At 33.1% G+C, this 127,007-nt stretch overlaps 1 protein-coding gene and 1 long non-coding RNA gene across 2 annotated transcripts; one reads left to right on the top strand and one right to left on the bottom strand.

Annotated features, from left to right (window-relative positions):
- The first annotated feature begins 24,612 nt into the window (after positions 1–24,612).
- On the top strand, positions 24,613–84,020 carry LOC145252628 (uncharacterized). Its single transcript, XM_080112354.1, has 5 exons — positions 24,613–24,761; positions 26,998–27,041; positions 27,610–27,675; positions 46,156–46,219; positions 82,816–84,020. The coding sequence occupies exons 1-5, from the start codon at positions 24,693–24,695 to the stop codon at positions 83,740–83,742; spliced, it is 1,170 nt and encodes a 389-aa protein (XP_079968480.1). The 5' UTR covers positions 24,613–24,692; the 3' UTR covers positions 83,743–84,020.
- A 17,104-nt stretch (positions 84,021–101,124) lies between these two features.
- Positions 101,125–106,784, bottom strand: LOC145252627 (uncharacterized). The gene is made up of 2 exons (XR_013863636.1): positions 101,744–106,784; positions 101,125–101,686 (listed from the first exon to the last, which is right to left on the bottom strand). It is a non-coding gene; the product is annotated as an uncharacterized LOC145252627 (long non-coding RNA).
- Positions 106,785–127,007: the final 20,223 nt, after the last annotated feature.

Genomic DNA, 127,007 nt, shown 5'->3' with positions numbered 1-127,007 from the left:
ATGTTGATTATTCGCAGAACTGTTCTCATTTGAATTATTATATTCACAACGTTTCGGTCGATGTAACCTCCGATCATCTTCAAGTGTATTTTTTGAACTTGAGAATCTTCTAGTGGCCAATCCATGCGACCCTTAAATGTGTATATTATAAAATGCAATTAAAATATAAAATTAACACGCGCATCTTCCTGCTCATCGCATTTACACACATGTCAACACACGCGACGCCAGCTGAAACAAACGTGTGTACACGATTTCTGCTCATTCCAGAAAACAATTCCTTCCCTCATGATCACGTTTACACGGGTTCTCGTTAGATCACTGAAGTTAAGCAGCGTTGTGCTTGGTTAGTACAAGATGGGTGACTATTTTGGGATTTCAGACGTTGTATGTCGACATCTCCATGCAAATAAATAAATAAATAAATAAATAAAAAATAAATAAAACTAATGTCATCCATCCCTAACCGGAATATAGATACGACTCGGGACCGTTTATGAAGTTGATATTCTCGTCGGAGGAAGCCAGTTCAACGACTAGAGTAAACTCCGCTTCATTCGTTCATTCTGCAGATGTTCTTTGGACACTGTGAGCTCTTATTCTTCACGGGCTTCATTTTTCATTGTCTTAACAAGTTGTTGAATAAAATGAATTAATTTTGAATATATGGATTTCGCCATTCTTTCTTTTTATATTTTTTAACTACAGGACAATTGACTGCAACTATATTGATCAATCCCCGCACATCTGATAAATTCCGATGTGTTTAATCCCTGGAGATAAAATCGTGTGCATTCTCCTATGGATTGGAACAATATATTTAATTTTATGTTTGAGCATTGATTCTTCTTATAGTCTGTCGTAGATAAACGAGTAATAAATGAAATGTCTTCGCTTCCCACAGTTTGTTTTTGTTTTTTTTTGTTTTTTTTACATGCCTTTTATTTTCCGACATGTATAGTACTGTCAGCGCAATACGCGGTGAATTTAAGCAGCATACTACGGGCTCAGAAAATTAATTAGGAGTCTCTATCTATGCGTTGCTAAGTTTTATAAATTAAAATACCAAATATTTGAAATCTTCACTTTTATTTAGACTTGAAAATCTTTATGTAAAACTCGAGAACATGGGCGGAATTTTGAACCGAACCCCTTAATTGTGGGGATGTTTTATCCTCGGGAAAAGATTCAGTTCAAATCAAAAGAAAAATAAGAGTTTATACTCGTGTTGGAAGAGGCAGCGATAAGAAATATTGTATTTACGTATCGACTCTTGATTGAACAAAAGTATAAAGCATCAGTTTCTTTTAACCAACCAAAACGCGAGAAATATTCACATTCGTAGTATAAAAAGCCAAACGTAGCATTTCTTCTTTTTCTTTTTCCTGTTATATTTCAGACAGAAGATGTACGCACATCACAATCCAACATGCTCGAAAGGTTCTCGCCTCTTCTTCTTCTTCTTCTTCTTCTTCTTCTTCTTGCATCAGGTCTGTTATTGCAGACATCGATGATTATGACTTTTCAGTCCTCTCTACATTCGATGTTTCTGATGGGATCTGTTGTCGTCATTCCAGTGCCCCCGTTGAGACTGTCAGTGAACTTTGTTCGTAGTCTTCCTCTGCTCTTCTTTTCCGGTAATTTTTCCTAGCATCAAGCTTTTTTTTTCTTTTTTTTTTTTTTTTCAAGCCGTCTACCCGCATCAAATGGTCGAAGAACTTTAACTGTCTGGCGGGGACAGTATTGACTACTAATCTGCTGTAGTCTGCCTTATGCATGACTTCTTCATTTGTCTTCCTTTCTGTCCATGAGATTCGTAGAATTCTCCTTAAAAACCATATCTCCGCTGCTAAGCAGCGGCGCTGCTTCCAAACGACTTTCAGCCGCTTTCGTTACTGTCCAACATTCGCAACCGTAAAGGAGAATTGACCATATGGTTAGTTCTCGCCAATAGTGTGTGTATATATATATATATATATATATATATATATATATATATATATATATATATATATATATATATATATATATATTTATATATAACAAGAAACGTTCACAGTTTACTAAACAGCGCCAGCATATGTACACTGTTTGCCCGACACTCTTTCTCACTAACAAAACAGGCACGCTAATCTACACAAACATTTTCTTACATATCGCATTTACACACGCAGCGATAGTTGAAACAAACAAGTGTACTCAATGTTTCCTTCTATGAACTGTTCCCTGTACACCTTAAACTCTCATTCTTTAGCGGCAGTATATTTGTCTTAACAAGTTTTTTTTTTTTTTTTTTAATGAAGTTTCACCCCAAACAAGGCACAGTGCCACTTTGAAGTAGGGGGCTACTATCGGGGATATAAGTTGCAGGGGCATTATGAATGGAGCTGAGTAGCAAGTTGTTTGTTCACATTACACTTGAACTTCTGCATGTCATTTGTTACGACGTATCCCAGCCCTACTGGGGACGGTAGAGATGGGTGACGTAACGAAATATATATATAAAAAAATAAAGTTTCCCAGGTTCCTTGATAATGCGTAGTTATGGGAATGGGATAACCGTCTCCAAGACAACAACAAAATGAAATGTACTGGACAACAAAATCACATAAGAAATAACGAGGACAAGTATCGTCGAAAAATTAACAAACTTTTATTCATATAAAAAAATAAATAAAATTCAAGAAAAGAAAAGAAAATTAAATATGTCTAACTAAATGAAATGATTTAATGATTCAAATTCTACCGAGAGAAAAATATATCAACAGTCAATGTTCACATAAAACAAGAAATCGTCTGCTCAATTCGATACAGGTTCTAGGATAAGAGAGAGATGTTGGAGAAATGAAAGTTTTGGTTGAAAAACTCACTTAATTTCCTTTGAAATGTGACCTTTCTTTTGTCTCTTTTTTGTATATATTTCTTTCCTGTAAATTGTTTATATTTGATTACGCGTGCGCAGGTTAATTTTCATATTTTTGTCCTTCGAATTATTTATGTTTCATTACGCGTGTCCGTGTTAATTGCTCCAAGTATTTGTTTCCGAAGCTCATCGAAGCCCTTGATTTATAGTAAAAATTTCACTGCTCCATTGATCCTTCCTTCGCTGGGTTCATTCTTTTGTTTCGCTAATCAAAACAGATCTTTATCGTCGTCGCCAACATCGGCTGGTGTCGTTGATATTTACCTCCACGACGTCGCTACCACGCTGCTGTCGCCTTTCGCCGGCTTCGCCACCCCGACCTTCGCTAACTTACGTCTTGTCGCTTTGAAGCGCGAAGCTCCACTGACTGTTGACAACTTTTTTTCAGCCCCCTCTCTATATATATACAATCTATCTCTCTCTTTCTCTATACAGTATCTCTCTCTATGTACGGTTTATTTCTCTCTCTCTCTTTTTTTTCTCTCCTCTCTTTCTCGTCTATGAGCTTTCTTTTCTCATTCCTTTTCCACTCTTCGTTCACAGTATCTCTGTCTCTCCCTTCTCCTTTTGCTCGCAGGCCTCCTCCTCTCCTTTTTTCTGTTTTGTTTACAAAATTTGAACGAGCAGAGAATGGGTCTTTTTGGCGCCAAAACATGATACAGTAAATAAAATATACCAAAAATATATCTCCTCTCGGCTAAAAATCAATAAAATAATTTATTATACATTTTAATAAATGTATCATACAGTACAGTTGGAAAAGAAGAATCCCGGAAGAGAGTTTCAAAGTCTAGCAGTTCTGGAGAAGAAACTATTGGAGTAGAAGGCTTTTTTACACCTAGGGATCTCTACTGTGAAAGGGTGGCACTTGGCTGCTTGTCAGGTTTGTCGGGGGTAGTCATGTCGAGGGGGTACAAGTGCTTGTAGTTCGTCAGAGCATTCACCATTATAGCACTTGTAAAACAGGCAGAGGGACGCAACATTTCGTCGATGAGACAGATGTTGAAGCCTAGATGACAGCTCAGGACCTATCAGGTTGGCGACTCTCTTTTGAACCCTGTCCAGATGTGAAAGACAAGCAGGCGATGCACCAGGTACAGAATACTTTCAGGCGTAAGTAGTTTTCTAGCACGATAGAGAGAGCTCACCTTCTTTACAGCAGCCTTGGCAATGCTCTCAATGTATCTATTCCAGTTCATGTTCCCTGAAAACGTTAGGTCGAGGAGTTTAAAGGAAGTATTTTCGGGTAATGTGTTTTCGGCCATTGTTATTGGTGGTAGAGAAGGTTTCTTGTAATTATTGAAGGAAACAAGCTTAGTCTTGGCAGCATTGAATGTGACCATCCATTTTTGTCCCCATTCCACTACAGATTGGAGGTCATCCTCTAGTGTTTCTGCCATTTCCTTAAATATGTGTTCATTTGTTTCCCCCTAGTGCCTGTTATAGAGAGTGGTGTCATCAGCAAATATACCAATCTCAGAAACAATTTTATCAGGGAGGTCATTTATGAATATCAGGAATAATAAGTTCCAAGGATAGACCCCTGAGATACTTCTGCATTTATGTCATATTGTTTAGATGTACGACCGTCGAGGACAACTTGGATTTTTCTCTTACTTAAGAAGGATTTAATTACATTATGTATTCTTCCAGTGATTCCATATGATCTAATTTTCCTTAGAAGATCATCGTGCCATACCCTGTCAAAAGCCCTAGATATATCGAGGTCTACCGCTCTACCCTCCCCTGTTTTGTCCAGTAGACGGTATATACGTTCAGCGATTACAGTTAAGATATCTGCTGTGGAGCGGGCTTGCCTAAATCCATATTGTTTGTCAGTCAGGAGTTTAGCAGCTGGACTAGGGCGTGATTAATTAAGGACTCAACTATTTTGGCAAAAAGCGGGAGAAGGCTAATGGGGCGATAATTTAATGGGTCAGTTCTTTCACCAGAATTCTTGAAGACTGGTACCACAGAAGCGGTTTTCCAGCAGTCAGGAAAGCAAGATTCGTTAAGGCATTTATTGTAAAGTTTGGAGAGAACTGGAACAACCTCAGCGGAGCATTTTTTTTAATAACACAGCCGGGATGAATTGTTAAATGAATTAATTTATTTTGTATGGATAGATTTTACATTTCTCTCTACAGAACCATTGACCATACCCACATTGATCAACCATCGCGTGTCTTAAAAATTCCAATCTATTAATCTTGTGCATTCTACGATGTATGTGAACAATGTATCTAAATGTAACGCCGCCAGCTTTGTTCAACATAATATCTCAGAACTTAAGAGGTTAACTACGCGACGGACCGCATTTGATTCTTGGTCGCCATCTTGGTTACTGATCTGAACTAAGCCGCCATCTTTGTTCAACACAAATGTCTCAAAACTTAACAATGTTTAATCTGTGTCACATTCTCTGTCCTTATACTTCGTTGTAGAAAAAACTATTAATAAATGAAATGTCTTCATCCCTCACAAATTTTACTTGTCTTTTATTTTCTGTTAATGTAATGCGTGGTAAATTTTAGCAGTACCTCGTATGCTAAGAAAAATAATTTAGATTATGATGCGTTGATAAATTCCATAAATTAGAATGTTAAATATTTTAATGCTTCACATCTATTCGAACTTGGAAATATTTATTTCGAACTCAGAAAGTTGGATGAAATTTCAAACTAAATCCTATATATGTAGAGATTTATTTTATCTCTGAAAAAAATCCAGCTCAAACCAAAGTAAAAAGTGTTTTTGTATGCGGAAAATCGAATTATGACGATACATCTTGCAGAGGAAAAAAACGGAAATCGATTGTTAATTTACTTATTTAACTAATGAAAAAAAAAATACACAAAAACAAAGGTTGTAAATAATTAAATAATTTAGTCCTTTTGAGAACGAAATTATCGATGATGTCACACCATCCCGGATATTTTTTGTATTACTATTGAACTCTAAGTCCCATATTTAGTGATTTGATTTGATATTTGAAAGATTTTTGGAAAAATTGATTTTGTGAAAATTTGTAACCCAAATACTGTCTGCGATTATTTGTTTTCTTTCGTCATTCTGATTTTACTGCATTGATATCATCCTTCATAAATTATTATCTCGAAAATTCAAAAACGAAAAAAAATGTTGTTTTCATTCAAATTAACTAGAAACCAAATTATTTTCAAATGAAATCAGTTGAAAACAATTTAGTTTTGCTAAATCCCGGAAGTTTAATGCTGTTGTGGGCACAAATTAAAGTTTTTATGGTGACATTTTTTTTCTTATAAAAAGACTGTATTTCTAGAAAGAATAATGTTTTGAAGCGTTTCATGTGTTGGTAATTATATATGCGACTTGGGACCGCTTGTGAATTTCATACTCCCATGAAACTTCCTCCTTCGAAGGAAGCCGGTTAAACCCTGAATAGGGTTGGTGCTGACTGTACACACAATTAGATGCACAATCAAAACACCTTTCACCCAATCCTTAAGATATGAACTCTTCTTTATTCCCAACCAACGAGGCGTTTATTTAACATCACGTGAACTCTTTAACCTTTTATTTTCGTCCGAACTCATGGCTGCATTCCTTTACTAACACCTTTTTCCTTTCTTCTCTTTTTATTTGCGTTCTAATAAAGATGATTCCATAAAGTTATTTCTTGGTTTCTCTTTTTTCTTCTTCTTTCAATTTTCGTATCATTTTATTCAAGCTGGGGATGTGACATCCGCAATATCATACTGTTACGTAGCGGGGGGGAGGGCAATAAAAAAGATGGCATATATAATATAAAGAGGTTTTGTAACGGCACGAATTGTTATGCCGTATACTGGGGTGTATATAATCATTGTAGCCGTATAGCGAGCGTATATATATATATATATATATCGTCGTTCTGAACCTCAACTTGCCACTGGTATTCAACAATGTCGACTCAGAAGAGGTGTGGTTGGAATTGCGCAACTCTTGCCACAAAAAATTCACGTGCAGGCATCCTTACCATGGGTATCCATAGTCTGTCAAAACTGGAGGAAGCCTATATATATATATATATATATATATATATATATATAGATATATATATATATATATATATATATATATATATATATATATATATATATATATATACACACACACACACATACGGATATCTATTTAACACATGAGTGTTTCCATAGCAATTGGCCTTTAGAGTCGACAAGGAGTTCCACGAACCCAACATGGTCCTGAACAAAAACGTGTCCTCTATCCCTACCATCATCAATTGACCAGTAGTTTCGTCAGCATCTTAAAAAGCAAAACTCTTTGCTAAGAACTTTGCAGCAAATTCTACCTTTTGGGATCAGGGCCACGTATTTCCTCCTGTGACTGAAAACACACTATGCGAGATATAAATATCTGTATGTAATGTTGCTTATCAAAACCTTGATTCCACTAAAGCAACTATCCCCAACGGCATTCCAGTCTTAATACTCCAAAAGTTTCAACCGGAACTAGCTCCCGTACTTACAAAGCTGTTGCCTTAAGAAGAAATATTTCCCAACACTCTAGAAAACTTCATTAGTCTGCCGGTATTTAAAAATTCTAGAGATCAGTCATCTCAATCTCAGTACAGACCAATCAATCTGCTGTGCATCATGATTAAATTGCTGGAATCTGTGATAACCAGAGAATCAATGCAGTCACGATTCAATCGTTTCGAGAGAGAGAGAGAGAGAGAGAGAGAGAGAGAGAGAGAGAGAGAGAGAGAGAGAGAGAGGTTAGCAGCGAACTGAGTTGAATCCAAAATTCGACATTTTTTATAACATTTGAAGCTTCTGATTGGTTGATTGTTATAACTTGTGGTTATAAAAACGATCGTCGAAAGCATTGGAGTCATACCCTCCTAGAAAGTCAAAAACATTTTAATTGTGTTAGAAAAATTGATGATTCAATAAATAATGCATTTTTTTTTATTTTAGTCATGGTTATAGTTAGTTATGGTTTTGGGTTATGATTATGGTTTTAATTATGGTTATGGTTTGGGTTTGGGTTATAATTATGGTTTGGATTATGTTTATGGCTAGTATATGGTTTGGGTTATGATTAGGGCTATTACAAGAGAATATTCTTTTTATTATTTTTACTCTTGAGTATATATCAGTTAATATCTAATACGTTTTTAGATAGAGTGATGTTGTTCTCGATTGATTAACTGTGTCTAACTGTGTCGGATATATACTAGAGAGTAAAAAAATGAAAAGAATATTCTCTTGTCATAACTCTAGTCATGATTATTGTTATTGTTAGGATTATGGTTTGAGTTAGGGTAATGTTTAAGGTTTATGGTTAAGGTTAGGGCTACGATTATGGTTAGGATTAGGATTAAGGTTATTTTAGGTTTAGGGTAGGGTAATAGTTAGGATTATGGTTATTGTTAGGATTATTTTTAGAGTTCAGATTATATTTAGGGTCATGGTTAAGTTATCGCTAAGTGTTATAGTGATTGCTAAGGTCATATTTAGTATTATGGTTATGGTTAGAGTTCAGAGTAGAGTTATGGTTATCGTTATGAGCATGATTATATTTAGGGTTATTGTTAGGGTCCAAGTCTTGATTAATGAAACCCTAATTTCTGGCACAAAATACACAATAAACGCATATACTTATCCAGTTTACGACCTAATATCCTGCAAATTCACGTTGGCATTGTCTGGTAGGTTACGTAAGTAGCTTGATGATATTGAAGTGAAGACTGCCAGCGTTTTCTCTTTCTCCATGTTAAGAATTCTGGATGATAGACAGCTCTACGTGTGAGTTTATATAGAGAAAGAAATATAAAGGAAGCGATATGTTTTATATAAATAACCAATGACATGAATGGATTCTATCGTCACCTTTGTAAAAGTCGGTCTAATCACTGAAAAATGACATCATTTCCTGAAGAGTTAAATTGTCGATAATGAATGCCATTATACAAGAAAAAACATTCTCATAAAAATATTAAACTTGAAACGATTTTTGTACGAAACATTCTCATAAAAATATTAAACTTGAAACGATTTTTGTACGAAACATTCTCATAAAAATATTAAACTTGAAACGATTTTTGTACGAAACATTCTCATAAAAATATTAAACTTGAAACGATTTTTGTACAAAAAAAAAGTTTAATGGAATTTAATATTAGGTTGGTGCAAAAACAATATCGTTTTCTCACATATGTTACTTTTATATATGATTTCTGAATTAACTCATTGATATATATATATATATATATATATATATATATATATATATATATATATATAATTTTGAGGCGTGTTTTTCGCTTTATCGAATCGTGTTATTTGTTACCGTTCTCAATCTCTTCATTCATTTTTTTGCAGGCTTTTTGACAGCATGGACAAAATCCAAATCCGCACGACTTTTTGTTCCAGTTCAAAGTAGGCTGAAAAGTTGCCGAGACAGCTCGTGATATCAATGATACGTTTTTGCCCAGGAACCACTAACGAACGTGTGGCACAACGGTGATTCAAGAAATTTCGCAATGGTAATGAGAGCCTCGAAGATGAAGACGGTCGTGGCCGGCCGACTGCAGTTGATAACAAACATTTGAAAGCCTTAATTGAAACCGAGCCTTGCAAAACTGCATGAAAAACTCGATGCTGATTACTTAACAATTGTTCATCATTTAAAGCAAATAGGGAAGTCAAAAAAGTTGGATAAGTGGGTACTGCATGAATTGAACGATAATAAAAAAAATCGTTGTTTTGTGTCTTCTACGCTCCTTCTGTGCAGCAAAAACGACCCATTTCTCAAGCGAATTGTGACATGTGATGAGAAGTGGATCCTCTATGACAACCAGTGATGTTCAGCACAGTGGTTGAATGCTGAAGAAGCTCCACAACATTTCCCAAAGCCGAAATTATACAAAAAAAAAAAAGGCTATAGTGACTGTTTGGTGACCTGCAGCTGGTCTCATTCATCACAGCTTCTTGAATCCAGGTCAAACGATTGCGGTGGAGAAGTATTGCCGACAAATTGACAAAATGCACAAGTATGTGCCTGAGATTGGTCAATATGAAAGGACCAATTTTCCTCCATGACAACGCTCGCCCGCATGTTGCTCAACTGACTCTGCAGAAGCTGAAAAAATTGGTTACGAGACTCTGCCTCATCCGCAATATTCACCAGACCTTTCGCTCACCGATTATCACTTTTTCAAGCATCTCAACAACTTCCTGCACGAAAAATGCTTAAAAAGCCGAAGTGATGCCAAATCGGCCTTCAATGACTTAATCGCTTCCAGAACTCTGGATTTCTAACCTAATGGGATAAATAAACTTGTTTTTTGTTGGTAAAAATGTGTCGATTCTAATGGTTCTTATTTCGATTAAAATAAAGTTTATTATAAAAGGAGTTATGCTCTTTTGAAGTTGACCGTCTAAAACGACATTATTTTTGCACCAACCAAATAAATTTAAAAGAATGAAATGGATAAGTTAAAACATCTCTGGTCGAGATTAAACATCTGCTATGTTTATTGACACTCGATAGCGAAAATTAAAGATTACAAAATATATGAATAATACTGTAAAAAGTTTTATTTATTATTAAGAGAATAGACTGGGAAATATCCTATAAAATTATTTGTTCAATAGGTTTAAAACCTAAAAAAAATAATTATTTTCAAATTTCTGACCAAAAATTCACTTCTTTTTAAGATCCTTATTAGAAAATTATACAGTTAAAAGATAAATGCAACCTTGTTTGCTGTATTATCAAGAAAAGGGAATATAAAAAAATCTCATTTAAAAATTATTTGCAAACGGTTGCATTTTTAACTAAAAAATTAAAGTCACTTAACAAATATAAAGCTTTACAGTATTTTCCTCGCCCCCCCCCCCACTCCAAAAAAAAATTGCACGTGTCCAAATGTAAAATAATTTTTTTCATTTTTCAAAAAATAAAATACAGTCACCTTTGAACCAACTTTAAGAATCTCTTGCTAATTTCTCAGGGAATTGAAACAGAAAATAACCATCCTTCGTAATAGTCAGTGCTGTAGGTGTGTGATTGTAGGACTTCACCTGTGACGTTAGCAGGTCACGTATATTTTAGTGGAGAGGCCTACTATTTACGAAAGTCACGATTCTATCGTCTTGAGTAAGTGATAAAACATGCGCGCGCGTGTGTGTGTCTTAGTACAACATGCATTTTATCCGTTTTTGGTGGAAGTATTAAGGGAGGGGCACGCCTACAAAAAACCCATCTATTCTTTTCTGCGGACAATAAGATCTGAGAATAACAAATTGACAAAACGCGTCTCATGTCTGACGGAATGAGAACAATCTACATCCATGAATTAAATCAAGAGTTTAGTTTGAAATTTTGTAAAGATTCCCAAGTTCGTAAAAATGCACCTGAAGAAGGGCGGAGGTTACATCGGTTGAAACGTTTATATATATAAAAACCAAAATGAGAATAGGAACCCAAATAATGCAAATTATAAATATTCATCTCAAAGATACCGAAAAAAAGTGTTAATTTGTAAACACAAATAATTTTATTTTTTATCTTCTTAGGCGACATCAGATCCGGTAAGGATGGATGAGTAGTATTTAAGAATTATCGCGTGCTAAAGTATATTTTTTTTAGATGAGAGAGAGAGAGAGAGAGAGAGAGAGAGAGAGAGAGAGAGAGAGAGAGAATTGTACGTAAATAACGCATAACTTCTTGTTTCTGCTCGACACTCAATTGACACACAAAAATGCAGAGGTCATTTAGTGTACATTGTTGCTTGCAATTATGTAAATACTCCACTGTTATATATATATATATATATATATATATATATATATATATATATATATATATATATATATATATTATTTTTTAAATATAATTGTCCACTGACACGTGTTTCGTCGTCTAAGACTCATCAGCGAATCTAGCAAGATATATATATATATATATATATATATATATATATATATATATATATATATATATATATATATATATACATACATATATATATATATATATATATATATATATATATATATATATATATATATATATGACGTAATAAAAGATAAAATAAAAGGTAATTGCCACTTCTCTTCCAATTTTCTGATTTTGTAATCATGCCCAAATGCATTTTATTTTCTTTTGATGGATTGATAGTTGCTGTTTCTTCTGACGAGTTATGGGCAGAATAGATTCGTTGATTAATATAATGATTAAGTGAATGATTCAGCGCTACGAAACAGTTACTGTCAAAAATTGTGAATGTCAACGTAATTAAAGGAATAAATTGTAAGATGGTCAACATCATGAAATTTGGAATATAAACTTCTGTCATTTATTTGTTATATATTCTGTATTTACATTGAGCTTTATAAATTAAGGATTAGTATATAAAAAAAGTGAAATATAATTGAAAAAATCATATTTACAAACACACACACACACGCACACACACACACAAGAGAACTAGAATGCCTACTAGTCACTATCATCGAGTGTCTAAGATCTCTCTGTACAGGGGTTTGTCAGGACAACCTGGCACGAGGATACTTTTCCTTCCAAGCTTTTTAATCAGTTTTTGGGCAAAAATTTGCCTGCCAGGAGGTCAAAGTTGAAAGAGTTGAGCTTTGCAGACTCTACCAAACTCCTCAGCCAATTTTGGGTCTAAACACTTGAAATTTTAGATGTAGGTTATCTGGACATGAGTCAACCTTTTTAATATATATATATATATATATATATATATATATATATATATATATATATAGTAATTTATAAAATATATATGGCGATTAAGCTACACTGAATATTCTGCGTTTCATCCACTGTAGGATTCGTCAGGCTTAAATCTATACGTTCGTATATTAAATTTGTGTGAGTAAATGAAGTAGTTATATATATATATATATATATATATATATATATATATATATATATATATATATATATATATATGCACATAAAGTTATGAACAGTACATAGGGCCCAAGCAAAGCCAGGCTGAACTGCTAGTATATATATAATTTCCAGAGTGTGAGTTGTAAGCTGCAACGTTGCTTGACTGTGGAAATAATCATACCATCTCTCACGCTCTGAAAATTCTATTAATTATTGCTCGCTAGGTTAGCATGTTGGATAGCATTATCCTAGCTAGTGTATAAATCCTACTTGTGAGACATCGGCTTGGGTTTTTGTTAGTTGAATGACCACACCCCTTGATTGAAACAAAGTAGGTCCATTTTATGATCAGAGTTCGCCGCGATTTGCTTGATCTGTGTAAATTAATAGATTTTCTTGTATGTGGCACGGTTGCTCAAGTGGCAGAGTACTCGCCTTACAGGCAAGAGATTCAGGTTTCGAATGTTTGGATGTGCATAACTGATGAGCCCAAATGAGGGCAGACCTCGAGTCTTGAATTTTTTTTTATTTTTTTTTTTACATAGGCATCACCACTTATCAAGACCAAGAGGCCACTCAAGGATAAGGGTTAAAGAGTGTACAGTAGAAATTGGACAACATAGTAATCATTAGTAATGAAAATTTGGTAAATTTGATAACTTATATGGAACGGCTCATCAAGAACTTATTTACGTTAGACTTGAACACAACCATATTGTAGTCAGCCGGAAAGCAGGAAAACGGAAGACAATTCCACAGGCGTGCAGTTCTAAGAAAGAAGCTTTGTTCATGGAATCTACGTTTAGGTTTAGGCACAGATAAAGAGTGGGGGGAATTATTGATAGTGTGTACAGCTAGACGAGTGTTTCTTGTGAAAGTTTGGCGAGGGGGGACCATAGATTGAAGCTCAGTCGAACACTTTCCATGAAAATAACGATACATCAGAGACAAACTCGCAACATCTCTTCTGTGAGATAGAGGTTGCAAGGAAGAGAAAAGGACATCTCCTACAAGGCTAAGAAGTCTATTTTGAACTCTATCAAGGCAGGACAAGTCCTTTCTAGCAGCTCTGTTTATATCCAGATGTGGCAACAGTATTCCATCCTTGGACGTACCTGGCTCTTATATAGATAGAGAATAGCATCAGCAGTGAGATATTTACCGGATCGATAAAAAGATCCCACCATTTTTCCAGCGGCCTTGGCAACAGATTTGATGTACGTGTTCCATTTAAGATCAGGAGTAATGGTCAAGCCCAGAAGCTTGTCAAAACTTGAGGCCTCCTGAAGACGAGAGCCATTCATTTCAATTGATGCCAGATGTGGATCAGAATGTTGATGATGTAGAGAGAGAAGCTTGGTTTTAGATGCATTAAAAGTAACCAGCCACTCCTTTCCCCATTGTACTACGTGCTCAAGATCAGAGGAGAGAGAATTGGAGAGAACTTGGTCGTTTACTGTCTTAGATGTTTGTTGGCTTTAGGTGCTGTTGTGGGCTATGAAGTTGCTTGGCTGTGGGGGGGGGATTTCTAGTAGAGTATCTCGGTGTGAATTTCTTCATCTTCAGGGTTATTCTATCAGCAAACATTTTTCTATGTCATGGGTATCTCGAGAAGCTATTTCCGCAGAAACAGATATAAACAGAGGCTGAAAAGAGTCTGACACAGGCGATCAGATATTAGTCTCCTTTGTTTGGATTTGAAACTGATGGTACCAATGTTGTTCTAACCTTCTGTAACTCATGTATGAGTAAATATTAAGCTCTTATTTTTGAAATTTTATTCTTATATATATACATGCTGTTACATAAAAATTAGTGAGTAAAATCTAATCTATTCAAAATATTTTATTTTTTTCCATATAGTCATTCCTTATCAAGGAAACCACTCAAGGATTAGGGTTAATGGGTAGCGTGATGGTCGGTGATAGTGGAAATTGAATAAGTTAATTTATTTTAGAGAGTGGCTCATCAAGAACTTGTTTACATTAGCCTTCAAAAGCAGCTCCGTGGTATTTTGTCCCATGGCAGGGTAATTTTAGGAAACAAACTCTGCTCATGAAATTTTTGCTTAGTTTTAGGTACAAATAGAGAGTAATGTGTCACTCAGAAGGATTTGTTGGAATCTAATGCAGTCAAGGTCAAAGATATGTCCTTGACATTCTATCCGACAATGACTTTGTTGCTGTCAGGCTGAGATGTAGTTATATTTATTTTTAGGGAGTTCACTCTCCCAGGCTTTATCTACAATTTATTGCTTGAACATGACTTTGAGAACAAAAGCTTGAATAGTTGTTTGTACAATCAGCGGAAATGTGCGTGACAATTTAATCCGACAGTGGCTTTGTTGCTGTTAGACTGAAGTATGGATCCGTTTAGTCCTAGGAAATCTACCTTCCCAGACTTTAACTACTTTCCGAGAAGAGATTAGTTTATTGCTCAGGTACAGACCTAAAAAAAAAAGAAAAAAAAAAAAGAAAAAAGAAAAGTCGGTGATATCAACAACTGCAGAATGCATGAGTAATATTTTCATTCTCGAGTATTCAAAGATCACTTCAAGAAGAGAGAGAGACAATATCACTGACACAGCTGGAGTACATTGTCATACCAGCAGTAAATCTTGAAAATGAATCCAAAAGTAACGTAGTTGCTGTCAGCCTGAAGTATGGCTCTGTTTAGTCCTTGGGAGCCCATCCTCCCAAGCTTTACCTATGCTCTGAGAAGAAGTTAGTTCATTGATAATCACCTGGGACACCCCTGAAATGTTGACGGGACTGCTTGGGCATTTATATGTAGGCCAGAATGTGCTTATTCTAGTGTGCAGGCTTTTCAAAACCAAATCTGTTTACCTTCCTGAAAAGGATGTAAATATAGTTCTTCCTCAAATGTTGCAATCGTTGTTGTGTTGACCATTTTTTTTTTTAATTGTATTTGTTCTCCTTTTGTCAGGAAATAGATCGAAAATAAGAAAGAAATATGTTAAATCATATTGTAGACACGTTTTACCGGAAGTGAGAGTCAGCTGATCGGATCTGCGTGTAAGTCACGTGATCAGGTTAGCTGGAGTCAGTGAGTTTGAGTTTGGGTTTCGACGTAGAGAAAAACAGATGGCTGAACAGGTCGTCCCCTCCCCTTCACTGGGGGGGGGCGCTGACGTGTGTGATAATAAGACCTATGCAAGCAAAGACATTCACTTTCCATTCTTCTGCAATCAACATCTGGAAGGTGAATAAAAAACTATATAAAACCATTCATCGTCTTGGAGTGAATGAATATTCGTCCAAAACAGGTTTTCAGTCTCCCCTCCACACACACACACACACACACACACACACACACACACACACACAAAAGCATATGAACAATTAGATATGAAATATCACAAATAGACAGAACATTAGACGATTACAATACGGTCCCCTTTTATGATAATAACACAACACTTTCAGTATTGTTTACAAGAGGCATGCAATAAGTAATGCCCCTGACCCACTTCCCATAGTAGTAAAGCAACGAAACTTGGCACAGATATTAGTCTTTGTCTACATAGGAACCACCCAGAGTTATGCATTTCTCCCATTGTTTGATGCAGCTCTGGAGACCGTTTTTATAGGACACCCCAGGTTGGTCCTCCAACCACGGCGTGACTTCAGAAATCAAGGCTACATCATCTGGGAAATGCTTTCCTTTCAAAAACAACTTCATGGCTGGGAAGAGGTGAAAGTCAGAGGGTGCAAGGTCAGGAGAATAGGGAGGATAGGGGAGGATTTCATAACCACACACACGCCCGTGCTTCTGATCTGGCGGCATGCGAGTTGTGGACCGGAGCGTTTTCCTGCAGGAGGAGGGTACCTTTGCTGATCTTGCCCTGCCTCTTGATTTTGATAGCTTCCCTTAATTTCTTCTAAAAGTGAAGCATAATAGGCTCCTGTAATTGTGGTACTCTTTGCCAGGAAATCTGTCATCACTACTCCGTCCTGATCCCAGAAGACTGTGAGCATGACCTTGCCAGTGAAGGGCTGCACCCTTACCTTCTTTGGATGTTGAGTCCAAGTACTTCCACTGCATTGACTGGGCTTTGGTCTCTGGATCATAGTGATGGACCCAGGTTTCATCCTGTGTAATCACTCTTTTGAAAAGCTTTGACTCATCTTCTTGGCACATCAAATTCATCCTCGAGCACTCGACACGTATGTATATGCAAATGGTCATGAATGATAGTTTCCACAGACCCTGTACTAATGTTGACATCTTGGGCTATTTGGCGAATAGTAATGCGTCGATCTTCCAAAATGGCAGCCTCAACTTGACGGACAGATGCCTTATCAATGGCAGAAGGGGGGCGACCAGGTCTGGGAGCTGTTTCCACAGACTTCCGGCCATGTTTGAATTCACGATGCCAGTGTTTTACAAGGTCATATGATGGGGCATTATCACCATAAGTTTCTTTCATTTCATCAAAAGTCTCCTGTGATGTGCGTCCTTTCAAATACAAAAACTGGGTCACTGCTCGACATTCAACAGGCTCCATTTCACACCTGACTCAGTTCAAACACCTGTAAAACAGAAACCACAATTAGTTCAGAGCTGTAATTTGCCACATAACCCATAGAGATATAAATCATTGCACATGCAAAATTTCAGCTAGATCAGACAACTGGAAGTGGGTCGGAGGCATTACTTATTGCACGCCCCTCGTAGTTGCTGTTTTGATATATTTTTTTTTGTCAAGGGGAGGCGTAAATTATCGTGCAAAAAGATTTTTGTTTTGTTATCTATTTTTCGCATGTGTATTCTGATAATGTCATTGTATGCTTTTATTTATAGTTTTTATGTAGTAACATTACCACATGCAATAATAATGGAGCTACAGTGAACCGATATTACAATTTTTAATCTGTGCTTTCTTTCTAAGTTTGGTGCCGGTTGGTGAAATCATTCAACATCTTTTCTGGCTTGTCCAATCAGAGGCCTTCTCTTAGGCGAGCTGAGCCCATCATAGAAGTTGATAAAAAGACAAGGCCAACTAGATTCTTCATTTTTTTCTGGCCAGGAGGCCACATTGAACCAAGCAAGAGTTAAACTTTCGTAGAAAAAATTTTGCAAAATATAATGTTTCATTCATTTCATTTCGTTTTAGTAAATTTTGTTTCATTTCATTTCGTCTGATTAATAAATGCAATTTTTTTATGGCTCTAATTATGACTTTTCATGTTTCATAGTTTTTTGTTAAGCCTTAGTACCTTTTGCGGCATTCTGGTTATAATTAAATACTTAGAGATGTATTAAACAAAACAAAAAATGAGCAAAACAAAACGATTTCGTACAAAAAAATGAAAATAAATTTGTGAATATTTTGAATGAAACAGAATGAAATGAAATGAATCCAACTCTGTCAAAATTAAACTTTAAGGCATTATTGTAGAATGGCAAGCAAAATCGATTCACAAGCAATAAATAATTCCCCATTAGCAGGCAAATTATTTACAACAAGGCAAATGCTTGTCTGCCTATCTCTGGCTGCCCTATTGGCGCTTTAAATTAGGGGAAAAAAACTTCTCCAAGGGGGAGGGAATCCAAAAAATCCAACTCATTCCATGGCACTAACCCTCAATCTTCTCCCTTGAGATGCAATGAAAACCACCAAAGGCGTCTGACAAAAAGCTCCTCAGTACAGTAGCACACAGATACTTAATATAAAACTTTAAATAACACACACACACGCACACACACACACACACACACACACACACACACACACACACACACACACACACACAAGAGAACTAGAATGCCTACTAGTCACTATCCTTGAGTGTCTAAGATCTCTCTGTACAGGGGTTTGTCAGGACAACCTAGCACAAGGATACTTTTCCTTCCAAGTAAACCCTGACTAAATATCCAAAATCACAATATTCATGGCCCAAATAAGATCTCCTTGGTATGGTTAACTCATACTGGCTTTTACGAGGAATGGTGCACCTTCTTCAAGTAACGTTACATAAAGTAACAGCACTAAGCTGGGTGCTCCATCAGACTAGATGAATTCTTGTCCTGAAATCCAGTAAGACCAAAAGACGACAAGAAAGATATACGATAACATATTTAAAGGATCAACTGAGGAAAGAAAAATTTTGTTTCGACTTCTTTACTAACTCAGTGTTTGAGATGTAAAGACCTTTAATGAAGCACTCGAATATCTGTGTCTCATATAGAGATCAAGTGTTAGCCTCTTGATTTCTGAGAAGTTTGATTGAAGTAAATTGAAATATAACATGAATATCGTTATGACTTCAATATCTGTACAGTACTACAATACTTCCACAAAGTCACTTGGCCTTTTGGCCAAGATCAAAGTGTAGTATGTTCCTTTTACAAACCTAGTGGAACGGACAGCCTATCAACTAGACGGGGGTTAGGAGAGTCCTACTAATCACCTTTTGTTTTTTCTTCCCCCCCCCCGTCCTTGACACAAATGAATTATTGTACCATTTTATTGCTATCTTTTTTGTTTTTACACGTCAATAAAAAATGTTTTAAAAACTGGGAGTTAAGTAGGACGTCCCCCAATATGAAAGGGTGAATGCGGTATTATGGTGAAAGAAGATACTAGCTGGGAGAAACTTTTGATTTTGTTTAGTTCTGGAGTGACAAGGATGACCAACGACCCCCCACAATCCCCCATTTTGAGTTGGCCATGTGCCTAAGTTTTTTGTTCATCGTTGATTTTGACTGTATTTTTAACATGAATAAAAGATTTAATATCTCAAAGTGTAGTATCTGTTCTTCAGATGCTGCACTTCCATTTCTTGTTCTCTTTTGGTGGAGGAGCAGTCCTTCACGACTGAGACAATTTTTTTTATTTTTGTACCTTTTCTCCATGTTAAAAAACGATCCTGGTGTCTAACTCTATCCCGTGGGGAGGCATTGAAAATAGGTACAATACTTCCCTTTCATTTCTCTTTTTATTTACATATTAACAAAGATGACTCAATTATCTTTGAAAGTTTGATAACTAGAGTTTGAAATTATATGTGTGTTTTCATTTGGTAAAAGTGAGGGTCTTTTTTTATACTTGTGTGCTGAAATGTAGCGCATTCAAATGTTGGAGTAGACACTTTTGTAGTAGGTACAAACATAAGATTAAGGTGTACTTGCATGTATAGAGAAATATTTTCAGTTATCAGATGGTTGCGTAGGGGTCATCAAATTTGAGGAATAGATCACACCATTGTCAGAAAGCTGAGAACACAGAGAGAGAGAGAGAGAGAGAGAGAGAGAGAGAGAGAGAGAGAGAGAGAGAGAGAGATACTGGTGTTTGGGTTTTTATATTTTGCACAAAATTGTAACATTCAGAGGTAAATATTTTAGCGCCTAAGATTGGCTAAAAGAAGTTGCTGATTGAGAGTTTGTCTAATTAAGAGTTTAATTAAAGAGTTTTATGTTTAAGTTGTTGTGGTTATAATCAAAATTATCTGCTCTTTTGACTTCTGGTTTTTGCTCTGCAGAAGAAACGACGGTGACAAGCAATGTATGGTTCCATCTGATTAATTATTATCTTCCTCTCAGATAACATAAAAGCTCACCACTGTGTTAGGAATGGCTTTATTGTCGACTTGACCATATCTAATTATCCAGCGAAATGGACAGTATAAACCAGAAGTCTAAAATAAAATAACAATCTTGACTGTAATCATTGCTGCTCCTATAAGGCAAAGGGGATGGTTAAATGAATGAAACAAGAATGAAAGTTAAAGACTACCGAACAATGCCAGGTAGATATAGTTAGTAAGTAATAATAATTTAAAAAAAAACAAAAAAAAAAAACAATCTTGAATTTAGAAAAGAAGATCAATATTTTATTTTATTTATTTATTTGTTGTTTGTTGCCTCTCTCTCTCTCTCTCTCTCTTTCTCTCTCTCTCTCTCTCTCTCTCTTTCTACCTGAAAAAACTAAAACGAAACTTCTATGAACATAGTTTCTTTTCTATAACTGCTCGTCTGTGGAACACAATATGGTTGTTTTCAAGTCCAATGTAAACAAATTCGTGTTGAATCAGCTTCTTAAATAATCAAATTCTGTCCAATCACCATTATTACCAATCATTGTGCTGTTGTATCACCGTCCACCTGATACTAGTTTAGGCCTTGATAAATAATGACATGTAAGTAAAAAATAAATAAAGCAAATAAAGCGAATGGCAAACTAATATTTGAGCTCATTCAGCAAATTTGTCACTTTGACAATTCCTTGACTCATTATAGGCATTTGTGATCAGCTTGCGGCAGGAGGAATAACCAATATCCTTCCTGATCATTTGGCAGATCATGAACTCGTGACAGCACATGTCAGCAACGATCTTGGTATAGACCTGGCTTCCATCATTGTCAACTGTCACAATGGTGACGAACTCGTCACTTCAAACCGCCAAAGAATGAACGTTGTGAGCCTTTCATTAGGCAGTAAACTCATCCTTGTTCTCACACACGTTCCACTCCCTCCAAATGTCCATGATTATGGTTCTCTTTGAACCCAAAACAGACCATCACTTCTACAGGGTTCTTCGCGATATGAAAAGAAGCTCTACACTCATATTCCACCCTGGAAGGAAAAAAAAACATTAATTGATTGTCAAACTGTTGAGTCTTTGCATATACAACTTTGTTTTTATTATTTGTTTACTTTTTGTCAAGAGTCAGATTCTGCTGCAACATCCTGTACATGTACATATATATATATATATATATATATATATATATATATATATATTACAAAGGTCAGAACAACATTGATACCGTCGGTTTCAAATCCTAACAAAGGGACCCTATAAGAGGTCCTTGACTGAATTCTCTTGCACTTGGAAGACAGACATAAACAGAGGTCGAAGAGAGTCCAGTAAAGGAGGCCTTTTATAGGTGTCTTTTATCAGGTGCCTCTTTGTAGACAAGGATCTGTGCCGTAACGGATAAAGTATAGTAAGTTGTAAGTGATACTCTTTTGCAGGTTGAAGGTTTCATCTTTACTGTGAGTGATACTCAGAATACAATTGCGGATTACTTGAACTTCTACCCAGTCATGACTGATGGAACGAGAACATGCTACCCCCGCTGTAATAAATAAAGACTTCCATTTGAAATTCTGTGCAGATTCCACCGAGTTTGTGTTGGAGACGCCCCTCCATGGGATTAATGGACTATCTCATGACGTCACTTCCGGTATCGAGTACTGGTGTCCGGATTCAGAGATTGGCACGTGGCCACGGAGGACGTGGGCAAACACCCATCGGTTGAGGAATGGTATTGCTCAACTTGCTTTGCCTGTGATCTATGTTCGTTTCCTAAAAATCCTGTGTTCCTTTCGTTTATTACCTTTTAACCCCATAACAGTTTGGCAGAAAGTTTCCTGGGTTCAACAAGCGATATCTGAAGAAGGTCGGATGTTATATTTATCAAAAAGTGAAAATAATGTTCAAAATTAGAATAGTAGTTCAAATAATTCAAATAATATGAAAGGAAGAGTGTTTGGATGAATGGATCAAAATGTAGTATAGCATGGACAGCTATATGCAAATGCCCAGCTGTGAGCAAAATGACGTCAGGGAAAGGAAAAAGAAGGCTATAAAAAGAAGAAAGCACATTTGGGAAGGTGATTACATGAGAGACGTGGATGACGTTTGAAAGCACAATCACGTTTGAGAAATGTGGGGGACGTCACAGCCATAATAAGAAGTCACGCGTGGCTGGAAAATGAGGAAATAAATGTCATTGTACAAAAACAAAAAGCGAGTTGAAGTTCTTTTTTATTCTTTGTCTACTTTGCGACTGAGGCTACAACAGGTTGGGCAACTTACAAAAATACACGTAGCGAAGTGTATGATAGCTAGAAGATTACCAATTACACGCCCCCCCCCACACACACATACACATACGAACACTTTTGATAGCTGGGTTTAAGTTTATTTAAGTTACTTGATAAATAATTTCCAGTACGGTATCTTTTAGCAGTAGGGTTAGTTTATGACGGTTCGCCTTAGACGCCCTTATAGAGAACTGCGGATCATTGCTATGTTTGCACCCATCCAGAATGCGTGAAGGGGCCCTTCAAGCATTCTGGACCCTTCACGCATTCTGGACACTGAAGGGTTGGGCTGGATTGAGGCCACCGAGAATTACTTGGGCTGGATCCCCGCTATAAACTGACCTTATAGTCTAACTTTGCTATTAAGAGAGTGGGGGAGAGGAGGCACGTAAAAAAACTATCGGTATTATTATACAAACACCGTGACAGCGTTAGGGTTAGGGTTAGGGTTAGGGGGTTAGGGTTAGGGTTGGGGTTGGGGTTAGGGTTAGGGTTGGGGTTAGGGTTAGGGTTAGGGTTAGGGTTAATTCGCTGTCACGGTGTTTGTATAGTTTTACCAAACTATCTATCTGCGCTGGATAGTTGTTGGTGAATTGAATAAATAAACGGTTTGCAATATCATCAAATTACTACTACTACTACTACTAATAATAATAATAATAATAATAATAATAATAATCCTCCTCCTCCTCCTCCTCCTTTAACGTATATCCCGTCAAAAATAACGAAAACAATTATGCTTCGCCAATGTTCGCACTCGCTTATATATTACTAAAATATTCATTCGGAATCACAGAATTACAAAAGTAATTTAATTTCTCATATATAAATTCATTTTTAATGATCTAAAAAAAAAAAATTCTTTCCAAAATCATTTCAGGCGGCGGGCCGGCGGGGTACGTGACGTACCCGGTACGTCTGAGGTTGTTGTTTGACTTAACTTACATTTGATTTCTCGCTCCCTGCCTGCCATCGCTTGAAATGGCTTCGCCCGGGAGCCAGAGAAAGGCACATGTTTTGATTGTTAACCTTTTTTTTAGCGGGATGGAAGAACATATATTTATTAATATACAAATAAATACACATTGGTCTTTATTATGGAGAAGGGGAAGGGGGATTATTATTGTTGTTACTGCTGTCGTTTATCAAAGCAAAAGCACTGTTCAAAAATAATATCGAGTTCTCTATTTTTACTTTAAGAATACTTTTCAAGTGCCCGATAATAGAGATACTTGCATTTAAAGCCCATGTATGTTGAATCTAAGAAAGACAGGATCGTTTTTTTCCCCTCTTGTAAAACCATGCATTCCAATTTACTTACGTTTTGTGTGTGTGTGTGTGTGTGTGTGTTTTCTCCATTTCTGTTTATTTGTATATCTATACATTCCAAAACCTTTTTCTTACCAATTCTCCCTCCCTTTTTCTCTTCATCCCCCTCCGTTAATGATATACCACTTTTCATTCGTCCCCTCCGTCATTGACATAGTTCCTCCCCTTCACGGCACCGCTACGTATTCCCAATATACCTTTCGCTTAGACTTAACCCTCCCGTACCGCGGGAGTTCAATAGTAATACCGTCGCAAAGAGTAAAAATAATACTGATAACTTAATAAAAAATAGTTAACTAGTAATTTTTATTGTTAATTAACAATAACGCATAAAATTAAAGAGAATAATAATTAAAAAAAATATCCATACTTGGTAGATTTATACGGTATAAATCTCCTAAGTATGGATATTTTAAAAAAATTATTCTCCTTTTTTAAATGTTATTATGTTAACTTTTACAAAATGGAGGGTTTAAACACGCACTTTTAATTTCATTAAAACAGGTTTTTAAAAATTTTATTTTATCTAAACCTTTAATTTTTTAATTTTTATTATTAATATTATTTTTTATATTGGTGTAAAGCTTATTGTAACCCCCCCCCCTCACTGTTTCACTCACTCTCTCTCTCTCTCTCAGTCTGTCTTCATTCGGCTCTCAGCCTCCATAACAAATGGAACTACCAGAAATGGGAGAGAGGGTTTTCGCCGCCGAGCGCATCCAGAAGAGACGTATACGCAAGGTAAGAAAGGACCCCACGGGCACCCTGATAACCGATTCATATCCGTCCAGACTCCTGGAACCTTGAGAACCCGTTAGAGACCACTTTTCCACCCGATCTAACCGGTAAAAACGGTCGTGAAAAATGGGTGGAAAACACAAAAAAGAAAAAAATGCCGCCTCGCCTCCGCCTCTCACTGGAGTTGCACACCCGCATTTTCGCACTTTTATTTTATAATAATATTAAACAATTTCTGTATATATAAACTTGTATATAACTATATTGCATCTATTAAAAATTAATAGCTGTTTTCTTTGTTTAAATTAGCAAATAATACCCGAATACCGTAAATATTATTTTCCTTCTCTTAAATATATAAAACCAAATTATCGTAAAAACATTTATTTTATATTTTCTCTTGTATTTAAAACCTTTTTTGTTTGTTTTTTTTAATAAAAAAATATAATTAATAAATATACCTAAGTAAATAAGTCTAGAATCTTTTAAAAATAGTTTACAATTACAAAATCTAGGTTAAGATGTTAATCGGGTTTCTTCTTTAAAACCCGTGCTTTTTCTTTTAAGAACGGAATAAAAGCCGGTGTTTATATTTAAATTTAAAAAGTATAATTTCCAGAAATGACATCATTGTACAAATCTGTCAAATGTTTATATCTATAAGAATGCAATATTTGTTGCTTTTTCAAACTTCGATCCACACCTCGCCATAAGTTGTACTACTATGTAATAATAAGAGAAAAAGGTTGTAGGATTTTTGGGTGGAATTCTCCCGTTTTGAAGAATTTTAAATAGATTTATTCGCATCTAAACTAAAATTAAATTCAAGATAACGAACCATGACTTATCTTTAAGTGCATTTATATTAAAATAATAACTGGTCATTATTTGAATTATTTACAAATTGCTTCCATATATAAGCTTTTTTGTGAACCAATTTTTAGCCATGGCTAAAAACGATGGCTTATATAAAATCGCGCCAGATTTTAAGTCTTTTAAAATCTTAATGTGTTTATGTGCGTGTTCAAATTAAAAACTTATTTCTGTTACATATTTATATCTTTTCACTTATAACGTTAATTTGGTTGTTTGTTTTTTTAATTAAAACTAAAGTATTTTTTTTTCAACATGTAAGAAATAACTACACTAGTTGGCCTCCTTACTAGAGTAGGGACTGGGGAAATTTGACAGCAAAAATAAACAATAATACTCTACATTAATTTTAACCAGAAAATTATTTCTATGCAGCAACTTAAAGACTTTAAAATCGCTCTTAAATGTCAGTCTATAGTGTAAACATCGTGTCTGGCATTTATTTATGATGATATCTTAACTTAAAATGGTTGCCAGAGCGATTTCTTCATAGTCATGCGAACTTTGAAAGTTATTATTAAGCCTTTAAACTGTTAATTCGGGATACAATTAAAGCTTATAGGAAAAAAATCTAGTATTATATCCCGTATTTTATTTTTTCTTTTAAGACAAAGAAAAAAAATTATCAAAGGCATCACGATTCTGTGTGTCTATTTTAGGTACTTACGTAGAGAAGGTACCGTGCTGAAGTAATAACGTTATTTAGAAATCCATTCTTAACATGGGGAGGGAGGATGTTTTGTAACTATTCTATTTTCACCTATTATTTTAAGATAAACAAAAGATGGCGTAAATTTTGAATTTAACTTGAAAATACTAAAAATCACAGTACCTTCTCTTCATATATACCAAAAATTGTTCACTCGGCGTTGCCTAGGCGGAAGGCGTAGAGAAAAATAATTTAAAAATAGATCCATTTTTTTCTTCTGTAGGCAATATTTTGAATGCAAATATATGAGAAAAATATATTACTGTGAAAAAACGAATAAGCAACATAAAAACGTGTTTTACTTCCCATTTCATTAAAAGGAAAATTAATTTTAATGCTTTTGGCATAAATTATGCATTTTATTCATAAAACTATTAAAATAACAAACTTAGTTTTAACAGCTTAGGTCGATTGGTAAAAATTATTTATTTTCGTTAAGTTATTTGTTTATGCTTATTTATTATTACCTTGTGTATAATTGTAACCAAATAAAGCAGTTGTATGTATTGTTTTAAAATGCGTAAAATAATAAATATACCCATTTTGAAGTTGCTCTATTTGAAAAATATGAATGCTGTTTTTACTATTATTATTTTGTTTTATTTTATTTATTTATTGATTTTTTTTTTTTTTTTTTTTTTTTTTTTTTTTTTACAGGGAAAAGTTGAATTTTACGTAAAATGGAAGGGTTGGTCTCCAAGGTATGTTTTCTGAAATTTTATTTTAATTATTTATTAAAAATTGATTTTGCACACTATATATTATATATATATATATATATATATATATATATATATATATATATAATCATTTTATTGTTGCTTGTTTATTTTGGGGAAGGTGTTGTTTGTTTTTGCTTTTAACTTTTTTTCAAACAGTTTGTAAATATATTTTTATTAACTTTATTATATTTAATTTTTCTTAATTTTATTTCTTTTAAAATAATTATAATTTAGAATAGAGAAAAAAAATATTTTTCAAAGGGAAGGGATAATAAGGAAAAGTGCCCTTTTTAAACGGTGATGCTGGTTCTAAAGTGGGGGTTAAGTTTCCAATTGTAAAACCCTTAAAAATCGGACCCCGATTTTATTTAAAACTCTTTTTACCTCGTATTTCAGCCTTCATTTGAGTTCCTTTAAACTTTTAATACGATAATGTTTATGTGCATATGTAAGTATACATGTATACAGACGTGTGTGTGTGTATTTGCAAATATTTATTTCATGCAAAATTATCTGTTTACTTCTGACATTCATGTTTATTTTTAAGGTACAATACATGGGAACCAGAAGAGAATATATTAGATTCACGGTTGATTGAAGCCTTCAAAAACAGGTATTATTTTTTATTAGTTTGTTTTCTAATTATATTATTTATCTTGCTATTGGCGTAATAATCGCTTAATTTTAGGGGGTGTTAAATTAGCGAATTCTGTAATATTTTTTTTAGCGTTATGTGTCATGGCGATTTTGTTGGTAAAAGAAGCGAACCTGTCCATTCCTGTTGTTAAAGCGGAAATATTTCTTTAAAAAGCCTGAAAGCAATCAAATATACATTTTAATCAGCTTTTAATATTTGTTTTATTGCTTGAATTATTTATATTTAAAAAAAAAAAAAAAAGTTTTGGTTATTTTCGCCCATAATACTAGTTTTATTTTGGCTCCCTAAAAATACGGAAATACTGCGAAAAAAGATGGGCTCACTTTTTGTGAGGTTTATGGACGTGTTATTTTTAGATAAGGTTTTCTCATTAATTTTGTACGGTATCTTTATTAAATTGTTAGGTAAAAGTACAGAAAAAGTTTGTTTTCTTAAATAGCTTCCCCTTCTCCATGTTAATGGCTTTCTAAATGTTATTTCAGCATGGTCCGTAAACTGTACAAGTACCTGAAATTATATATATTAAAATAACTCGATAATCATTACTATTAGCAATATAATATAGACACGTGCAATTTAATGGTGGAAACTGATCAGGGGGCATGGTTTTGAAAGCCGGCTTATAATGTTGGTAGTTAACTCCAATGGAGTTTAGGTGGCGATTGACCTCGAATCCAAAGCAAAAGCGAAACGAACACAAATATCGAGTCACCGGTTTGTATCCCTGAAAACAGTGATCATTTTTATTTACATTGTAAACATATAGAACTGTTTATAATTTAGGTACTAGTGCAGTAGTGCACTTATTGATCCGTGCTGAAATAATAACGTTATTATTTGAAAAGACATTAACATGGGGAGGGGAGGGTGTTTTGAACCTATTCTATACTTTAACCTTACAATTGAATAACAAAAACATAAAACTTTAATTAAACTTGGAAATACGATTTTAAAAATAGCGCGGATCAGTAAGTGCACTAGCACCATGATTTAAAATTTTTTAAATAATACGAACAGAATTGTTCTGATACTTTTGCAGAATTGTTTTGCAACTATTCTGTACTTTCACCTAACAATTTTATTTATTTATTTTTTTTTTTTTTTACAACAAAATCCATTTTTTACAAAAACAATTGAAAAAGAGAAACTGAAAAATTGATATGCGTGTAGGGTTAATTTTAATATAAATGGTCAATCATTCGACTTTTTTATTATTAAATTGTTAGGCACGAAATTTTTTTTAATAATTAGATTTTTTCATATTAATGCACTTATTGTTTTTTCAGTTTCTCTTTTCAATTGTTTTTATAAAAAAAAAAAAAGTGGATTGTGTAAAAGAAAAGAAAGAAAATTAAATTGTTAGGTGAAAGTACAGAATAGTTGCAAAACAATTCTGCAAATAGTACCAGAACAATTATGTTCGTATTATTTAATTTTTTTTTAATTATAAAAAGTTTTATATGTTTACAATGTAAATAAAAATTGTCACTGTTTCCATGGATAAAAACCGGTGACTTCATATTTGTGTCCCTTTCGCTTTTGCTTTGGGTTGTTTTGGGTTTGAGGTTAATTGCCACCTAAACTCCAATCCTGCCATAATTTTTCTTTTTGTAGGTTTCCGATTACTTTCTGTGCAGTGGGTGGACCTTAGGCACCTTCAAAAGTCACCACAGAATTAACCCCCCCCCCACACCATATGTAAAACGATGTAACTTAAATTATTTAAATTAATATTATCAATATAACTTTTGTAACATTTAAAAGAAGGGCAAAATAAACTAGTAACAATTTTTTTTTAATATTTTCATCGTATGAAAGTAATGAAATTGCGAGACGAAAATCGTGTTTACATAATTGGCGCTTTAAAATAACGTTCCCATGTAGTAAGCATTTCGAACGTGAAAACATACCCGTGTTTAATAAATCTAGCAAAAATCAACTAATAGTCAGGTTTTTGTTAAATTTTCGATACTTATCCGTTTTAGAAGGAAATTACATATAAAATGCAGTTACTGTAAAATATACAAGGGGAAATTTTTTTAAATGCGTGTATCCCTCTCCCCCTATTTATTTATTTTTTTTTGGAAATTTGAACAAAATGTATTTAAATCTATCGAAATTTCTATTTATTATGAAACGTAAGAGTTCAAATAAGTAAAATATATTTATTTTTGAAAATTTAAACACACGTATTGAACAAAAATTTACCTTGAAGTTGCAATTAAAAAAATTATATAAATTTAATATTGTTTTTTTTTGTTTTTTTTTCAATAGGGTTTTTTCGAATTAACATATACTATAATCAGTTGAATTGCCAAGAAAAAGAAACTTTGTAAACATTAATTAATTTTTAAAAGATTAAAACGATTAAAATTCTATTTCAAAATGTTCCATTACAACATAGATTTTTAATTGTTTAAATTTTTTTTGAAATATTAAGTTTTTATATAAACATGGCTCTTGTCAGTTATTTTATCGCCAGATTAAAACCGATTTGAAAATATTATTGCACAAATATTAAGCATTTTGTAGGCCCCCCCCCATATTTTGTTTGTCTCTTTTTACCAAACAAAATATGAAAGCCCATAGGTAACCAAAAAAACATTCAGTAAAACCGTATTTCATATTTAATATAAACATTTGTATATTAATCATTAAACTGTGTAAATCTTAAAACCTAACAAAATTATAACAAAGATTAATTATTAATTGCAGTTTGAAGAAGATAAAGAAAGGTTTGAAAAAAATCATTAAGTCGCTTCTGCTTTTCCATAGTTTGTGTAGTTAACACAAGTCTGACGTCACGGGAATATGCGCTCCGTTTTTCACATTGTTTTGGAGATACCTAGTGGACCTGAACGAGAATCCTCCGAAGAACAGCTTTCGAAATAAACACCCTGAACTTCATGTTAACAGCTTTCGGAATAAACAATAATACTCTACATTAATTTTAACCAGAAAATTATTTCTATGCAACAACTTAAAGACTTCAAAATCGCTCTTAAACATCTACAGCATAAACCTCGTGTTGGACATTTCTTATTTATTATATCTAAACTTAAAGTGGTTGCCAGAGCGACTTCACAGTCGTCGCCCTGTCAGTGGGGCATCAGAATACACCGTCTGCCCCCCTGCAGAAAGTAAAAGTCCCTCAATGGAGCCACCTGTTTGCCGTGGGTGGCGACCCGTGACACCTTGGAACGGAATCCTGGTGGTTGAGGGTTGTAGAGGATAGATATGAGTTCCTCTCCTTCTCAACATGCCACTTTGGTCCTTACCTTGGCTAGACGGGCGGTCGGAGGGGCCCGCTCCGATCAACCCTAAATCAGACAAACACAACAAGAAAATACGCCCACACTCCCCACATTATACAAACTGATTTAGCAAGCAGTGGCTGTAGGGTCAAACAACGTGCTGGATAATGGAGAAAACATGGCTGTAAATCTGAATTTTTTCTGAAAATGAGGCCTTCAGAAAAATTGAAGAACCACAGATGCTTAGATCCACCAGCAGGGAGTGTATACTTTTCCTGTTGGGTTGGGGGCGAAAGGGTATCCCCCCCCCCCCCCCCAACACTTCCCAAATAGGACTCCGAGGCAGGTGGGGAGCAGGGAAAATGAAAAAAAAATCCATCTATGAATACAAACAAGCCTCAAAAAAAAAAGAATACGAGATTTAGTATCAGATTCTTCAAACTCAGACTCTGAAAATGAACCAATATCAAGTAATGAGAATTTCCCAACATTTCTAGTATTGGAATCAACTAGTGAACAACCCATAACCAAAACTTCTCCATTTAAAATCGAAAAAATACTCTCACAAAGTATTAAACCTATATCGGTTAAAAAACTAAATAATGGCACAATATTAACACAAATAAAGAATAAAAAGCAAGCTGAGGAACTGCTAAAATGGAAAACTTTTGACAACAAAACCATTAAAGTTTATCCTCACAAGACACTAAATTCAAGTAAAGGTGTCATCAAGACCTCTGAACTTGCATTATGTACCATAGATGAAATAAAAGACAACCTTAGATCCCAAAACATCACAGACGTACAAAGAATCCAAATAAGGAAAAATTCCGAAACTATACTCACCAACACATACATTCTGACATTCAACACACCAATAATCCCACAAAAATTCAAAATTAGTTACCTAACAGTCAACACTGAGTCATACATCCCAAACCCCCTAAGATGCCATAACTGCCAAAAATATGGGCACCATCGCGACCGATGTTCACGGCCACCAACATGCATAAGATGTGGTGAAAAAGACTTCCACGAGGATTGCCAAAAAAACCCCAAATGTGCAAACTGCCAGGAAAACCACTACGCAAACTCAAAAACCTGCCCAATCTGGATAAAAGAAAGAGCAATACTCAAAACAAAGTACACAAATAACATTTCATTGAACGAAGCTAGGAAAATCATAGAAAGTTCCAACTACGCAGATATAACAAAAAAAGATATACAGTACTTCAACAACTCAAACCAACATTCAATAGCATCAAACTCCAACAATATCAATATTGACATTATCGCAAAGCTCTTAAACGAAACAAAAAGTTTACTTGAAGAATTAAAAAAAATAATGACCATTCAATCTAATACAATAAATAATACCTCAACAATAAACCAAAACACAACTATAAACTCACAAACAAAACCCCAACCAAAAAGTAACGAAATAACCACAAATAAAAAACAAAACACACAACAAACGAACACTCAAAATAGATTTCAATTACTGAGAAAAGTTGAGGATGAAAACACCAATAAAAATGTCAGTGAGAAAAATAATAAAACTAAGAAGTTGGAAGAGCCCAGAACACCAGAAGTTATACCAAAATCAAAACCAAGATCTAGATCAAATTCAATATCCAGATCTAGATCAAATACAAAAGGAAAAGACCCTTTATAAAACTCTCAAGTGACAGATAAATATATGGACTCCCTGGAAATGGAAGTCGAAGAAGGGAGAAACGAAGCAAGCTCCCCCCCCCCAAAAAAAAAACACAACACCAATCACTGTCCAAACAAAAGGGAAAAAAAAACCCAAAACAAAACGGATACACGATCCCAAGCAAACTCCAGTTCCCGAACTCCTAACAGCAGAAATGAAGAGCCAAGCGAAGCAGCACCATCATCACCCAATAAAGCAGGAACTAGGGAAGGACCAGGATCCAGATCCCAATCTACCTTAAGAGAAGGAAACAAAGAAACATTGGAGGAAATGGAAGTAGAAAACAAAACGCCCCTAGACAAATAAAATGGAACAAAATAAAAGAACTCAAAATATAACAGCCATACAATGGAATTGTAGAGGATTGAAATCCAACTATGAAGAATTAAAATGATCACAACCCAAATATCGTATGTCTACAGGAAACTCTAATGAAGGAAAACTCAAACCTCTCCTTTAGAGTCTATGAAGTATATAACAAAATCAATCTATCACATATAGACCATAGACCAACAGGTGGTACAACCATTATGTTAAAGAAGACAATACCCCATGAAAAACTCATTTTAAACACAGAACTGCAAGCATAGCAGTAAGAGCTACCTTACACCAAACTATCACAATTTGCTCAATCTACATTCCACCAAAATACAAATTTTAAAAAATTCAAATAAATCAAATAATCGAACAGCTTCCTGCACCATCATTAATCCTAGGGGATTTCAATGCGCACAGCAACCTTTGGGGAGACAGACAACCAAATCATAATGGAAATATAATAGAATCCATACTAGAAACCACAAACGTGTATACTGAACAACGGCAAACACCTACCTATATCCATCTACAGGAACAACCTCAGCAGCTCTCCGACTATCTACATGGACTTTAATTGGGATATCCATGAAGAACAGTGTGGTAGTGACCACTACCCAATTTTCATTAAAACAAATAAACCCACAATAGAAGATAGTACCAAAATGGCAACTAAAGAGAGCTGATTGGTCCACATTCAGAAATCTCTGCCAAACACAAATAACGAAATACTCCAGGAACCTGACCCAATAGCAACATTTACACAAAGATTAATAAAAATAGCGGAAGAAACAATCCCTAAAACTTCAAAGAAAAACAGCAAGCACAAACCATGGTTCACAAAAGAGTGTAAAGAAGCAATTAAGAAAAGGAAAAAAGCCCTAAAAAAATTCAGATTAAACCCATCCTCAATAAACTTAGAGCTCTACCGCCAAGCTCGTGCAAAAGCACGACAAATAACCAAAAAAGCTAAACGAGAAACATAGCAAGATTATGTATCTAAATTAAATAATAAAACACCTAGCTAGAAAGGATGGAACATGGTGAGGAAGATAAATGGGAAGCAAACCCAACACCCCACTATACACGTAAAAAACCCGGATGGTGGAAAATGCACTGGAAAAAAGGATATGGCAAATCTACTTGCTGAACAACTAAATAAAAACTCCTCTCCCAAACACCACAGCTTAACATTCCAAAACTACAAAAAAGAAGCAGAAGAATGAAAGCTGAACTTCAACTCAAACAATACAGAAAAATACAATTTACCGTTCACAATATCTGAACTTAAAAACGCTCTGGATAGAAGCAAAGATACTGCTACTGGACCGGACGAGATACACTACCAATTTCTGAAACAACTACCAGAAACCTCATTAAACACTTTCCTGAATATACTAAATAATATCTGGCTTTTAGGCTACTTTCCTAACACTTGGCAAGAGTCCACAATCATACAAATCCCAAAACCTGATAAAGATCCCACAAATCCAACAAACTACCGCCCTATCTCTCTAACTAGCTGTATCTGTAAAACCATGGAGAGAATGATAAACGATCGACTCGTATGGATATTAGAAAAAAAAAAAAATATTTGACAAATATCAGTGTGGTTTCAGAAAAGAAAGGAACACAATGGACCAATTGGTCAAAATGGAATCTTACATTAAAGACGGTCTTATTAGAAACCACCATGTGGTGTCAGTATTCTTTGATTTAGAAAAAGCATACGACACTACATGGAAATACAGCATTATGAGGGACATACATAACCTTGGAATCAGAGGAAGGATGCCAATATTCATACAAAACTTTCTCAGGAGTTGCTCATTTAGGGTACGCCTTGGGGTAGAGAGGTCTGAGGTATACGGACAGGAGATGGGAGTGCCCCAGGGAAGCATAATATCAGTTACACTCTTCCTCCTAAAAATCAACAACGTCAGCAAAGCAGTGACTACAGACATTGACAAAGCCCTCTTTGTAGACGATTTTGCAATCAGTTACTCATCCCCTAACATGCAAACAATTGAAAGGAAATTGCAGGAGTGCCTTGATAAAATTGAAAAATGGACAAATGAAAATGAGTTTATCCTCTCCAAAACTAAAACAGTATGCATACACTTTTGCAAAAAGAGAGGACCCACAACTGAAAATAAATAACAACACAATACCAGTGGCACAGCAAACCAAATACCTGGGAATGATCCTGGACAATAAACTCAATTTCAAGCCACATATAGATGCACTAGAAAAAAAAAAATGCCAGAAAGCATTAAACATATTAAAAATAATATCCCACACAAACTGGGGAGCAGACAGTAAAACCATGCTCCTATTGTATAGAGCAATCATAAGACCAAAGCTGGACTATGGTTGTATTATATACAGTTCAACAAGGAAATCATACCTAGAAAAATTGAAACCAATACAAAATCAAGCACTCAGACTCTGCTTAGGAGCCTTCCAAACATCACCTATCCTAAGCCTACACACAGAAGCTAATGAACTCCCCCTTCACCTGAGATGGGAAAAACTCTCCCTCCAATATACATTGAAACTTAAAAGCTTACCAGAAAATCCTGCTCACGAAAAAGTATATACGTCAATGTATGAACATTTCTATACCAGCAGAACTACAGCTGCTCAACCTTTGAGATATCGCCTTAAAAAGGCTATTATAGAAGGATATGAAGAACCAAAAAACATATAGCATTATATTTGAAATTTTTGTGAGAATTGGTATCATTAGAATCACATGAAATGTTTTCAATTATATTATTTTTTAGTGGAAATACTGAATAAACAATGCTTTTAATTCAATGATAATATTTTTTAGTGGAAATTCTGAATAAACAATGCTTTTAATTCAATGATAATATTTTTTAGTGGAAATACTGAATAAACAATGCTTTTAATTCAATGATAATATTTTTTAGTGGAAATTCTGAATAAACAATGCTTTTAATTCAATGATAATATTTTTTAGTGGAAATACTGAATAAACAATGCTTTTAATTCAATGATAATATTTTTTAGTGGAAATTCTGAATAAACAATGCTTTTAATTCAATGATAATATTTTTTAGTGGAAATACTGAATAAACAATGCTTTTAATTCAATGATAATATTTTTTAGTGGAAATACTGAATAAACAATGCTTTTAATTCAATGATAATATTTTTTAGTGGAAATACTGAATAAACAATGCTTTTAATTCAATGATAATATTTTTTAGTGGAAATACTGAATAAACAATGCTTTTAATTCAATGATAATATTTTTTAGTGGAAATTCTGAATAAACAATGCTTTTAATTCAATGATATGATTTTTTTGATTTATTTTTTTTAGTTATATTGATTTAAGCACTTTTTCGTAATGTTCCTGAAATATTGAACAATTTTTGGCACTTCTGCATGACGGTGACAGAAGACGAGTTATCGGCCCCTGTTCTTCAAAAGAGAAATGATATCGAGTGGCCATTATGTGAACCTCAAATATAAACAAGTGTTTACGATAACATAAAAATATATAACAAGATAACCACAAAAAATATATGATAATTGAAACATTTATTGAATAAAAAAAATGTATCAAAATATAATTTCAAGGTATTATTATAATTTCTTTTCAACGAGTGATTTAATGTATCAAAATAGAATTTTAGTTTGTCAGTGCAGGAAAATAGAATTTTAAAAACATGAAACTTTATAATGGTTGAAAAATAATTTTTTTTTATATAAAGATTGTTTTTTTTTTTGTTGTTTTTTTTTTTTCACAATATAAACATATATCAAAATGTAAAAATAAGAAAGATTTATAGAGATTTAAGAATACATTTTTTTTACAGTAAGACTGTATAAACATATCAAAATGTAATTTTTGTTTGTCAATGTAGCAAAATATAATTTTAATATAGAAGTTTTTATTTATTTATAAAAATTTATAGAAATTTAATTTTTTTTTTTTTTTTATTGAAACCTTTTTGGAATATAGTGTTTTTGTACAGTTACAAGGGATAGTTCCCTTATTTGTTCAAAAACCCCTTCCAAGGGATTGTCTTTGCACAAACTTCTAGAAAGGTATGAGTTATCGACTTCTGTTCGGCTGACTCACGCCCTCTGTAGGCTGTTTTTGAAACTAAAATGCACACATTCGCCTCATGTCACTGTCAAGCAGAAGAACCCAATTTTCTTTTTTAATTAACATCTACAATTTTCTATTTTTATTAAAAAACAAATTCATGTCTTTTTTAACTAACTTTAGCAAAGGTGTTTTTTGCTTACAAAAAAATAATACATTTTCACTAAAATTTAAAAAAATGGGTTCATTATATTCTGTGATTGTGAATAAATACTAAAAAGTTCATTAAAAATTGGTTGATTTGGTGAATTTTTAAATAAAGGAGGGATTTATGCATTTTAGGGATCTGCCATTTCATATACCTTATATATTAGTGATGGTTCTAATATTTTTCTCCGATTCTGATACAAGTATCAATTCTGTACTAAATTGCCAATTTTAATTCTCGATAAGTCTCTGAATATTTAACTATAAAATAATTATTTTGTCCTGATTATCTTAAATGTGCATATACTTTCTCAAACATAAAAACACACTTGTGAGGAAGGGATGATCCTTAGATTTGTTTTACTGATAATTTACAATCAATAAATATTTATTTTATTATTACTACCAGCAGTGGAATATTTTTATTAAGACTAAAATCAAATAAAAAAAAAAGATAAAGGAATCGTTTTTGGTATTGGAAAATGTACACAGATTTTTCCGATTCCAATATCACAAAAGTTCCGATTAATCATCCAAACACTAATATATATATATAATATGTGTATATCTATGTATATATATATTTTGGGGTGGAGAGGGCTCCCGTAAGCTGTGGTGAAGGCAACCTTTCTAGGAGAAGCAAATCTCTGATTTAAAAAACCATAAAGCGGGAGACCAGTACTCGCATTAAGCTGGCCTGCAGTTTAACTTGTTGCTGGCTATCTTGCTCTTGCTTGTTGCTGGATCTCAACACTTTGAACCGAGAGAGAGACTTAGCTGTCGTACAAAGCTAAGACTCTGTAACATCATCTGTGTATAGATACTCCCTCAGGCATTTGCCTATTAAAATGGTCCTGTGGCGATGAAAGTCATTTTTGGGCTCATGGACTTTTAAGTGTCTGAGGGAGTGGCATTCGTCTGACAAGACGTTGCACTCATCATATATAGTATTACAAGCGTATGCTGTATTTTCGTGGACATTGGCAATGTTACATACCTAATGTGCTTCAACAAGTCATATCTTTATTTGTGGGTCAATTTTGAAAAGAATTACATCGATAGAAAGAGAATAAAATAAGCATTCCAATGATGTTAATTTATTTTTCTTTTATGTGTTCAATGTTTTATGTTCCAAGTTAAAAATGAAAAAAAACGGTAAAAAATGACGACAGGGGAACTGTTTTTTTAATGTTTACATTTCATACTTTACGTTTGGATAAACATGTGCAGGGTCAAATTTGATTGGATATAGCTATATAAACATAGAAATCCGTCTCTACTGGACTTTGATTTATATTTTTACAACCACAGGAAGCAAAGTTATGACCAAGCAAAGTTGACAAAGAATATTTCAAAATTGATGAGATAAATCAGCATATATCATCCATTTTCATATAGATAATAGTTTCAGAATTATTTTCATGTTTAATATATAAATATTTTATAATTATTAATGGCGCGGAAATTTCTTTAAAATGTTATCTTTTATATAAATTCAAATCCGCTTAAAAGGAAAACAGCTCGCTATGTGCTAATGCACTGACCAGCGCTGAGTTGAGTAAAGTATTCTCTTAAAAATAGAAAACTATTTTTCTGCTTTCGTTTTACGAGACTAGTCATTTTTTATTAGGAGTTTGTCAATTAAAAAAAATTTATTTTTAGTTTTTCAAATTTTATTTCCAAACAATACCGAGCCAAAACAATTTTATTGTTTTTAACGCTTTTAGCACAATGTACTAAAAGCATTAAAAAACAACAAAATGTATTAAGTACATGCGTTTCTGTTATCATGGTATTTATAACTTCTTACTTAAAGTAGAATTGTGTTTCTTGGTGGTCAAAAAAACAAAAACAAATATATAACAAATAAAAGGCACTTATGCTACCATACTGAAATAATAACGATATTATTTAGAAACCCATTCTTAATATGGGGAGCGAAGGGTGTTTTCTTAACTATTCTGTACTTTCACCTAACAATTAAATAAAAGATATTGTGAAACTTGAATTTAACTTGAAAATACTATTTGAAAAATAGCACCGTAACATAAGTGCATAAGCACCCAAATAAATATTACCAAAGGCAAGATGAGTTACTCTTCTACCTAGTTGGATGAATGTTTAGTGTTTAATGTAAAATGTTTGTTCGGAAATTAGTGTTGAGCGTTACAAAAGCATAAGAAAAGTAGCCACGTGGTGGGAGATGTCTTTTTCTCTTCGCTGCAACCTCTATCTCACAGAAGAGATGTTGCGAGTTTGTCTCTGCTTTATCGTTATTTTCATGGAAAGTGTTCGACTGAGCTTCAATCTATGGTCCCCCCCTCGCCAAACTTTCACAAGAAACACTAGACTAGCTGAAAACATTATCAATAATTTTCCACACTCTTTATCTGTGCCTAAACCTAAACATAGATTCCATGACCAAAGCTTCTTTCTTAGAACTGCACGCCTGTGGAATTGTCTTCCGTTTTCCTGCTTTCCAGCTGTCTATAATATGGTTGTCTTCAAGTCCAACGTGAACAAGTTTCTGATGAGCCGTTCCACTTAAGTTAACAAATTTACCGAACTTCCATTACTATCGATTACTATATTGTCCTTTTGACTACTCTACACTCTTTAACCCTTATCCTTGAGTGGCCTATCGGTCTTGATGAGTGGTGACGCCTATGTAAAAAAAAAATGTCTTTGAAATCTCGACAATGACGTAAAAGTACACAAAATACTGTCAGAAACCTAATAGTATTTTGTATAATTTATTTTTAACTCATTGTCAAGGCCATTTTTTTGAATCTGTAAAACAAAAACGTTTTTTTTTTTTTTTTTTTTTTTTTTTTTTGTAACTGAGGATATCTAAATAATAATTAGGTGGTTCGATAAAGAATTTCATTGCGATGCATTTTGGAAATTTTTGCCTTGTTTCCACCTTAACATTTTTCTTTAAAATGACTACCTTTAAAGATTTTCGGGTATGCTGAAAACGAATATCGCATTTAAATTTTCCATAAATAAGTAGCTTTCCGGATATTAGGCAATGTCATTTCTTATGTTATTGCTGTTGGCCATCTTGGTATGCGTCAGCGCAACCCCGCGCAAATATGCGTACCAAGATTGCCAACAGCAATAACATAAGAAATGACATTGCTTAATATCCAGAAAGCTATTCATTTGCGGAAAATTGAAATGCGATATTCGTTTTCAGCATACTTAAAATCTATAAAACTAATCGTTTTAAATATTAAGGTGGAAATGAGGTAAAAAAAAAAAATTACCATTTTATTTCTTTGTTTACATAGTTGAATTTTCAGTAAAACAACAATAGAAATGACGAAAATTACCATCAACTGGTGAATAAGTTGTTGCTTATTAGGTTTCCTGGTACTGTGAAAGCTACATCGAGAATTCATGTAGAGTACAAGTTACAGTTGCATCTCAGAAAATAGGGGAATATTTTGGGCCAGATAGAGAGGATTTACAAAATTGAAAATTGGACTGGTGCCAAAATACATAAGTTCTGGTTGACTATGGGAATTTCCATCCTTTACAAGAATCCAAAATCTATATGAAAAATTTTCTTTATTTCTGAGACTAATTCATATCTACTCAATTTTTTCTTTTCTCTGAGGGGAGTAGTAAATACCGGGCATGAATGCTCTTTAGGCATTCAATGGCTACACCCCAGATTAACCTCTCCTTTGGTAGGGAGGCAGGTAAATACCTACTCTCAATAAAGGTATATTTAAATACCAGTATGATACTTTGCTTGTCTGTTTTTTTTTTTTTTGTTTTTTTTTCATGAAACTATGATACCATGTGCCAGTTTAAAAAAAAAAATTGAAATTTGTACATCTTAATTTATAATTTATGGCTTATAGTAAAGAGATACATTAGATTTGACTGCATAATCAGAAAGAGCACACAATTTTACATAAGAGTACCAAGTTGCATGAGAATAGATTGAAAAATAAATAAATGGTGGCGAAATTACCTAATTTCTTAAAATGTTGAGGTCTGTAATTTAGCCCACTTTTTCTAAAGAAAAATGTCCACGGAAAAGCATAAATTTTGGGACTTACAATTCTCATAACTTTTCAACTACTGATGGTATTTGCATAATTCAAACGATTTTAAGCATAGCTCTTTTCATGCAAGTTGATGAAATAACAATTATCTAAAAAGAAAAAAATCAACTTGTAATGCTAATATATATTAAAATATAATTATCCACTGACATGTGTTTCATCGTCTACAACTCCTTGAAGTGGCTGAATCTAGCGAGATTCGAAATCGGGACCCCATGGAAAGAAGTCTAAACCTTTACCACTGGCCTATCTTGCGCGACTGCTGGATATTGCAGCTTTTTATGTAGATGTTATTTATTTGATTTTGTTAGCAATACTTTTTGAATGAATTCAATTATATGTAAGCGCATTTTGACCTAAATGCGAGTTGGGAATTATATATATATATATATATATATATGTGTGTGTGTGTGTATTTTTGTGGAAATATATTTTATTTCCTTATAATATATACCAATCCTTATTTAAGAAGCTCAATGTAATTACAGAGCAATATAGTGAATAAATGATAAAAGACTATATTCCAAAGTTCATGATGTTGTCCATCTTATAATTTATTTCTTTAATTCAGTTGATATTTACAATTCTTGACAGTATTTGTTTCGTAGCACAAAATCAATCGCTTAATTATTATATCAATTAATGAATCTATTTTTTTTCCCTTAACTCATCAGAATAAATAGCAACAATCAATCCATAAAAAGGAAATAAAGTGCGTTTTGAAATGATTAAAATCCGAAAATTGGAAGAGAAGCTGTAAATACTTTATATGTTTCCATTACGCCATTTTGAATTCTAGAAATAGTCACTAAACCCAACTATTCGTGCTAAAATGTCCTATTAATTCAAGAATATATATGTAAATAACTTGGTAATCATTATTTTTAGGAATCTGAATTATTTTAAAGCTAATCAGAGAGGCGGTAGCACTCTCTATATAGGGATGGCCCGTACACGCCTATATACGCCTACAAAACAAAACTATCCAAATCTCAACTAAAATCAACTTATAAGTTTCAAAAAGCACATATTCTTACAGAGAAGCGTCTTACGAATCCAGCGAGTGTCAGAACGTCGGTTAAAATGTCAAAAGAGAGCAAAAAAAAAAAGGGTACAAAAATGGCCAATTGTTCTTCTTTGTTCTTCTTCTTTCTTTTGAGACGATGTATCTCGGTGTACGAACGGTCTCTGACAACAGTTCAAGCATCAATCGACTGCTCTTTACACGGAGAAGTGCAGTGACCCATCGCTTTTTTGCTAACTCCATAATTAAATAAGATTACGTGCAATAACAAGTTTTAAACACTATATACCCAATGTAGACAGACCACTTCGAACACGGAACTTCTCTCAAAAGGGACAGCTCCAAATAATACACCAGATGCTCACAGACGTTCCAGTTTGCCAGTGGCCTATATTTCTTGGACGCTGAATATTTGAGGTGAACGTTAAGGTTTTTTCTTTAAACAGTAACCCACCAGCGTTAATGAAACCACGAAATCTTTATCTCAGTTGATCAAAATTGTTATAAGAGTAACCTATCAGCAAGTACGGCGTCAAAAAACAATGTTATAAAAACAAATAATTCTTCAGATTTTGGAGTGTAAAGTATGTACAAAATGTCAATGCTGTGACCAGGATTTGAACCTAGGTTAGCACGGCCACAACATGGGGTCCTAACCTCTAGACGATCACGGCTAACACTGACGTCTGTTGCTCTTGGCAGAAAGACACATGACTACTGTCAAACTATTGAAAAATAAGGAGGAAACTTGAAATTCTCACGCATGCGCAAAAATACACTATAGCAACCATTGTTAAATGCAGCTGAATCTCTTCGCTCGCTAAGAAAAGTAGATCAGACCAGTTCTTCTAAGAACTCACCAAACGCCAAAGGAAATAAGTTAAATTAACCGCAAAAGAAACTGCAAGAAAGTCATCTTCTAAGAACTCACTGGAAGCTAACCAAAAAGAATCAAAATCCAAGCACTAGCCACAAAAATAACTAGATATTGTGGCTACTATACACAATCTACTAATAAAAACAAGTAAGTTTTCTAAAATAAACTACAATAAATTAACCAAGTAACCTCACACTGTCACTGATTAGGACTTCATATAAAGATAACAACTACACTATTGGTGTATATACCGTTCCACACTTTAACTATTGGTGACGGGGCAGTATCTCAATTCTACGAGAGTTGTCTTGCTATAAGATAAGTGATATTATAGTAAGATACACATAAGTGTTATATGTTTACATTTAATAAAAAATGCCAAAGTCAGCACGTAGTAAAAAAGCTCAGAGAAATATAGACTATGAAAAAAAGGTATTATCTGAGCAAAAAGAATACTATCAGAAAAATGCTGAAATAATAAAAATTAAGTATCATGCAAATCCTGAGGCAAAGAAGGCTGCTTCACATGCTGACTCAAAAGCACGGTATAACAGGGATCCCGAGGGGAAAAAAACTGCCTCACGTGCTCTTTATAACCATTTATAGAACCAGAAAAAAAGAAGGCTGCCTCACGTGCTGACTCAAAAGCACGGTATAACAGGGATCCCAAGGGGAAAAAAGCGGCCTCATGCACAAACTATTATAAATATAAATATCAAAAACTGCCAAATCTTTGCCAAAACGCCAAAGAATGAACCAAGAAAAATTTAATAGTGAAGGTTTGAACATTTTAGAACTTTATAATACTCTAACTGTTTTATCAGAGAGGCGGTAGCACTCTCTATGTAATATAGAACCGATGGAGGACCAAGAGGCAACTCCTAAGGCCCAAAACCCAAAGACCTAAAACCCAGCAGGAAGCGACCTGCTACTAATGGAGGCGGCTCATTGCCGCCTCCTAAAAAAGACAATACTATCATGAATGTAAGTTTAAAAATAAGACTGTAAGTAAAAATACTAATTAACAAGAATAAAAAAGCATTGGAAATGCAAAAGGATATAGGGATGGTATGCCAAAAAGTATACAAACAAGATAGCTATGAATGGCTAGGCACATGGAAATAGAATTGCATCCAAAGTATAGCCCTATAGCTTTTTACAACTGTAATGATGGCACGGAATGAAGATTGGAAAAAAGCTATAGGGCTATACTTTGGATGCAATTCTATTTCCATGTGCCTAGCCATTCATAGCTATCTTGTTTGTATACTTTTTGGCATACCATCCCTATATCCTTTTGCATTTCCAATGCTTTTTTATTCTTGTATATTTGAGAAATTAATCAACCAATTTATTTCACTTTACATACATACTTGTGATTGATTTGCCTTAAAAATATAACTCTTCTTCAGAACAAGAACAGAAAATCGAAAGCCGTAAAAATTGAATTTGCATTAAAAAGCAATCCATTTAATTGCCATATCGCAATTAGTAACAAATTACTGCATTATTACATAAAACATGTACTTTTACAATTCATTGAGGCGCCATTATTTTGCGGGGAGGAAATGTAACTGGACAAACTGCAGTTACCTCCCTTGCATATTGTTTATTATTTAAGTAAAACTTGCATTTTTTTTTTTTTTTTTTTTTTTTTTTTTTTTTTCCAGAAACAATTTTTATTAATAGTTAACTTTCTACATTATCATTGTTTTTTTGGAATTTTTCGATATTTTACTAATTTCAATACAATTAAGTAGATATTGCTTTTGATTGAAATTCGATTCTCGTTCTTAAAAAGCACCAAAAATATTTACTGGAAGTTAGCATAAATATTCATTCTGAGCCATCTTATTCAACGTAATCAAATAGCTAAAGAAAATGGGCTGTTAGACAGTAATATAAAGTTTATAACTTCTGTTAGATTGAGAAGAAAGTTCTTGTGGAATTTTTAATTTTCATTTCGAATGATGCATTTTCAAATAAGTTAGGAAAAAACACACACACCCAATTCCTTTTATATGATATAGATAACAAAAACATCAAACCATTTGTAGCCTATAAAAAAAAATTTTTCTTGCGTTCTTCTCTGCTCTTTAATGATAAAAGTAATAGATGTTAATTTTAGTGATAATAATGATAGAGTATTTGATATCCATCAGTAAGGTCTGACTTAGTTTGGGATTTAATGAGGATCATTATCCTTTCATGTAACTATGCTCATATCACTTTATTATTTATTTATTTACTTTTTTTTTTTTTTTACTACCCCTCCTCCCCCCTTTCATGCCACTATAGTTGAAGAAATTGAAATCTTGGAAAACTCTGAATCTGTGTCTTATATATCTTGGTTAAATTTCATGAAACTGTCTTATAGTGGACAAGTACAATGGAAAACCACTTATTGTCTATCCTGGAAAATTGTATGTACGAATATTGTTCTAAACTTAAAACTTTTTTTTTTTTACACTCAAAAAGTTGAGCTTTCAGAACAAGAGTGATACCATTAAAATGAACGGCCCTTCGTGCTCCAGAATTTTTTTTTTTTTCTACATAGTCATCACCATTCTCAATGCACTTTTGCACTTTTCTGCTTCTGACGCCTGTCCATGACAAAGGTTGCTTTCTTAGAGTCTTATGCTGTCAATATCTGCGACAAAGAATTGAAACTGTCAGGTTATAAATGCATGAGTTCGGTCATCATAACAATTCAGTACTGCTTCCATTTTCTCCAGAAAATTTGACATAGATACACTTGGTTTTTATGTTGATTCTCTAATCCTTCTTTCTATATGCAATAGTTTCTGAAATTTAAAATCTATGATTTGTTTTGTTTGATTAAAAGTTTATTTTATAACGGATTTTCTTTTTTGTTTTAGTCATGGCGACAAAGATGTTCTGCCACATAAAAAAGGACCAAAACCTAAAAAAGTTAAATTACAGGTAACACATCAAATTAAATTTTATTTTGAATTTTAATGTTATTATTTTTTTACTTTCTTTCAATATAATTATAAATAGGTGAAAACCTTAAGAAAATTCCAATATAAACAACAATAAAGACATGCATATGTATTACTATATTTTTTCATTCTGTGTTGTGAAACTTGCATAATGCGGATAAGAAAAAATGTAGGAATTTGCTAAAATAAACTTATGATTTTCCTTTGGGCATTGGGATGCAACTAACTAGTGTGTGTGTGTGAGTAATCTATATGTATATAAAAGGCAAAATGTGTATGTGTGTGTGTGTATGTCCACAAAAGGGTTTTTCGTCGGCCTTCTCGGGGGGGGGGGTCGCTCATGCTTAAAACTTTTTATATCACGTCTAAATAACAATATCTACGAGTTAACAACGGGGGTTGCCTGTCTATTTAATTTGCCTGACTTTGAAACGTTAAATATTCCACATTTTCGTGTTTCTTTCGTTTTTTCCGTATTAAAAAAGCGAAACTCGGTTTGAATCCCTGGCCCACGGCCAGTGGTCTCCAGAAAGCGGTGTAACGTTTGATCAATGTCAGCTTATCACTGTCATATCAGACAGTTGCTTTCATTTGAAGACACTCCCCTAATAAACGGGGGAGCTGGTTTTGGGTAAAAACAAACAAACCGGGTTATTGACCTCATTAAAAACTGTCCCACAGAAAATGTTAATGGCTGAATAGCTATTGCTTACGTCGTTGTAATGCTCGCACAAAATGTTAACTCTACGACTTCCACTTGACGTCATTAAGTGTGGGCACCTGTCAATTCTCTTCTTACTTAAACGTCTTTCAGTAACTCATTCTTGTTGGCTGAGCGGTTAACATGTCTTTTTTTTTTTTTTCTTTTTTTTTTTTTTTTTCACGTTTTATTTTCCAACTTCGCCTCAGGGCTTCGGGTTTGATCCTACCTACTTACAAAAACTCCCCCCTGTGTTTCCTTTTGATTTAAGAGCACACACACCTTGAACCACCCGGGCAACGCCAGGTACCCCCACTAGTATATATATATATATATATATATATATATATATATATATATATATATTACTAGAAGAATAGACATTCTAGGAAGCATAAAGTTAATTCCTGAACCGAAGTTCCATGCCACTTTTATGTCCATTATATGGCGATTTAAATCATATTTAACCTAATGTCTAGAATTCTTACGTTTCTGGATTTTGAGATGAGGATCGGTTATTCGTATCATTTGGATTATTTGGTTCTCATCTTGACTGTCATTTTCACGTTTGGGTTGCAAGAACCAGTGGCACTGTAGTTAATGTATTTGGAAAAATCAATTATAAAAGTGACCTTCTCCTGAAGGTTCAATGCTCTGTTGGTGATCAAAAAATACAATTGCGAATTACTTGGGACTTCTGTCATCATGGCTGAAGAAATGAGAGCATGCTACCCCCATGAAGTAAATAAAGGGTTCCGTTAGAAATTTTGTCTAGATTCCAGAGTTTGACAAGACTGAAGATAACATCAATCAAAGTGTGAAAATGACAAGATGAGAACAAAAATCTGAAGAATCCAAATACGCATCTAAAATTCTTATAATTTTCATTAAAATCCATAATGTGATTTTCATTTAAAAAAAAAATGTCTCAAATAAGGGTTCTTAAGAAGAAATTAAAATTCATGGAATCTTTTAGCTATTGTCTACTGACTATGGATCAAATTCAGTGCAAATCTGAAATATTTGAATTTTCAAATGCTATGTTCATATCATGCTTCCTAAAAAAATTAATACCTATCGTTAAAATTTTATAAAAATTAGATGTCTGATCAGAATTTTCGCGAATGACATCCACTCCCTTTGCATGAAAGTAAATTAGATAAGGCCCTCATTATCATGCCTTATGCTGTGTTCCAAAATTCATAATTTAAGAGTGAATCACATACATTCATATACCTAACTTTTTATAATATATATGATATAATAGACCTTGTCGATTTCGACAGAGGAACAACTAAGTTGTTCAGAAATCCACACAGATGATTTGTTTATAATGGTAAAGGCTCTGTGCAGAACCAACCACACGTTTTGGTACAACTGCTAATCTCAGTCTGTGCAATGACTGCCACTAGACAGAGCAGATATTAGACCTCAGGTTTTACATCAAAGTTACAGCGCAATCTCGATAACGCACTGGTTCTCACATCAGATCACTGAAGTTGACCAACAATGAGCATGAATGACTATTTGGGAAGGCTAGACACTGTATGTACCGTGCTGTGATGTAGAAATTTCCATGTTGGTATGGGGGGGGGGATTCGCTGAGAGAGATGTACCCTAAGTCTTTAAGATATGTATCCTAGGAGAAGTAAAATCTGACGCCTGGGATTGAATGATCAACAAATGTTTCACACTCCCATATTTTTATTGTCATCGTAGTCTGCAAAATCCACCCCCCCCCCCTTTTTTTTTTTTTTTTTTTTTTTTTTTTTTTTTTTTTTATGAAATCTATTGATTGCCTGCTCTAGTTGAGGACCAATCACGGTACACAGGGAGTAAGCTTCACATACCTCCCTACAATGTCTTAGTCCATAATACATTGTAGTCTACATTGAACTGTAGAGAACCTACTGTTGATTTTATAAAGTTACTAGACTACCCGTGGCCCGCATGTTATATTAGCTATAGAATTCATGTATGAGCATGACACTTGTGACGTAAAGAAAATAGTTTTTTGTGACATAACAAACATTTCTATGAAAGTATATTAAAATGAAAAAAGAATATAGATAGATTTCTATGAGTCGTTCTGTTTATAATTGTTTATTTTTGAAAAAAAAAAAACTTACATCAATTGAATTATAAGTGGTTTGCCATACTTATAGGTAAATGTGCACTGAACAGATACCATAATACTTAAAGTTAAATTCAAATTGTAATATATCTTTTAATTTAAACGCAAAAAAAAAAAATTAGGACGCTGGAAACATAAACAGTAAAATAATGTTTTATTGTCGCGTTGATTATTTATTTGTAACGCAAATTAAAAAAAAACATTTTCGGGGTTATTTATTTATGTTGGTAGTGTAGAAGAAAATGTATGAATGTTTTTTAAGAAGGTGTATTAAAAATGAAGAATGAATTTAAAAAACAAAAAAAGGAAGCCGGTGGGTAAATCGCCGTTGTAAAATGCTCTTATGGTTGTCAACAGGGTAAAGTAGATTTATTTGTAAGAAAATTGCGTTAAAATAACTTAAACGTAATACAGAAATGAACGATGTAAAAAAAAATGCAGAAAGTATTAACAATTGTTTATTTGAATAATTTAAATGCGAAAAAAAATCAATTGGGATGCTGAAAACGTACACAATAAAACAAGGTTTTATTGTCGCGTTGATTATGTACGCATGCGCAACTGAAAGTCGTAAACCGGATGTTGGGTTGCAACACTCATTACAAGGTCATTTGAGTTTTATAATTATACTAGCGAGGGGTACCCGGCGTTGCCCGGGTGTTTGGAGGTGTGGGGGGGGGGGTAAAAAAAAAAAGTAAGTATGAGGATTGAACCCAAACCGTTGAGGCAAAGTTGTGAAAAAAAAAAAAAAAGTGCAACGTTAACCACTGCCCCAACGCGACATGCTTACGGAAACACGTTTGAATTTATTTAATTACTTGGATTTAGCAGGTGCTCGTTTTAATGAGTTAATGAGGTCAAGTTTGACTACGGGATTTCATTTACTGCTGAACGCTTTTTTCCCCCCCAAGATGTTATAGGAAAAAGACTAACCCACATGCAGCGAGCGACAAATATTGAATATTTATCTTCCCGAAATCGAGCAAATTAAATAGACAGGCGAGCTTCGTTGTTAACTGTGAGATATTACGATTTCTATGTGATATAAAATGTTTTAAAAAGTTGTGAAGCGAGCGACCGCTTCTCTGAAAGAAGCCTTTTGTAGACACACAGAAAAAGCGAACACACATACATACATACATACATTTTCGCTTTTATATTTATAGATAGATTTTTTTATATAGAATGGCTTGAATTAAAGTTTAAAATGCAAAAGTCAAGTATCATGGTTCAATTATTTATTCATTCTGAATGCGCCCCTGTCATATCAAAGAACCTACTGTTGATTTTTATGTCAGACTTTTCTGCTTGTGTAGTAATAAAACTTCTCAAATGCATTTGTGATGTTAGGCTGTATAAGGTGTTAACTTTGGTCAAAATCGCCTGTTCTTTTCATTGGATTTTTCAGTTATACTTATTGGAGACATTCCAATATAAAACCTATCTAAGAACACTGCTAGATACAAAAGTACATTGTCTGAAATTTCATAAAAAATCGACCCAACATTTTGGAGTCCATAGGCAACTCTCTCTCTAATAACGTTATTATTTAAAAAGCCATTCTTAACATGGAAGGGGGAGGGTGTTTTCTACCTATTCTGTACTTCAACCTTACAATTGAATAAAAAAACAAAACTTTAATTAAACTTAAATACGATTTAAAAAATAGCGCGGATCAGTAAGTGCATTAGCACCAAATAAAGTATGAACATAGATCATTTTTGCTTTAAAAAATTTACATTTTTTTTTTTTTTTTTTTTTTTTTTTTTTTTTGTTCATTTCGTCACGGTTTTATTTAATGGATCAAAATTACCGGAATGTTAACATCTATATGAATAAGTTCAAGTTTTTCTCTTGTGCTTGTAAACTTATAAATGAAACGTTTATTTAAGTTTTGTTTCAAGTAGCAAGTTTTGCGAAACAATAATGAGCTAGTGAAGCCAGCTAGTGTGCGTTATAGTAATATTACACATATAAACAAAATTAGACTTAATATTTCCTAAATATTAGTCTAATTTCTGCTTTGATGATTAGCAACATTGGTAAATATTGCTTAAAACAGTCAGTTCTAAATGATAATCTTTTGAAGATTAAAGGTTCAATCCTTACTCCAGGTGCTAATTAAAATTTTTTGCTTTTAAATAAACCGTTCTGTTCAAAATTCCGCCCAGATTCCCAAGTTTGAAAAGATGCTCCAGAAGGTCAGAAGTTAAATCAATCAAAAATGTGAATGTAAGTATCAGATTACGATAATGATTTCTCGATCCTCATAAAAGTTCAGAAATTGTTCATTTTATTCAAGTTAATTATTTCATTCGTTCATAGAGAAATTTTCGTGCAATAATTGGTCTAGTTTGGTTCAACCATCGTAAGATCTGGCCAAAGGGTTAGGTTAAACACTGAATAAGAGTCGCAAGGTCCACCTTTTGTCTCTGTTGAACACTCACTGTGGGTGGAGATCTCACTGGTTACTAAGGAGCATATCTAACTATGATCCGGGCAATCTTTCTCTGGTTGCAAAACGTGGCCAAGGATGGTTGATCTGCATAGGCTTAAATTTCTTAACCACAACTGTCTTCACTGCGTTTTGCGTTGCCACCACATGGATAGAGTATAGAAGCCTTTTGTCAATGATTGAATCTACAACACTTGCTATCCATCTTTATCTAGCACCATCTAAGATGTTTCAGCTATGCAACTCTGAGCCCAGAGGAAGACCTCCCTCACAAGCCCTTCCCCTCCCCTCGCACTTTCTCTATCTGGTTATTGTAAGCATGTAGACCATTGAATAAGTGGCTTTTAACAATCAAAGGCAACTTAGCAGCACTATCAGGCCCATAAGTAGTTGGTTCTTGACTATAGAATCAAGAATGGAAAGCTATATCGTTTCTTAGCTGAGGGTCATTCCGTGTCAAATCATCCAGAAATATGGAATTTTGAAACCCATATCCAGATCTCGCTGTAGTTTGCACTGCAGATAATATAGGAACTAAAAATTCTGAAAACTTGAGCACGTAACTCCAAGCGGTTTCTGATTTAGAGCATTTTTCGTTTTAGTGTTAGTTGCATAATGTGACGCCCGGACGACAATTTTGTGATGTCATTTCTTCAAATATTTTCTGATTGAAAGATTGTATACCTCTGAAAATTCACCCAGGTAAATTTTTTGACCCAAGGAATTCAAAAATGGCATAAGATTTTCTAAAAAAAATGAAGCCTTATAGAGATATTAAGTGTTTTTGGATTTTTCCGTATGTGCCCCGAAATCGAATTTAAAAAAAAAAAAAAAAAAAAGGATGTAGCTGGCATGGTAACGCATTAATTTTTTCATATATTTTTTTAAGACACAATAAATTGTCTCTGGACCAGAAATGGTTAAAAGTTCTTGTTTTGTTCATTCACAGTTTCTGATACTTTTGATGATAATGAAAAATATTCCCTCCTCCTATTGGGTGTGATAATCAATTTAGACATGTGTTAAACTCGTGTCACGCCTTAATTTTGGAATAAATTTTTGAGTAAACCAGATATTAAAACAGTTAAGTTCTGGTAACAATTTCAATGACCTAGCAGTCTTCAAGATCAGTTGATGAGGATTGGAAACACTGAGCCGGATAAAAGTATGCTTTTTTGATAAGAAACCAATAATAGGATGGTAAAAATCTTGAGAAACTTTTAGTAGCAATACACATGAAAAAATTGAAATAGCTTGAAATATTTCAATATTGGTATGCATAGAAAGAGCTTGATGAGCTAAGAAAGAATCTTTTTAAATTTTTTAAATCTGATTAAAATTAAGGAAGTTATGGCTATTTTTGTGCCTCACACGTTTGGATATTTTTCCCTCTTTAAGACCATATGCGTTTCGTCACATTTTTTACACTACTTTTTCAGTAAAAATGTCATATCTTTGTTAAAACACAAGACTAAGAAATGAAATTTACCATATAAGTGTATTTTTGTACAAGGAATCAGAATATGCAACTGAAAATCTCCCAAAGTTTATGGTTTCCAAATAATCTGCAGTAAATGTCCATAAATATGCAGCAATTCCTTAAAAATGCCATGTATCCATAAACAGAAAAGAAGTTGGAGAACTCAAAGTTGAATTGTAATGTGCTTTATGTACAAAAAACTTAAATCTAAACATAAGACCATTTAAAAATTAATATATTGCAATATTTCTTTGGTATTATTGTAGATTAACACCTTCTGTTTAACCCCACTCAACTCCTTCTGACCACCCCTCCAAAATGTAATTCTACCTTTTTAGGAAATTATGTATAAAATGCCATGAAAAACTTTAATGAAAGATAAACAAATTATTTTAGAATTGAATGTAAAATAATTTCCTATTACAGGTCATTCTAGCATTTTAGGGCAGTTAACTGTTTTTTTTTTCTATGGGAAAATATGCATGCTTTTTTTTTTTTTTTTTTTTTTTTTAAGATGATTATGTGTAGTTTTAAGAGGGTTTCTATGCAATGAGAATATGGGGAGGGTTGCCATTCGGACTTTGAATTAATTGTAGGGCTAAGGAAAATTATGTGTGAACATACTGAAAACTTGACAGAGACAAAGCTAACAAAAACAATATTAGAGGGGGGAGCGGTTAGTTTCACAAAAATTTAATGTAAAATAATTCATCATTTCCTGGCCGTTCTAGCATTTTAGGACAGTTAACCAATTTATTTTTATGTGTATTTTTCTTTAAGGAAGGATCTATTTTTTGTTTGTTTGTTTTAGATGCTTGTATGTGGCTTACAGAGGTATTTTGTTGGGGGGGGGCTTGCCACTCGAACTTAGTGTTATTGTTAGGGTTAAAGAGTGTTTTAGGAGGAAACTTGCCACACATAATTTGTATTAGAGGTGAAGTTAAGAGAGCTTTTTTTCAAAAAGAGCGTTCAAAAATTTGTTGATTTCTATTTTCGAGGTTGAAGGTGTTAATTCCATAGGCCGTTTATACTACGCTGGAGCAGGTTGTAAAAATATCTTTCGCTTAATAAGTAGAAAAAAAAATAACGAAATAAAAAGCTTCCTAATTGTAGTTTGATGTGTTTTCTAACTGCTTTTAAAATTTCAAGAATATTGATATAGATTTTGAGGGTTTGTATTACTATACACAAAGATTCGAAAAAGTTGTCAAAAAAACAAATATATAACAAATAAATGTTATCAAAAACAAGTTACTTTTCTACCTAACTGGATAATTTTTTAGTGTTTTTATTTAATGTAACATGTTTATTCAGCTTGAAAACAGTGTTTACCGATGTTTTGGAAAATTTAAAATGGCGCCCGACTCTCTTGAAACGGTAAGTTTGGGGAAAAGAGTTAAAAATAAAAAAGTAGACAAAATACTGCTAGAAACTCGCTCAATATATGTTACCGTGACATAGGCTGACATATATTCGGTGAGTTTTTAACAGTATTTTGTATAGTTTTTTTTTATTTTTAACTCCTTTTCTCAAACTTACCGTGTCAAAGAGAGTCGGGCCGGGCGCCATTTTTAATTTTCCACGGTAAACACTGTATTTTTTTTGAGCTGAATAAACATGTTACATTGAATAAAAACACAAAAAATATATCCAGTTTGGTAGAAAAGTAACTTATCTTGCCTTTGATAACATTTATTTGTTATATATTTGTTTTTTGACAACTTTTTCGAATCTATGTATAAACGAGATTTTGATACTTATTTTGATTTTGAAAAAAACAACATTTGTGGCTGTTCGCAGTAAAACATTGTTTTAATTCGCTGTTCAAAACTAATTTAAAGAATAAAAGTGCATGCAAGCTATATATCTACAAAAGTTTTTGTTTTTTTAACCATGTTTTTAAATTTGACGAGATTTGTGAGAAATTGCAACAGATAATGCCGAATTGGTTAGGATTGTTGTTATTATATATTCTGAAAACCGAATAGTTCTAAACTAATGTTATTCTGATAACAAAATAGCTCTAATTAAACATAAGAACATTTATATTCATATTTTCATGTTTTTCTTAATTCGTTCTTGAATAAAAATTAAAGAACGCGTGTTTGTTTACAACTGTGCTATCGCTGATTCTACAGGCTGGAGCTGCTGCTGCTGCTGCTGCTGCTTAAACTTCATTTGACCAAATTCGATTAAAAAGAAACAATTTTTTTTTTCGGGTAGGTCCTTTTAAATTATCAATTACCGCGGTCCTACTCAACATAAAACAATACTTTTAATTGATAAAGATAGTAAAAAGATTGATTTACTTACTACTGGGTGTCCGAAGAATTTTTTTTTCAAAATGTTCAATACTCGTCATATTAAAATCTTATTTTTAACACGACAAAAAAAGAAATGGTCAAAAATATTTCGGACACTTGACAGTATTAAGATTAACACCTCTTCTAATTGGTTCCCAAATTTCATGACGAAATTCTTCATACAATCACGGTACGGACCTTTAGAAAACAGGGGGGGTCATTACAAAACCTTACCGAAAACGCCATTTTATGACGTTCACATTTTTATCACTTTATTTGCTTAAAACTCTTAAAATATATAATGTACATTCATATTTATTAATTCATTTGAAAGTATATTCATTTCCGAACAAAACAGTAGTAATTTGCAGACTTGAAGTGCTTTGGTTTGAAAAATATGGCTATTTTAGTAGAACTACCTTGAAATCTGTGATTATCCAAAGCGTTTTTTCGTCCGTGTTTTAATACTACTTTTAGTACTATCTCAAGCCAACAATTTTGATTAAGAAACTTATTGAGAAACTTTAATCCTCAAAAGAACGGGGGGGGGGATCATTTTGACCCCAATTTTTAATCTTTTGTTTATATTTTCCTGTTTTTTGGGGGGGTTTTTTCTCTAATTTTCTATATAGCTTCCTAAATATTTCTAATTTATCACAAAGTGTCAAAAAATCATAAATTTACAAAATAATTTTTCTCCAGGGATGTCCTTGAGAGTAACCCTGATCAAATTTTTCAGAAATTCCAAAATAATAAGTGATCTTAATAAATGATCAAAATGCAAAATTTTATTGCTTTTCATGATGGGATACTTAAAACTACATGGAATCTATCTGAAAATATAAAATGCTGATTATAGTAGCAAAACTTGAAAAAAATATCAGTTTTCCTGAAAATCAGCATTTTTTCTGAAAATCACAAGATTACTTGACCATACTTAAAGTCACTGCACGTCAACAAAATGCGAAGCATGGCTAATTTTTGTTGATATGTGATCTAAGAAGGTTAAGGTACGCAAAGGATATAAAATTGTTTCAATTGCTTGCGTTTGTGGGGTTTATACACATTAAATTCTGGGTCATGTTGGTCCACTGCACTCTGGAAAAAACACATGGTTTAGCGAGGGTTAAGAAACATCCTACATTACGTTATTGGCTCCCGTGAAGTGAAAATAGTATATTTGTATTACAACGCCTCAAATATTCACACCTACACTATGTTTACCTTACAAAATGTCCTTAAACTACATTTCCAGGTTGAGAAATTTGATTAAGAAACTTTTGGAACTATATGTCAAAAATTAAGAAACTTCTTGTACTAGGAGGCCAACTCATGTTTCTTATATAAAAAAAAAAGCATGTAAGCAAAATGTAGTGCAATTAGGTTATAATTTTCTTTCCCCTTTCTTCAGAAAACTAGATGACTTACGAGACTTACTCCATTGGTGTTCAACTCCATTTGAGTGTCACAAGTTTGACTGTAATTGGTCCAAGAATCTATCAGTCCTGGAGCAAGGAATTGTTGAGATATTTTTTTGGAGAGCTAGACTGAAAGAAAATAAAGCTGAATTCTCAACCATTTGCTTCCATCACAAACAATATTTTGGAAATGTGTTTGAGTGTAGAGCAAAGACCACAAAGAAGTGTTGTGGATTTTTACTACACAAGAGGTCAAAGGTAAACGACCAATATCTTTGCAGATGGCAAAAGATTTGTAGACAAGAGGGTATAATGTAACACCAGGTCACTTTCTTTGTTGTCAGTGCACAAAGAAATATGTGAGTCTGACAGTTGATGACACAATGGATCCAGACTACAAAACTGTAAGTTCTGTGAAAACTTGACAAAAAACCTTGAATGCGAGATTGGTATCCATGGATGTTTCCCCTGTAGTCTGCACAGTGTTGCTTCTCATAGCTATGTCAAAAGGAAGTTAAAACAAACTGTTAAAACATTCAAAAGTGACATGTCCATGGTGATAAAGTTGGCGTTAATAAACTGACTATGCAGAATTAATGCCCAGTGAAACAGACATAAAAAAAAAGCAGCAGAACTGGATCGATTACATTATTTGATGAAAGAAAAGTTAAAGAGCGCTTCAACTCCTGATCAAATCCAAATCATGACACTTGCTCCTGATTCCTGGTCTCATGCATATAGCTCTAAATTCTTCAAGGTGTCTGAGTATGTTGTTCAAACTGCCAGAGAACTGAAAAGGGCCAGTGGTATTTTGTCAAAACCTAACTCTAAAAAAGGGAAACGGCTTTTCCTAGAGACAGTCAACCTGATAATGCAAATGTATGAGAATGATGAATACAGCCACCAAATACCAAGCAAAAAAAATTTTGTTAGTATAGCAAAGAGTGTTCACAAACAAATACGCTTGATAGTGTGTAATTTGCATGAACTGTATGTTGCTTTTAAATAGAAGTATCCTGATGTCAAGGTGGAGTTTTTCAAATTTGTGGAGATGCATCCAAAGTGGTGTGTTTTAGCGGATCTACAAGCACACATTCTGTTTATGTCTGTAGCATATATCAGAATGCAAAACTTTTTGTCGATGCCATGAAGTGGAATATCACTTACAAAGATTTGATTTCAAAGTTAGTTTGTGATTCTTCTAACAAAGAGTGTATGATGCATCGTTCTGAAAATTGCCCTGGTAGAGAAGCATTGCAGAAATTCTTGAATGAGTAGCTGTACATCTATTATGTTGGTAGCTATGGAAAAAGTGATTTCTGTGCGCGATAGCAGCAGCACATTCTGGGGAGAACCATGGCTGGCTGTTAGGTTTTTGTTGCAATTTTTTGGATGGTATGAATCGGTCTATGCCTACAATTATCCATTCGGTCAGGTCTGATACTATAGAGGACACATCCTTTTTAAACATGGAATGCAGAGGTAGATCAGATGTGAATGTACGGAAGCTATACCAGTCAGCCATAGAATACCGATATACAGTACGGTGGAGAGGTACGTCTGAAGTCTTATTACATTTCATTTTTATCTTAACTGATACAACGGAGTGGTCAGAGGATCCCTGAGGAGATAGAAGGGAACATAAACATACCTCAGGGGAAGTTGTGAGAAAAAGGTCTAGAAGGCTTGCATACTGACCGGTAGTATCAGGCACACGGGTGGGTTTGTGAACAATCTGAGTGAGGTCATAGGCAATGGCAAAATCATGACAGAACGTCCCCTCATCATCTGTCTTATTTGAGTGGGTCAGCCATTCCACATTATGGACATTGAAGTCACCGCAAATGTGAATGTTAGCCGAATGTGAGCAGACGGGATGTGGTCAATTTTCTCAGATATACTCTTAAAGATAGTAACCCCGCTGTTGTGGGGGCGATAGAGGGCAAATATAAATGCGATGGTGTAAGCAAGTGCAATCTGGAAGCACATATAAGGTAAATTAGGGTCTTCTCTGGAGATATCCCTACCACATGGAAAGCCATCTTTAATGTAGGCACATATTTCATGCCCATGTGTATGAAATAGTTTGTTTGCTCAAAGAGGAGCCTAGCTAAAGCAAATAGCCCTTATCAAAATTGCCATGTTTTGTATAAGAAAAAGGAACAAGGGAAGGAGTCAAAAAGGCAGAAAATGAGTGTACATAGTTTTTGAATGATCTCAAGACTTTTGAAAAAGTCTTTACTTTCAACAATGTGAGTGAACAAGACAAAAACTTTTAACCAGTTTTGGTCAAGGCAGAATTTATTGTCTAAAAAAAAATATGAAAAAAGTAATGCTACACCCTTTTTTTTTTTTATTCAATTTTGGGGCACATATGGAAAAATCCAAAAACACTTAATATCTCATTTTTGAGAAAATCTTATTCCATTTTTGAATTCCTTGGGTCAAAAAACTTACCTGAGTGAATTTTCAGAGCCATACAATCTTTCAATCAGAAATCACTTTTTCCATAGCTACCAACATAATAGATGTACTGAGACTAAAGCTGCTTTCAGGACTGCGCCAGCAACCACAGTAAAAGAGTAATAAAAAATGCAAGAGAGCTATATGCTCAGTCTGTTAAATCCAAAGTAGCTGAGCAGCGGCTTGGTTCCCACCAGTTTTGGCAAATAGCAAACAGGATCCTGAACAGAAGCGTGCGTTCTATCCCAACCATCATCAACGACATCACAAAATTGTTGCCCGGGTCTAGCATCATGTGACTAATCCCAAAACGAAAAATGCTCTAAATTGGAAACTGCTTGTAGTTCCTATTTAAAATGCCTCCCCACAGGACAGAGTTAGACACCAGGGTCGTTTTTAAATGTGGAGAAAAGGAACAAAAATAGAAATTGTCTCAGTCGTGAAGGATTTCTCCTCCACTGACAGAACAAGAAATTGAAGTGCAGCATCTGAAGAACAGGCTGCTTGTAGTTATGTGCTCAAATTTTCAGGATTTCTTAGTTCCTATATTGTCTATCTGCAGTGCAAACTACAGCTAAATCTATGGATATTGGTGTCAAGCCCTGGATTATTTTACACGGAATAACCCCTCAGGTTTGGAAAATGTCGACTGCGACAGTCAGAGACTGTACATGCTTGTGTGGAAACCCGCTCAAACTGACCAGGGTGATAGCCTCATAAATACAAGTATTTCTGAAAGTGCTTTTAAAGATTGAATTTTTTAAGTTACCATGCATGTATGTATATATTTTTTGTTTAATTTATTTTTCTGTACAAATCAAATTTAAAGATCAAAGCGTAGCATGTGTTTTCTTCTGTTAGAAATAAAATCCTTCTAGACTGAGGCAATTATTACTTTTGTCTCCATCCAAAGTGTTCCTCTTTATCCCCCCCCCCATTAAAAACCGATCATTGTGTCTGACTTTGCCCTCATGGGGAGGAAAGTTAATAGAGATTCCTGTTTCTGCTTTATGTTCAACATATAGGCATTTAAGAGATTAGTTTTTGAGAAACTGATGTGTTTAAAACGTTTCTAGAATCAATGAGTTCTTTTTTTATCCTGGAAAATGGAAGTGGAAAATGAGTTTTTCAGGGCTCTTGGAATTCAATTTTTTTTTTTTTTTTTTTTTTTTTTTTTTTTTTAATGAATGTAATCTTAATACAATTTAGAAACAAAAGTACATGACCTAAAATGGGATCTGTAGCGCAAACACTTGACTCCTGAAGTTTTAAATGGTCATAATTTACTATGAATTCTGCCTTAAAGCCCCTTTTTAAAACAAAACAAAATACCATATCAGTACTTGTATGGTTTAATGAAGACATTAAAAAATGAAAATATCGAAAAAAAAAAAAAAGTTTATATTGTACATATCTGTTATGGAATGAAGTTCTCCGGAAAAAAAAAACTTCACTTAATTTCATCAAGTAGTTTTTTACAGCGAAAAAATAATTTGTTATGATACCAAGCAAAAGGTTCGATTTTTAGGAAGAAAAGCTAGTAATAAAGATGTGGAGAGAGTCCCCGTGGCATGTTAAAAATTTCCATAATGGCTGACTTCAATGTGCTCTCATATAAACATGTTTTTCCACTGTAAAAAAAAAATACTCTATCAAATTAAATGAATTTTTTTTTTTTTCGGAGATCTTCAGTCCAAAACGGATACGTACAATATAACATTTTTTAGATATTTTTATTTTTTAATGTCTTGATTAAACTGTACAGGTACCACCATAGCAGCAGCAGCATCATCATCATATTCAGTTTAACGTCCATTTTACATGCTGACATGTGTTGGGCAGCTTTGACTTTCAAACTAACATTGATCTTTATTTATCCTTCTTTCTCTCAAGTCATCTTTCTCACTTCCTCTTGTGTTTTCCTTGAAAGACCTAATTAATAGGTGTACTTAACATTCAGTTCGAATTTCCCACTTCAGATTCCATCTACAATTTTGGTAAAATGATCAAGAAAACTTACCAGTTTGTGTAGTCAGCGTTTGTATCATTGTATGAAGATTTCAGCACTGCTAATCGAGCTTGCTATTTGTATTATATCAGGGTTTGCACTGGTTGAAAAAGGCTTTGAATTTTGAGCTTTGTCTTGAAAATCGTATTCTTGATGTAAAGTAAAAATTTGTGTCGGAATATTAAAAATAAAATCAAAATAAATGCATCTTTAGAAATTGCATTATATTTTTGCAGTATTGTCGATACAAGAGTTACGCCCCTTTATCCACATACTTTACAGATGTAGCCCAAGTGAAATTCAAAATCGAAATAAATACTATTAAAATATTTTTTAAATATTAATTAAAATATTAGTTTTTGCATTATTATATCATTCTTTATATGAGTTTTGTTTTTAAAACTTGAATTTTGTCTGGAGAAGGCCTTGAACGGACATTGAAAATCTGTATGAACCCTGTATATGTAATAATTTGTGTTATAATTATAGCAATATATATGGCATAATCACGTTAACACACCTGTTCCCATTAGATCACCGAAGTTACACGTCAATACTAAAATGGGTAACCATTTGGGAATACCAGATGCTCTGTGTGCGCTCCGCTTATCACAGCATTGTTTCCAATCGTCCTGGATTTCTCCTTGCCACTGGAATCAAGCAGTGCTGATTCAGGAGAGGTGTGGCTAGGATGTACAACCTTTCCTTTACTATTTCACACACCACTATTGCAAGTGGTATCCATTGTCTCGACTAAACGAAAGCCATGATGAATTTAAAGTAATCTATTTTATGTTTAGGAATTTTTTAGATGAGGATTCATAATTTATATTTGGATTATTATTCTCATTTGGATTGTATGGACTACTATTCTCATCTTTTAATGTTATTTTCACAATGTTTTGGCTGATGTAACTTCAAGTATCTGTTGTAAAACTTGAGAATCTGTGCTGAATTTCAAACGTAAACCTTTATTTAATCCACAGGGATAGCATGCTCTCATTTTATTGGTCAATGCCAAGTAAAAGTTTTAAATAATTTGCAATTGTATTAAGTATCGGCTGCGCCGAGGATCGAACCATCATTCTCCAGGAGAGTATCACTTCCAACTGAATTTTACCTAGTAATTTATCTGTTACTAGCAAAAGTACCCGTCGTTGACTGGGTTCAAAAACAGCTTACAGAAAATGGACTCTGATTTATTAAAGTATGATAGGTTATGAAAAGGAAGGGTTGTAAAGAGATAGTTTCGAATTTGGGGGTATCAAAACCAAAGCAAAATATGATGAAAGTAAAAATAAAATAGATAAACCCCATGATTTATTATACCATACCTGTTCACACTGAAACACTTATCACAATATTCTGTGGATCTATATTAAAAAACCTTGTTAAACTTTGTGACATATTTCCATTTTATGGAGGTCAGGTGCAAACGCACATCCCATAATTTTATTATACCACTAGCATGGGTGCCGGCGTTGCCCGGGTGTTTGGAGGTGTATGCTGAGCAAAAAAAAAGGGGGTAATTTTTTAAACTTTGACCCCTATTATGACCCCTGAAAATTTATTGTTTTGGGCTCAAATCAAGTTATTAAGTTAGATCCATGTCCACGGAAGCTATATCTAAAATTTCAAGTGTGTAGACCCAAAATTGTCGGAGAAGTTTGGTAGAGTTCTCAAAGCTCAAATCGTTGAACTTTGACCCCTTAATTGCCAAATTTCTGGCTAAAAACCGATCACATAGATTTTTCCAAATCTCAGTACCCTGTATATCAAATTTCGAGTCTGTAGACTAAAAATTGACAGAGTTATTTCGTAGGGAAATGTACACACACACACACACACACACTTTCACTTTTATAGATATATAGATTTAAAATTTGAGTCTGACAGAATGACAAAATTATATTGCAAACCGATATATTAAACAAACGAACTTCAAAGAGACAAATGAACACATAAGTAAAAACAATTTGTATTAGAAAACATTTATTATTCCACGTCTTTTTTTTACAGACCTGACGACTGAGGTTCGCTCTTAATAAAAATTGTTTTTTATAGTCTTAATTTTGACTTCCTTTTTCATAAAAAACTAAAATAAAAATCAAGAAAGAAAAGAAATTTAATTTTATTTTTTCATTAATTTCTTTCTGTGCAAAGCAATTCTTTCAAACTTACTCTGTTTCCAAAATGTTTTTATTTTATTCCCCCTCCCCCTTCATTCATTTTCCTCCGCATCCTGGCAAGTATTAAAATAAACCATTTATAATATTTATTTATGGATTTATTTACTTATCATTTCTTTTGTATCGGTAAATGAATTCCATTTAAAAAAAAACTGTAAAAGTCACGTTAAAGGTAATTAAGTTGAAAAGTAAGTAAAAATTTACCCTTTTTACTTTTATATGATTTCTGATCACTTTGAAAAAGGTGTGTGTGTGTTTAAAAATGTTTTTTAACTGCTATAATCTCATTTATATATAATATATATATATATATATATATATATAACAACGTGAGTATTCATATCGTGGGTTTGTATTACTGTACACATAGATTCGAAAAAATAGTCAAAAACAAATATATAAATAAATGTTATCAAAGGCAAGATAAGTTACTTTTCTACCTAACTGGATATATTTTTTGTGTTTTTATTCAATGTAATATATTTATTCAGCTCGAAAAACATACAGTGTTTACCGATGTGTTGGAAAATTCAAGATGGCGTCTCACACCCTCTTTAACGCCGTAAGTTTAGGAAAAGGTGTTATAAATAAAAACTATACAAAATACTATTAAAAACCCGCCGAATATATGTCAACCTATGTCACGGTAACATATTGAGCGAGTTTTTAACAGTATTTTAACAGGGCACATCGTAAAAACTGACCCATTAATTTTCCTGAAGTAAAAACTATATAGTTTTTAAACTTTTAAAACTGTACATTATAAAAAGAAAACTGTTCGAGTGATTTTTTTTTTTTTTTTTTTTACATGGGTGTCACCACTTATCAAGGCCCAGAGGCCACTCAAGGATAAGGGTTAATAGGTATACATTAGTCATTGTGATTTTAGCATAGTAAACAGTGGGAATTTTGTAACTTGGATTACTTGAAAAAGAAAACTGTTCGAATGATTGAAAATGAAAACAAAATAACAATGTAAATATATTGATAAGAAAAAAACAAAAACAAACGAAGTTTCCGTTTCAGGAACCCGAGTTTAATTTTATGTCGTAATCATTCAACTCGTTAGCGGTTTTATTCAGCGATTAGGGATAACCATACGACATATCTAATTACCAAAGCGATTTTAAAAAAAAATTTTTTTTTTATTAAAACTAAACCTGTTTAGTTTTAATGAACCAATTTTTTTTAAAGCCAACACTTTAGTTATTTTGAGAGCGTGCAACTGCACCCGAAAGGTTGATTAGGAAACTCCACATCCTTTTATGACTCGGAAAAAAAAGGGCTTTTTATCGGCTTAAATGATAAACTAATGTTAAATATTAGTATTTAATATAATGAGATATCAATCTACACAATTTGCCATCGATTCTGAAATAAAATGAAATCCTGACATTGTGATCATTTTTGCAGGTGTTATGTGCCAAATATTGAAATAAGAATGTTTAAATTCAATTATTGTAATTTAAGTCTTTAATTTTAAAGTCGATTTTATTTATAAAATATCTTTTTAGAAATCAATCTCAAAAACAATCTGAACAATAAATCTCTTTTGTTATGGCTAAGTTTTTGTCAAGGGTAGAAATTATAATAGACAAGTATTCATCCATGATGACATTTTACCGATTTCCTGGTTTACAGGTATTCTTGCTAAATTTCTTCGAAAGAATTGACATAAACAATACTTCAACTAAATACGTATATTTCATGCAATAATGACTTTTGTTTCTTCTGACTTTTCCTAAACTAAACATAAAACATCGGTTAGGGTTAGTTTAACATTCTGTAAAAGTACCTTCCGTTTTTTTTGTTGTTTTTTTTTTTGTACTTCTGCAGAGAAGGTAAAAAACCGATAAAAACTGGATATATTTTTCGTGTTTTTATTCAATTTAACATGTTTATTCAGCTCGAAAAGAATACAGTGTTTACCGATGTGTTGGAAAATTCAAGATGGCGTCTCAGTCTCACACATTCTTTAACACCGTAAGTTTGGGAAAAGGTGTTATAAATAAAAAACTATACAAAATACTATTAAAAACCCGCCGAATATATGTCAACCTATGTCACGGTAACATATATTGAGCGAGTTTTTAACAGTATTTTAACCGGTTTTTTATTTATTACACCTTTTACCAAACTTACCGTGTTAAAGAGAGAATCGGCCGCCATCTTGAATTTTCCAATACATCGGTAAACACTGTATGCTTTTCGAGCTGAATAAACATGTTAAATTGAATAAAAACACGAAAAATATATCCAGTTTGGTAGAAAAGTAATTTATCTTGCCTTTGATAACATTTATTTGTTATATATTTGTTTTTTGGCAACTTATTCGAATCTATGTGTACAGTAATACAAACCCGAAATGAATTTAAGACCACGAGTGAAATGAGAAAATGAAGAAAATCACATTTACTGTGTGTGTTTACTGTTTATGTAAGTCAGCGGGTTTGGTTGCCATAACAACGTGACGGTAGTGAACGTGTGTGTGTGTGCGCGTGTGTGCGCGTATTTCGTGTAGTTTAGTTTCGTATAATAGTTTCGTATTTTTTTAATTTGTAAATAACAAGTTATTAAAAAATTAAACCCTTCCAAGATGGACAATAAATAAAGCCATAATATTTTATGGTAAAGGTAAGAGCGTAGAAACGATTGTTTTTTAGGAGATGTGATTATTGGATTAACCAATCAGAAATCGTCTGTGGCACACACATCTCTGTTTTTATAGATATAGATAGATAGATAGATATAGAAGATAGAAGATATAGATAGATATATAGATAGATATAGATAGATATATAGATAGATAGATATAGATAGAAGATAGATAGATATAGATAGATATAGATAGATTAAATGTTAAATAGATTTTGTAAATAGTACAGTTGAAATGATTAGAATATTTCCAATATGTAATAAGGTCGAGGTAATTAGTTAAAGAGATTTAATATAATGTGATATGCAAATGAGCATAAGTCATTCGATATGGGGGTGGTTTGTAGAATAGTATATAAAGAAATTAGGCACAGATTCTTATGTCTCCTATAACAGAAACATCCTAAAATGGGTTCTAATGTTTCTCTACCAGGAGAGATCTACCCTCTTACCTCGTTTATATTTCGTTGATGATGGAGAGCTGTACACACAGACAGAAACACACGAACCCTATTACTTTATAAAAATATAGATGTCACGGGTTCTTCCGAAATGCGAAAATAACACTCAAAATTAGAACAGCAGTTAGAATAATCCAAATAATACAAATTATTAATCCTCATCTGAAAAATTCAAAAACATATTCTTATCTTTCAGCCGATATAAACTTTAATGTTCTTAAGAAGTTTTAATGTTCTTAAGTTTTAAGAAAACATATGGCATTACATCAAGCAACAGCTACTCGGTGATAAAATTTCAAATTTGGAAGAACTTTTGACAAAAATTAAAGAAAAGTGGGATGCCCTTTCCCTGTAGTATCGCTGCAGTCTAATTCAAGGAATTCCCAAAAGATTACAGGTTGTTAAATTGCAGAAGGGCTATGCTACTAAATATTAACTAGTTCATTGTGTTCCTGTTTTATTTGTGTTGCATTAATGTCCTAAAGTTACATTTAAATAATCTCCCATTGTGCGGACTTTCTTTTTGCCTCCTTAATTTGAACTTATTTTTTTAAATTGACGTGAACACTAGAATATTTCAATTAAAAATCAAATGGGAACAGGTAAAATTATAGAAAAATAAAAGGCCAATCAAATGAGGTATAGTTTGTTTAAACAGTTACATTATATTTAGTTTAAATTTGCAGTTTTTGAAAAATTACAAGTGCAGACTTTCTTTTTGCCACCTGTGTTGAGTTATTTCTCACGCTGACATTGATATTAAAAGCCCGCTTTTCTATTTTAAAAGTGAATACAATTTCTTTATATACTTAGTCCTGACTAGGGTTGGATCAAATACAATTGTATTTGTATTTCAATTGTATTTAAATACAATTTTAATGTAATTGTATTTGTATTTTTAGATTTAGGAATAAATGTATTTGTATTTTTAGACTTAGGAGTAAAAGTATTTGTATTTCTGGTAACCTAAGCGAAAGTATTTGCATTTCAATTGTTAAAAGTCAGTATTTGATCCAACCCTGTTCACATACATGTTGCGTACGTGTACCAGTCTACCAGCCCCGTCCACTTCCAGTCACACACGCTGCTGCTAGTTGAGTGACGATAAGTCTGTGAGTCAAGTAGCTTCAATTCAGGGTTGCCACTCCCATTCATGGATTTACACCCTGCACTAGCAGTGTCAGAAATTTCGTGAAAATAGTGAATAATTCCACCCCATCTTTCCAAGCTTATAACTCCTCGAAAAATGTAATTCAAGCCCTAATTTTTTTTTTCAATTAAAGGAGTAAGGACCAAGGTTTTATTTAAAAAAAAACAAAACAAAACAATGTGTTTTTTTTTTTTTAAAAAGGTTTTAAACTTCGGACTTTACAGGTAAATTTCTACAAAACTGATTTTTTTTTTTGTTTTAAATTTGAATATATTATTTATTGACCTTTTCTCTTCAATTTGTGATATATAAACCTATTAAACATAAATTAATTATTTACTTTTTAATAGACATTTCAAAATGAGAGGCGTAAATTATTCGACCCCCTATCTTTCTAAGCTTATAACTCCTCGAAAAATGTAATTCAAGCCCTAATTTTTTTTTCAATTAAAGGAGCAAGGACCAAGGTTTCATTAAAAAAAAAAAAAAAAGACAAAAAGAAAAAATGTGTTCTTATAAAATAAGGTTTTAAACTTCGGACTTTACAGGTAAATTTCTAAAAAACTGATTTTTTTTTTTGTTTTAAATTTGAATATATTATTTATTGACCTTTTCTCTTCAATTTGTGATATATAAACCTATTAAACATAAATTAATTATTTACTTTTTAATAGACATTTCAAAATGGGGGGGGCGTGAAAATGGGGGGGCGTGAATTTAAAAAAAACGTTTGTCTAAAATATTATATTCGGTTTATTGGAAAGAACATAAAATTTCACATTGACCCTGAAAATATCGTAAAAATAGAATCAATAGAAAAATTTTGATAGATTTTTAAAATTTAAAAATTTAAAAATATTGAGTTTAAAAATTGAAAAATATTGAGTTCGGAAAATTCATTACTGTTTTAAAAAAAAAATAAAAATATTTTTATTACTTTTAAAACAACTGTAATAGTTTATTTTGGAAGTATAATCCATAAAGAAAATAAATAACCCACTTTTAACAGAGAAATTACGAGATTTTTATATTGTATTCGCAGTTTCGTGTTAGGGGTGTCAAAAATTCCTACAAAAATTCTGATACTGCTAACCCTGCACTAAGCGAATCTCACACCTAAATGTTTAATCCGGTTTCACAGTTACTTACTAAATGTCTATATGGACCCTTTCAAAGAGTTCACAGTTGAGTATGAAACCATTTTGGGGACATTTTTTAGTGCTGGCGCCTTGTCCCTGCCAATTAGGTCACTGAGTGTATTTCCTCTGAAATAATTAATTCTTGTATTTTTCGTTTGAAATTCTTTAAAAGTAGTGTTTTGAAATTAATTGAATTAATTTATTTTCAATTTATAGAAATTTGAAAACTTATAACTATAGCTATTTAAAGTTGTATTTAAAATGAATATTTTTAAGTATTCATATACTTTTTCCTGAGTAGTCCCAAAAGTTTAATTACAGTGCAAGAAGCCGTATTCGGCATCAACTAAGGCAACATCTAACCTAGTTATCCACTTAAGAAGAGTTCACAAAGATCTGTATGCTGATTATGAGACAATGAAAGCTGCAGAGGAAAAGAATAAGCGTGAGAGCTGTGCATCACATTCATCACAGCACAAAATGACTTCGTTCTTCAAAACCAAGCCTCTACAAGAGAACAAATTTAGCACTAAGCACATCAAACAACGATCTATGGTAAAGAAACTCTTAAACTCCATTGCATGTGACCAACTGCTTTTGAGTATTGTGGAAAGTAACACTTTTAGAGCTCTTCTACATGAAGCAGAACCACGCTTCGTGTTCCCAAGCAGAACCACACTTAGAAGCAGTTTACTCCTGCAGAGAGCAAATGACATTAAGTCGCAATTGATAAACGAATTTAAAAACCTCAGTCTTATTTACCTGACACTAGACCTCTGGACAAATCGGAAAATGGTATCTTTTCTTGGTGTTACCGTACACTTCATCAACTCATCATGGGAGCTGAAGTCGCGGGTCATTGCTTGTGATAAGTTTGAGGGGCGACACACAGCTGTAAATATTGCTACAGCATATGAGGATGTAGTGACTAAATTTGGAATTCGTGGCAAAGTGAGGAAAGTGGTTGCAGACAATGCTTCGTCTATGGTGAGAGCATTTGATATATGTCTACCAGGATTATATGGAAATGAAGTTGAAAATGATAGTATCAAGGAAAATGGAGACATAGATAACATTGATATTTTGGAAGAAGAACTTGATATTTTGGAAGAAGAACTTGATCTGAATGAAGTCCTTGCCTTTCTTCCACCGGATCGGTCCAGTTGCTTTGCACACACACAACAAATCTGCATACGAGATGCCTTCAATGATCCCAGTGTCAGATGCAGCGCAATTGCAACTGTGATACACAAGTGCTGTAGTATTGTAGCTGCAATACGGCGATCTACTGTGGCAGCACCGTTCTTGGAAAATATTGGGATTTCACTGCAGGCTGCTAATGCTACTAGATGGAACTCTCAACTGACTATGCTTAAGTCAGTTCTCAAAGATGTCAATGGCGTCAACTCAGCTATTTGTCTCCTAGGATCGTGCAAGAACATACGAGAATTGAACGTAGTGGAAATAGCAATGCTAAAAGAAGTGGTGCAAATTTTGGACCCATTCCAAGAGGCGATGTCACAAGTGGAAGGAGAAAACATGGTGACACTTTCTTGCGTTGCACCAGTTGTATTTGGCCTTGAACACAGCCTCAAACTATTCATGGAAAGTAAACCAACCTACTGCTTAAACTTGGCTAATGCACTACAGTCTTCTATCAAAAAGAGATTGCATCCGTTTCTTGATAGGACTGATGTCATTGCTGCAGTTGTCATGGACCCCAGGTTTAAGCTGTCATGGCTGTCATGTGAAAAAATGAAAAATAAAAATATTTCGAAGATTGTGGACCTAATTATTTCGCAGTCAACTCAGTTGTCTTTGAAGAACACAGTTCAAGAGAGGAAGTTTTTCATGACCGTGAACACAAATCAAGACGAGGCTGACATGAATGCAAAACGCCCTCGTCTTTTTGCCTACATGCCACCAGCTGGGAAGCTAAATGTAAGTCCATCAATAAGCGACACTACAGCGGTAAAGGCAGAACTCGATTCCTACTTAGAAGAATGTGTTCTGGCTTTTGACGTCAACCCACTGAGGTACTGGCGGGAAAACGAGCTTCAAGATTTTGAAGCCTTTCGCCAGAAATATTCTAGGGTGCTGTGCAACATCGGCACCATCTGAAAGAGTTTTCAGCAAGGCTGGTAATTTTTATACCCCAGAGCGAGCCAAACTTGGCCCGGAAACTTTCAGAGCTCTAATGATGATAAAATGCAATGAGGACATGATATAGAGTGTAATGTAGATGTCAAATTTGGAAGGAAATATTTCTTCTTTTTTCTTCTTTTCTTCGCATATTTTCAGATTGTTTAAATCAGTTATTGTATTTTTATTTGTATTTTGAGATTGAGGAATAAAAGTATTTGTATTTGTATTTTTAGCGTTTGTATTTGTATTTTTAGAGTTAGGAATAAAAGTATTTGTATTTGTATTTCTGGTAACCTTAACGAAAGTATTTGTATTTCAATTGTTAAAAGTCAGTATTTGATCCAACCCTGGTCCTGACTATACTATTGACTTCAGAAGGATAGCTAATTTGCATATTCCTTTAAAAATGGTTTTATTTATTCACTGTTCGTTTTTTAATTTTTTTATTGGATGAGTAGTTTAATTGAAACTTTATACACGTGGTATTCAGATCTGTGATTCAAAATTGGTTTGGTTTTAGTAGGAAAAATAGCTGATAAGGGGGCAAAATTGGAAAATTTACAGCATACATATTACAATATGTATGCTGTAAATATGCAAATATACCTTTATACTTTATGGCTTCTATCCTCCTCTTGCCAAACAGTAAGATCCCGCAGCTTGAGCTTTGTCGTGCCTGTGCGGTTAATTCAGACGGTAGCAAATACCATTAGAGAGTTATGTCTTTGTTTCAATTCTAACTGATGGCATCCAAGTAATTTTTTTTTTTTTGTCTTTTTCAGGGAATTTAAATTACATTCTTATTTTTTTATGTTTGCATTTTTTACTCAAAGCTTAAGATATATATAAAAAATATTTACGTTCTTAATTTTTGCTATAAACACTTTGCTTATAAAAGGTTCTTTTTTTTTTTTTCTTATCTTTTTGATACCAGTCAAAGGCATTTTGTCTTTAGTGAAAGTGGCCATCTGATGTTATGGGATTCAGATTCAGTTCGTATATGAGATTGTATGTTGGCTGTGCAAAATAACACTCCCTCTGTTTTGAAATACCATAAATTTGAAATTGAGTTTAGAAGCCAAACATTGTTTTAAGTTCTTAATTTTCAACATAGATGCCTTATATAACTTTATTTTAATCAGTTGTATATTTGCCATTGTTTTCAATTACCTTTTCAAATTTACTAATTAGTACAAACTTTTTCCTGTCGATAAAAGTCAAATTCATAATTTTGCTGCAAGAGAAGTGATATAACTATTAAAAATAGTCCTTTTATTAAAATTTAGACTAGTAAACCAAAATTTTGGGTATTTTTGAAATGACTAAAAAACGCTATTAACTTGTATCGACAAAACTGAAACTATTGATAATAGATAAGTATTAACATTTAGATAATTTTAGTACAAATTTATCTTCTATATAAGTGTGTATGTCTGTGTGAAAATATTAAACTAATAAACTCTTAAACTACTAGTAACATAAAACTGAAATTAACAGGAAATAATAATCATACACTGAGGATGGTTTATATCAAGTAAAATCTTTGTTTGGATTGATGAATAATGTGTACAGAATTATGTTAACAAATTGAAATGCAAAATGTTCATTTAAACTTGCCAATATATTTCTATTTCTTTAGCACGTGTGCAAATTTATTCATAGCTTGAAGTGGTTTCAGTTTAAATCTTTTTATCAACAGATAGCTCAAACAGTAGGGAACACAGCTGGAGCACAAATTGTTTCGATTTTGATTCTAGCTGATGGTGTTTATCCCTAATGAGGTTTTAAATAAATTCCATTTCCAAATGTAGACAATTTCCGATTAGTTAGAACAGTAGCATCCAAATTTTTTTTAGCTAAAAAAAAAAAAAGACAAATTTTTTGTTATTATTAATACATGCACACTGCGTGATAGCCAATACTCATTAATTACAAAACTGAAGGTAACTCTCAAAAACACCTTTTGTCCATGTTCAATAGACTTTCTATGATATGCATTCGCAAGTAGATTAGTCGGACTCCATCGACATTAGTAACAGCAGCTTCTTTTAGGTTCAATTCTGGTTTTTAGATTTTTTTTTTTTTTTTTTTTTCTTAGTCCAAAAAAAAAGGCAGATTTCTACTTTGGTTGCCATTTAGTTGAAATCTGCTTTCTTTTTTTTTTTTTTTTTTTTTTTTTTTTTAAATCAAATCTTACCAAATCATTAGAATCTACTTCCTTACTGTTTTATTTGACTGAATTTTCTTTCTCTATTTCTTTCTTTTTTTCATATTTTTCTTTCCTCTTTTTGTTTTGCCTTTCTTTCCCATCTTAAGATAATTTATTAAAATTAAAAATGCTAAAACGATAGAGGTATTAAATGATTGTGATTTTATCACAGAATGACTCCCGTCTTCTGACTCCCACATACGCACTTGTGCCTTTTAATTTGGATTTTCTCAATTGAAACTAATTGGAGCTGTTCTTTTGACCAAGTATCAAAGTGTAGTATCTATTCTAGTACTACACTTCATTTTTCTGTTCTCGATCAGTGAGGGAGAGATTGTTTTAAACTGGGGCAATTTTTATTTACACCATAATTTAGTGTTTGTTTTTGGAGAGCTGCATTTTCCCCACATTAAAAACCAACCTTGTGTTTAACTCTGCCCTCGTGGGGAGACAATTGCATCAAACCATACAAAAATAGAATCTCTATAAATCCATATCACATCTGGAAACAAAGAATCACAGGTCCAAGAAAAAAAAAAAATCGATAAAAAAGAAAATGAAACAAAGCAAGAACCCCCCCCTCCCCAACACATCACGATCACAAACTAAAATAAAAAATAAGCAAAAAACTACTGAAACCATGGAAGTTGACAGTAACATCAACAATCCAAAACAAGAAAATAAAACATAAACCATGGCTAATAAAATACTACAAGTGAATATAAGAGGCCTAAAAATTAATATCGAAGAAATAATACTCCTCAACAAAACCCTTCGTCCTGCAATAATTTGCTTAAAAGAAAATGACAGAATTAATATAAAACATTACTCAATATACAACTATACAAAAAAAACATCAAACATATCCACTGGTGGATCATCATTACTCATAAATAAAAAATATTCCACCCAGCGCAATAAATTTAAAAATCAACATACAAGCCATTGCAATAATCACAACATGACACAAAGGAATAACCCTCTGCTCAATTTATATACCACTGAATGAAACAATAGATGAAATAGAACTGGACAATCTAATTCAACAACTACTAAAATCTTTTTTATTAGTGGGTGATTTTAATAGCTACAACGAATTATGGGGCAATAAATAAACCAACAAAAGAGGCTAAAAACCATTGAAAAACTAATCAACCAAAACTAGTTATGTTTACTCAACAACAAAGAGAACACTTACCTCTATCCAGCAACTGGAACACGGAAAGCAATAGACCTAATATTATGTGACCCAACATAGACTATAGCTGAAGAACACACAATACATGTAGAAGCAACCATTTCCCAATTATACTTGAAAATGAGGACCCCAAATTAGAGGACAAAATGCCCCACTTCAATATAAAAAAGCAAATTGTAAAAATTCCTAAATGCATGCCCACATAGACTAATACCCGAAGCAAACACTAACTTGGAACATATTATCTTTTTCAGCAATATGTTACTTTCCATTGCAGAAGAGAACATACCAAAAAGCTCTATATTCCCAGAAAAATATCAAAGAATCAAAATGGAACACATCGAAAAACTATGTATCAAAAATAAATACAAACACTAAAAACCAAAAAAATATCGGAAATGATCAAGAAAATATCAGGGAAAAACAAGAACCCGATCAAAAACCTAGTATACAACGATATGAAGATCACGGACATGGAAAACATTGCAAACAAATTAGCAGAACAATTTTCAATAAATTCATCATAAAAAAAAAAAATCAAAAATTTTAAGTCAGAAAATAAAGAAAGAAAAAAAAATTAATTTCAAATTAAATGAAGAAAAGTACAACCAACCATTCAATAGCACAAAACTAAAAGAAGCAATATACAGATCTCATAATAACAGCAGTTGGATCTGATGAAATCCATTATCAATTTCTTAAAAAAAAACTACCTAAACCATCTCTGGACTATCTACTTACAAATATACCGGGTGACCCCCAAAAAACGGGCCCCAACTCTAATTAAACCCTGTTTGTTAGTGTTTTGTCTGAATGAAATGAAACTTTGGTCATATATTCAAAACACTAGGGTCTTTGGCCTTTTTTTTCTCCATTCTTCAGCATATGTTCTAGATGACCTCCATTTAGCTTTTTTTTTTGGGGGGGGGGGTAAAAATAACAGTATTCCAAAAAAAACTGGAAGTGGGGTTTAGTGATCCTAATACTTAAAACAAAATACATACAGATCGAATAAACTACTGACCCATTGCTCTCACTAGCTGTCTATGCAAGACATTTGAAAGAATGGTTAACGAAAGATCAGCTTGGTTCTTAGAAAACAAAAACCTGATTATGGAACATCAATCAGGTTTTAATTTGCCAAGAAAGGACACTTAATAGCAATTTTTTTTTTTTTTTTTTACCTCGAAAAAGCATATGACACTACTTGGAAGAGTGGTATCAAAAGAAGCCTGCACAGACTAGGACTTAAAGGCAGATTTGCCAGAATTTATTAGCAACTTTTTAAATGATAGACTTTTTCGAATATGTTTAATTTATATATAACTAGTGAGGGGTACCCGGCGTTGCCCGGGTGTTTTTTGGGGTATGTGAAAAAAACCCGAAATGTGAAAAAAAAAAACAAAAAAAACAGGTGCCCGTGAAAAAAAAACAAAAAACAAAGCCTTCACGACGCGCAGTTAGAAAATAGTAAAGTGTTAAAAAAAAAACAGGTGCGCGTTTTTGATTGACGCGACGGCGATAGGTATTCAGCAGTTAGCATTTTGTGCGGGACAGTTTTGAATGAAGTGAATAAATCTGTTTGTTTGTTTTTAAAAACCCGCTCCCTGTTTATTAGGAGGAGCGAAATAAAAGCTACAGTCTGATATGACGAAGTCGACATTGAACAAACGTTACTTAGCTCTCTTGAGACAACTGGCTTTCGCCTGAGTCGAGTTTCACTTTTTTTTATACCAAAATCCGAATGTAACGTGTGCCGATGCGGGAAATGTCGAATAATTAACGTTTGAAAGTCAATAAAATTAAATAGACAGGCGAGCTCCGTGGGTAACTCTGAGATATTACAATTTATAGATGATATAAAAAGTTTTAAGAAGTTGTGAACCGAGCAAGCGCTTCTCTGAAAGAAGCCTTTTGTTGACATCGAGGAAAAGCGTACATACATACATACATACATACATTTTCGCTTTTATATATATATATATAGATAATAAGAGTTGAAGTTAAGGTTAACAGATGAACTTGTTAAGTTTAAAAATGATGTGCATTTTCACTGCTTGGATTACTCTTTGATTTCTGGCTGGTAATGGTGAATCCAGCTTTCATCGATAATAATGAATCAAGCAAGAAAATGATCATCATCAGCTTCAAACAGTTGCGTTTATGTTCTGGTGTCAAAAGATAAGGAACTTACTTTGCAGAAACCTTTTGAGAATCCTATTTTTTATTTTCATCAAAATTTTGTCTGTTCACTCGGTGGATATTCCAAGGCTTTTTGCTATCTAACTACATGATGTTCAATGATTTTGCTTGATCATCTGCAGAGCAAGGTCAAGGTTATCTTTAGATGATGCTGTTGGTGGTCATCTTGACATTGGTTCATGTTCAACACTATCTTTGTCACGCTTGAATTCTCTGATCCGATGTAATTTCTCTATATCTTATTCCCTCTCAGACAGTCATCTTCTAGGCCCACCTCCCAAATCGTGAGGATCAGTAACCGTCATTTCTCGATCTATTCCTGCCTACATTACCAGTTTTGTGTGGTGGATGCCCATAGCCCTCTTGGAAACTCTGATCATCTTGTGATTATTGTAGATATCACTCCAAACTTTTGACCCCAAGCATAGAAGCTATTGCTCAAAATGACGAGATACTTCAAAAGTGCTGATCAAAAATCCGTTAGAAATCACATCAGTGCCTCATTCAGTGAAATGTTTTTTCTTCCTGCTGAACAGTGCATAAATGAGGCAACCGAGCGAGTCAAAGTAGAATTTGAAGCACATGTTCCCATGTTGAAATTCTATATCAACCTCCATCCTTTCTAATGGTTCACTTCAACCTGCGCAGCTTCTGTTGCACAAAAGCAAAAAGCATCCCCCTCCCATTCAGCTGCCATAAGTCAAATTAGAAATAGGCAGAAATTTAAAGAAGCTAGAAATCATTGTAAAAATGAAATAGTCAAAGTCAACAGAAGGTATGCTGAAATGACTAGAAAATACATTGAGTCTCAGAAATTAAGAACTGGTGTTTTCTGGAGAATTTATAATGGGTGTGATGATGAATAATGATAAGCCAACAATTCCCCACTATCCAACCACCATGATGTCGCTGGCACAGCAACTGAGAAGGCTTAACTGCTTGCCAGCGTTTCACTTCAAACTTCACTTAAAACCCCACAAACCACTCCCTCGCAAATTTCCCGCTGCATACAGAAGTTACACTAGATGATTTGATTGTTACTTCTTACTGTACCTGGGATATAAAAATACCTAGACACCTCCAAGGCATGTCAGCTTTATCCCTATTTATACCCTGCTATATTAATAACTGAATGCTCTGCTGAGCTAGCCCATTCTCGTGAAACTCTACAACAAATTTCTTGCAAATCTTGCTTCCCTAATAGCTTATAAATTGTATCTATAATACCAAAACTTTGGTAAAAAGAACTGGCTTATTTGCTAAACTCCTTGAATTGCTAATAAATTTAATGATAATCCACCATCTCTTAAATTCTAAACTACTTTTTGAAAGGCAAGCCTGTTCTAGTGCAAATATCTTAACAATCATCTCCGGACGCATATACCATTTATTGGACAAAACTGGTGAAGTTAGAGTGTAGTATCCAACACCTTTGACTAAGTCTGGCCTTCTCATAAAAATTAATTCATATGATATTGGATTAATATTTAATATAAGATCCTTCTAAGCTAAAAGAAAAATCCATGTTGAACTCGATGTCCACACATCTAAACAATATGACGATGTGGGTGGACCCAAGGGGTGATCCTAAAAACTTTGCTTCTTGATATTTATAAACTTTTCTAATGAAATTATGTTTGAGATGCGTATATTTGCTGATTACGCCATACTCTATTCTAGACAGACAACTTGATTGCTTACTAGACACTATCTTTGGGTGTCTAAGGTCTCTCTGTACAGGGGTTTGTCAGTACAACCTAGCATATGGATACTTTTCTCTACAAGTAAATTCCAATCAAATATTCAAAATCACATAGTATTTACAATCTAAATAACACCAGACTAAACAAATTCTTATCCTGGAATCCAGTAAGATCAAGCGACCTCAATAAATGTAAACTATAACATTTAAATTGATTGTCAATTGAGGAGAGGAAAATTATGTTCACAACTTCTTTACTAACTCAGTGTTTTAGATGTGGGAAAAAAAAAAAAAAAAAAGATTATTTAAATATTTATATATCTCGTATAGAGATCAAGTGTTAGCCCCAGGAAAGGGGACCCTTTGATTTCTGAGAATTTCGACTAAAATAAAAAAGTGACATATGGACAGACTGAACATACACATTTAACACCATGTTTGAATCCTTAGAAAAGGATTTTCAATCTTTAATGGAATAGGGACAAATGGATGGTAAAATTTAATGCTACTAAGCCAAAGCTCCTTGCCTTTAACAATAAGAAGCCTTTTCAATAGCTGATTGGCATTTCAAATAGGATCCTCCTACTTGAGAGTTCATCATTCAAACTTTTCAGCCTAACATTCACAGGGAACACAAATACAAAGAAGACATTGTTGAGGCTTTTGCCAGGAAGGTAGGCTCCCTCTACCATGCTGGTCCTGGATATGACCTTAAACTATATCCAGTGGTGAGGCCCCAGCTTGCGGGCTTTGGCGAGTGTGGAGTGTGAAAACTTTACGCAATGAAAAAATATATAGGTAACATCTTTTTCGTTTAAATATCTTCTATAAATATAAAAGCGAAGATGTATGTATGTACGCTTTTCCTCGATGTCCACAAAAGGCTTCTTTCAGAGAAGCGCTCGCTCACTTCACAACTTCTTAAAACTTTTTATATCATCTATAAATTGTAATATCTCACAGTTAACCACGGAGCTCACCTGTCTATTTAATTTTATTGACTTTCAAACGTTAATTATTCCACATTTTCCCGCATCGGCACACGTTACATTCGGTTTTCGGTATAAACAAAAAGCGAAACTTGACTCTAATCACAGGCCCAGAGCCAGTGGTCTCTAGAGAGCTAAGTAACGTTTTGTCAATGTCAACTTCGTCATATCAGACGGTAGCTTTCATTTCGAGACGAGGGAGCGGGTTTTTAAAAACGAACAAACCGATTTATTGACCTCATTAAAAATTGTCCCGCACAAAATGCTAACTGCTGAATACCTATCGCCATCACGTCGATCAAAAACGCGCACCTGTTTTTTTTTTTTTGTTGTTGTTTTTTTTTTCACACTTTACTATTTTCCAACTGCGCATCGTCAAGACTTTGTTTTTTTTTTTTTTCACAGGCACCTGTTTTTTTTTTTTTTGTTTTTTGTTTTTTTTTCACATTTCTGGTTTTCACACACACCTACAAACACCCGGGCAACGCCGGGTGCCCCTCGCTAGTATATTATAAAATAAAAATAAAATATGTATTTGTACTTTTAATTAATAATTTCATATTTTTTTTTAATATTAGATCAATTTTCACAAATATTATCTCTGTGCAGTAAAATAACAGAAATTTAAAAAGTGGAGGGGGACAATTCAAACTCATTACAATGAAATTCTCTATCAAACCAACTAATTTTTAGGTATCACGGAAATAAATGCATAAAAAAAGACGTCAAGAGTTAGGGTTTTAAAATAATGTCGGCCCTTGACATGTGTCCGTTCTTACTGTTTTTAAAATCACTTTTTTTTTTCTTTTTTTTATGTCACTTTTATTCTGTTGTTTTAATGAAAATTCAACTAAGTAAACAAAGAAATAAAACCAGATAGAGAGGATTTACAAAATGTAAATCGGGAGCTTATTTTGAAAATTGGACTGGTCCCAAAATACATGTTCTGGTCGACTAAGGGAATTTCCATCTTTTACAGAAATTCAAAATCTATATGAAAAATTTTCTTTTATTTATTTCTGAGATTAATTCATATCTACTCAATATTTTCTTTTCTTTGAGGGGAGTAGTGAATACCGGTTATGAATGCTCTTAGGCATTCAATGGCTACATCCCAGATTAAGCTCTCCTTTGGTGGAGAGGCAGATAAATACCTACTCACAATAAAGCTATATTTAAATACCACTATAATACTTAGTTTTTGTTCATAAATAAACACCCACTGTATGATACCATGTGCCAGTTTTTTTTTTTTAATTTAATTTGTACATCTTAAGTTATAATTCATGGCTTATGGTAAAGAGCTACATCAAATTTGACTGCATAATCAAAAAGAGCACACGATTTTATATAAGAATAGCTTTAAAAATAAATAAATGGTGATGAAATTACTGAATTTCTTGAAATGTTGAGGTCTGTAATTTAGCCCACTTTTTCAAAAGAAAAATGTCCACGGAAAAACAAATTTGCACTTAAAATTCTCATAACTTCTGAACTACTGGTGATATTTGCATAATTCAAACGGTTTTAAGCATCTTTTACATAGCTCTTTTCATGCAAGTTGATAAAATAACAATTATTTAAAATGAAAAATCAACATGTAATGCTAATCCTATATTTCTAATAAGCCACCATTTGCCATGCATGGTGCATTGTTGTTACATCTTGGCCAGTGCATCTACCACTAGTCTCTCCCGATTAGACAATGTCCAAAAAAGATTGTTCAATCTTAATGGGTCTCACACTGTCAACCAAGCTTCAACTCCTGTCTCATTGCCACATTGTTGCATCCCCGTGCTCCAATAAACTTGTAGCACTCGTGCTCCCTCCAACAAGCCACAAAATTCCACTCCTTCATTAGAGATCCTCAGATATCAAAAATCTTTCTACTCTAATAGTTTCTTCCATCAAACTGTGAGCCTTTCTTGCTGCTCAACTCCCTAATAAGGATGCATTTGTATGTATGATCTTATTCAGCAGCAGCAGCAGCCTTGTCATTAAATAGCGTCAGCAACCACAGCTCTCCAAGGCTCAACTTTAGACCATAACCCCATCCAATTGATTAAGTTGTCCATCAAAGTGCATCTTATTCATAGTAACTTCTTGCATCTTGATGGCAGTCTACCATTTTTGCAGTGAATAAAAGTAATAAAATGAAGAAAAAAAAACAAAAAAATGGGATGAATTCCAATATTTTCAGCTTGACTGGTAAATTTTTTATACGCTGAGGAAGTCTCTTCATGAAAATCGGTGATCCAAAATATAAAGATAAAAAAAAATGTTGTAGTTGAAGAAACTACTCACAAGTGGCAGTGCGTCTGTTTGGACCATCAGGTGATGGGCTAGCAAAAAGAAAAAGAAAACTTTAGTTTGTCGATCGATTCTTTATACACATGGCATTAATTTGCATATTAGGGGAATAGCGGCTATAAGGAGGACATATTAGAGCATAAAGTGAACAAGTTTTTGACAGCCAAGAGAAAGCATTAAGAGTTGGTGTTGTGAATTAGGTTAAGAGGGGTTGGTATGAAGGAGTTCTTACATTTTTATTTTATTTTTTTTTCATTACATTTTGTATATCAAAATGTTGAAGTGGGCAGAAACAATTGTTTGCAAATAAAACTTTTTGGGGGGATATTTTTTTTTTTTTACAAAGGCATCACCACATTATCAAGGCCCAGAGGCCACTCAAGGATAAGGGTTAAAGAGTGTACAGTAGAAATTGGTCAATATAGTAATCATTAGTAATGAAAATTTGGTAAATTTAATAACTTATATGGAACGGCTCATCAAGAACTTATTTACTTTAGACTTGAACACAACCATATTGTAGTCAGCCGGAAAGCAGGAAAACGGAAGACAATTCCACAGGCGTGCAGTTCTAAGAAAGAAGCTTTGTTCATGGAATCTACGTTTAGGTTTAGGCACAGATAAAGAGTGGGGGAAATTATTGATAAACTGAAGTTTTACATGATAAATTAATAGTTCTATTTATACACTGTTTAGCTACAACATAAATCTTTGCGTTAAATATAAAACTGGTGTGTATATAATATGAGAACCGTTTAAAACATTCTTTTTACTGTTTTCCCTGCAACCACAGAAGAGATGTTGCGAATTTGTCTCTGCTCTATCATGGTCTTCCTTTGCCAAACTTTCACGAAAAACACTCTACTAGCCAAAACCACTACATATGATTTCCCCCACTCTATCTGTGCCTAAATCTAAAAACAAATTCCATGAACAAAGTTTCTTCCTCAGAACTGCCCACCTTTGGAACAGTGTTCCGCTTGCATGCTTACCAGCTGAATACAACATGGTAGCCTTCAAATGTAAATAAGTTCCGGTTATGCTGTCCTCATAAATAATTAGTCTACCTAATTTACGCCTATTTACTACACTACCCCCTCTCATCGAGTGGCCTTCAGGCCTTAATAAGTGATGACTCTCAAATAAAACACAAGAAAATATAAAATTTATAGATTATGTTAAATATTTTAATTGTTCTTCATAATTATTTTAAATATTTACAAGAATTTTTTTTTTTTTTTTTCTTTTTTTTTTGCCTTACTGTAGGATTCTGGCACAGATGACACTGGAGATGGCTCAGACATGGAAATGGAAAGTCCACCCTGTCGACGGAAAACTGTTGGCCACCTTGAGCAAAATCCAGGCGGAACTTCCTCTTCAACGACACCCACAACAGCAGCAGCTGCCGCAGCAGCAGCAGCTGCCGCTGCTGCTGCTTCGTCATCGTGTGGTGAAGGCACTTCATCTGCAAAATATCGACCTCGCGATTCCGGTTTCCGGGGTCCTTCAACAACTCCACAAAATGATCAGAGTCGGAAGGAGCGTCCATCAACAAAGGTTCCTGACGACAAAGTAAATGAAAGCAGCATTCAAAGGAGTAAAAATACTGATCGACCCAGTGGCATTGTTGGTAGCCCGAATCCGCACAGCACCCCACTTCAGGTACACATGCCTGTAAAAAGAGGACCCGGTCGACCTCCTAAAAACCGGCCCTTGATAGGGGTTACCACAGCTCCAACAAGCAAATCTTTTCCTACAACTCGACCGTCCTCGGTGATCAAATCCACAGGCAATGTCAGTCATGGTATGAGGAAACATGATAAAGGTATTGCATCAAGCCTTAACGGTCAGGTGGCTAAAGACGGCAAGAACAAAGAGGGTGAGTCTCGGCCTGTGCTTGGTCAACTGCAGGACGGTCATGAGGAGACGACGCCCAGCCGACATGGCGATAAAAATAAATGTATTTCTTTTTCTCGTGACAATTTTGAGGGACTTGAATATAGCACAGACACTGAAAACAAATCCAGTGCCCCCGAGAGGCGCACATATTGGTGTCCACCCCCCAATGTAAAGCCCCTCCTTGACCAAGTATTTATTACAGACGTTACCTCCAACATGGTGACAGTGACTGTTCGAGAATGTGCCACGGAAAGTGGGTTCTTCCGAGATCGGGAAGATGGGCAGTGTGCCTGAGCTAATTCCTTTACACACAAACACATACTTTTTTTTTTTTCCTCTCGACCTTCCCCTCCTTCTGTTCTCTCTTGCGTCTCCCCCACCATCATCTCTGTTCCATCACTGCTTTTTGTAATCCAAAAGTTTTGTAATATGATCATGGGGGTAGGGGGAATTTATATGGATCTTAATCCGCAGAGATGGTCTATATGTTTTTATCCGCCTTTCATTAGATGGACTTTGCGAACCATTGAAGAATTGTGTATAACTGCATAAAAACTATTATTATGGGTTAACTTCTAGTTAATTATTATTATTATTATTATTATTATTATAAGTAGCTCTGTTTTCATCAAAAATCATAGAGCACTGGTAAATATACAAAGATAAAATTTTATATATAATACAAATAATATGCCTGTGTGCATATTTATGTATTATGGATTGCAAATGTCTGACATTTTTATTTCAATGAATATTTTTTTAAGAGTAGATACTTGTTATGTTTACTTCGTTAATCGTTGGATACAATCGCTTTTTATTTAAATATATAATTCTTATGCTTATCAAAAGAATACTTGTCATGAGACAGATATAAACTAATTATCCCAAACAGAACAGTTTTGCACCTCTTTAAACCCCCCCCCCCTCATCCACTACAAAGATTAAAATCAAAATATTGTGCAGCTAAAGCTTATGTTAAGAAACCTTCTCGGATTCTGATCAAAGTCTATTACATTATTTTGATTATAGAAAATATCTAAGATTTCAAGCTTAGGGGATCTCAAGAAGTTTAAATTCAAGGGATCTTGCTTAATTGCTGTCTAATTACTACAAATCGGATTTAATGCACATCTGAAATACTTGAATTTTCAAATGGGCGGTTGTGTCCATGTTATGCCCCCTAAAACTGTTTCAAAATATCCCAAATAAACTAAAATATGATTAATTGATGTCTAATATCTGTTGGCATATTCATGTTCGTTAATGGACCATGAGACTTGGGTTCAATTCTTGGTCGAGTCATAGAAAGACTGAAAGAAAAAGAATGGTACTTGATGTCTCCCTGCTTAAACACTTCAGCATTATAAGTTGATTATCAAGGGTAAATGAAGCAATCCTGGGAAAGGAATGATGCTCTCCCCTACATTTCAGTATAATAGCCAATGAAAAGAGAGCTTTCAGGTCACTCTCGACTATGGTCAACGACTTTACTTTTTTGTAGTCGATTGTTAAAATTTCACAAAAATCAAAGGTATCTAAATTTTTACAAAGAGCTTTCACCCTATCTACACCTTATATAAATCTAAGTTAAACTAAATATAGCCTACATTTGGACCCTTTACACATAGCAGCTGTATTCCAAAACTCCTAATAATTAATAAGTTTTATGTGGAATATATGAACATATACTCATACCTGACTTTATATATGTACCACCTGTGGTGAAAAACATTTTCTACAGAAAAAAAAATGTTGTTGACTGCAGATGACATATTTTCTCTCTCTTATGTGTATAATGAAAATTAAAAGCAACAGCTCGTTTTAAATGTAACAAGTATCAACCTTGAAAACATTTCATTAAGAGGTCTATTATTAAAGATGAAATGGGTGAAACGGATGTGCAAATTCAATACACTCACATTAACTCGTATGGTAAAATTTTGATATTTTAGCTTGAACTTCCTCAGAAATGAGTATTTATTTATTTTTAATTTTACAAAAAAAAAAAAAAAAATGACATAGATATTGCTCCAATACTACACTTTATCTTTTTTTTTTTCTTTTTTTTTCTTCAGCAGAAATCCTCCTAGATTGAGGCCATCTTTTTATTTTTATCCCAATCTAGTGTCCCTTTTCAGGGTGCTGAATTTTCACCCACTTTTAAATATATATATATATATATATATATATATGTATATAATGACCATTTTGTCTAACTGTCCTCATTTGAAGGTAGGTAAATAGGTACGCAGATGTGAAATAATCGTATGAATGAGAAGGGGCAGTTTGTTTTTAAAAGTTGATATGGTTAAGGAGAAAAATTTTATTCTCTCTCTCTCTCCTGCTTTTGCCTTTTCATTTATCTCTCATGTCTGTCCTTTGTAGAAAGTTTTCTATTTTCACTTGTTTCTGAGGAAGTATTTTTGATAATCAAGATGAAATATTCAATTCTCACCATATGAGGTTTTATCGATTTTCACCTACATTTTGTCAGATTTTATCTGAATTGTTTTTCTTACACACACATACAGATGTGTCTATATCACACACAACCCCAATTTCCAAGAACAAAAACTGGAGATGGTTCCTTTCTTTTTTATTTTTTTTTTAATTTTTTTTATTATTTTTTTTTTAATCTACTTAAAAAAAATAAAGAAAAAAACAAAACAACCAAAGAAGCGAAGAAAGAGACTGTTGCTTCTTCTTTCTATTTTCTCTGTACGAATAATACTACTATTACTACCAATGCCAGATAAATTCTGTGCCAATACCAAACAGTCTGAGTATTGTATTGATTAAATAATAACTGCATGTTGCGGAAGTTATTTTTAGCGTTGAGTCCTTTTTGGGGGATCAACACCATATTTATTACAACAAGGAAATCCAGTTCATCGACTATGTTTACAGATTGATTGCCTTTCAGAGAACAAGTGTTTGTCTAGAATTCTTCCCCGAATCAAAAAAAATCAAGACAAATCTGGATGATGTATGTACCTATGATGGAAAGAAATTATCATACACCAAAAATCATGTAAATTGATCAAGTAGTTCTATTTTTTATAAAGAAAGTAATTTTTAAGCAAATTTGAATTTTCCCAATGTATGACCCCTAATGGCTTTCTAAAATCTCAATTTGGAGTTATCTTTCTGGTTCCTTCAGACTGTTTTCAATATGGTGTCATGAGATCGTTGTTTGTAGTTTAACCAATAAAATTGGATTTTCTTATTTAAAAATAAAAATGTTTGAATCAATTTACATGATTTTTGGTATACAGTATTTTTTTTTTATATTATAAGTACATACTTTGTACAGATTCTTCTTTATTTTTGTTTTTTCGCAAAATGGAATTCCAGACAAGCACCAAAACAAAATCTTGTTTAGGATTATTTATTTATTTTTATTTATTTTATATTTTTTTTTTTTCAGGCGATTGTCCTTATATTTTTGTTTTTGCAGGTCTAACTTTCGGCCGTCTTCATCCGTTGATGTATGGTGGTGTTTTTTTCGCATGTTTTTAAAATAAAACTAGCAGGACACCTTGGAATTCTACAGTTACTTTCTTTGTTGGTTTCGACTAAATTAGTGTTGTTTTTATTAAAAATGATGGGGGGGGGTCATGCTTTGTTAGGGTTCGCACTAATATTTATCTTAATCTAATCTGCGGACCATCCAGCTGTCCTTGCTTGCATCTTATATATCCCATTTAAATCTAGATAAGATGCCTGCACGATTTTACCATAAAGAATCGTTGGATTCAATGTCATAACTAATACATAAGTGTTTAAATACAGTACTTATCCGATAGCCAAATGTTTTGGTCTCAATTTTAGTTGATGACACCCAAGGCATATTTCATTTTCCAACTTTTGAAATCACTTGCCAGATCGTAAAACATGCGTAAATATATTTTAATTCATGCAGATTTCATATTTATTATTACAGAGTCGATTCTCTATTGCATATTGTATCTAATATATAGTAGTGATTTCAAAAGTTAACAAAAGAAAAAATGACTTTGGTGCCATCAGCTAAAATCAAAACTAAAATATTTGGGGTTCCAACCATGTCTCCTACTGATGTAGCTATCGAGAGATAGGTAAAAAAAAAAGATTTAATATTAAATGACTTAAAGAAATGAACTGAATTTAGGCATACGCAGAAAGTTGAAACGAGCAGGTTGCATTCAACTTGCCGACATATTTCTGTATGCGTTATTCATCCAAACAAAGATTTTACTGGTTATAAACCATCCTTGGTGTATGGTTACTATTTCCTGTTAATTTTAGTGTTATGTGAACGGTAGTTTAAGAGTTTATTGGTTAACTATTTTCACACGTACATACATGTTTTTTTTTTTGTTTTTTTTATATATAGATAAACTGTACTGAACCTGCATTGCACAGTAGTGTATTTACCTGTAATAAAAGTGCTCCCGGTCTTCTTGGAATTCCAGGAGCTCAGTTTCAAGCATTGACAGCTTCAACTTGAAAGAGAAAAGATAAAGAAGGAAAGCAGGAGACTTGAAGATCAAAGCGATCTCCACAAAGTTAACTAAAATTCATCAACTAGCACAAAAGATGAAAAATGAATGCCACCTTTTAAAAAAAAATCTAGCTACAAGTTTTTCTTTTTTTGTTTTTTTTTCCCCCCACTGTAAATTTAGTGCCAAACGTGTGGAACCGTACTTTCAAAGTTGATAACCCTTCAATTTCTTCTCTATCGCTAGAGTAACATTTAATCTTCATTTATATTTGAAAGTCGTATTTTCCTTCCTTAAAATTATGTGGACTCTTCTTTCGAAGAGACGGCTTCAACCTTTTTATTTTTATGATCATGTACAATTTAGGTCAAAGCAAAGTACAAAAAGTTAAATATATAGCCCTTTACTTGTTAAGATAGTTGCTGTTTTTTAACTCATTTATTTGTGATACTATCAACCCCCCACCACCACCACCTGCCCCACCCACAAAGTATTAGGAAGTGATTAAAAAGGAGGTAAAAACTATAACAAAAATAAAATAGTTTATTAGCATAACAAAGGTATCGAAAGTGAGGTTAGAAAGACGATGAGAAGGAAATTGTTCACCAAGGTAGACAAAAGGCATTAAAAATAAATTGGACGGTTAATGTATGTGTGGCCATAACTGGGACAAAGGACTGGACATAAAGGTCAATACATTTAGAGTTAGTTTACTGACGGTTTTAGGAGTGGAAGTGAGTTTTGCGACAGTTTATGGACTGTCAGTGATTGACAGTTGGCAACTCAAATCCGATTTTCGCCCACCTCAAAAGAGATTGGAACTAAAAGCTGGGCAAGAGTAGATATGGAAGAGAAGAAAATACCTGAGGACAGACGCAACCAGGCAGCTAGTTATGGACACCGTTTGGGGTTCCTTTTTCTATGCTATGTGACAATATCATACGCACACAAAGCTGAACTGATTTACATTAAGCACTCGTCTTGTGTTGTTTTATCATAGTGCAGTCACAAAAGCAATCATCGGGTCACATTCGCTTTGTGATTCAAATGAACTCGGAAAATAAATTTATTCTACAGACATTACCAGTCAAGGAGTCAAATACATCCTAAAATGGAATACTGTTGCCATATCTGGGGTGGAGCTGCATATACCCTATACTACCATGACAGAGTAAAAAAAAAATAGCTTTGACAAAAAGTAGGTAATGCCTTTTTTTTCCTCCCTGCAACCTCTTTCCCACAGAACAGACATTGCGAGTCTTATCTCTGCTCTATCGTTATTTTCCGGGTAAGTGCTCATCTGAGCTTCCATTTATTTCCCAACTCCTGCCAAGATTTCACAAAAAGTACTTGTCTAACTACAACCACTATCAGTTTTTCCCGCTCTCTATCTGTGCCTAAATCTAACTGCAAATTCCATGAATAGAGCTTCTTTCCTAGAACTGTCTATTTGTGGAACTCTGTTCTGCTTTCCAGCTGACTGCAACATGGTCGTCTTCAAATCCAATGTAAACACGTTCTTGTTGAGCTGCCTTCTTAAAGAATCAAATTATACCCAATATCCACCAACAATCACTATGCTGTTATCTCAGTAACCATCATGCACTTGTTAACCTTTATCCTCAAATAACCCTCAGGCTTTGATAAATGATAAATCTATCTCACAGAAGAGATGTTTCGAGTTTGTCTCTGATGTATCGTTATTTTCATGGAAAGTGTTTGACTGAGCTTCAATCTATGGTCCCCCCTCGCAAAACTTTCACAAGAAACACTCGTCTAGCTGTAAACACTATCAATAATTCCCCCCACTCTTTATCTGTGCCTAAACCTAAACGTAGATTCCATGAACAAAGCTTTTTTATTAGAACTGCACGCCTGTGGAATTGTCTTCCGTTTTCCTGCTTTCCGGCTGACTACAATATGGTTGTCTTCAAGTCTAACGTAAATAAGTTCTTGATGAACCGTTCCATATAAGTTATCAAATTTAACAAATTTTCATTACTAATGATTATTATATTGTCCAATTTCTACTGTACACTCTTTAACCCTTATCCTTGAGTGGCCTCTTGGCCTTGATAATGTGTTGATACCTATGAAAAAAAAAAGAAAAAGTCCAATGTGAACAAGTTCTAATTGAATCATCCCCCTAAGTAATCCAAGTTACAAAATTCCCACTGTTTACTATGCTAAAATCACAATGACTAATGTATACCTATTAACCCTTATCCTTGAGTGGCCTCTGGGCCTTGATAAGTGGTGACATCCATGTAAAAAAAAAAAAAAAAAATGGTGACACACTTGTTTTAAAAAAATAAATAAATCACAATTACATTCAATCATTCCCCTGCATTTAAAACTGATTGATAATTTTTAGGACATCATCTAATGTTCATATTTTTCGCATCCACTGTGCTGATTTAATTTTTTTTTTTACACATCACCATTTCTCAATATCTAAGGAAATGGCAGAAACACTAGAGGATGACCTCCAATCTGTAGTGGAATGGGAACAAAAATGGATGGTCACATTCAATGCTGCCAAGACTAAGCTTGTTTCCTTCAATAACTACAAGAAACCTTCTCTACTACAATGGCCAAAAACACATTACCAGAAAGTACTTCCTTTAAACTCCTCGGCCTGATGTTTACAGGGAACATGAACTGGAATAGATACATTGAGAGCATTGCCAAGGCTGCTGCAAAGAAGGTGTGCTCTCTCTACTGTGCTATAAAACTACTTACGCCTGAAAGTATCCTGTACCTTTGTAAGGCCACCATTCGCACATGTATGGAGTACTGTTGTCACATTTGGGCTGGTGCATCTGCTGCTTGTCTCTCACTCCTGGACAAGGTTCAAAAGAGAGTCGCTAACCTTATAGGTCCTGAACTGTCATCTAAGCTTCAGCCTCTGTCCCATCGACAAAATGTTGTATCCCTCTGCCTGTTCTGCAAGTATTTTAATGGTGGATGCTCTGACGAACTACAAGCACTTGTACCTCCTCGACGTGACTACTCCTGACAAACCGACAAGCAACTAAGTCCCACCCCTTTACAGTAGAGATCTCTAGGTATAAGAAAGCCTTTTACTCCAATAGTTTCTTCCCCAGAACTGCAAGACTTTGGAACTCCCTTCCAGGATTCTGCTTTCCCAACTGTACTGATATGCAGAAGTTCAAGTGTAATGTGAACAAACATCTTTCTACTCATCTCTCTTCATAATGCCCTTGCAAATTATGTCCTCGATAGTAGCCCCCTACTTCAAAGTGGCACTGTTCCTTGTTTGGGATGAAAATTGATTTTAAGAAAATGGGATAACTTTGAAGATGTCTTGTATGTTTGAGCTCATGGTCCAAATTTGTAAGCCCTGTGTTTGTTTCAGACTGTTCAGCATAAGTAGCAGAGGGTTTCCTTTTAGTCATTCAATAGCTATGATCATCATCTCCTTTGCTCTACTGAGCTAAAATCATTTGTCAATCCATCCAGCATTGCAGCAAACAATCTGTATCCCAAGCAAAACAACACCAGTCAAATTTGTTTATCACTTTGGAGAAGTGGTATTCGTTTTCACATGGTTGAATGGAAAACTTGCAAATCTTTGCTTGATCAGACCCACAGACCTACAAGGTGCCAACCTACTCAGAAAGTCCCCGCAGACAAACTCTCCTAAAAACTAACTTCTGTAACAGATGATTTGCAAATGGTGTCCATCAACAATAGGACTGGTATTTGTTTGGTTTGATTGTTTTGTTTTATGCTATATCAATCCCTTTTGAGTTATTTAATGCAAAATCCGATCATTTCAGGTAAGTTTTATAAAAGTAAGTTGCTTATATATTCAAATATTTGTTTCATTTGTTTGTTTTTTGCAGAAAGTTTAGAGAGGGAGGGGGTAACATCAATGTTTGGTGAATTATGTTAGGAAGCCAGTATTACCAGACAGCTTCATTCTAGTAGCAACAACTCTTAGAAAAAAGAATTTGTATGTATTATTGGAGAAAGAATTTTGTTTCACATGAATACATCAACTTCATATTATGCTTCCTGTGTCTCTGGACGGGTGCTAATAGTTTACCTGTGATTTTTGTTTACTCTAACTGAAGTTTTGCTTAAACTGTTATAGAGGTAAAAAATGGCTTAGTCACCAATTTAGAGATTCTTAACCAAAATTAATTGTCTTACACTGTTGAAACTGACACAAATTCTCCAGACAAGAAAAAAAAATTTCTATTACAAAATGCAGGTGATTATTAGGGCTAGGACAACAAAATATTCTTTTCATTGTTTTGTTGTATATATATATATATATATGCTGATATCTTGTATGTTTTTATATAGAGTGATATGGTTTTCAGTTGATTAACTATTGGATATATACTTGAGTCAAAACAAAGATAAGAATATTCTGTTGTTCTGGCCCTACCAACATGAATTCAGCAAGGCAATCCAACAGTCTAACAACTGAAGTCAAGCAGAACTCCTATCTCAGGAAAAGACCAGCTGTGAACTAGACGGCTAGAGAATGCCCCCTCCCCTCTTGCTGACATGGGATTCTCCTCCTGAGGCCCTTTCCCCTGGTTCAAAAGCACTCTTGTTTCAGTGGAAAACACTTAATCGCCTGACAACAGGAATTCGACAATCAAAAATTACTATGACCAGATAGAGCTATATAAAACTGGACCAATCATTTGTGAATATGGAGATGATGACCATATGATGCAACACTTCCTTGTCTGCTCTCTACTGCCTAACTGGTGCAGATTGGAAAATCTTGTAGACTACAACAATAGAAAAGGCTGCATGAAAAACTGGGGAAACTTGTATGATATGGAAATGATTAAAAAAAAATTTTAATGGAAATCGCTCCAGACAAAAATTGGGGTGACTTCATATAAGGTGAAAACAAAAAATGATTATCACAAACACAAGAAATGCCTATTGGCCTTAGACTTGAAAAGACCACAGTTAGAGGTAGGAGGAAAAGAGCTCCACAACCTTGCGGTTCTTGGAAAGAAGTTACTGGAATAGGAATCTGTTTTACAATAAGCTATTAAAACAGCAAATTGATGGAGACTACTACCCAAACGAGCTGGAACAAAGGAAGCAGGGAATTCTGAAGAACACATCCCATAATAATATTTATAGAAACTTAGCGCGACTTGTGAAAATTCCACAGCGGACTCTTTCATATGTAATGTATAGATGTTGGTATTCTGTCGATATTCAGCGTAAATGGAAACACCCTGATATTATTGTAGCTCTTTTGTTAAAACTACAAAAATATTTACTTCATAAATGATCTGATAATCTGTTTTGTAGAGATGGAGAATAGCTTCAAGTGTGAAAAAGTGTTTAGAGCAGTAGAGAGAGAACTGATTTTACAAGAAGCAGAAAGAGCAATTGATCTAATATATGAACTTAAGAAGTTTCAGAGTTGATTTCTACTCAAGAGCAGAGCCATCCCAGCCATATACCACGAAAAAGGTATATAACGCAGCATCATGTGGAATGAATAAAGTTCTCTTTCAATCATAGATGAGTCCCTTTTATTCCTGAGATTCTTATTCTCAGGAAGAAAAGGGATTCTTCTTCGATTGAAAGAAGGCTTTATTTATTTCATATGTTTCATTATATTATATAAATTTTTTTCTGATATGTAAAAACAAGTGAAGTTCCCATTTCAAATGAATAAGGAAACATCCTACCAACAAACTTAAGACATAAAAATTTTGGACTTCATGCTGCCTACATTGCCTTTTTATATTTTCTTCTTTCTCTTTCATCTCCCTGTCTATCATCTTTCCTTATTCATTTCTAATGCTATCTCCTATTTGAAGCAGTCATTTTTTCTTTTGGCTTATCTATACCTCGGACTCCAGAAATCGGGCACCTGTTTTCAAACTGTATTCAAAGAATCGCATCTTGCCAAAGAACCTTTGTCCCTCTGAACAACTTCCAAAACTCCTGCTTGGTGTGCTAATGAATCCACCTTCCCAAGCTTTACCTTCTCTTTGAGAAGGGATTAGTTTATTGCTGATCGCCCGAGGTTCCCCTATTGGGTAATGTCGATAGAGCTGCTTTGTAGGCCAGACTGCTCTGCCTCTTTTCAGGTCCTACCTTCCGACCTTGTGTCACATCTTGTCGTGGTGGGAAGGGTGTAAAAAATACTAACTATCCCTGTCTTGTAATAGTTCCCATTCCCACAAAAAAATGAATAATTAAATTTAAGGTAATAATCTGCTAGCGTCTTCTTTAATTTTCTGCATGATGCAAGCGGAACTTTTTTTCTTTTTTTTTTTTTTTCAGTATTTATATTTTGAAGCGATTTATTGAAATAAAATATAATAAAAAGACGACATTATTCAAAAATATATTTTAATTTCATAAACATATATTTATTATAAAATTTCAAATAAAAACTTGTTTTTATTTGTATAATTTTTTTATTCTTTTATTGTATACTTTTCAATAATGTACTTTTTTATTTTATTTCAATAAATCACTTCAAAATACAAATACTGAATAACAATTTTTATAGTTAGGATTTTTTCAAATAGGTGAGAGAGAGGAGGGTTAAGATGGGGGTTAAGAAAGTTCCCTTCAGAACCCTTTTTTTTTTTAGATGGAAATATTCACCGCTCACGTAAGAGAGATGGTCACAGTAGGTGTTCAATTTAGTAGGATGTTATAATTGAAAACGATAAAAGTCATAAAAAAAAGTTTCAAATATTTTGTTTTAAATGAAAATTAATGTTGTAATCGATGAGATTAACGTGAAAAGAGAAAAAAAATTAAATGTAAATTGTGGAATTTATAGGGGGGCAATTTCCTAAACGTCCACTAAATTAACTTATTAATTACAGTATCGTAGCTGAACTAAATTATAAAACTAAAGGCTGTGAATGTAATGTTTCTCAAAAATACTTGTTTATGAAATTGAAATAAAATTTTGGTGCTTATTCAAATTGGCACTTACCACGGCAATTAAAGATAAAGAAAATGTAGAAAAGTATGTATGATGTACGTAATCATTACAGAATGAAGATGTCATGTTCCAAAAATTACGTAAATCGATCAAGTATTTTTTTTAAATCAAATTTTATGACTAAGCGAGTTAGTGTTTTCATTGGCCATCATGAAATCTGATGAAATAAATAGGGGGAGACAACTCAAATCAAAATGTCGACGTCAAAAATTAGCCTTATGTTCATTACAGTTAACTTATTGTGTCATTAACTAGTCATTAAATTATTAATTGGACTAAATTGTTATAAAACTAAATGTCATTAATGTAATGATGTTTCTCAGTAAAATTAATAAAAGTAAATATTTAACTATTAAAAAAAATATTAAAATGGCTGACTTGTTCCTAGTTACTTGCCTCCCCTCGAGGGCAAAGTTAGACACAAGTTCAGTTTTTAATGTGGGGAAAATCCAGCATAGATAGGAACAAAAATTAAAATTGTCTCCGTCTAGAAGCATTTCTTTTCCACTAACCTAAAATTAGCGAAGGAGTTTGGTAGAGTCTGCAAAGAAGAACTCTTTCAACTTTGACCTCTTCACAGTCAAATGTTCGCCCGAAATCTGATTAAAAAGCTTGCTGCATGTCTGAATACCATTTATGTAAAATTTAAAATGTTTAGACCAAAAATTTGCTGAATAGTTTGCTAGAGACCGCACAGGTCAAATTTTTTTAACCATGACCCCTTGGTAGCCAAAATTTCGGCCAAAACCGATTAAAAAGCTTGTCCTATCTCTGAATACATTTTATGTAAAATTTAAAATGTTTAGACCAAAAATTGTCTGAGAGATCAATTTTTTAAAGACTTTAATCCTAATTTTGACCCCTTAACATTTATTGTTTTGGGCTCAAATCGAGTTAAAAAGTTTGATCCAATACCAAAGAACCTACATCTAAAATTTCAAGTGTTTAGACCCAAAATTGGCGGAGGAGTTTGGTAAAGTTTTCAAAGGTCAAATCCTTGAACTTTTGCCCCTTAACAGCCAACTTTCTGGCCAAAAACCGATTAAAACATTTTTCCCAAATCTCAATACCCCTTATGTTAAATCCATTAATTCTGTAGTCTGTAGACTGAAAATTGACAGAGTAATTTGGTAGGGGAATGTACACACACAGACAATTTCACTTTTTCTTTCTATCAGTTTTCTTTTATGAATAAATGTTAATACGTACATTATTCAAGTATTTAAGTCCGGAGATACAGTTGAATAGAAATTTAAAAGCGCCATGATTTTTTTTAGTTTTCATTGGTAAGCAAAATTTCTTTTCTCCAATCAGAATGTAGCTAGGTTTTTCCTTTTAAACAACACCAATTTATTTTTGTTTTATTAATGTTTATTAGCCATTTGGAATATTCCACTTTCCTTTTAAGGTATGGTCAGCATGATAACGGCCGAAGCGACAAGCGTAGTAGTAGTAATAATATTATTAATATTATTATCAATATTATTAATATTATTATTATTAATAATATTAGTATTATTATTATTATTATTATTAATAATATTAGTATTATTAATAATATTATTATTATCAATATTATCATTAATAATAATAATAATAATTCGTCTAAAAATGTGATAAATTTCTTCAGTTAAAATATCTATTGGAAGGTGTGATGCAAGTAAAGATGTTTCGCCGAGGACGCCAAATCAACTACCCCCGTCTAGAAAACAGGAAATAATGCAACAATGAAATGTCTTAAGGAATATGCCGGAATGCAGTTGATGATAATAATGAGACTAATTATTGTTGTTGTCAGTGAGCTATCTCTGATCATGACCTGTGTAACAAATAATAATCAAATTTGATAAGTAAAAAAAAAAAATACAACGTTCGGTAAACTTCATGTCAAGTCATTTATTCTGTTTTTGAAAACAAACGAATTCATTTTTAAACCCATTTTCGATTAAGAACTTTTAGATCAACCAGAACAAAGTTTGAAAAAACAAAACAAATGTGAACCAAACATAATGTAAATTCGAAGTTAAGAAAGAGTCAACAGATCGATTCTTTTTTTTTTTTTTTTAATGTCGTTTTAAGTGAAACAACAGTACGTATACTTAATTGTCATGTCAAAAATTCATCAAGTAGAAAATTATTTAAAGTTAAAAGTAATTTTTAAAGAAAATTGCATTTTCTCTAGATGTAAACATCTTGAGGATTATGAATACAGGGGACATAGTTATGTCCGTTTTCAACACTAATGGCGGACTTGTTTTAAGATTATGAACTTTTTTTTTTTTTACTAAAAACACTAACACTGTTCTACTCAATGAATTTTCGTAATTTTTGGATGTATTACTATTTCCGACATGATAAGTATTGTTTTTGCTTAAAACAAAATATTTTTTTCAAAAATCGATTTGTCAACTATCTTAATAAGCACCGTAAATTCTAGTTCAGTCTCCAAAAATGGTTTGGGTTGTGACATAACTTTCAAACAAGGTTTTTTTTTTATCCACAGATTGTTTTAGTAAAATAAAATACCATTAAAATTTATAAAAGTTATAGTATTGTACAAGTGAATCGACAAAATAAGATTAAAAAATAAAGTTACCATTAGTACTTGTCAATCAAGACATTAAAAAATGAACATATTGAAAAAAATTATATTGTATGTACCTGTTATGAAATTGAGTTTTAGTTCTCATAAAAAAAAATTTCACTTAATTTGATCACATGGTTTGTTTTTTGTTTTGTTTTTTTTTTTTCACAAAGGAAAATCAAATTTTAATGAGACCGGAGACCGACCATCTTGCTTATTTCACTGACGAGAAGGGGGTGCCTTTAAAACGAAAAAGGGATTAACAAATGACAAGATGAAAAAGTGATTAAAAAAGGATAGAGAAATATTTAAAATAATCTTGTCAAATTATAAGTGGTGATGGAATTATCTCCCTTGGCGACCCTCCTCGTCCGTGAAATAAGCAAGATGGCAGGATATGATCGATCTCATTAAAATTTGATTTTTCTCTTTTAAAAAGAAAACTACTTTATCAAATTAAGTGAAAAAAAATTTATGGGAACTTAATTCCATAACTGATATGTACAATATAATTTTTTTTTTTCAATATTTTCATTTAAACAAGTACCATTCTTTATAAACAAGTCTAGAAAAGGACAACAAAGGATAATAACTTAAGTTCATAATCTACTTTTGAATTTATTTTTTAATAGTTCCCTTGCTTTTGACTAGCAAATTATGGATATTATTCATCTTTAGACTCTTTTAAAAATAATTTTAAATAATAATGTATTAAAATAACTATCGAAAGCCAATTTTCTCTAAATAATTTTGGTGACTGAAATAGAATTTAAAGATCTCGGTTTGTAGTAGCTAACAGACTATTTACTATAAATGGATCAATGCCCGGTGCCAAAGTGATTCAGCCATACTGACCAATCAGTTGGCAGAGCGTATTGATTTGAGCTGTCCTCTTAAGGAATATTTTTAACCCTTTGGGATCTCAGCTGCGATCGCCAGATGTAGCAGTTAACAAACTATTTACTATAAGCGGATCAATGCCCAGTGCCAAAGTGATTCGGCCACACTCACCAATCAGTTGGCAGGGCGCATTGATTTGAGCTGTCTCCTTAAGGACTATTTTTAGCCCTTTGTGATCTCAGCTGCGATCGCCAGAGAGACGCCAGCAAGCGATCTATACAGACCTCTCTCACTCACCCCTCCCACTGCTACTTGTTGACAACTGCAGTCTGATGGCAGACGACACCTTCAAACAGACATTAACACTTTCTTTCTCTCCAGTCTGAGATACAATCTCGCCTTTTCTAAATAAACCCTTTATTATTGTTTTGTTAAAAGCAATGTTGTTTGGCCTTGTGTTTATTTAAGTAATTATTAGGAGAGAAATGCACAACATTTCCCTCCTATAGGTTAAATCCTATTTCATGCAGAGAACGATGTGATATGGGACTTAACGTAAATTCCAATTTAATACAAGAGTTTAAATTTTAATTATTAAAAAATAAAATAATTTAAAAAATTTTAATTGGTGCTTCTATAGTATTGGTAACAACTGAAAATCACATTTCAACTAAAAACATTTTGATGTCATTCTGAGAGCCTCACAAAAGTCAGAAAAAAAATCAAGTAGAAGATACATACTTGCCTAAATAAAAGTCTGACTTATCTCCCTTGCTTTACGGCAACTTCTGGTATCTCCGCTCTTATTAATGGTGGATCGAGAAAATTATGATAAGACCAATGGGGTTTGTTTTACAATCCACATAGGTACAAAAATGTTGTCAAAGAACAAATATATATAACAAATAAATGTTATCAAAGTCAAGATGAGTTACTTCTCTATCTAACTGGATAAGTTTTTAGTGCCTTTTATTTAATGTAAAATGTTTATTCGGCTAAAAAAAAAAATGTGTTAAGAGCTACATGCGAACAAGAAAAATGGCCGTGACTTATTGGACGAGTTTCTACAATCATTTTTCTTTATTTTTTATTTTTAAGTCTTCAAAGATGTAAAGAGCTGTTGTGGCCATTTTTTCTTGTTTGCACGTAGCTCTTAATACGACATTTTTCAAACCAAGTAAACATAGTACATTAAATAAAAATACTAAAAACTTAACCAGTTAGGTAGAAAAATAACTTATCTTGCCTTTGATAACATTTATTTGTTATATATTTGTTTTGTTTTTTGACAGCTTTTTCGGACCCCTGTGGATTGTAAAACAAACCCGATCAATGTTTACTTTGAATATAATTTGGGGGGGGGGGTTGTACTTACTCATTTTTTCGGCGCTTTCTTTACACTATTGGGACGAAATTTCGAAAATCGTAATACTGAATTTCACATGAAAACAATGGTATTTACGTATTCCTTGTATTATCCAAAAATTACGAAAATCGATTAGGTAGAAAATTATTTATTAAAGAAAATAAAAATAGAATTTGATGAAAACGATCATAAGACACAGGAGAGTTCAAAAGGGAGGTAATTTTCCGTTTTGATTTAAACAAGATGGTGGCAATTTTTCACCTGCTAACACGATTAAAGTTGTTTTGTTTAATAATTCAGTAATATTCAAGTAATTTCGACTACATAATTTGGAAACTACCATTGTAACTTCTTAGAATTGACAAAAAAAAAGTCAGTTGAAACCGTTGTTTTTTATCTGAAAACTCCATTTATCGAATACAAAATCTTGTCCCAATTCTGTAGAAGTGCCATTTTTTTTTTTTTTTTTGTTCTAATTTTTAGTGAGAATACTTATTGTAGCATGATACGTAAAGAACATCAAAGTGTGTTTACTTGAATACGAATTTCAATTGTGACTAATACTATAGAAGTACTAAAAATTAATTTTTTAAAAATTAAATAGCTCGATTGCTGGTTGAACATTTCGTTTCTGAACACAATGGACTAAAAAATATAAAATAAAGCAATTTTGTTGTGAAAATGATTAAAAATGAACTAATATCTTTGTTTCTGATGTTCTTTGATACAATAGGGACGTGTGAAAAATAAATAAAAATTTTCCTTTTGTTTAGAAGCATGGATGAACAATAATATTTGACTTCTTGGCAACGCAAACGTGTAATAAAGTTAATAACGATAATTGGGGGAAATGATATACCCTAAATAACTTTTACCAAACGCTAAAGGATTTAATATTTTATCGACCTGAATAGCTTTTGGAAACTATTTGTAAACTTTCTTATTTCAAAAGTTTTTCCATTATTTGGTGGGTAAACGTGCCCAATAGCTGACCCTAATCGAGGTTGCCAGACTATCATTCAAACATGGTAGTGTTTGAATATATCATTAAGTGTTAGATTTACTCATTTTGTGACCAAATTCGAAACATTTTTTACAATTCATGGGTCACCTTCTCAGCTATATTTTGCAATAAAAATTTTCAATTTCTGTTGATTAAAACAAAAGGTATAATAAAATTACTGATGTTCAAAAGTCTTCAGAATAAGAAAGGAATGTGAGAGACGATTTCTTCTGATTGGCTGTTGGTTACCATAGCAACTTTTTCGTTGTCGACACCTTCATAAATCAAAGTGGGGACTATTGCTCACATGCCATCTTATTTGGATTATATAGAAAGAGAGTTAACAAAAGTGATGCTCGTTGCCGTGCTAGGGCTCATAATCTTTCACTTACGACGTCGCCCATTAATTCTGTTTCTCTCTTTTTTTTTTGTCCCTTCTTTCAATTTGTTTACTTAATTACGCCTTTTATTTGATTTTTTATTTAGTCAATTTAAGAAGTTGGTAATCATTTTCTTATGGATTGTTGACAATGCGTATGATATTGAATGCAAAAAAGAAAATATTATTTCAAAACAAAGTCTGGAAAAATCATGGATTACATAGAAAAATGCGAGCATGAAAATTAATATGGTTAAGATTAAGCTTAGAAAAGACTAGTTGTTAAAACTAGAAAAGAAAGACAAAATATTCTAGTAAAAAAATATAATAAATTTATAACTTAAAATATTGCAGCATTAAAAATTTGTTTTGAAATTCAGCTTAACATTATATATAAATTCTTAATGCTGCAATATTGCCATGGCTGCTACTACACCCGCTGCCTCTCCATCGCCACCCCAATGTAAACAGAATTTGTATGAAATATTAAATAGTTCTTCTGCTCAGTTAATGTCAGCACATCATTTATGAAAACTGTAGAAGCACCTGTTAAAAAATATTCAAGTTCTTATGGAAAAACGGTTAATTAAACTGCAGAAGCACCTGTTAAAAAATATATAAGTTCTTATGGAAAAACGGTTAATTAAACTGCAGAAGCACCTGTTAAAAAACTATACAAGTTCTATAATTGAATACCCTCCTCCAAAAAGAGTGAAAAACATAAAAATGTTTTTGTAAACAACTTCTGAAAACTTAATCTTTTAGATCAATTAAAAAGCATTAAAAACTATGTAACACAAAAAAATGAACCACATTTTTTTTTTTTTTTTGAAAACTTATTTCAAATATCCACTAAAGATTCCTCTGGCATGTGGCAAGTCATGTCACTACACGTGTGCACATCATGTAAGAAAAAACGTTAATGAAGGTGGTGAAATGGCGCAAAATAGTCCCAGAATCCAGGGTTAATATCATGCAAATGATAAATTTGCGACAGGTTTAAATGACAGATTCATTTTCAGCAGCCTCGATAACCCCTAAAAGCACAAACTAGAATGGTCAGCGTTGTGTTACAGTTAATATAAACATTCACTTTTAATCAAATTTTTTTTTTTTTTTTTTTTGTCAATTTGCAGTTCCTTCCACCATCACATTTGTAGCAGCCAACACTCGCTACATCACAGGCAGGAGCTATTCTCTTGATTCAAGATTTGAAATCCATTTTCTCCCTGGCTTGTCCAATCACAAAACAACTCTCTATCACATGACAGAGTATATAATAAGGCGAAATCTGAAACTCTCAATTCTCTTTCTTGCTGAACGCTTGTACAGGGTGCCCCCCCCCACAAAAAAACGGGCCCCAACTCTGACTAGACCCTGTTTCTTCGTGTTTTGTCCGAATGAAATGAAACTTTGGTCATAACTAGTTTATTATATTCAAAACATCACATCAAAACTCTAGGGTCTTTGGCCCTTATTTTCTCCGTTCTACTGCATATGTTCTAGATGGCCTCCATTTAGCTTTTGGTTTTTTGGGGGGTCACTCTGTAGTACTCACGTTCTGCCTGGGGCAGAACGTGAATATTACAAGCTAACAATGGCCCTCTTCTAAGTACCATTTATTTCCATGTGCAGTACTCAAACGAACATTCTTTATCCTGCTAAAGAACTGCTCTCGTTGGTGCACCAACAAACACACACACACACACCCTTTGTCCTGTTTCTACTATCAGACGCACGCTCCCACAACGACACGTCAACACACTGAATGCCTTTGCCCTTTCTTTCTCTTTTAACCGGCTTCATTCACCCTGGCGACTAGTAGCTATAAACACATGTAAACCGAACTGAACTATTCTCTCCTTCAACCAGCCGGCATGATATCCAATCTGTCTTTAAACACATTGAACACTTTTCTCTCTTGTACACGCTACTAACAAAAATAACAAATAAAGTTGTTTTAATAATATAGAATGAAACTCAATTGCGTTCTTGCATTTCTAGATATTCATCTTTTTCCTATGTAATAACGTCATGCTTTCCACTTTTCCCCCAAAAAGGGTTTGCCCACATTGACCGATGATATGTCTTTTTTACATGACTATTTGCGCTGCAATCTGCATGGTAAATTACAGACTTCATATGTCTTAGAATTGGCTATTAACCAATGCTTGGCTAGCCATTGAAGCATTCGAAATTGTCAGACAGCTTCTCGCAAGATTAGCATTTCTTCATTCTGCATGAAAGTAAGTAAAGTGCTTTGTTAGTGGTTGCTAAGGTTAGCAATAGGATTAGTTCCATATTTTACTATTTTTCAGAAAAAATACATTTGAATAAAATAGAAATAATTGATGCAAAATATATTTTTGAAATAAACTTTTTTTTCAGAAAAAATCGCAATAAAAAAGACACAAATATTTGGGAGCTAAACTCTTCAATATATAAATATATATGAAATGCATCGGTTTAAAACATCACCAATCTACACAAGCATGCAAAAAATAATAATGACGTGAAAATTATATAAATGTTTGTATATTTACGCACACACTCTTTGTGTTCTTTTCCATTTGGCTTTTTTTGTTTGTGAAAATTTTGCTACAATTATCAATTTGGCCTTTGTTTTTTGGGGGGTTTTTTTTGTGGGGGGGGGGGGGCTTTTTTTTTTCCAAAAGATTTTGCTTCAAATATTTATCATAGTCTGGTAACTCTATTAGGGTCATCTATTTGACACATTTATCACTTGGTACAATAGTGAAATTCAGAAACAAAAAAAATAAGTTAAAAAAAAACAAAACAATGGTATCTAATGACATTTTGTGTCAATTTCAACTAAAAGTAGTGATATCTACTTAATCGGCATGTCAGAAGTTCTTAAATATTACCACATTATTAAAAACACGATTTTTTTTTTTTTTTTTTTTTTTTACCGTAAAAAAACATCGCCATATTTCTTTGGGGAGATGTGACATGATAACAAGGGGAGTAACTCAGTTATGCTAAAAACAAGGCAAAACGCACAGTTTATTTTTAAAATTGGCATTAGTTACACATTATTTACCTCCCTTTGGAACTCTCGTTGTATTTTCGTTAATTTTCGTCAAAAAAAATATTTTTAATGATTGGGGGGGGGGCTTCTACACTATTAGGACGAAATTTCGGAAATCGTAAAACTGAATTTCATATGAAAACAAAGTATTCCTCGTATTTTTAAGATGATTATATCCAAAAATTACGAAAAGGTAGAAAATTATTTATTAAAGAAAATAGGATTTGAAGAACACGATCGGGAGGTAATTTCCTCTTGATAATTCTTGGAAAACTCAGAAAAAGTTTATAATATTTATTATTTTGGCTCAAATAAAATCCGTATTTTTGATTTCTTGCATGCCCATGAACTTTTGGCAGGTTCACTGTATATAGGTTATGTTTATTTTGTTATTTGTTGTACATTTGTCACATTAAACATTTAGAGTTACTTCCCTTGTTTACGGTTTCGTTTCGCTTTATTTTATAAAAACAAGATGACCACAATTTTTCATCTGCTAACATGATTAAAGTTTTTTTTTTAATAATTCAATAATATTCAGGTAATTTCAACTGCATAATTTGGAAGCTACCATTGTAGCTTATTAGAATTGACAAAAAAATCAGTAGCAATTGTTTTTTATCTGAAAACTTCATTTATCGACTACAAAATTTTGTCTTAATAGTGTAGAAGCGCCATTTTTTTCTACTTTTTTTGTTTTTCATAATTTTTTAATATATTCATTATTGTAGAGACCATTGGTCTAATTTGAAATTCAACATTTAAAATTTTTCTATTGTATTTTCACTCGATTTTGTTTATCAAAATGGCGATCGATCGAATCTTTCTTTGGTCCTTCTTCGTTATTGTAGGTTTGCAAAAAAAAAAAAAAAAAAAAAAAATGGAAGAGTTAATTATAAGAAAAAGGTAAACATTTTCAGAAAATCTTTGACGAATTTACCAAAACTTAATTTTCATTGTCTTTGAAAACTATTTTCATTAATAATTAATTTTCGACCTTATCATTTTTCATAATTTTTGGATATATTGGTTACACTCGAAATTCAATATTTCATTTTTCAAATTTCACTTTGGCCTTTTGGTCAAGATCAAAGTGTAGTATCTGTTCTTCAGATGCTGCACTTCTATTTCTTGTTCTCTTTCGGTGGAGAAGAAATCCTTCACGACTGAGACAATTTTTATTTTTGTACCTTTTCTCCACGTTAAAAAACGACCCTGGTATCTAACTTTGTCCCGTAGGGAGGCATAGTAAATAGGTACAATAACGCAGAAGAACCCTTTCTTTTTAGGCGATCGCTTATTTCAAGCGTAAATATATAATTTTAAAAAAGGCTTACGTTACCAGTAATCCTAAGTCTGAGAGTGGTTTCAAGTAAGATTAGAACAAGCTTTTTCTTCTAATTTTTTAAAGCATGAAATAAGTGACTATCTCAAAATGAAAAATTCGACCACCATTTTGTTTGACAAAAGAAAAATAATTTTTTGGAAATAACAAAATTTACAAATAGTTTCCAAAAATTAAATGTTCTATCGTTTGGTAACAGTTATTTGTTATATATTTGCACCCCGTCCCCATTTTTTTTTTTTTTCTCTCGTTTTTAAATATAGTACACTTTTGTGCAATCATGTAGAATAGTTAACAGCTGAAAAATTGAAAATAAACAAAATACACAACAAACAACTTTTATGAAATGCGTTAAAATTCAATTTTTTGCCAACCTGTATAATTGTTCAGTTCTGAAACTGTGTGCAAATTTTGTTATTTCAAAATTTGTTTTGTTACTTTCAACACGAATCAAACATGATGGCTAGATGTTTAAAGAGGTAGGTGGTCGTTAATTTTTGTCTTAAGATAGCATTTTTTTTTAATAAGCTTATGGTACCACTAACCCTAAGCCTGGGGGTGGTTACCAATCAGATTAAGGTGTTTATTTTCTTTTACTATCTTTTAAGCTTGACATTAGCAATCACCTCCACACGAAATCGACTGACATTTTCTTATTTACTTGTGTTTAGCTAAGTGAAATTGACAATGATATTCAGAGATTTAAAAAAAAAAAAAAAAAAAAAAAAAAAGAAAATCTTACAATCAGTTTTCACACTTTAAAACTATGCAGATCGGTAAAAAAAAAAAATTCTTTGCGTTTAGTAACAGTTATTTGTTGTATATTTAGTTTGTTTTCGATGTCATGGCTGTTAACTATGCAGCAAGAGTGCCAATTACTTTCTGTTCGTCATTTTTTAAAAATTATTTCTAAATTTTGAAGGGTCCCCATAGAAAACAAGTCAACTATTTTAAAGCTAAAGAAATAACTAAAAATGGCTGATTTCTTTTCTGTCATGATGATTTTCTTAAATTGGCTGGTTCAGTGGTTGGTTCACTGTTTAATATCGCAATAAGTGGGGAATTATTTGAATCAGTTAAAACAAGGATTACTTATTCCAAGTTAAAGGTATGCAAAAGTAAAAAGCCAATGAATTTAACGGGTAATTGATAGTGCTCAATAAAAAGAGCAATATACATTTTTATTGAATATTATGTAAACAAATTACATGGTTAAGACAATAACAAAGCTACTGTTTCGGTCAATTAATGCCCTTCATCGGGTAACCAAATTTCCAATGTAACCTGAACTTCTGATTTAAAAGAGACATGTCTCTTTTAAATCAGAAGGTCAGGTTACCTGATGAAGATCATCAGTTGATCAAAACAGTAGCTTTGTTATTGTCAGTGTAATTCAATAATATTCAATAATATATATATATATATATATATATATATATATATATATATATATATATATATATATTTTATTGTAAATTTCAACTTACAGTTTTAATTTTCTTTCTTTTGTTTTTTAAAATATAATTATCCACTGACACGTGTTTCGTTGTCTACGACTCATCAGAGTGGCTCTGATGAGTCCTAGACAACAAAACATGTGTCAGTGGATAATTATATTATCTTATATATAAAAAAACAAAAACAATACATATGCCGCTCCCCATTTGGAGTACCAAATTGGTCAAAAGGGAAAATTATTCCCAATTCGCATTTAGGTAAAAATGCACTTTTGTATAAATAATTTAATTCTTTCAAAAAGTATCGCTAACAAAAACAAACAAACAACATATAAGAAATTTTTGGCTTGAATTAAAGTCTAAAGATGAAAATTAAATATGATTTCATTGTATTCCTAAACTAGAGGAAAAAATTATTTTATAAAAGAATCAATTTCTTTTTAAAACTAAGTAAACATTGTAATGAATTTAAAAAATATTTTAAAAAAAAATTCCCCTCCAGCTCCAAAACAAGTTATTGCTACATTTATAAAAAAAAATAACAAATTAAACAAGATTAAACTGTGAAAACAGTTAATATTCAACAAAAAAGTCTGTTTTACAAAAAGAAAAAAAAAACATTTAAATGCAATTTGGCTTATTAACTACAAAAGATGCTTGATACAAATTACATTTTTGCAAATATTTTGACTTTTTGCTATAATATAGGGTGAAATGTCTCCCTTTAAAATGACATTCATGGAATCATTAACAAAATCCACAGTCCTTTCTGAAATCCAGCCATAAGAACATAAATGTGATGGTTGAAAAGAAAATTTCAAACTTTTAAAATTAAGAAATTAACACCATGAAACAATCTCGGTGCTTGTACAGTTCACAGACTATGCTATTTTTTTTTTTAGATAGGATTTTCAAGCTAAATTAACTTTTTATGGTATCTTTTCTTCATTAAATTGTTAGGTGAAAGTACAGAATCATAAAAAATAAATAAATAAATAAAAGATCTCCATATTAAGAATGGCTTTCTAAATAATGTTATTATTTCAGTATGGTCTGTAAAACTGCACAAGTAGCAGAAATTCTAGATAAATACTTCATCTGAAGCCGTTTATGGTCAGGTTTTGGTACAAATTTTGTTTTCTTACTATGCAAGAGGGAACACTTTCAGTAAAAATTGAATGGATTCACACTCATCAGACAATCCCCCCCCCCCCCATTTTTATCTGTGGAGTTATCTTAAAAAAAAAAAAAAAGAGAGAAAAAATAAAAAAAAAGTGTCTACCAAAACAATCCTCAAAGTATTCCAGAACTGACTAAAAGGCCATTACAATCAAAATTGGGTTATGGAGAGTAGTGATATGAAGAGAATGGTGTGCCAGAGTTATTGACAATCTTGCATGCTATATTCAAGTACGCTTATCATTGAATGGTGATGAAATAAAAACTGTTGGAGGTTCATGACTGAAACTTGTTGGACAAGTCAGACATAGATTGAAGTTTATTTGTGCCAAATTTATTTGGATTGCAGAAAGGATTGTAAATTATATCGACGATTATATAGATGGCATTTGTGTGTGTGGTCATCCTCCACATTATTGAAACAAAAAGGATATGAAGGTTACTTGTAACCACGTGTTATGCATGTTACTGGTGATTACATACTTTACACATGTTTCATGAAGCCACGGGATGTCGCATGTCTTTTGTAACTAGCTCGTTATCTATGTGCTATAGTCGTGTTAGGTACTAGAGTTGGGACGATTAATTGGAATCAGAAAAATCGAAACTCTTTTGGAAGATCATATCGAAATTGAAAAAAAAAAATTTGTGTCAATTATCAGATACCAAAAACGATTCTTTAAATTGTTTTTGTTTGTTTCTTTCTTTGTTGTTGTTTGTCTTTGTTTAAAACTTAATTTTCCATTGTTGGTATTAATAATAAAATGATAACTATTTATTGCTTTTAAAGTACTAGTAAAACTAGAATCTATAGATCACCCCCCCCCCACTCACACACACACACACACAATTTGCAAAAATATATGCACATATTACATGGGTTTGGAGATAATCCAAAATTTTAAAAAGTATTAAAAAACAACTCTATAGCTGAATATTTAGAAATTTAAAAATTAGAATAAGAAATTATGTCGGAAGCGTGAATTTAGAACAATCGATAATTGTATCAGAATCAGAAATAATATATTGGAATCGTTTCAGCACTATTACGTGTATGATACTTGTGGGTCACAAAATAATGTGTGCTTATTGTATCTAACGATATAAGTGGGTTACACATTATTAAATGTATCAAGTTGTGTCTAAAAAGTAGTGAAACTGAGTGTTCTGTGCGAAAGAGAGATACTCTGATTATGTTATTTAACTTATCTTTCTACCACAATTGTAAAGATCTTTCCTTTAGTGCTGCGCTACTCGACTGAGGAATACTATGCAGAGCATGGACTCATTATACTCATGTTGCAAAGATCAATGTCGAGCTCAGCAAGGCATACCAAACGATTACCGGCAACCCAAAATTAACCAACCTACAGACTGTCCGAAATCGTTATGCCACAAATTCACTGAGGTGATAGGAAAGGCAATGCATGACAAGCAGAACAATCACCATCCTGTATATGAACATTAAGAGGTGCTAGCCTTAATTGAAGCCGATCCTCGCAAAACTACACAAGAAGTTGTTGAACTCGAGGTCGACTACGCAAGTCGTTCGCCATTTAAAGCAAATAGGGAAGTCAAAAAAGTTGGATAAATGGGTGCCACATGAATTGAACGATAATCAAAATATTGTTTTGAATTGTGTTCTACGCTCTTTCTGCGCATAAAAATCGACCCATTATTCGAGTGGATTGTGATATTTGATGAGAAGTGAATTCTCTATGACAACTGGCGACGTTCGGAACAGCAGTTGGATGCCGGAGAAACTCAACAACACCTCCCGGAGCTGAAATTGCACCCAAAAAAGGTTATGGTGACTGTTTGGTGATCTGCAGCTGGTCTCATCCATCACAGCTTCTTGAATCCTGGCGAAATGATTACGGCGAAGAAGTATTGCAAACAAATTGACGAAATGCACTGGAAGCTCCAACGTATGTGCCCAAGATTGGCAACATGAAGGGACCAATTCTCCTCCATAACAACGCTTGCCCACATGTTGCTTAAATGCCCCTGCAGAAGCTGAACGAATTGGGCTATAAGACTCTGCCTCATCTGCCATATTCACCGGACCTCTCACCCACGGATTATCACTTTTGCAAGCATCTCAACAACTTCTTGTGCAAAAAATGCTTCAAAAGTTGAGATGCCAAATCGGTCTTCAATGACTTCATCGCTTCCAGAACTGTGGATTTCTATGCTAATGGAATAAATAAACTTGTTTCTCGTTGACAAAAAATGTGTCGATTCTAATGGTTCTTATTTCGATTAATAAAGTTTATTATGAAAGGAGTTATGATCTTTTGAAGTTGAATGTCAAAGAAATGACATTATTTTTGCATCAACCTAATATATATATATATATACTAGCAGGGCTACTTGGCATTGCCAATGGCCACAGAAAAAAAATAGGAGAGGTCAAAAATGTGTAACATCTTTATATTGAAACTATACCTTCCTCCCCCTTTCTTGTTTTTTCCACATACCAATTTTCCACCGGTCTTTCACTTATGCTTAGCCCATTCCTCTCTCTCTTGTTTTAATGTACTGAAAATAATAACAAATCATTACCTGAGCTTTTAGTTTTAAAGTTATTGCTCCCAAGCAACACACAGAGTTAACAAAAGATACAAGTTCTTTCTCCTGTGTAATGCTTCTTCAATAGTCAAATGGTTCTTAGTCTCAATAAGTGCTGATTCATTATTAAAAATCAAACAAAGAAAATAAATGATACCTTATATCTTATAATTACTTTCTACAACCGTTACACTTTTTTTTTTTTATTTTGCACATGATTTTGTTTACATCTCTTCCTCACCATGAAAATGCACCTGCTCTGATCTTTCAGCAGTTTTTGACCATAAAGAACATTATTGTACTGAAATAACCTCCCTATTCACCTAATCTTGCTCCATGTGACCTTTTATTTTCTTTAAGTTTAAAGAGGAGTCTGTTTTGAAGGTAATCAACAGAGCCATCTCCGCAGAAGAATCTGTTTGTAAACAGAAAAGTGTGACAGAAAAGATTGGAAATATGCATTACAGTCAAGGGCAGGATTACTTCGAAGGGAAAGCACATAGTTTGTCATTTGCAATTGAAATATACTGCTTACAACACCAGTCACGTTAGTTTTCATTCAGACACACTTTATATATTGTCAGTTAGGTTCAACCCCCTGACCTCTTCCGACTTCTAGGCTACAGCATTTCTTGCATAATCAATAATAGTACTAGCTAATCTACCCATTCTAATAATTAATAGTTTTACCTTGAAAGAGGAAACCATTTAAATTGCTTGTGACACCAGTCCCATTACTTTTCAGACATATTTCTCACCTCTTTTTGGTATGTGCAATTCAAACATGGATACAAATTTATCACTGCAAAAGAAAGATGAAATATGGACTTATCCTGTCTTGATAGAGTTCAAAATAGACTTCGTAGCCACGTAGGGGATTCCCTTTTCTCTTCCCTGCAACCTCTTTCTCACAGAAGAGATGTTGCGAATCTGTCTCTGCTTTATCGTTATTTTCATGGCAAATTCTCGTCTGAGCTCCAATCTATGATCCCCACTTTTCCAAACTTTCACGAGAAACACTTGTCTAGCTGAAAACACTATCAATAATTTCCCCCACTCTTTATCTGTACCTAAACCTAAACGTAGATTCCATGAACAAAGCTTCTTTCTTAGAACTACATGCCTGTGGAACTCTCTTCCGTTTGCCTGCTTTCCAGCTGACTACAATCTGATTGTCTTCAAGTCCAATGTGAATAAGATGAGCCGTTCCACTTAAGTTAACAAATTTACCGACTTTCCATTACTAACGATTACTATATTGTCCAATTGACTACTGTACACTCTTTATCCTCGAGTAGCCTCTGGGCCTTGATAAGTAGTGATGCCTATGAAAAAAAAAAAAATTGTGAAAAATTATGGAGAAGAGGAGCTAAACGTATATCTGATCTAAAAGACCTACAAAGAAAGTTATTGAGGGCTTCATAAAACTCCAGAAAAGACAACATTTAATCCAAAATCCAAACTGGCAAAAGAAATATATAAATCAACATTTTTTTTTTTTTATTTGTCTAATATTTTGATTTACAGATTTTTTGAGATAAGGATTGATAATTTGGATTATTTATGTTATTATTTCAAACTTGGTTGTTAGTTTCACTATGTTTCAGCCGATGTAACCTCCAACTTTCCTCTAAGTGCATATTTTCAACCTTGAAAATATGCACTCATTTAATAAAGGCTTCAGCTCGAAATTCTGTATAGGTTTCCGAATTCGACAGATTTCCGAGTTCTAAAATAACTTCTGAAGTAGGCTGGAGGTTACATCGGCTGAAACATGGTGAAAATAGCAACTAAAATGAGAATAGTCACCTGAATAATCCAAATATGGCATAATCATATTGACACACTAGTTCTCATTAGATCATCTAAGTTAAGCTACATTGAGCTTGGCCAGTACCAAATGAGTGACGATTTAGGGGATACCACGTGCTATTGTTATATACATACATCCTTTTAGTAAGTACTTTAACATAACTTACTTATCCACATGTGTTGGCATAATGAGACAACTGCCTATCTTGGGCAAAATTTGTTTTCAATCATATAGTGAAGCTCTCATTGTATACAGTCCAAAGAAGCTTTTAGTCATCTATAAACCAAAAAAAAATCAGTTTAAATTTCTAGGGATACTAAGTAAATCTATGTATTGCAGGTTTAACACTTGTGTAAGTCGACTTACTGCTGGAAAACTCACGAATACAAAAGGGTACATAACTAGACAACAATGAAACATAAACAGGGAACATGAATAGAAAAAGAGAGGATCGTCAGCTATTTACTGTGTAACTGTTTTGGAGATTTAAAAACACACTTTATTAAATTTATGGCTCACTAGCAGTACTGATCAAATTAACACCTCCCTCATAGCCAAATGTAGACACAATTTAATTATTATTTCACTAAATATATATATATATATATATATATATATATATATATATAGTAGAACCCCGGGATACAGCATAAAAAATTAGTAACAAAATACAGTACAATATATAATACACATGTATATAATCAAATAACATTATAAATAACACCGTAAGGCGAGGCAAATACCGTAACTAGGGGCCGGAAAAACCTCATATTTCGTAACCTGAAAAAAAACGTATCCTATGGCCACTGTATCAGCGGGGTTCTACTATATATATATAATTTTAAAATGCAGATTTATCCCTTTTTAGACCGCTTTCCTATTTAGACTATTATCCTCATTAACAAAAGGAAAAAAAAAAAAAAACTGTTTCTATGCCAGATGAAGACGTGTATCGTTGAAACTAAGTTGATTTTAAATAAATAAATATTTAAAAAAAATTGCATTGTAATGGCTTCTTAATCTTACAAATTCCAATTCAAATTTACACAATGCTTATCTCTGTATCTGCTTTTTTTTTTCTTTTTTTTTTTCGTTGACAATTAACCATTTAGATCAATTTCACCAAAATAATCTGCATAATCCAATAATCATTCCCTCACAAATTCGGACACCTTACAAAATAGGCAATGAACTCATAACCCCACCTCCTCAGACAGAACAATTTGTCTTTACCACATTATATTTGAACTCAACACTGCTGATCACATTGTCTGGATTGGTATCTATTAGATTAATAATGCACACTCTGACTATATGTGAGACAGTTTAGACATTCTCGGTAGATGTAGAATTAAATATGATATTCAAATGAGAACTATTGATCAAAAGATTTACGAAAAAGCAAAAGAAAAATCTAAATACAGATTAACATGCCTTTGGTTGCAGACACCAAATCTTCATTGTAATAACATGCCACAGGTGACCTCCTCAAAATTCCACCCATGGAATCGTTAATAAAATTCACAAGCTGTTCTGCAATCTAACCATATTTCGTAAAAATAAGCTCCAATCTGTGTGACTTGTCCACCAGTCTTAGTTTTATTGCCAGTCAATCATGTAGAGGAGACTTTAGTGATCGTTTCATCAATAGGAAATGTGATCCTGAGTGAGTTTCATACTCACCGGATCTTGACCACCTAATTTTTATTTCAAAGATAACATCTATCAAAACAAGCCCCTAAACTATTCCTAGGCTGAAGAGGACCATCACAACCAAAATCAGGGCAGTGCCAAGAAAAGAGCAAGTTATTAAAACTTTTGCATATTATATCCAGATGTGCTTTCTTGCAACGGTGATAAAAGAAAGACTGTTGGACATTTTTGTCTGAAACTTGGTGGACAAGTAAAGCATAGATTAAATTTTACTTGTATGAAATATGGATTACAGATCCTTGAGTGGCATATGAACCCTTTATTTGGATTATGCAATTCCAAAATGCAATACCTTTTTATATGATTCATTCTGAGTAACATTTGGGGGGAATTGGTCACCCTGCACAAAGGATTTAAAAAAAAAAAAAAAAATTAGACTGTGCATTACTTGAGTATACATGCCATATTATTCTTGCATGTTCTTTGATGAAGTACAGGGTGACTCACGAGAAACGGATGTTTTAAGGAAAACAAAACGGTGAATATTTCAACATTCTAGTCATTTTAGACGTTAAAATATTTCAACATTCAATATTTTGGACGTTCTAAAAACATCCGTTCCCGTGACTCACCCTGTATAATAATAAACGTCCAGTACATAAGATTTAAGTATGTCAGAAACATTGATAAACGTCGAATACAAAAGGTTGTCATATGTAAGTACAACAAGGAAAAGACATTAACGTACAGAAATTAACCAGACATCTGAAGTCTGGAAGTCAAAGTTACCGAAACACAGTACAAATTTGTGTGTTGATAAAAACGAAATAGAAAAAAAAAGATAAAACAGAAAAATAATGTAAATAATAAAAAGATGTTTCCTTCGAATTACGTGATGCAGAATAACACCCACCTCTACCAAATGCCACCCATAAAATCCATAATAAATTTCACAATTCTTTTCTGCAATCTGATCAGATTTGATAAAAATAAACTTCAGTTTATGCCTGATTTGTTCACTTTCTAAATAATGAGATTATTTATTTATTTATTTTTGTTTTTACAAAGGAGTTACCACTTATGAAGGCCTGGAAGCCACTTGAGGATAAGGGTTAATGAGTGGACAGTAGTCAATAGGACAATATCATTGTAATCATTAGTAGTGGTAAATTGGATTGTTTAAGGGGACGACTCATCAAGAATTTGTTTACGTTGGACTTGAAGTACTATATTGTAGTCAGCTACAAAGCATAGATACGGAAGAGAGTTCCACAGGCGTGCAGTTCTAAGAAAGATTTGTTCATGGCATCTACCTTTAGGTTTAGGTACAGATTAAGAGTGGGAGAAATTATTGATAGTGGTTTCAAATAGACAAGTGTTTTTCATGAAAGTTTGGCAAGGAGGGACCATATATTGGAGGTCAGACGAGTACTTGCCATGAAAATAACGCAACGTCTTTTCTGTGTGAAAGAGGCTGCAGGGAAGAGAAAAGGGCATCCCCCACTATGCTGCAAAGTCTATTTTGAACTCTCTCAAGGCAAGAGTACTCCAATCTTGGATGTATTTGCCTCTTATACAGGTAGAGAATTGCATCACAACTTCTCTTCTGTGGGAAAGAGGCTGCAGGGAAAAGAAAAGGGCATCCCCTACTAGGCTACGAAGGTATGGTTTGTTCACTGCACAAATACCAGAATTTCTAAACAAATATTTCATCTGAAAGAAGTTTATGGCATGCTTTTGGTACCAATAAACTTCAGTCTGTCTGCCTTGCCCACCAAGTTTTAGTTATGAATATCCAACAACTTTTGTTTTGTCATTGTTCGCTGATATGCGGGGGATAGTTTGGTGATTGTCTCATCAGTAGGAGGTGTGATCCTGCATGGTCTATGCCTTAATTTCAACAGATTTTTATCTGCAAGGTTATCTCAAAGATTATGTCTATTTGCAGTCTTTACAGCCAAAAGCAATGCAATGCCAAGATTCTCTACTGTGTTGATCACAACTTGTATATTAATACAATTGTATTTTGTGTCTGAAGATTAACCATTTTGGAATATCTTTTAATGGACTAATAGTTCAAAATGGTTAAGAAACAATTGTAACACTGAAGAAATGCATCTTATGATAAACCGATTATAATATATCGTTGTCTTGGTTATTACGAATTTATAATATACATATATATATGTGTGTGTGTGTGTGCTACAGAAGATCAGAATAAATGACTAAAGTACTGTTCGGGTTTGGTACATTTCAGTGTTGCTGTTCTGACGTAGCCAAAGCAGCAGGGGCCGATTCAATGTTAAATTAGCGCTTCGTCATTATAGTCCGATTTTTTTTATATTTTTAAAATTAATTCAGTAAATAAAGGTATTTTTTCTTTGAATAAAATTGAAATAAACATTAAAATGAAAAAAAAAGAACTTACAAGTAACTGTAATCATTTAAAACAACACAAAAACAAACAACAAGGTTATATTTTCATATTGTTTTTCTAAATTTAAAAAAAAAAAAAAATTTGAAATATTTTAAAGTTTTTAATTCTTAAAAAATTAATTATAAAATAATTAACCAACAAGTGTTTTACAAAAACATGTTTTTTTCCTTAAAAAAACAGTTAAAGTGATATAAACATTAAAAACTTTGAACTGTGTTTATCTAAAACACAACACTCAGTCGTTAACAACAAGACTATATTTTCATTTTTTTTTTTTCTTGATTTTAAAAAAAAGAAAAATATTTTTTAAAGTTTTTAATCCTAAAAAAATTAATTAGAAAATAATTAACTAAAATGAGTTTTGCAAAGACATGTTTTTTTTTTTCTTAAAAACAGTTAAAGTGATATATTTTATATTTCATGTTTTTCTTTTTTTTTTTTTAAAAGTTATAAAATCTTTATAAAAATGTGACAAGCCTGGTCGACACCCTATTGTCCCTCTGCTGGAGCTCAGACGAGCACTTGCCATGAAAATAACGATAGAGCAGACATGCTCGCAACGTCTCTTCTGTGTGAAAGAGGCTGCAGGGAAGAGAAAAGGGCATCCCCCACTAGGCTGCAAGTCTATTTTGAACTCTGTCAAGGCAAGAGTACTCCAATCTTGGATGTACTTGGCTCTTATATAGGTAGAGAATTGCATCATTGCCATGCCAGCAAATCAACCAAACCGAAATGGTGATGTGGAAACGTCCCATTCCCGTACCGTCATTTGAATTTGAAACCGATAGTACCAATGCTGTGCTGATTTTCTATAAGACATACATGAATAAATATTATGCTTTTGGTTTTTTTAAATATTCTTAATAATCACGCACTAAGCTGGGTTCCCTCCCACTAGCCACACACACACACACACATTGGCAGAGCCAAAGGTGGCTTCATTGTGGGGTTCGGATCCTCCAATCAGCAGCAATTGTTATTTCTTGCACTAATGATTACAAAAGCATGAAGCACTAATGTCTGTAGATATAAAAAAATTATTATTACTTTATAATTATCAATATATATATATATATATATATATATATATATATATATATATATCTTTTCAAGGGAAATAAGGTAAAAAAACCCCGATAAAAGTGCTCGATATGTTAATAGAGCGGTATATAATTTTTTAAATTTTTTATTCACAACTGAAATTCTACTATAAAACCTCCTCACACTACCACACGACCTCCCTCTCTATTTAATACCCCCCCCCCCAATAACTTTCTATCCATTTCTGTAAGTTTAAACTTCAGTCCACCTATAAATTCCGATGACATTGGTACTCTACCTCATCTCCTGGGGTGAAAATCCAATGGAAACAATAATGTAAATTTATTATGGGCTCAATAAAAAATTATATATATATATATATATATATATATACTAGCAGGGCTACCTGGCATTGTCCATGGCCATTAAAAAAAATAAAAATGTGTAACATCTTTACATAAAAACTACACCTTTCTCCCCTTTTCCTCCACCTGTCTTTCACCTATGCGCAACCTATTCCTCTCTCTTGTTTTAATGTATTGAAAATGATAAGTCATTACTTGAGCTTTAAATTTTAAAGTTCTTGCTCCAGAACAACACTGAGTTAACAAAAGATAGAATTTCTTTCTCCTGGGTAACGTTGCATTTAAATAGAACTGTTTTATCTAGAATTTTTGAGCTACTATATACAACTTACCAAATGTAATACTGTCATCTTACACCCCATTTAGAGCACTACTGAAATAACCCAGATAAAATTAAACATACTTTCAGAGCACTACTAAAAATTACTTTCTAATTCTTTTGCTCCTTCCTCTAGTTTAAAGAGATGTTTAAGGAACATTAAATAAAGATAATGCAAATTCATTTATGGAAGGAATACATTGAAATTACAGTGTTTTCTTTTCCAATTATGGCTGAAAAATTCAACCCCCAACAAAATCTGATCAATTAGAGGTTGATCCTTGGACCACTACTATTCCCGATATTCATTAATGACCTCCCTGATAATATTGTATCCGAGATGAGTATATTTGCTGATGATACAATGCTCTATAACATGCACCAGGGAGGAATGTACACAAATCTAAGACAATGGCATAAATGACTTCCAGACTGTAGTGGAATGGGGTCGCAAATGGATGGTAACATTTAATGCTAGTAAAACTAAGCGGCTCTTCTTTAACAATTGTAAGAAACCTCTTCAACCACTGATATCCATGACTAATAACACCCTACCTGAGAATTCCTTCAAACTCCTCAGCTTAACATTCATGGGCAATATGAACTGGAACAAATACAGTGAGGATATTGCGAAGGCTGCTGCAAAGAAGGTGGGTTTCTTCTATTGTGCAAGAAGACTACTCACACCTGAGAGAGCATCCTGCACCTCTACAAAGCCACCATTCGCCCATGCATGGAGTATTGTTGTCACATCTGGGCTAGTGCATCTACCACTAGCCCCCGCCTCTTGGATAGGGTCCAAAAAAGAGTTTTCAATCTAATATATCCCACTTTGTCAACTAAACTTCAACCCCTATCCCATCGTTACTCTATTGCATTTCTTTGCCTGTTTTACAAGTATTTTAAGGGAATGTGCTCTGATGAACTTCTTGCAATTGCGGCCCCTCAACATACATATCCCGGACAAACCCACTTAGCAACAAAGTCTCGCCTCTTCACTGCTGAGATCCCTAAATGCCAGAAAGTTTTCTACTCTAACAGTTTCCTTCCTCAAACAGCTAGACTTTGGAATTCCCTTCCTGCTACCTGCTACCCTGACTGTACTGATATGCAGAAGTTTAAATGTAATGTAAACCAACATCTTGTTAATCTTTCCTAGACATGATTCCAAATAGTAGCCCCTTATGTCCAAGTGGCGATATGCCTTGTTAGGAGGGAACACTTCTATTATCTTACCTGCTTAATTTTACATAGGAATACACTTAGATTTTATGTAGGTTTCAATCCTGGCTTGAGGTAGTTGCCTGTCTAGTTGCACTAATGAGCTGTGATACAGCGAAATAGTACTGTATGTGGATGACTATATATATATATATATATATATATTTGTAGTCATCCACAAACAGTACTGTTTTGTTGATCGAAACTCATCAGTGCGGCCTGACTAGCACCTTTCCCAAGCCGAGGATTGAACCTAGAACCATCGCGTTGATAGCCGGCAGTTCTACCCATCGACCCACGGAAGCGGCGCCTGTAAATGACTTCAACAAATGTCCATTTCTAACAAACATTCGTCCACTACTTTTATAGTGCTCAAACTGCTTGTTTTACAAACAAACAGTGAGCCTCGCTATATATACATAACTGTATAGTGTTTGTTGAAAAGAACGCCAGCAAAGTGCTCAATTATAAAGAAAAAACTCAATATAAGAGCATAATATTTATTTTCAAATTTTATAGAAGATCAGAAAAACATTGGTACTGTTAGTTTCAAATCTGACATAAGGAAACCAATTTATGGTTGAAAAATATTGGATTCCCTTCAGCCTCTGTGCGGTTGCCATTTCCGGGGAGAACAAAGGCTGAAGAGAATCAAATATTTTTCAACCATAAACTGGTCTCCTTATATTGGAGTTGAAACCGACTGTACCACCAGTTTTTTTTTTTTTTTTTTTTGTTATTTTACCTTCTGTAAAATTAATTATATATATACATACATGACATTGTTGAAAGAAGTTTAATTAGTTATTAACTTTCTTCCTCAATTCGATTTATTTATGCCCCAATCGTCATGTTATACCTAACTACATGTTAATAATAAATATACTTCTCTCATAATTTAATTTTTGTTCAGATTTGAAAAAATTAAAAATATTTCAACCTTCACATTGTTCACAAAATGACTTCTATAGTCCGAAGAAAGTAGCAAGTCTAAACATAAACAAATCAACACAGTGAATTTTGAATGTTCCTTTACCAACGGTATCTACCTGGCGTTACCCAGGATACACTGAAGTCGTTCTAATTTTAAATTTTTATTTGTTTGCACATCTTTCAAATTAGAGTAGGGAACTCCCATTATATTCTTCAATTTAAAATGAGTTATCCCTTTTACTGATTTTTATTTTTAGTTAATTATTTAAAATTATTTCTTATTAGCAGTTGTTTGGGCCAGACCAAGTAATTTTGTTTTTTAAATTGTAGTAGACAAAGTATGGAATAAGGACCCCGGAAGCTGAGAGACTAAAAGCAAACACTTTTCAATCATACACAACCTAAATTGTTTGTTTTTATTTGTTGATTCAAGATTACATAACACAAATTTTATTAATAAATAGAATATTATAAATCCCCAGGAGATTAAATACTGCAGATAAAATTAAGCTCAATTGTTAACAGAGCTTATATATTTTGATTCAGTAGAATACAAAACTTATGACATGTTAAGCTCACCTGTTTGACTTCACATTGTGCGAAAAATGTTGGGTGCTTGTTAAGATAGTCGACAAATCAAATTTTTTAAGATAATATTGTTTTTGCTTAAAACAACATTATGTTTTTATGCCGAAAATAGTAATATATCCAAAAATTGCAAAAAAGTCATTGAGTAGAAAGTTATTTATAAGGAAAAATAATTTTTACGGAAAATTGGGTAAAATTGCATTTTTCTTAGACATTATAAATTAGACAGTAAGAGGCTAAAAGCAGGGGGGGGGGGGGGCATAATTCCAAAAATAATATTTTAGATTACTTGTGTCATGGCTGCAATATTTTTTGTCTATAACGAAAAACTTTTTTTTGTTTTGATAAAAACCCAGTAGCAGTTGTTTTGCCTGATTAATTTTTGTAATTTTTGGACATATTACTATTTTCGACATGACAATTAAGTATGTAATATTGTTTTCGTTTAAAATGATATATTTTTAAAAAATCGATTTGTCGAAAATAGCTTAACAAGCATCAAATGCACCATGTAGACTTTTGTTTTTGAACTAATTGCGAATATTTCCACTGGAAATTATGTGGATTGGAATTAATAAAGAGGAGAAAAATCATGGATTTGTCAGGTTTTACTATTTCATAGTGATAAGGATTATCTGAAACACGTGTACATATATGGAGAAATAGTTGAGTATTGACTTTTGGAGCATGATTACAAGATATCAATTATGACATCAAGTTTTTATTCTACTGAATTATTATATATATATATATATATATATATATATATATAAAAAGTGAGTGTCTGTCTGTCTGTCTGTCTGTCTGTCTGTGTACATTTCCCTCCACAATAACTCTGTCAATTTTAAGTCTACAGAATCCAAATTTGATATACAGGTTATGGAGATTTGGGAAAATCTTTGTAATCCGTTTTCGGCCAGAAATTTGGCTGTTAAGGGGTCAAAGTTCAACGATTTGACTTTTGAGAACTCTACCAAACTCCTCCACCAATTTTGGGTATAAACAATTGAAATTTTAGATATAGGTTCCTTGGACATGGATCTAACTTAATAATTTGATTTGAGCCCAAAACAATGAATGTTAAGGGATCATAATAGGGGTCAAAGTTTTAAAAAATTTGACCTCTGCAACCTCTACTTAGACAATTTCTGGTCTAAACATTTGAAATTTTACATAAAAGGGTATTCAGAGATAGGACAAGTTTTTTAATCGGTTTGGGTCGAAAATTTGAGCTATCAATATATAAATGTATGTATGTTTGTGCGTTTGCCTAAAACTTTCAAAGGAGATGACGGATTTTCACAAGATCAGTATCGTTTTGAAGCTCGACCTTATCAGACAACAAATACTGAAAAATTGGCTAAAAACATTAATTTCTTCACCCTCAACAGGGCACCTTTCTACAGGGAGGGGTCGCTTTTTTCACAGATATTTTTGAAGGTCATCCCCTCTTTTCGATTGTCTAGCCTTAATTTAAACCTACGTCACTTCCGGTGTAGCGGTGGTCGTAACAGCAAAGACGTCATGTTTTTTTCACATTCTTTTCCTCCTTTGCGGTATGGTTTGAGCCTGCCTTCCTACTACCACTTTTTTTTTTTTTTTTTTTGCTGAACACACACCTCCAAACACCTGGGTAACGCCAGGCACCCATGCTAGTATATATATATATTTCTGTGGAAATATATTTTATTTCCTTATAATGTATACCAATCCTTATTTAAGAAGCTCAATGTAATTACAGGGCAATATAATGAATGAATGGCAAAAGTCTACATTCCAAAGCTCATAATGTTAACTATCTTATAATTTATTCCTTTAATTCAGTTGACATTTACAATTCTCGACAGTATCTGTTTTGCAGCACAAAATCAATCACTTAATTATTATATCAATCAGTGAATCTATTTTGCCATTAACTCATCAACAAAATAGATTCACTGATTGATATAATAATTGATTGATTTTGCACTATGAAACAGATACTGTCAAGAATTGTAAATGTCAACTGAATTAAAGGAATAAACTATAAGATGGTCAACATTATGAACTTTGGAATATAGACTTTTGTCATTCATTATATATATATATATATATATTAGTTAAATTTGTTGCTGTTTTATTAAAGATAGTAGCAGCATGAGAATATCGCCTTTATATTCAAATTCACTTATGTAAGTTGTAGAGAGTTTCCTCCCTTGCATCCAAATGCCTACATTACATCATCAATTTTTATTTGACAAGATGCATTTTTATTTTATATATATTTTTTTAAATTTTACATACATAAAAGTATATATATATATATATATATATATATATATATATATATATATATATAAAAATTAGTGTTGGGACGATTAACTGGAATCGGAAAAATCAGGAACTTTTAGGGGTATCGGAAAAATTTGTGCTATTTCTTGATGCCAAAAATGATTCCTTTTTCTTTTTTTATTTGATTTTGTTTAAAACAAAACCTTTCACTGCCGATACTAATAATAAAATAATAAATATTCATTGTTTTTAAACTACCAGTAAAGCTAAAATCTATAGATAATGCTCCCCTCAACAAGTGTGTTTTTACGCTCGAGAAAATATCTGCATATTTAACCATGTATTTTTATGGTAATCGGGAAAAAATAACAACTTTATAGTTAAATATTTAGAGATTTATAAAGAATCGGAATCGGAATTAGTGATCGTATCAGAATTGGGAAAATATTGGAATCGTCTCATCACTAATATGTGTGTGTGTTACTTGTATCTTAAGCATGTTACATTTTACTACATAGTTAGAGTAATATTGTTTCTCGCCCATTGTTGTTAGGCCATTAGTCACCTGTCATGTTGGCATCTTAAAAAAAAAAGGTAAAGTCTCTATTTCCAAATATAGAAATTTCTTCTTTTTTTTTTTTTTTTTTTGTAAAGTAAATATGGATTTGTAACAAACAAGAAATTAATAATCAGAAAATAATCTACAATCGATAAAAAATAATCAACAGAAAACAAAAAGAAAAGAATTGTCTTTTCCAATTGATATGTGTTGTTTTAAGGAAATCATTTTTTTTTTAGATTTTTTCTTTCTCTTTTCTTAAAAAAAAAAAAATATATATATATATATATATATATATATATATTGTCTAGTTACAAAAAATAACAACAGATACTGATTATTGTAGACTTCAAATTTTTTTTTATGGGGAAGGGAATGGGTCTGCAAAGTTTGTTTCTAAAAATTGTGTAAGGCTCCCCGGGTGCCTCGGTGGAGTAACATCAAACATTCTGGAGTAGAGCTGTACATGAGAATGATTACCTATTTTCTAAATTCAAATGATTGCCTATTTTCTAAATTCAAATGATTGCCTATTTTCTAAATTCAAATGATTACTTATTTTCTAAATTCAAATGATTGCCTATTTTCTAAATTCAAATGATTGCCTATTTTCTAAATTCAAATGATTACCTATTTTCTAAATTGAATTTAAAAAAATTTATTTAGACGTGAAATACTCTGATATGCAAAATAATAAAAAATAAAATGAAATAAAATAAAAAATATGCGTATTTCTGAATTGTGAAATACTTAAAACTCAATGTTTCCCTTAACTGTTGCACAAGCTTATCAAGAGATATAAAGTTAAAGTAGCACAAAATGAAAAGATTTGTAATTTTAGTGATAGGGTATAACACATTTAAAGTCGAGAAAGAAAACATAATCCAATTTGTTATATGCCCCATAAATTAAAGATCTTCTCATTCCTTGCAACTTTTAGCTTTTTTCTCTTTTGACAAAGCCCATGCAATAGGCAGGCGAAACATTGAGTTTTATATTTTCCACATTTGAATTTGAATCTATACTGACAGATTTATTTCCTTTTATTATCATATATATTATATATATATATATATACATAAAGAATTTATGGGAGGTGATTTTAATTATCTTATATATATTATATATATATATATATACATACACACACACACACAAAATGCTTCAAGCAAACTACATTAACCCATTATATATAAAGAGAAAGATAGAAATAAAAAGGAACGTTTCATCTTTATTTCAAGACTTCTTTCCAGAGAAAGTCTTTAAATAAAGACGAAATGTTGGAGCAGATCTGTATACATAACGCTTTGCTGCCTAATATATATATATATATATATATATATGAAGGTATTGTAGTTTGATTAAAACATTATATAATGTGCAGGTAGTTTATTAGACAGTAATAATAACGTGAAAGAAAGGAAAACTACATTGAATAACAAGGCGTTTTTTTGTTTTTTAAATCTTACTTCCTCAATCTTATCTGATGCTGGAATTCCATATTTCGCAGATATCACCCCATTGTTAAAAGTTTCTACTTCTTTGCCTCATGCAAACATTTGTTGACTGAAATTCCTTACAACCAGGTATTTTCCTGTATTGTTATTGCATTCTAATAAACTACCTCTCACATATATATATATATATAATGTAACCTCTGATTGAAACAAGTTTGATCAAACAAAACAAGCATTGAATCCTTATAGTTTTCAATCTTTTCTAACCTGATAATTATTTTTAACAGGATTGAAACTACTGGGTTAACCATCTTTTTTTTTTCACTAACCAAAATGTTAACAAACAGGAGAAAATGAAATAAAAGGATCAATGTTTGTCAATCATTTAATTAAACTAGTTTGAATACACACACACACACACATATATATATATATCTTTGAGTTTAGATAAAAAATATATATTTTTAAGGTATATACCTCTTATAAAATCATCCAAATTGTTTCAAGTAAGCTCAGTGGAATTATATTTTCAGCTTCAGAGCTTATATATTGGTTGGTTGCATCCCAATGAACAAAGAAAGAATCGGGTCACAATCATAATTTAAATTTATTATTATTATTTTTGGTGAATGTCTATATGTTCTTTTGTATTTGATTCTATCTTTGGTCGTTTGGATGCATCCAATGACTACATGATAAGTGTTTATATACAAACCTAGATACATTTATTTTTATGTTCTGTTTTAGATACACATTCATTTATAAATGCACAGACAGTTTTTGTAAAGTATTCAGCCATTTTTCATTAAAAAAAAAAAGAAAAGAAAAAGACTTTGCAAATAAAATCTTCCAGATTTTTGCTGGTGAGCTTTCTGAGGTGTTCAGTGGCTTTTCATACACAATTCACTTTCATTTTATTCTAAATTTTATGCATTGGACAACAGACTTATTAAAATAAATAAATAATTAAATATGCAAAGAAAATGTTCTGCTTTTGGCCGTTTTTTCCCCAAAATATTTTTAACAATCAGTTTTATATACAGCAAATCGAAGTTCAATCTATCTTTCACAGATTGGTGTATAAACTGGGGGCCAAAAAATAAATAACAATACTGTTTGGATGTAAAAAAAATGTTCAGGTGTTAAAAACATCAACAGAAAAAAACACATTTTCATTCCGACTTGAAGGATTTTTTTTTTTTCATCTTAATCAAAAAATTTTTGTTTATTTCTTTTTTGTCCTATATGGATTTTTTTTTTTACGATTAAAAACTATTTACAGATCGAACTATTTATGCACTCAAAATGGTTATCCCCATTTTGATTATTATATTCAATCTCTGTACTCAGAAATCTACATCAGAAAATAATCAGTAATATTTTAATTAAAATTGGAAATTATAATTCCTTAACTAGTATTTCTTTCATCTTATTTATTTTGTTTTATTAGCAGGTACTCTCCTGCTTCCAACATGTGATACATCTTTTTCAGTAATTGGGGAAGGAGTTTAACATCTTAAGCAGCATTTGTGATAGTTGTAGAAATGTATTAAAAAAATGCCTAGGGATTCCTGGGAGTATTCATCCAAGTGAGAGCAAATAACCTTATCCTTTACTCTTTTGAGATAATGCCTTGGACAAAGATCTCCTGCCTGCCTGCCTGCCT

This window comes from Euprymna scolopes, chromosome 29 (genome assembly GCF_053919585.1).
Source record: "Euprymna scolopes isolate OS-2025 chromosome 29, ASM5391958v1, whole genome shotgun sequence".
Classification (NCBI taxonomy): domain Eukaryota; kingdom Metazoa; phylum Mollusca; class Cephalopoda; order Sepiida; family Sepiolidae; genus Euprymna; species Euprymna scolopes.
This window is presented reverse-complemented; position numbering and strand designations above follow the sequence as displayed.

What these genes read in the sequence shown, in the direction of transcription:
- LOC145252628 (XM_080112354.1), top strand. Translation starts at nt 24,693, where the DNA reads ATGGAACTACCAGAAATGGGAGAGAGGGTTTTCGCCGCCGAGCGCATC. An exon ending in TGGAAGGGTTGGTCTCCAAG is followed by an intron (nt 27,042 to 27,609) that starts GTATGTTTTCTG and finishes TTTATTTTTAAG; the next exon opens with GTACAATACATGGGAACCAG. An exon ending in ATTGAAGCCTTCAAAAACAG is followed by an intron (nt 27,676 to 46,155) that starts GTATTATTTTTT and finishes TTTTTGTTTTAG; the next exon opens with TCATGGCGACAAAGATGTTC.